At 42.4% G+C, this 144,179-nt stretch overlaps 5 protein-coding genes and 1 long non-coding RNA gene across 24 annotated transcripts in view; 2 read left to right on the forward strand and 4 right to left on the reverse strand.

Moving 5' to 3' along the window:
- fasn (fatty acid synthase) overlaps positions 1–785 on the reverse strand; it is a 26,086-nt gene extending 25,301 nt beyond the window's left edge. For both annotated transcript variants that reach the window (XM_026177463.1, XM_026177460.1), the window contains exon 1: positions 1–785. This exon is cut by the window's left edge and continues 209 nt beyond it. The gene's annotated coding sequence lies outside the window, so the exon portion shown is untranslated.
- Positions 786–1,921: 1,136 nt separating this feature from the next.
- On the reverse strand, positions 1,922–24,303 carry ccdc57 (coiled-coil domain containing 57). 6 transcript variants are annotated; one of them, XM_026177466.1, is made up of 13 exons: positions 24,244–24,303; positions 19,683–19,757; positions 16,909–17,067; positions 16,623–16,785; positions 13,811–13,903; positions 7,517–7,715; positions 7,035–7,187; positions 6,725–6,804; positions 6,393–6,615; positions 5,470–5,570; positions 5,064–5,195; positions 4,680–4,782; positions 1,922–3,126 (listed from the first exon to the last, which is right to left on the reverse strand). In XM_026177466.1, the coding sequence occupies exons 2-13, from the start codon at positions 19,724–19,726 to the stop codon at positions 2,921–2,923; spliced, it is 1,656 nt and encodes a 551-aa protein (XP_026033251.1). In that variant the 5' UTR covers positions 19,727–19,757; positions 24,244–24,303; the 3' UTR covers positions 1,922–2,920. The 6 variants fall into 6 exon arrangements, with proteins under 6 accessions (XP_026033251.1, XP_026033249.1, XP_026033250.1 ...); XM_026177464.1 differs by having other exon boundaries at positions 24,223–24,285; XM_026177465.1 differs by lacking the exon at positions 24,244–24,303 and adding an exon at positions 24,085–24,145.
- LOC113027732 (monocarboxylate transporter 4-like) lies at positions 24,252–38,889 on the forward strand. Its single transcript, XM_026177470.1, has 7 exons — positions 24,252–24,314; positions 25,503–25,663; positions 35,830–36,058; positions 36,140–36,283; positions 36,451–37,052; positions 37,193–37,373; positions 37,996–38,889. Exons 3-7 carry the CDS (start codon positions 35,836–35,838, stop codon positions 38,301–38,303), a joined length of 1,458 nt encoding a protein of 485 aa, XP_026033255.1. The 5' UTR covers positions 24,252–24,314; positions 25,503–25,663; positions 35,830–35,835; the 3' UTR covers positions 38,304–38,889.
- Positions 38,890–39,565: 676 nt separating this feature from the next.
- On the reverse strand, positions 39,566–59,441 carry LOC113027733 (casein kinase I). The gene is made up of 10 exons (XM_026177471.1): positions 58,760–59,441; positions 50,123–50,233; positions 48,536–48,684; positions 47,918–48,146; positions 47,622–47,792; positions 47,379–47,527; positions 46,068–46,233; positions 43,680–43,819; positions 41,675–41,745; positions 39,566–41,532 (listed from the first exon to the last, which is right to left on the reverse strand). The coding sequence occupies exons 1-9, from the start codon at positions 58,833–58,835 to the stop codon at positions 41,713–41,715; spliced, it is 1,224 nt and encodes a 407-aa protein (XP_026033256.1). The 5' UTR covers positions 58,836–59,441; the 3' UTR covers positions 39,566–41,532; positions 41,675–41,712.
- A 22,822-nt stretch (positions 59,442–82,263) lies between these two features.
- On the forward strand, positions 82,264–82,725 carry LOC113027897 (uncharacterized). The gene is made up of 2 exons (XR_003273163.1): positions 82,264–82,475; positions 82,560–82,725. It is a non-coding gene; the product is annotated as an uncharacterized LOC113027897 (long non-coding RNA).
- Positions 82,726–87,966: 5,241 nt separating this feature from the next.
- rbfox3a (RNA binding fox-1 homolog 3a) overlaps positions 87,967–144,179 on the reverse strand; it is a 589,353-nt gene continuing 533,140 nt past the window's right edge. For 7 of the 13 annotated variants that reach the window (XM_026177475.1, XM_026177474.1, XM_026177473.1 and 4 more), the window contains 7 exons: positions 139,878–139,970; positions 138,354–138,414; positions 134,833–134,886; positions 123,597–123,729; positions 122,015–122,054; positions 121,763–121,827; positions 113,732–115,189 (listed from right to left, as the gene is read on the reverse strand). In XM_026177475.1, the coding sequence (XP_026033260.1) occupies positions 115,063–115,189; positions 121,763–121,827; positions 122,015–122,054; positions 123,597–123,729; positions 134,833–134,886; positions 138,354–138,414; positions 139,878–139,970 (573 nt within the window). In that variant the 3' untranslated portion in view covers positions 113,732–115,062. Of the gene's footprint in view, positions 93,373–104,023; positions 106,557–113,731; positions 115,190–121,762; positions 121,828–122,014; positions 122,055–123,596; positions 123,730–134,832; positions 134,887–138,353; positions 138,415–139,877; positions 139,971–144,179 lie in introns of those variants that run through there. The other 6 variants (XM_026177476.1, XM_026177480.1, XM_026177486.1 and 3 more) reach the window with 3 other exon arrangements.

Here is a 144,179-nt window from a genome sequence, read left to right on the forward strand (position 1 = left end):
TCCAATGAGAGGAGAGGCAGGGCTCTGCGATCCAGCCAGTGATGGAGCAACTGTGTGGATGCGCGCAGAAAAAAGAGCCGGGGTTACTAACGGTCAACCGGCAGCGGCGCGACGAGAGCAGCCGGCAGATGGGACGCGATAAACTCTAGTCATCCTCCTACGACGGTCACGGAGGGAGGTGGGGGGGGTACTGATAGCGTGCACGGGGCGCTGCGGGACGTGCACGCGCAGAGCTGCTCAACGTTACACCGCAGCTGACGATGCGAAGGTGCAGCAGGCAACTTCTGGATGACAGGCGAAGCTGGCCAATCACGGAGCGAGGATGTGAGGCTTCGTCCAATCGCTGCAGACCTGCAGCCACTGTTGAGATAGGGTGATTAAAGGGCGGGACTCAACTGTGACGTAGCCAGGAGAGCTCGCGTGACTTGTCAGGGTTACTGGAGTTCACGGTTCAGTCGCATGATGGTGTAAGGAGCTGCTGACCTCCAGCTCCACCTATGGTCAGTACTCATCAGCTCCATCCAGCTCATCGGGACTTTGGCTCCTCAGCTGAGGTGAAGTGTCCTGTAATGGACCACAACAATCACACTCATCTACACAAAGCACACAGCTCACCAAAGCAGCCACACCGTGACCTGTGTGTCCCACCTGGAGCCTCAGAAGCCAGAGCAGGTCTCACACTGGAGCGTGTGCTTCGGTCCCTGCTGATCCAGTCTGCTTGCCAAATATCCTCAGGCAAGATTTACTCACACATCCATCGGAGTGTGAATGTGAGAAAAAACAGAAGAAAGTGCTTGTGTGAGTGTGTGACTGCTATATAAAAATAGGTGCATTCACCACGATGTAGGTCTGTGGATGGATGATAGCTCAGGTACAGCTCGTGTTGTCTGAAATAACTTCATGTCATACCCCACAGTAAAGCCTGTCTGTGGATCCTCAGGGCTGCATGACAAAGTGCCCTTGGGCAAAACGCTCAAGCTGAATCTGCATCCATGTGAGTGCTGCAGGCAGTGAGCGTGATACAAAGCACTCAGAGTTCAGGTGTGTCTCGCTGTCACCCAGCATTCACCTGTGTGTCCCTATACCAGTGCTGCCACACATGATGTCCTGATGATGGTTCACTTTGTGTCGAAACACTTTGTGCACGCCCACACTTGTATTTCACAGATCAGCGTTTCCCAGGTTTTCCACAGATACTACGATAATATAATGAAAGTGAAGGGGACAGTCCCAAACAACACACAGTGGGTCAGTGTACAAAATTAGCAGTGTGTATCACCTGTTTGGTATCTGGGAATATCAGGAATAAAAGGACAAAGGTTTACTGAGAGGTGAGAGGAAATGTGGCAGGGTGACAGCTGATATCATATGGAGCATATGAAATATGGTCTCCAGCACTTATAAAATCTCTATTCCAGGGGAGAAATGCACTTCCTGTTTCTCCACAACAACATGTAACAGGAGTGGGTTTCTGAACCTGAGGAGAAACAGCAGCAGCTGCTCGTGTTTCAGAAAGAAGCTGCCTGTAGATTTGATCATGTGTCTGTTAAACCATGACGACAGTGTTTAGAGTTCACCAAAGCAAGTTGCTTTATTTACATGCAAACCTGTCAGTGATTGTTTCTGTCGCAGACACACCACTGTCTGCTCTGATTCACACCCACAGTGTACGCTGATGACCCAGCTGATCTCTGTGGTAAAGCAGATACTTTCTCGGGGATGAAGCATGTTTTGAAGCTGCTCGCGTGGAAGCCACCGTGGTCTGCTGCAACAGTGTTTGTGTGTGACTGTCCTCGTGTGCACAGAGACGGATGAACACCAGAGAGAATTACACACGACAGGACAAAACCTGAAACCTCCCACTAGAAGGACATGAAGATGTACTGAAGGACAACAAGACTGGAACAATGATGGGGACACATTTTAACTTTATAAAGGATTTATTCACGAGTACGTGAATTTATGTTGGAGTTCTAACCCACTGATCAGTGTTACTTCCTCATGCTCCTCAGGTTGGTTCTTCGTCTTTCTGTGGATTCTGTTAGTTCACTTTTGTGACTCTAGTTTAGCTTCAGGTTTATTAGTTTCCTCCACGTGTCTCCATGTGTCTTTACCTTTTTGTCCATGGTTCGTCCGTCTTTGTGTCTGTGTCAGTGTTACGTTTCCTGTTTTATTTTGACAGTCCCTTACTGTGACTCTGTCCAGCTGTGTCCCCTGTGGTGTCCACTCTGCCTCGTCCCCTCGTGTGTGTTTAAGGCCTCGTGCTGTATGCTCCTGTGTGTTCTGTGTCTCTGTAGTTTCTTCAGTTATTGGATCTGACAGAGTGTGTGAGAGCGCAGCAATAAAGGTGTAACGCTCCTTAAAATCATGAATATTCCTCCCTGAAACTCTCACGTGGGTTCAACACGTTTGATTTCTGTTCAGGTTTTTGCTGGTCAGGGTTTGTTTTCTCCTTCTGCTGCGGTGCATATGTGCATGAAAACAATCACATCTTATTCAGTAACCTGTTTGTTGTATAGCTTCATTGTCGGTCAGTCATAGTTGTCCTGTTGTGTTATTCGAGTTCTGCTTCCTGCTCAGTTTGATGGACTGTGTGGTTCAGCTCCAGTTTCAGGTTTTTGGTCCCTTGAGTGTTTCTTATCCGTCCTGTCTCTGTCTCGATTGTCTCTGTCCTGCAGTGTTTTTGTCTTTGTGTTCATGTTTACTGTGAGTGTTCTTGTGTATGTGGCCTGTGTCCTCCTTTGCTGGTGTGTGTTTGCTGTTGTTTTCTGTCTGATTGTCTTCATTACATCCATCAGAGTCTCGTTCCCTTCCTTGTCCCACTCTTCTCTCTTTTTTGTGTTGTCCGTGATGCTCGTGTGTTACTCCCAGTGTGCCAGCTGCTGGGAGCTCTGGTCTGGGCTTGTCCTCAACATCCATCTCAGTCTTTAACATTGTAGTTTCTGATCTTGCTGATCCTGGCAGGGACTGCAGGTCTGTTGGTCTTGGTAGTGCTTGGCAGTGTTTTAGACTGGCTCCTGCTTTGCTGGACCTCAGTCTGGGGCTGGCTGGGAATCACACCACTACCATGCACCATCATCTGGACTCCAGAGCCACCAGACTGTCTGCTCCTGAGCCCACGTTCACCTTTTGGAGAGACAAAAGAAGTTGACTTACAACTGTTTCATTTGTTGAATTCAGATCCAAAAACACACTAACAGCAGCACAGGTCACTGCGATTCGCTGCAGTGACGTGTCGGTGCAGGTTGGTCCAGTGCAGCCTATTAATGCGTGCCATGTCTATGATCTATAAACTGTTCAAAGACATCATAACTCCCACGAGTTTCAACCAGCTGTTCATTACCTGGTTTGGTTACAGATGCTACAAGTGTATTTATGACATGTGTGCTCAGCTCAGCTAAAGTGATGCTTCCCATATATATATGTACCACATAATGCCTAAAATGAATAAAAGGATTCTGTTGCTGATTTTTATGCAGTTCTGTTGACAAACAACAACAACAGTACAAAGTTCAACCTCTCCCTGACTCGTGCTGCCATTCCCACCAGTCTGACGCCCTCCACCATCATTCCCATCCCCAAAACGACGTGAGACCTCACGTCTGTACTCACGAAGCACATCCCCATGACAGTGACACCAAAGGCAGACATTCATCATCATCACTGAAATGAGCTGTCAGGGCTGAACAGAAGGAAATAAACGGTAAGTGGACGCGTTCTTATTTAGCACTGTTCTGCTGTAACTGAGCACTCAGTGCTTTCTGCAATCTCATCCATCCACACAAGCACTTTAAGCACTTTCTATCTAACATTCACGGAGTAACTTGGGCCCAGCCTGTTGCCCAACGATATTTCACATGAAGACTGGAGACGACCTGCTGGATGGACAAGAAGATTTGTGGCTGTGGTCCGAGTTAGAGATGGTCTGTAGCTCGATGTGTCTGTACCTTCCTGTTCATCATGACCTCCTCTACCTGCTGAACCACCCAGAAACATTGGCTCAAATAAGTTTATTATGTCTATTTTTTTATGTTTAAGGACAACAGATGGAAATTAGCCTTTGGCTATAATCTGGCATGTTTACATTCATGTAATTGTTTTGTTTTTTTACATTTATGTTCATTAACATGCACTGTCCTAAATAAATAAATAATTAAATAAGTCATCAGTCTCAGAGTTCACTGTTGGATGTCGGTAAAGACAGAAGATAGACTCACGTTTCTCCCACAGTGGAACTGTACACAAGAAAGCAGCACTGTTGCTTTAACAGCTATCACAGACATCTCTAACTCATCCTTTATCAACACATCATTCAAACTTTGTGCTTTGTTTTTCTGGTTTCACAATTATTGACTGCTATGATGCCAATCACTGCAAGTCAGCTTTATCTGGTTGGGAAATTGTTCCCTGGAGCGCTGACAGAGACCAGGCCACACGTTGAGCAACAGCTGATCTGTCGCTGACTCACACTGGGAGCAGAGTTTGTTTTATTCCAGTAACATAGAGTAACTGTACTTATGATCACAAACTAGATACAAAATGAGATGAAATGAATGTTTGTGATGCTGGCTGTGAACTTGTTTTGTCTTCTGCTACAAACTGACACTCAGTGCTCTGACTACACTACAGTGATGTGCAAAGACTGCGAGTACAGCGCATCGTGGGGAGGATGTGGATACCTTCTGAGTCCGTAAGTCCACGATCCAGAGTGTCCCACAGCATCGTTAATGAGCACAGCGATTCATGCGACACAGTCCTGGACAAGTGCAGCTGTGAGCGTGTCTAAAGAAGAAGAAGAGTTATTTTACACTACGGCTGTGCGAATCACAGATTTACTCTTCTGATGTTTACTACTTCATTAATATATACACACAAATGTGTACTTGCATTTACAGTATGCAGCATTTTTCTAGTGTTACTGAACCCACACATTTAACCACAGGCCATTTAGGAACACCACTCAACATAACAAGCATGTTGGAGGAGAACACAGCCATCCAGGCAGGGAGTGAACAGGCCAGCTGGGCTTGGCAGTGCATTAATGCATTCTTCAAGGCTCTCACCTCAGACGTGTCTCTGGGTTTGAGCCCATGGCAAGTGTTTGCAGTCCCTTTGAAGAAAGCCTGGCTCTTTGTTGGTGGGATGTGCTGTTCAGCAGCAGCAGAAGCTCTCTGCATCAGTGCATATTGCAGCTCCTGATGGCACAAACACACCAACACTGTATCCGGTGCAGCACAGACACGGACGTGTTCTTATTAAAGTAAAGCACATACTTTCCCCTCAAGTAAAAACGTCAGATTTTTAATTTGAACACATTTGCACAAAGTGCCGCCTGCACTCGTGTGTCAGTGTGATACTGAGGGATGGAGACCACGGCATTTGTATCCATTTCAAATGACATCTACAACAAAGTAACACATTCAAACCTCTGTAAACCTGCTGGAGAAGAGGACGAGGACGAGCAGATACCTGAGTGGTGAGCTGGTACTGCAGCTGTTCCACAGCAGAAAGGCGGCCATGGTGGTCTCCTAGTTTCTCTGTGGGGGTGTCCTTCTCCAGCCCCCCCGGTGCTGTTGGACACAGAGATATTTAAGGACCTCTGACTGCTTCATTTTTCATGAGTCTGTCTGTAAACACCACAGAATATATCATCCACCTGTGGAAACAAACACCACACATGCATGCTAATAATAGTCCATACGCGTAGAGTCTGAATCACTTTTCTTGTAACTTTTCCCACTGCAGCCCCACACAGTACTGCTGTGTCTGAATCCATCCAGTAATAAAACGTTCTCATGCAGTCGCTGCAGAACATTTGATATACGTGTGACTCCACAATCCTGGAACTCTAAATGCTTTTGCTGTCGTTTGCTGTCTCCTCAAAAAGGCCCTGAGTCGCTGTTTTACATTCCTAAAAGGAGGAAACAGCAGGAAAGCCCACGTCAGTGCCAACAGGAACTGAATAAAAGAAGGCTAACTGGTCAGGTGGAGTGATGTCAGACTGATCTGAGATGATGACGATCAGGTACGTGCTGTTCCTAACTGTGTGATTTCACCTGCAGTATCTGAACTCACAGGTGCTGGAATCACATTCCTTCTCTAAAGGAAACTTCATTATGTCCTTTATTACCTCCTTTAGCATACAATTAACCGGAGCATTCTTTACAACAGGAGAGTAAATAATCCCCACAATTCATAGCGGCACACCATCCGACTATTCTTAAGAGGAAAAGTGTGACTGTGCAGGTCCAGTTTGATTTTGTACTGCCAGCGTCTCAGTTTGTCCTTAAATTCATTTATGCTTCCAGTAAACTGGGCTGGGCTGCAGCCTCCCAGCACAGCCACCCTGCTGTGCTGTACCGGGGTGTGCAGTGACGGGTGTGTAACTCTACCCTGCCGTCCGTCGGCGGCGATCTGGGCACGGAGGCGGTTGCCCAGCGCTATCAGCTGCTGTTTCTCTCTGCTCAAACGGGCGATGCAGGACGCTGCCTGCTTCAGCCTGACGCGAAGGAGCTGGGGGTCATTTTTAGCAGGATGGACGCTCTTAAACACGCCACACATCAGAGCTGGTTTCACATACTTGCTGTCTCCTTGGAGCTGCTGCACCAGTGTCCTCTGAAAAGATGATGATGAAACCATTTTGTGCTTTCTAACAGTGATAGGTAGGGTTAAGCAGATCAGTGGCTCCACCTCCACTGACAGATCAATAAACCTCCTGTAGTACCTGCTGTGTGATGTCATTGGAAGCTGACTCCACACGTGTCACAGCGGGGCACCTGCCACGTTCATCCAGACACGAACCACCTGAGGACCCACGGCACAAATATGATGCAGTGATATGAGGGAGACAATGTGACCAACAAACGTCAAAGATACAGGTTTCAGTGACTGTGGAAGATGAACATGTTCAACAGCCACAAACACCTCTGCTGCTTAACGCCTTATGTTCCTCTCTATCATCTACTTACAGTGTTTGTGTTAGCTAACGTAATGTTTTGGGGTTATATGGAGGAAATTAACAGTATGAATAATACCAGCTTGATTTTCAGGCTGTGATCTGCCTGGATTGATGTGTTGTGGGTCCTCCATGGCTGAAGCCAGGCCTGACAGTCCTGTGACACCTCCTCGCTGCTCCTCGAGGTGCTTACCTGACAGGTGCACCTCCTGCTCCAGAGGCTGACGGGAGTCTGAGTCCAGTTTTACAGAGAAGGAGAAGGAGTGTTAAAGTTTAGCTTAACACTCAGATTATCCAAAGCTATTATTTTATACATTAAAATGAAAAACAGAAAACAAGTTCATGATAATTCTAAGCTTTTCTTTCTTACATGCGATGAGCAGAGTGTCTGTGGCTGTAAGTTCAACAAAAGCATGTTTAACAGAAGAATCAGCAGCAGTGATGTGGGTCACTGGGTCAAATCTATCTTAGCATGTGGAGCCCACTGAAAGGGTTTGCGTGTATAGTTTGTCACAGTGATGCAGAAACTCATCAAGGTTTGTATACAGAGCCAGACAGCACCTGCTGTGTTGCCTTTGGAGGCTGAAGATTCCTGATACGGAGGTTGCACTGGTGCCTCAGCATTAGGTAAGACTAGGAGATGGCCGAGACCTTCCATGTCCTTTCTCATCTGGGTAACCACAGCACGCAGGGCGCTGTTCTGCTCCTGTAGACGCCGGATCTCCACCGATGCCAGAGAATCCACCTTTGGAGTGAGACCCTGTGGATTTAGATGGTTTTATGTCGTGTAAGTGATGTTTCACAGGAAGAAGAACAGGAATTGGAAATTTGCATTATTGTGTGTTGAATGTTCAGATCAAAAATACACAAAACGATGAGACTGCAGGGACACCAACAACACAACAATAACTATAAATCTGCTTCCATCAGTACTGAACAGGACTATGCAGAGCTCTGTGCCGCTCTCAGACATGTGCATCACTGTACAGCTTTTTAACCATAATTATGCAAATTTATGGGTAACAAAATTACAAATGTTTTGAGCAAAGTGTATATTTATCCTAAATGTACCTGTAATACCTACAGCATGTTCTAATCACTCTAATAGGATATTATGGTCGACAGTATCGAACGCTGCACTGAGGTCTAGCAGGACAAGCACAGAGATGAGTCCACTGTCAGAGGCCATAAGAAGATCATTTGTAACCTTCACTAAAGCTGTTTCTGTGCTGTGATGAGCTCTGAAACCTGACTGAAACTCTTCAAATAAACCTCTGCAGATGATCTGTTAGCTGTTTGACAACTACTCTTTCAAGGATGTTTGATATGAAAGGAAGGTTGGAGATTGGCCTATAATTAGCTAAGACTGCTGGGTCTAGAAGATCCTCAGTCATCAGTGATGTACAGGACAGTAAATTACTGCCACCTTGTGGCCACAACAGAAATGAGCATCTGTGAAAGTCAACCCAGTACAGTGATTCTGACAGATGTCCCACTTTAATAATCACATGCACCCTCAGATGGTGTATTCAAACCCAGGACCTTCTTGCTGTGAGGTTAATCACTGCACCACCGTGCAGCCCTTCTATTAGCTTCTTGTATTCATCTGAAAGTCCCATCATCATAATGAGCCAGCATGTTGTAGGCAATGAGAGCACGGCAGAAATCAATAGCAAAACTACCGCTATCCAAGCCGAGCCACCGGTGTGGCTGAAACCCAGGGATCCAGCTCACCGGAGGCGGTCTCAGCGCTCCTGAAAGAGGTGTTTTGGCTTGACAGGGAAGTCCGCGTGGAAAGATTTCATCGTAGTCTGACTCAACGGAGACACGGGGATACCCCACAAGTTATCATTGCTAAATCAAACAGCAAAGGAGATGCCGTGGACATCCTCAGGAGTGTGCGCAGAGGTAAACTACTCTTCAACGGAAACCCAATCGCCATATTCCCCGACTACACGGCAGGGTGGCGAAAGTCAGGGCAGCTTTCACTGCGTGAGGAAGATACTCCACGATAGACTGGGAGTCCACATCCTGTACCCTGCCAGATTTCCTGTCTCTTACAACAACGTTGAAAAAGAGTTTGTGGATGCTGCCAAAGCCATGGATTATGTCAAGGAAAACATACTTTCTCCAGCAGGTGGTGAACTATGATGGTCTTATCTCCTGGACCAAGGTGGAAGGTAACTCGGAGTTCTTTACTTCAGTAAGCTACATCACAGAGCTTAGTTGCAAGTTGTGCAGGCCTGAGTTCCACTATTGTTCTAGCAGACAGCACTGAGACCTGTTGGTTGCACTGAGACTGCTCGCAGCAATTCTCCCCAAACTTCAGTTCATCATTTCATATGAAGTCATAAGTTATAATGTCAAAGGCCTCCACAGCCCCGTTAAAAGAGGTAACACTAGGTCAGCTACAAAGTTTCAATTGTCACATATGTCTGTGAAGGTTCTCAGTCATCCAGGTCATCGTAGTCAAAGGAGCTTGCAAAGAAAAGCGTCTGGACTTCTTTAAGTTGCTTGAAGACGTTTCACCTCTCATCCGAGAAGCTTCTTCAGTTCTAAGGTCAAATGGTGGAGAGTCCCAGATATAAACCTAGTGGGAGTTTCCCCCCACAGAGGGACAAAAGGACCCCCTGATGATCCTCTAATCGCCTGAGCCAAGGTGTGAAACTGGGTGTGGGTCCCAATCAGCCAGGGTTTCGGGTGTGTTCATTGTGAAACCTGGCCCCACCTTATTATGCGAATTCCTGAGGTCAGATGGCCCAGGATGTGAGTGGGCGTTAAGGCGTCTGGGAAGGGATCTCAAAACTGGATTATAGATGGCAGAGAGTTGGTGTCGTAAACCCCGCCTCTGTTCAAAGATGGTCGCTCACAGTGGACATAGATGCTTCTTTCACTCCTCTTTCAAACCATCTGTCCTCTCTGTCCAAAATGTGAAGATTGGCATCCTCGAAAGAGTGTCCTTTATCCTTAAGATGCAGATGGACTGCTGAGTCTTGTCCTGTGGAGGTGGCTCTTCTGTGTTGTGCCATGCGCTTGTGAAGTGGCTGTTTGGTCTCTCCAATGTAGAGGTCTGAGGTCACATAGCTTTTTTACAGGAGACACATTTATCTGATGTTGAGCATGACAAGCTAAAAAGGTCGTGGGAACAACAAGTGTTTTATTCATCCCACAAATCTGGCAGGAAAAGAGGGGTGGCTATCCTAAAGACCCAGATGGAAGGTACATTATGGTCAATGGCTCCATCGATGGAGTATTGGTTTCTCTCTTCAATATTTATGCCCCTAATGAGGATGAGCCAAAGTTCATACAATTTTTAATGTTCTGGTATTTTACTGCTTGGAGTGATTTTGACTGTGTCTTGTCACCTTACATGGACAAACAACCAAGCTCTAAAAGTCATGTGTCTCACATGAGTAAAGCTCTAAAACACTTAACAACTGAACTGGGACCAACTGATGTTTGGAGAAATAGGTTTCCTAGAGTCAGAGGTTATACTTCTTACTGGCATAGACATGCATCCTATTCCAGGATAGATTTATTTTTTACCTCCAAAACAGAAGAACATAGAATTAACAATATTGGAATTTTACCAATTACACTATCTGACCATGCACCGCTATCACTCTCATGGGACTTAGGATTGACACCAAAACTAAAACTTTGGCCTCACTCCTAAATGATAGCGAGTTTTGTGAGTTCATACATCCATCCATTCACTTCCACTTATCCTTTTCAGGGTCGCTGGAGCCTATCCCAGCTGTCATAGGGCGAAAGGCGGGGTACACCCTGGACAGGTCGCCAGTCTGTCGCAGGGCCAACACACAGGGACAGACAACCAGTCACACCTAGTGACAATTTGGATTTTCCAATTAACCTATCCCCACAAGCTGCATGTCTTTGGACGGTGGGAGGAAGCCGGAGTACCCGGAGGGAACCCACGCAAACACGGGGAGAACATGCAAACTCCACACAGAAAGACCCCGGCCTGATGTTGGAATTGAACTCAGGACCTTCTTGCTGTGCGGCAACAGTGCTAACCACCGTGCCACCGTGCTGCCTGAGTGAGTTCATACATACTGAATTAAATATTTACTTAGAATTGAATACAACTCCGGAGATATCGCCCTTAACTCTATCAGATTGCACCAAGGCATACATTAGAGGTTGCATAATATCATTTGCAAGTGCCAGAAAAAAAAAGGGAGGCCAGGTGGTGTGAATTGGAGGCCAAAATAAGGCACCTCGAGCAATAACACACAAAAACCACAGACAGCCGACTAGCTGTCCGATCTGAAAGTGCTGCGTAGTGAGATTAATAGTTTAATTAACAATAAAATTGAGGGCAATTTAAGATACATTAAACAAAAGTATTAGGAACAAGGTAGTAGGGCTGGTAGAGTGCTGGCAATAAGACTCAGGAAACAGCAATTCTGCAATATGGTCCAAAAGCTGAGATCGAATCAAACCCTAATTACTAAACCAAACCAAATTGGCAAGTTGCTTTGCCAATTTTTTCAAGTCATTATATAAAAATTCAGATACATGCAAGGATGACAGTACACTGTCTGATTTCTTAGAAAAGATCAATCTAAGAACACTGCTGGAATCGGTAGCAAAAGAGTTAGATGAACCAATTCAGGAACAAGACATTTTACAGGTGATTTCAAACCTTAAAACTAAAACAAGTCCTGGCCTGATGGTTTTATTAATGATAAAGACTTTAAGGAAAAAGTCGCCCCCTTATTAGTAAAAGCTTACCCCTGCGCTCTGCGCAGAAGGAAATTGGGTTAAGGCTGCTGACCTTTGCAAGCGCCATCTTACCCTTTCGACCATACATACCTGTACATGACACAAACATCACACGGGGTAGACAGGTCAGAGAGGTATAACTATGGAAAATGCACCACATGAGGAAAGACGAGGAGAAAAAAGAACTCCGCCCAGACTGAGCTGGGAAAAACCACCTCAGCACGTGGCTAAACACTGAGAAGACAATATGATCATTGGAATCCCTGCTTTTCTCTAACATTTCACTTAAGATGTGCATATGGGGGAATGGACAAGGGTCACACTAAAGATTTGGCGTAGAATCAAACAAACATTTGGTCCAAAAGAAATTTTAATTGTATCAAGCCTTTCCAACCTGCAGGGTTTTTGTCCTATTATGGAAGACCCTGGCTTCAGAGCATGGTCAAATAACGGGCTTCATAAACTTTGTCATGTTGTGAGGAATGGGCACCTGAGTTCAACAGCTGAGAGGTCAGTTTCTACAGAGCCCCTCTGATGACATGGTCCAAAAAATAAATAAATTGTGGCCACAAAATACTATTTCGTGGGCACGAAATGCTAATTTGTGGGCACGAAACACTTGACCGATAACCGTGATCCTTCCCAGGCCCTTGCAGTTGGTTGACAATAAAATCTATCCCAGCGTCCAGGTGGTACTTACGTCTGTAAAGCAACTGGGCTTGCAGTATCCTGTTTTAACGTCTCTCCGTAATAATGGTTCCTTGCATTGCAGGCTTTTCAAAATGTATTTGTAGCTCATTCCCAGCCTAAAATAAAAGTCAATCATACCGTCTCTGCCCACGGTGTGTAGGTTTAGCCTACTCTCATGCTTATGTCTCTACGCAGCTGTCCAGGATTGTATCAATATGATGTGCGCACGTTATCTATTTTGTTGCCACAAATGCAGAATTCGTTGCCACGTTTTACCCAATTCGTGCCCACAAATGAGCATTTCGTGCGCACGTTATACTATTTCGAGTGCACAAAGTAGTATTTTGTGGCCACAATTTATTTATTTTTTGGACCATGTCATCAGAGGGGCTCCAGAAGTTTCAGCTTCCTTCTTCTGACTTTTTTTTAGATTTTTGCAGCTAAGAAGTTTTTTGACAAAACATAAAGAATGGAAGCAAGTTTGGAGCCCTCACCCATCGAGGAAATATCTCTAAAAATATTTCACAGTAATTCCTCCCCAAAATTGATTAGTAATTTCTATCATGCATTCATGAGTTTTAATACAAGTGCAACTTTGTATATTAAGGCCAGGCGGGAAGCTGAGCTTGGCACTCAAATCTCAGAGGAGACTTGGGAAGAAGAGTTCAGTGAGGCCCATCTGGTGACTAATTCTGGGCTGTGGAGAGAATTTAAAGGGAAGGTGGTCATGAGATATTTTAGACCCCCCAGAGATCGTTGCTAAAATGAACCAACTCCTGACACTTGTTGGCGAAATTGTGGTACTCACTTAGGAACCCATTCACACATATTCTGGTCATGTCCATTGGCTCCGTTTGGAAGGACATATTTAAAGCTCTCAATAGTTTCCCAACAACCGTTAACAAAAGACCAACAGTTAGCCATGTTAGGGGTACTACCAAATGGTTTTACAGGAAACAATAAAGAGTATCTCTTGAGAATCTTGCTTACAGCAGCACTAAAGTGTATCATCATTAAATGGTTAAATCTTGATTGATAAAATAAGAGAGATTTATCAGATGGAGGGAATAACACATGCTCTGCAGATGCAGAGAGGATTGTTCAGTGATGACCCATACATGCTTATTGTTTCAATAATCCAGCAGAGGTTCACTCTGTTCATTTATTGCTACTAAGATTGCCACGTCTTATTAATATTATTTGAAGTTTTTTTTAATTTAACTTCTACATTGCTGCCCTGTTCCTGTATCTGTTCAACTTGTGAACATTGACAAGTATAAGTTGCAAGGTTGTAAATTATAATAGAAAATGGGTTTTAAAAAAAGCTGAATGACAGCAGGAGCTCTGTTCCAGCACGCTTTGGCTGAGCAGCCAAGCCGTAGACTGATATTAGTGTGTGGTTAAACATGTGCTCACCTGTACAGCCTGATCTTGCTCCCTGCTAGTGGACTGGAGCAAGACGGTCAGATCATGCAGCTGCTGCTCTCTCTCCATCAGCTCAGCTTTAGCCTGACACATGAAAACTGTGTTACATTCATAAAACATCCTGGGCTTTGAAACCAGCAGCTCTCCTCTGTCAGTGTGCTGAAACTGAAACAGGTCACTGTTGAGGGGGGGTGGGGGCCACCCGAGCCTGCTGCCATTACCAGCAGGTTTGCTGTGTCTCCCAGCACATCAGCATGGAGGAGATTCGGGAGATGGACAGTTACTCTAGGAGAGCTGAAGGGCTGTAGCAGGTCCTGAACCCCTCAGCAGGTCTGCTTCTGCACAGGAATGGGATGACTGGCACTAGCCATAGAATACCAGTATTGGCAGATCCACCCTGTGTTTTTCACAGATGAAAGAAGCTTCACCCTGACCACAGGTCACACGTGAAAGAAGCTGTGGAGAGCGTTATGTTGCCTGCAACATTGTTACAGACACCATCACATTATGGGGAAGGACTTTCATGTAGGGATTGGTACCAAAGTACCATCAGGGTGTACACCTCACCCCTGGCGTCGTTGCCCACCTCTCAATTTTAAATACATGTAGACATTGAGGGCTAGCAAGAGGGACCATGCGCTTACCTGCTGCTCTCTGGCAGGTAGCTCCATGCCCTCCTGGGTTTTAATTGCACCTTAGAACACACATGTATCAACACTTCATATGAGCGGGTGGAGGGAGGTTCGGAGTCTTCTCTCACCCCCATTCTCTGCGACCTGCTGGAGCGGGGGGGCTAGGAGGAGGAGTTGGCCGTCCGACTGCGGTCTGGAGTGTGGGGCCTCCCTGCTGCTGCGGAGTCGGGGTGGTCTGCCTCTCCCCACCGCAGGGAAAAGGGTAACACCACCTGGGTCTGGGTGCAGTTCCCCCTCCAGGGGCGGGGGCACCTAGACCCGGTTCGTAGAGTACGCTTGGGGAGTGTGATCGTGTGTACAGCGTCTCTTTATGTCTGTCTCCACGTTGGTTGAGTGTGGAGTAAGTGCATATGAGAGCATGAGGGTGGGAATGGATGTTTGTATATGTGTGTGCCTGTATGTCTGTGTCTATATGTCAGGTTGGGTATCAGACGCCACCTCTCTGGGGACATCTCAGGCCCTCCAAGGTTTGGAGGCCTATCTCCACCCACCACCACTTCCCCTGCCAGTGGCGGACTCCCTCAGACATCGGTGCTTTGGTGGTTCTTTGTGTCTGGGGATGGGCGTCCAGGTACACACCGGCTCACTCCTTGGTGGCTGCTTATCGGGGCCTGGAGCCTGGGGCTCGCTCGGGCACTTCGGAGGTGGGGTGTCCCCGGCCTCTCGGCCTGGGGCTCGGTCACTCAGGGGCGGCTGGCTGCCGGCGGAGCTCACGGGCGCGTCACTGCAACCCCCCTGGCTTCTGCTCCGCGGCTGCTGAGTGAGCCCTCATCTGGGACTCTCCTCAGCTCTTTCTGGGACAGTGGCGCAGCTGCCCCTCTGTTGGTCTTCCTTGGTCTCTTGTGTTCTGGGGCCTCTGGATGTCTGGAGTTTTGATCTCCTCCATACCTGCTTCATGCCCTGGAGGACGGGGCTGTGGCCCCCCCACACCCTCTAGCAGATTATTACATGAAGGAACCTTTTAAAAAAAAAAAAAACAAGCGCGTCCATGCTCACAGGTGTACACACGGGTGATCACACCCACAAACTACACCCTTTTTGGCTCCTAACTCAAAGCACACTGTGTTCTGTTGATCTTATGTGCTGCACAATAATGTTTAATATTTAGTATTTACTGTCATATTCACATATATCATTGTGATGTTGTTTATTCTATTACTCTTGTTCTCTTCTGCTTGCTTTCTTTTTTCTTTCTCAGCAGGTGATCCAGGTGATTGATATATGCATTTTTTTTTTCTCTGCCCGTTCTGTTGGTTTTTGTCTTTTGCCCTTCTCCCCCGTCCCTCTTCTCAGCTGTTTCTCTTTCCCTCTTTCTTTCCCCCAGTCAAGTCTGTCCCGTATTCAGTAAGTGAAAATAAAATAAACAATAAAAGGTGAATCAAATGGACCATTATGGCAAGGCTGGGATGGTCAGTTTGGTAAAGTAAATCCGTTGGGCATCTTTCTTTGCCTTTAGACAACAATTCTGATGCAAAAGAGCCAAACGGGACAGGCAAAAAAAAAAAAAAAAAAAAAAAAAGGGATTGGTAAGGACATCTTGATTACATCTTGGGATGAAATCCTTGTACCAGTGTCAGACCCTACACTGGTGCAGTGGGTCCTGATGTAAATTCAGTAGGACACCTCTGGGACATTATGTCGCGGCCCCAGAGACACTCCCAGGTTGCACCTCTGACTGTTCAGGAGCTCCATGATGCCCTGGGCCAGATCTGTTATCTCATCAGGAGCATGCCCCGATGTTGTCAGGCAACGTGAGGACCATACAAACTCCTCAGTATCATCTCTAACTGCTACAAAGAAATGTCATCCACACAGACTAGCCTGCTGCATCCGAATCTCTCTGTAATCATGTCCATCATTCAGTCCTTTCATTCCTAACACTACCATCAGTCTGTATGAGCGTAGATCTGATGTGTTCTCATTTCTCGTTTTTTAAATGACACCTGCTGACATGAACACGCGTGTAACAGAAAACACGTGAAAAAAAGTCTCTTTTTTCTGTCCTGCAGTGAACTGTCCAGCTTCCATCACTGCAGGTATTTCAGTTAGCATTAGTGCTAAAGTGCACACAGAGTCTATTGAATGGGTTGGGTTATGTGTGAGCCACTGACCTGGTCTCTGGCCTCGATCAGGTCTTGTATTAGCTGCTCATTTGCAAGGTAGTAGTCCGCCTTTACATCTTCAAAGCGTCGCTGCCATTCCAGCTCCATCTGCACGCTGTTCTTCTCCAAGACTTTCTCTCTGTTGAGGCCAGCTCTCAGATGCTGTTTGTACCTGACAGGAAATTATAAATACAAAGAGATGATGCCCATACTCCCTGTTTATTACTCCATTCAATGCATCAGGAAGGACCTCCATGGCACTCCCGACTTCGTATTTCTTCTTTCCCCCTCTCACCTTTCAGTCTGTTTCCTGCTCCGCTCCAGCTCAGTCCTTAGTGTGGTTTCTCTCTCCTGCAGGCTGATGATTTGTGTGTCTTTCAGGACCATTTCACTGGACACCTGCCTGACATACTCGTCCCACTGAGTCCACATTTGTGGCTGCTCTGTGTGAAGCCTTTGAAAATGCAGACCGAATAAGACTAGTACTTAAAATATGGGCTATTATATTTTATATGTGATATTGCTGTGTGTTGGACTGAGCCTTAGGGAACATGGCGAGAAAAGGTGGCTGAGGAGGAGGACGTAAAATGAAATGCTGCTGTGAGAGAGACAGGAAGCTAATCCAGACACGCCCACGCCTCTCACGTGAGGGTCACTGTGATTAAGGCTCATGTGAGAATTTTAGCAGCTATGGTATCAGTTTCAAAATCCTAGGTCACTTCCTCGTTGAGTATTCATAATTCAATTCAATTCAATTCAGTTTAGTTTTATTTATACAGCACCAAATCACAACAGCAGTCACCTCAAGGCGCTTTATGTTGCACAGTAGATCGTACAATAATAGATACAGAGAAAAACCCAACAATCATATGACCCCCTATGAGCAAGCACTTTGGCGACAGTGGGAAGGAAAAACTCCCTTTTAACAGGAAGAAACCTCCAGCAGAACCAGGCTCAGGAAGGGGCGGGGCCATCTGCTGTGATTGGTTGGGGTGAGAGAAGGAAGACAGGATAAAGACCTGCTGTGGAAGAGAGACAGAGGTTAATAACAGGTATGATTCAATGCAGAGAGGTCTGTTAACACATAGTGAGTGAGAAAGGTGACTGGAAAGGAAAAACTCAATGCATCATGGGAATCCCCCGGCAGCCTACGTCTATTGCAGCATAACTAAGGGAGGATTCAGGGTCACCTGGTCCAGCCCTAACTATATGCTTTAGCAAAAAGGAAAGTTTGAAGCCTAATCTTGAAAGTAGAGATAGTGTCTGTCTCCTGAATCCAAACTGGAAGCTGGTTCCACAGAAGAGGGGCCTGAAAACTGAAGGCTCTGCCTCCCATTCTACTTTTAAATACTCTAGGAACAACAAGTAGAATAGAATAGAATAGAATAGCCTTTATTGTCATTGTACAGAGTACAACGAAATTGGAGTGCCACTCCCTTGGTGCAAGTTTCAATAATAAATATAAATGTAAAATATAAAAAGTACAATAAAATAATCGCAAGTACTCAAACAATAGTAAGTACAATATATACGGGATAGCAGCATTAATATAATGACAGTGACGGTATGGAATAGGTTCAATTGTTTTTGTGCTTATTTACTACGGTGATAGCTCTGGGAAAGAAGCTATCCCTGAATCTGTTTGTCCTGGTTTTATGTGGCCTGTACCGTCGGCCTGACGGTAATAGTTCAAACAGTTGGTTGCTGGGGTGAGAGTGGTCCTTGATGATATTGCCAGCCCTGCTGAGGTACCGAGAGTTTGCAGTGACCTCCAGGCTGGGCAGAGAGCAGCCAGTGATCTTCTGGGCTGTGTTGATGACCCTCTGCAGTACTTTCCTGCCCGCAGCTGAGCACCCTGCATACCATGTTGTTATGCCGTACGTTAGGATGCTCTCTATGGTGGCTCTGTAAAATGTCACCAGCAGCCTCTCCTCCAGGTTGTTCCTCCTGAGCACTCTCAGAAAGTGGAGACGCTGCTGGGCCTTTTTAACCACCGCCGTAGTATTTGCAGTCCAGGAGAGGTCATCAGAGATCTGCACGCCCAGAAACCTCATGGAGAAACCATGAGGTTTCCATGAGGCCTGCAGAGCGAGAGCGAAGTGCTCTAATAGGGTGATATGGTACTACAAGGTCATTAAGATAAGATGGGGCCTGATTATTTAAGACCTTGTATGTGAGAAGCAGGATTTTGAATTCTGGATTTAACAGGAAGCCAAAACAGGAGAAATCTGCTCTCTCTTTCTAGTCCCTGTCAGGACTCTTGCTGCAGCATTTTGGATCAGCTGAAGGCTTTTCAGGGAGTTTTTAGGACTTCCTGATAATAATGAATTACAGTCGTCCAGCCTGGAAGTAATAAATGCATGAACTAGTTTTTCAGCGTCACTCTGAGACAGGATATTTCTAACTTTAGAGATGTTGCACAAATGGAAGAACGCAGTCTTACATATTTGTTTAATATGTGCGTTGAAGGACATGTCCTGGTCAAAAATGACTCCAAGGTTCCTCACAGCGTTACTGGAGGCCAAGGTAATGATGAGCTCTGAAACCTGACTGAAACTCTTCAAATAAACCATTCCTCTGCAGATGCTCTGTTAGCTGTTTGACAACTACTCTTTCAAGGATGTTTGATATGAAAGGAAGGTTGGAGATTGGCCTATAATTAGCTAAGACTGCTGGGTCTAGAGATGCTTTTTGAGTAAAGGTTTAACTACAGCCAGCTTGAAGGCCTGTGGTACATAGCTGATTATTAGAGATAGGTTGATCATATTTAAGATCGAAGCATTAATTAATGGCAGGACTTCTTTGAGCAGTTTTGTAGGAATGGGGTCTAAAAGACACGTTGATGGTTTGGAGGAAGTAATTATTGAAGTTAACTCAGAAAGATCAATTGGATCATAATAACTTTATTACTTCATTAAACTCAATAGGTGCTGTTTACTCGTTTTACTGAGGCTACTGCTGGTTAGGGTTAACAAACACAGCTGACAAAAACACTGTTACTCCAAAGGCTACGGTGACTCACTGTTATTTCAAATTGAGGTTCTACAGAAGAGTTTGGCTCTGACTTACTTCTTATTGTGGTAGTCTCGCTCCACCTGTAATTTGTTCTCCATCTGTTTCAGCTCATCTCCACGATCTTTTATTCTGCAACACACACACACACACACACACACACACACACACACACACACACACACACACACACACACACACACACACACACACACACACACACACACACACACTTTTACATAGCTTTAAATAACATCACTCAAGTAAAGACAACTCCTCGCAGTTGCACTGAAATAAAACTTGTTAATGTAAAGCAACATGTAGAGCTCCTCAGTCGTCCTCACAGCCTGTGGACCACTAGACCCTTCAATCAACAGCTTAAACATACTGTGAAACATATTTTTGCAAATGACATATTTCCTGATATCGTTCTAGAGCCCTGTCCTGGTTTCATTTGGGGATTGCATGTTATCTAAACAGGGACAATAGAGGTGCATGGAATCTAGTTTGCAGAGCTTGTTGCATTGAAAATTAAACAATGACATTTAAATATTTAGCAAAACCAATTTGTCTTTCCAGATCCAACGTCTTAGTGTCTATTGATAGCCCACAGACCTCTATTGTTTTCACTAGAGGCAGACGAATGTTTCAAAATGTGTGCAAATAAAGAGAAGTTCAAATCGAGTTCATCATGACAAAGAGAAACATGAAAAAGTGCTGATGAGCGTCCCACTCTGAACAGCCCGACTGCTGAGTAACTGCAAACACACGGCTACACTGGTCTTACTTCATTATTTCCAACACCAACATTGTTCTGGTGTTACACGTTCACATGTTTTCACATCATCCTTCTCAGAACATGAAACAAATATTCTCACATTATTACAGATTTCTATCAGACATGGAGCTGAAAGCTAGTCTAAGTTTAGGAGACAGACAGCCTCTACTTTAAAGATCAGCCTTCAATCGCTCTGATGAAGCCTGGAGTTTGGCTGGGTCAGCTATCCTGCTATGGCCTCAGGCTGCAGGCCGACTGCCTCCATGCACTGAGCGTTTCCTCTTCACTCACCTGTTTTCACTCATGCATTTCTATAGTTCACCTCTCTGTCCTCTCCTTACTGACCCTGCATCTGTAGGAGGACACTTCCTGTTGAAAGGGACTTCTTTCCTCGCAGTTGTCAGCGGGCTCATAGAGGATCATGTGATCGTATTACAAAGAGCCTTGAGATGATTGTTATCATGAGGTGCAGTTTAAATACAATGAAAAAAATGTTTGTTTTAAAGCACAGCTTTCCACTCCACATGCTTCATGTCCCGCGCCTGCAGCATGCTACAGCGTGCCCATAACCAGCTCATGTTCTATAAAACCTCGCCTGGCTTAATATCACAAGAGTGACCACAACATCTGTAAAGTACATAACAATAATCATAAATGCAGTCACAGTTTTTTTATATCTATAGCTGCACGACTATAGTCAAGACAATTAATCATTATTAGGATTAAACATATCACTGCTTTCACATTCATGTGGTGCTGCCAGTGTACAAACCTTTGCATTATATAAAGACACAGAGCGCCTCTAAGAAGAAAGATGACCACACACACACACACACACACACACACACACACACATCCTAATTGTAATGAAATCACTGTCCTCCTCTTCACACTGTGCCACATGCTTGTTAATTAAAACTTCTTTGCAGACAGGTAAGTTGTTTATTCACCTTGATTGACTCTCCAATAAATGAGAAGCTACAACAGGGATGTCCAAAGTCCAGCCCAGGGGCCAATCATGGCCCTAGGTCTGATTTTTTATGGCCCGCTGCCACAAACAGAATTAATAAAGTGCAATTTCTTTGTTTACCTCATGTTGTCAGCACCATGAGATGCGATGCATGAAAGCTTTATACACACGTCAGTAAGTGTAGTTTAAAATGAGGCTGAGATACTGACGTTTCAGGTCCACACGGTTTGATCTTTGTGTTACTCTGTGAATGAAAAGTCGTTTTATTCTGTTAAGGCTTGAATGAACCTGATCTCCATAATTCTTGTGTTATTGAAAATAAGGTGTGAAAAACACCTCTGAGCTGCACACAATCTGCAGCAAACAAATAAACCATCTTTAACTCCATTCATTAGACCTGCAGGACGGATGTGACTAAAACCTGAAGCAAATAACTCGACGTCAGTGAGAAGTGCTCACAGCGGGTCGTTTGGTGGACGGAGTTTCTCTCTGTAGGATCGTTACCTTGCAGCTTGATGTATCTTGAGGCTGCCGCTGTGATTTGGTGCTATAGAAATTGAATTGAACTGAATTTACATGCAGTGCAGGTTTTGTCACTTTGGAAAAATAACTACATGAGGGGATAACGCCTCCTCTGCCTGGTAAGTTGTCCTCGTTCCATCCAGGTCGTGGTTTTCTAAGGAGGTCAGGAAGAAAGGGACTGCACTTCACCTCTCAGCCCAACAGCTTCTTCACTTCTAGTCAGTCAGCTGATTACTTTCCGAGCTCATTACACTCTAATGGATACGCTGCACCGGCTCACTGTTGTGGATGTCTGATTGAGTGCTGGGCAACAAGGATTAGTAACTTTTTTTTTTGTGGTGTGTTTTCAGACTACGTCCAAAAACAGATGATGTTGAGTCTCTTTGAGGATCAAGGTCCTTGTTATGTATCTATCTAACCTGGTTACTCATTCAGAGGATTCCAGGTAACTTCCAGCTCCATGGTGCAGCTAACAATCTCATTAACTCTGTGTATGAATCATTCAAACACAAAAAGTCTCTAACTGAAGGTATGAACCAGTGTTGTGTCGACACATAACAGCAGTAAATAAGTAAGCAAACAAAAACTGTATAGAGCCAAGAAGAAGAATGAAACTCACGGTCTTGGCCCTCAAAGCTGGACCATTGCAGCTGGGTCCTGATAACACTTACAAAAGAATCAATGTCAGATTGTACCTGTTCTACTGTGTTACAAGGAGCCTGTTGGAAAAACACTGCATTTGTTCCTATTTCTTTCACTGACTACAAAAAACGTCAAAGAAACAGGAAACAGGGAGAAAACGCTGAAGTACGCCAAATTACACAGATTTTGATCCACCGTGAGACACGTGAGAGACGGGAACAGCTTCATTTTTCACAATGACAGTAATCAGTCACACATTGGTCTCCCCAATGCACCACGTGCCCCGCTACAGTACTGCACAGCTACAGTACTGCACAGCTACAGTACTGCACAGCTACAGTACTACACAGCTACAGTACTACACAGCTACAGCTACAGTACTACACAGCTACAGTACTACACAGCTACAGTACTGCACAGCTACAGTACTGCACAGCTACAGTACTGCACAGCTACAGTACTACACAGCTACAGTACTACACAGCTACAGTACTACACAGCTACAGTACAGTACTACACAGCTACAGTACAGTACTACACAGCTACAGTACAGTACTACACAGCTACAGTACTACACAGCTACAGTACAGTACTACACAGCTACAGTACTACACAGCTACAGTACTACACAGCTACAGTACAGTACTACACAGCTACAGTACAGTACTACACAGCTACAGTACAGTACTACACAGCTACAGTACTACACAGCTACAGCTACAGTACTACACAGCTACAGTACTACACAGCTACAGTACTACACAGCTACAGTACTGCACAGCTACAGTACTACACAGCTACAGTACTGCACAGCTACAGTACTACACAGCTACAGCTACAGTACTACACAGCTACAGTACTACACAGCTACAGTACTGCACAGCTACAGCTGCACAGTACTACACAGCTACAGTACTACACAGCTACAGTACTGCACAGCTACAGTACTGCACAGCTACAGTACTGCACAGCTACAGTACTACACAGCTACAGTACTGCACAGCTACAGTACTACACAGCTACAGTACTACACAGCTACAGTACTGCACAGCTACAGTACTGCACAGCTACAGTACTACACAGCTACAGTACTACACAGCTACAGTACTACACAGCTACAGTACTGCACAGCTACAGTACTACACAGCTACAGTACTGCACAGCTACAGTACTACACAGCTACAGTACTGCACAGCTACAGTACTACACAGCTACAGTACTACACAGCTACAGTACTGCACAGCTACAGTACTGCACAGCTACAGTACTGCACAGCTACAGTACTACACAGCTGTACTGTTTCAAGTCCAATATTCTCCAGGACTCAGGCTGCTGTCCTGGGGTTTCAGCTTCAGAGGTCCAGCTCTGTGACTCTGACTGTTGTCTGTGCGCATGTGCTGAACAGCTGGGTGCTGTATGTCATATACAGATTTATAGCGGTATTATGGTGGACACCACTTTAATGATGACGTCAGTGGCTGTTTCCATCACAGTCGTGGTGCGCAGCCGCAGAGACAAAGTTACAAACGTATAACTTTTACACTCACAGTGTGCTGTAGCCGGTGCATCACTCCTGCCGCGAGCGCAGAGACAGCCCGGTCCCTGAACCTGCTGTTACCGGATGAAAAAGGAAGTGCAAAGACGTAACGAGCACGCGCTCACACATCCGCCTATCGTTGGGTTACCTTAAACAGCTACGTGCACACCTGTAGGCCTGGTCTTCATGCAGTCACCATGTCACAGCTGGCGTGAACTTTTTGGCTTATTCCCCTGCGAGGTAAGCGGTTTCCATGGAAACCGTGCGTCGGCTAAATTGCTCCCCGGCTACAGCGATGACATGGTTCCTGTTTACTGCTGTGGGTTCAAGACTGTGTGCGATGTTGTGTTTGGTATGAGATGACAGATGGGCGATGAGGACAGTGGAGCACGGACTTCGTGTTCTTCTAGAAGTGACAGCTCGGAAGTGCCATTACATTAATACATATAACAGTCATGTCCCACCTGCAGTGATCAGTGCTCAGCATCACGGAGCGCCACCCTGACATAGTTCTGATGGAGCACGGTGTTGTGCCAAAAACTGATTTCCAATGTTTCTGTGTATTTTTTCTGTGCAATATCTTTACGTATGTTCGTAAACAGACTTCGGCGAACACGGTTTACAAAGGGGTTATATATAGAATTAAAAAATGATCTGTTTTTCAAGTATCTTTACAACTCTGTGTTATTGTACTTACATTATAACCAATCCGGTCCTTTATCCTCACTTAAAATATTTTTACTGAACTATTGTAATATTTGCTGCCGTTTCTGCTGTCCTGTTGGCCAGCTTACTCTTACAAAAGACATTTTTAATGGTAATGAGATTTTTTTAACTGCATAAATAAAGGTTACGTAAAAGTCATTGCCAAAAACTGATTGCGGCTTCTACCTTGTTACACGAATGTTGTTTGTGGCTCAAGATGACTTTCAGGGGTGTCAAACTCAAATACACACTGGGCCAAAATTCCAAACTGGGCTAACATTAATATTTATTGAAAAACAAATCTTCCTCTAGATATAAGAATGAATCTTTTCTTATGAACTCAAACACGCTTTGCTGAAAAACTGAATATGGAACAAACAAAGCTGAATACTAAGCAATATATATATTAGCTGTATAATACCAGTAGGCCAGCTCTAATAGGAATTTGGTATGGCTTCGCGGGCCAAATGTAATTAGGCTGCGGGCCAAATTTGGCCCACGGGCCAGAGTTTGACACCTATGCTTTATGTCATCCATAAGGGATGCATTTAACATATGTTTCACATATTATAGCCCAATAAGTTACTTATAGCAATTTAAATACGAGCAATCAGTTTTTGGCAAATACCGGAAATCAGTTTTTGGAAGACGATCACTTTTTGGGACAGCACCGGCGTCATCAGGAGGAGTCTTCTGAGCTTTGCTGTGCTGGTGCTGGTACAGATCCCTGACTTGGAGCGGAGTCCGGTTTCCTGCAGTGTGGATCTGAAAGCGGGGCGTGGTTTAGGCTTTCCGTGTGCGCGTCATGCTTCAATAAAAACGAACAACGGACGCGAGCTCATGCGAGGAAGTCCAGCCGCCAGACGCAGACAGCATCTCAGCAGGTACGTGATCGATGAGCGATATTTGTTTCATTTCACACTCTGCTGTGATTGTCGTCATCACTGGGTGCTACAGGTGGGGCGCGCAGCGACTGCTTCACAGTTTAATACAAGTTCAAATAGACTTTAAACTCTCAGAGTGATGGAGCTCAGGTGTATCTCAGGTCTGCGTGATGCACTGAAAGCTGAAGCTCTTATTGCTCCAGTCAGGCGCATGTGTGCCCAGCTGCATGCATCACACCAAGTTTAGTTTTTGGTCATTCAGTCTATTAAAGCGCATCAGCACAATGTAGAAAAGCATATATGGGACATGTAGCTACTGAGAATGTACTCTGTGAACACTGGCTCGTTCCCCTCGTGTGAAATTATGGGAAGCAGCACAAAAGTAGGCGATTAGACAGAAAGTGTCTGCTCGTGTCCTGAGTCGCTGAGACTTCAGCAGCTACATAGACGTGCAGCGTTTTCACCAGGTTGACTCGTCCGTATCTGACTGATTTCAAGATAATAATAATAATGCTGTTTGGAATAACCAACTTAGTAATACATTTCTTGTATACATAGACACCATGTTGCTGTTGCACTGCCGGTTTCCACTATATTCGCCGCACATACAGCGACTGTATCACTGATACCGGTTTGTGCCAAAAACTGATTTCCAATGTTTCCGTGAGTTTTCTATGTGTAATATCTTTACTTATGTTCGGTGAGCAGGGTTTACAAAAGAGTTTTATATCAAATTTAAAGGTTCCATGTTTTTCAAGTATCTTTTTGACTTTGTGTGATTGTACTTACATTATAACCAATCCGGTCTTTCTGTCCACTTAAAATATGTTTGCAATATCTGCTATCCTGATTACTCTTAAAAAAGATATTTTTAGTGTCAATGATTTTTTTTTAAAACTGCTTAAATAAAAGGATATATTAACGTCACTGCCAAAGGTCGTGGTATTCTACTGGTGGTGCCTACTGGTGGTGGTCAGAGGGCCCGGTGGCGCCAGTGTCCGGCAGCCTCACCTCTGTCAGTGCGCCCCAGGGTGGCTGTGGCTACAATGTAGCTGCCATCACCAGTGTGTGGATGTGTGTGTGACTGGGTGGATGACAGGATGTGTAAAGCACTTTGGGGTCCTCAGGGACTAGTAAAGCGCTATATAAATACAGGCCATTACCATTCTAAGGAGCTCGGAGCTGCAGGATTGTTGTTTGTGGCTCAAGATGACTTGATATCATTCATGAGGGATACGTTGACATATGTTTCACATATTATAGACGACACTGGGCTGAAGAAACAACAGTATCTGTGCAGAGAATCACAGATTATGGTGGCAGAGATGTTGCAACAGACTTTTAATTCTGTACCAGAACATCTAGAAGGTTTTTGTTTTTTCTTTTGGTCTGTTGAAAGAAAGCCCACCGTGGCAAACAGTTCCCGTTAACATGCTCGATTCTGGGCCCTGCTGTCCTGAGTTTTCTCATGTCTAATGTAGGAACAGGAAGACCAGTTTCTATCCACATGTGTGTGACTCGTTGGCTTCTAACATAATACAAACTGTCCCTGCCAGTTAAACAGTCATTCTGTTCTTTATCGACATTTCCTGCTGTTTAGATTTACATTTTTTTTTACTTTTTATTTTATTTATTTGAACAACTCTCCTGTCTAGTAATAATAATAATGGATTGGATTTATATAGCGCTTTTCTAGGCACCCAAAGCGCTTTACAATACCACTATTCATTCACTCTCACATTCATACACTGGTGGAGGCAGCTACGGTTGTAGCCACAGCTGCCCTGGGGCAGACTGACAGAGGCGAGGCTGCCATATCGCGCCATCGGCCCCTCTGGCCAACACCAGTAGGCGGTAGGGTAAAGTGTCTTGCCCAAGGACACAACGACCAGGACAGAGAGCCCAGGGATCGAACCGGCGACCTTCCGGTTACAGATGCGATTCCCAACCCCCTGAGCCACGGTCAACCCAAGTACACATACAGTTTCTTCAGAAAAACAGAATACTAAGAGAGTCACAATATATATATATTTAATACACATATATAATGGTAATTAGAAAAATAAGATAAAGTAAAAGAAAAGAAAAGGAAACATGCCTGCGGTGTCAAACATTTCATTCATTCATTTCAAATTCTCTTTTTTTTGTCTATCTTCATTCAGCTCTCTTTTTTTGTTGTTGTACGTTAACCATTTTCCCCAGTCATTCAAAAAGCGTTCTTCCTTCAATTTCAGTTTATATGTAAAGTTCTCCATCTCCATAATGTCCTGCACCATTGCTACCACTGCTGCTTTCCTGGTGTTTCTGTCTTAAGCCAGTTTTTGGTGATGGCCTTCTTTGCTGCCAAAAGGAGAATCTGAGCCAGGTATCGATCCTTTACATCTACAGTACCTTCCAAGTATCCTAGATACAAAACAAGGCAGGTTCTAGGAATAATATAACCTGATATATCACAGAGAGCTGAGTGAATTTTGACCCAGAAAGTGTGAATTTCCCTGCATTTCCAGAAAATGTATGTATGGTCTGGTTCATCCCATCCACACAGCCTCCAACATTGTTGTTGTGTATTGGTTTGTTTATTTTTAATCTGAGGTGTAATAAAGTAGCAAATTTGATTTTTCCAGATGAATTCTCTCCACCTCAATGACTGAGCTGTGTTCTTATGTTCTTTCCATGTTTCATACCACACCTCAGTGATTTCTTCACTCAGCTCTCTTTCCCATTTTACTTTAACATATACAGTTGATTCCTGTCACGATTCCATCAAACATTTGTAGACACTGTTTTTGGAATAACACTTTTATATGCTAGCATAATTATTTTTATAATAGGATGGATTTTGTCTTCCTCTATTTTTATGTTTTTATTAAGGTAATCTCTCACCTGTAAGTATCTGAAAAAATCCTTGTTTTTTAAGTTGTATTCCCGTTTTAATTCTTCAAAACTTTTAATTTCTCCTTTTTTGATTAATAAACAAATTGCTGTGATTCCCTTTTCATTCCAATTTTTAAAACCAAGATCCAATTTTCCTGGTCTAAATTCTTCATCGAAGGCTATCCATTTTAGCAAACCAAGCTCTTTGCCAATCCTGAACTCCTTTACTGTGTCATACCATACATTTAATGTAAAGGATATTATCGGGTTCCTATCTTGGTCTTTAGTTACGTATTCAGGGGTCTTCTTCATACCCATGTTTGTTTGGATTGGGACATTGAGTGTGGAGAGCTCCACATCCTTCCAGCGAGCCCCGTAATCATCACTACACCAATATGTTATCTGGCGTATCTGTGCAGCACGAAAATATTCTTTTAAATTAGGAAGCGACATTCCTCCTTTCTTCTTAGTAAGCTGTAAAGTAGTGTATCGTACCCTTGGCCGCTTGCCTTCCCAGACAAATCTAGATATATACTTATCCCATTCTGAGAATTGGGTTTGAGGTATGCTTATCGGAAGAGAGAGGAATAAATATAGCAATCGTGGTAAGATATTCATCTTTATCACATTTATCCTGTCACTAAATCCTAACGGATATGTATTCCATCTTTCCATATCCTGCCTTATCCTGTTATTTATATGTCCATAGTTACTTTGATATAGTTTGTCATAGTCTTTGGTTATATTTATACCTAAATATTTAAGGGTTTTTGCCTCCCACTTTATTTCCCATTCCTTAAGATTTTGAGTTGGTGTACAATTAAACATTAGAACTTGAGTTTTAAGTATATTTACTTTGTAGCCAGAAAGCGTACCAAATTTTCCTAACATTTCTGTGAGCTGCATAAAAGAGTTTGTGGGGTTTTTGAGGGCTATCAACACGTCATCAGCAAACAGACTAATTACATGCTCTTGTCTATTGATTTCTATTCCTGTTATTAGGGCGTGTTGTCTAATCATTTGTGCCAATGGCTGAATATACAAGGCGAATAAGGTTGGACTTAAACAGCAACCCTGTCTAGTTCCTCTCTCTAGTTGGAACGTCTTTGTCAATGAGCCGTTAACTTTTAGTCTTGCAGTCGGTTTGTCATAGAGAGATTTAATACATTGGATTGATTTCGTAGTGAACCCGAACTTTGCCATGGTTAGGTACAGGAAGTCCCAGCTGACTCGATCGAAGGCTTTTTCTGCGTCTAAACTTATCAATGCAGCCGGTATCTTGTCTTTATGTATTTGGTGTATGATGTGTAGGGTCCTTCTAATATTGTCTTGTGCCTGTCTATTTTTGACAAAACCTGCTTGGTCCTCATCTATCAGGTCTGGTATAAACGACTGACGCCTATTTGATAGGATTGTAGGGTCGATTTTATAATCAACATTTAACACTGATATAGGCCTGTAATTTTGGCAGTATTCTCTTTGTTTTTGTGGTTTTGGCAGCACGGTGATAATTGCCTCCCTCCAAGAGGAGAGAATCACATGTTTAGTGTGAGTCCAATTAAGAGTCTGGTGGAGTAAGGGTATCAATTCTTTTTTCAAATTTCTTGTAGCATTCGGCAGGAAACCCATCACTGCCTGGTGCCTTGTTTGTTCTTAATTTTCCAATCGCTTGCTGTCATGCGATCATTTTGTATTGTTCCAATAGAGGGTGGATCTAAGGCATCTAAAAATGTTTTGATATCATTTAGGTCATTATTAGTAAGTGCATTTTGGGTATACAGGTCCTTATAATAATCGGTAAAGATACTTTCTATCTCTTCTAGGTTATGTGCCATTTGTTCTGTCTTAGAATTATACAATTTGCTGACTGTTGTTTCTGTAAACATCTTGCCAATAGCCGTGCAGCTTTAGGGCCTGATTCATAGTAGCTCTGTTTTACATATCTTGCTTTTACTTCCATGTCATATAAGAGTAAATTATTAATTTTCTTCTTAATATCTTTCATTTGTTGTTGTATCTTGACATCCACCTTGCGTTTGTGTTTATTCTCCAATTGTGACAATTCATCCACATATTCATTATATTGCTTCATTCTTTCTCTTTTAAGGTTACTTGATATTGCGATTAGTTTCCCACGTATAACTGCCTTCAAACAGTCCCATAGAAAAACTGGATCTTTTTCACCATTGTCATTTTCTTCTACATATGTTTTGACATCTTTTTGTATTTGTTCTACCACAGATTTATTGTTTAATAGCCCCACATTTAGTCTCCATATTGTGTTTCTTGGTCTACCTTTAAGATAGATTTTTAAGTAGATAGCACTATGGTCCGACACATCTGCCACTCCAATCCAACAATCTGTTATTATATCTCTATTCCCTTTTTGCATAAAGAAGTAGTCTGTTCTTGAATATACACAATGTGTTGCTGAATAATGACTATAATTCCTCTGTAGCGGATGCAAAGCTCTCCAGACATCAAAATAGTTAGTGTCTTCCAGTGTATGTCTTACTAATTTTGGGATTGAATTTTTATTTTTCTTCAGGCTGGTTGTGTCCAAATGACTATCTAATATCACATTGAAATCTCCTCCACATATGCACATACCTTCTGCTTGTAGCACAAGAATATCAAAAATTAATGTGAAGAATTCCTTATTACTTTCAGGGGGCACATTCATCAATGTGACCAGTGTTTGATGAAACACACCCTTCACTATAACATATCTACCTTCCTTATCCTTTCATTTCTTTGTGAGATTGAAACTTAAGGGAATTAGTTATCAGAATTGCAACCCCTCTTTTCCTAGAGTTTGTGTGAGAGCTGTAAAAGGTGTTTTTGAACCCAAATTTCCTCAGTTTTTCATGTTCTATTTATGATAAATGAGTTTCTTGTAGGAAAGTTATCTGTGTCTTCTCCTTTTTCAGTTTAGTCATAATCTTGGCCCTTTTAACTGGGTTAAAGATTCCATTAACATTTAAGGACATACACTTTATTTCTTCATGTGTAGTGAGCATTATCCTTTTGTGATTTACTGGCTGTCTTTTGAGACCCCCACAGGCACCCCATTGAACCCTTGTTTAAACAAAACATTTTCATTAACAAGTTACAAGTTAGTTTAACTTTGTACAGATAAGAGGACTTCAATAAAGAGGTACCAGCCACCTTCCCCACCTGTTGTTCCTCTCTTTGTTTTTGGGGGGTATGTCTCTCATATTGAAAGGGCCCCCCTCCAGTAATGAGATATGACTCACGAAAGATTGTCACACTCATACTAGTCCTTATTATTATATTATATAGTCCATCCCTAGCCAACTTTGTGTTTCCATGTAATCCTACCAGACACACCGTGAATCCATCTTGTTGTTATACGTCTCCTTATACGCCTCTCATGCATGGTTATTGTTATGCTGAAATTCTCAGACACACCTTAAATCCATCTTGTTGTCATACGTCTCCATATACGCCTCTCATGCATGGTTATTGTTATGCTGAAATTCTTGAAGTCTCTCACGAGCTCGCCTGCGAGCCACCCCAGCAAACGTGGGCCGGACCGGTTTCCATGTCGCTGCCCCGGTTGACAGACTTCCCTCTGTGCTCTCTCTCTCTCCTGGCTGTTTATCCCTTTTTCCACGTTGTATCCTCTCGCTTGCAGGTCGTTAGCAGCCTCCTCTGCTTTGCCACACGTTTTCACTCCATTTGGCCAATGGACTTGCATCTTGCTGAGAGGAGTCTGGAAGCGGATGCCTTCTTTCTTTAATATCTTTTTGATATTCACGTACGCTTTACGTTCTTGCACCATTCTTGCCGAATAGTCGTGGTCAAAATAAACCCTGCTTCCGTCCAGAGTGACTATTGACCTTTTTATGTATCATCTCTTTGGTTGTGAATTGTTGGAAATTGACAACGACTGACCTCGGGGGGGAGACCTGCTGCTGTTTCGGGGTTAACGCTCGGTGTGCGTGTTGAATCTGGAGGTTGATGTTAATATTAAGCTCCTCCCTGAGCCAGACTTCCAGAAACTGGGCCAGCGATTCTGCCTTAGATTCGGTTCCCTCTTGTATCCCGTAGATCCGCAGATTGTTACGTCTGGATCGCAGTTCCAAGTCATCCAATTTGGTCACCATCGATTTTTGTTCTCTCATTAGTTCTGTCAGGGTTTGATTGGCCTCGTGGCTCCACGTCTCTATTTCTTCTGTGTGCGTCAGCGCAGCTTCTAATTTCCCTTCTTGTTCTTTAAGTTCTGTAGTCATGTTCTTAAACTGCTGGTCGATGTCTTCTTTGAATTTAGACAGTTCGTGTCTCATTTGGCCAGTAATTTCTTCTTTGAATGTCATGAAGTCTGATTTCAATTCGTTTTGGAGGGATTGAATTTGTTTGCTAATACAATCCAGTCCGTTTTGAAACGCGGCCATATTAGCTTCGGGTGCTAGCTTGTCCTCGTTGTTCGGGTGTTTTATGTCTTTACCTTGGGTGTCCGTAGTTCTTTTATTCTTTGCTTTGTTGTCCCTCTGCTCATCTTCCAAAGTTGTTTTGTCTCACGCTTTAATTTGTGTTTTAGCGGAGTTTATCTACTTGGCTTGCGGGAGCTCTGTACTTATGCGACCGTACTGCTCTACCGCCACACCAGAAGCCCCCTAGGTTTACATTTTATTTGTTCAAATTTTACAAAAGGTCATAATTCAACAAGCTCATATTCTCACAGTCATTGAAGGTTTCTCATTTATATAAGTATAATTAGAGCCCACTATTCAAAGACATGCATGTTAGGTTGTCTGATGATTCTGAATTGGTCCTGGTCATACTGTCCTTTCCAAGCATACAGCACTTTGTTCTATAGACCTGCTACGAGCCATTTGTTTCCTGTACACTGTTACAGGAGCCCGGTCTGCATTGCTGGCAGTAAGTTGGACTCCTCCAGGGCTGCTCTTTGTCACCGAGTCTGTGCACAGTTTTTATGGACAGAATTTCTAGGGAGGGAAAGAAGAAACTGACGGACTTATTGGGGGCGTGGCCACAGTGAGCTGGACCCTGCACCGGCCCGTTGTGGTAAAGAGAGAGGGCATAGTGTAAAAGCAGAGCTCTCGATTTACCTGCAGATCTACTTTCCTAATCTAACCGTCTGTGACGCAGCATTTTGAGTTCTTATGCTGAATATGTGCTTAGTTATCGTGTTGCCATTATTAGTTAGGATTTAGTTGAGTTTTATACTTGTTTAGGTTTCCATCGATGTCCCCTTCTGTAAGTCTGTCCTTGTCTTCATGTCTACATCTCTCAGTGTTTCCTGGTTTATTTTGAAAGAGTCGTGTGTTTCTTTGTTCAGTGTGTTTAGTTTCACTTCCCCTGCAGCGTCATTATGTTCATTTCAGTCAGCTGTGTTTCCACTTCCTCCTGTCTGTATTTAAGTCCTCTGTCTTCTTCTCTGTGGTACGTCCCTTCACGTCTTATCAAAGTTCATTCATAGTTATCACAGTTTAGACACAGTTATTATAGTCTGTCACTGCTCATGCTGCTTTATTTTTGTATTCATGTTCACAGCCTAAATAAACAGTGTGCCTTTTTTAAAAAAAACTTAGTTCCACCTCCTTCCCTCTCTGCTCTTGGGTCCACTGCATCATCACATTGGCGTACCCCGCCGTGACAGTGGCTGGCCTCTTCCTTAGAGATAGAGTAGGGCAGACTGAGGAGACACTGCTGAGAGACATTTGATTGGAGCTCTGGAGGAGATGGCTTTGAGACAGGGAGGTCTGGGTGTTCCTGCCGCAGCCACAAGCTAGTGTTCAGGCATGGTACAAAGCAAGGAAATACTTACTCTGAATAATCAGTCAGACTTATTGTAAATTGTGGACCACACACACCAAATTTCATTTTAAGTGTTCAACAAAAGGGACGTGAGACAACAGAGCCAAAGCGCACCACTGTAAAGGAAAATGTCTTGCCTAATTTATGGTATACAAAAAGAAACACAACTTCATAAAGACAATTAATAGATCAAAAATAATTCAGGAAATGTGATTATTTTTTCCATGTAACTTGGAATAAGTCAAATTAATTATCCAACTATAGCCAGCTACACCTAAATGAAATGAACTGTGTTTCTAGAAGATGTTCCTTAAACGCAGACATGAGCACACTCCTGATCATAGGCAATGGAAAAAAAGCCACATAACCTTGATGACAGCTGGTCCCTGGGATACCCATCAAGATAGTCCTCATGCCACACCTCATCGTTGCCTCTTGGTCATGCTTTATTCAATTCAATTTAATACAGTGCCAAATCACAACAACAGTCGCCTCAAGGCGCTTTATATTGTACAGTAGACCCTATAATAATGGTAAATGGACTGGTTCTTATATAACGCTTTTCTACTCATCTGAGCACTCAAAGCGCTTTACACAACTTGTGCATTCACCCATTCGTAAAAGCACATTTTTCTAAATGCTTTATAGCTAACATTCACACACATTCATACTCCGATGGATGCATTGGAGAGCAATTTGGGGTTAGTATCTTGCCCAAGGATATTTGGCATGCAGACTAGGGGAAGCCAGGAATCGAACCACCAACCTTCCGATCAGTAGATGACCTGCTCTACCACCTGAGCTACAGCCAGAGATAATAGATACAGAGAAAAACCCAACAATCATATAACCCCCTATGAGCAAGCACTTTGGCGACAGTGGGAAGGAAAAACTCCCTTTTAACAGGAAGAAACCTCCGGCAGAACCAGGCTCAGGGAGGGGCGGGGCCATCTGCTGTGATTGGTTGGGGTGAGAGAAGGAAGACAGGATAAAGACATGCTGTGGAAGAGAGACAGAGGTTAATAACAGATATGATTCAATGCAGAGAGGTCTATTAATACATAGTGAGTGAGAAAGGTGACTGGAAAGGAAAAACTCAATGCATCATGGGAATCCCCCGGCAGCCTATGTCTATTGCAGCATAACTAAGGGAGGATTCAGGGTCACCTGGTCCAGCCCTAACTATATGCTTTAGCAAAAAGGAAAGTTTGAAGCCTAATCTTGAAAGTAGAGATAGTGTCTGTCTCCTGAATCCAAACTGGAAGCTGGTTCCACAGAAGAGGGGCCTGAAAACTGAAGGCTCTCCTGTCTCTACCACCTGAGAGCATCTCTGTATGACATTATAAGGCTCATTAAGCTTGAGTCAGACAAACTGACTGGAGATTATTTTTTAAATAAAGAGGAGTTTAGTATTTTGGCCCTGGGTTAGACACAGGAGATAGTTTGATTGTACTGTCATGAACTTTAACATTTAACTGTTAACCCAGAAAATAATGGGAGGAGCGGTGTTGGATGATGGACCTCCTGGAGTGAAGGCGCCAGATGGAGGCTGGGGTTGGGCAGTGTTGGCGGGATGCTTCGTCATCACTGGCTTCTCATACGCGTTCCCCAAGGCTGTCAGCATCTTCTTCAAGGACCTTATTCAAGAGTTTGAGGTTGGCTACAGTGCCACAGCTTGGATCTCCTCAATACTGCTTGCCATGCTATATGGCACAGGTACCCAAGTATAACACATGAAACTGCTAATAACTGATTGCACACGTATTCTGTGTACTGACTGATGAACTGTGTTCTTAGGCCCTCTGTGCAGCGTGCTGGTCAACAGATTTGGCTGTAGGCCGGTGATGATGGTTGGAGGAGTCTTTGCTTCAGTGGGAATGATTCTGGCTTCCTTTGCCAAAAGCATCACACATATTTACCTCTGCACTGGAGTTATTACAGGTAGAGTCACAAAAAGTGTTAAATATTTAGACTTTGTGAACAAATTTATGCTCAGAGTGGCAAGTACTAGTCTGTCTGTCTTAATTGAATAATTGATCCAATAATCAATTAATGATTCATTAACCCTGCAATGTGACTCATTTCTCTATACTTGCGTCTCTCTGCAGGTCTGGGTCTAGCAATGAACTTCCAGCCATCTCTGATAATGTTGAACTGCTACTTCAGTGAGAAGCGTCCTCTAGCCAATGGCTTGGCAGCAGCAGGCAGCCCTGTGGCGCTATGCTGTCTGTCTCCATTGGGGCAGAGTCTCCAAAACCAGTATGGTTGGCGGGGTGGATTCCTTATACTAGGAGGCATGCTGTTCAACTGCTGTGCCTGTGGTGCTCTCATGCGGCCCCTGTCCACCCCTAAGAAGTCCCAGATGCTGGAAGAAAACACTCTGCTGGCTGCAGACAAACCGAAGGCAAAGAAGAAACTATTGGACTTCAGTGTGTTCAAGGACAGAGGTTTTGTAATCTATGCCATTGCAGCTTCTGTGATGGTGCTAGGCTTGTTTGTGCCGCCTGTGTTTGTGGTCAGTTATGCTAAAGGCCTTGGCTACAAGGACACCAACTCAGCACTGCTGCTCTCGATCTTAGGATTTGTTGATATGTTTGCCCGACCTGCATCAGGACTCATAGCAGGCATGAAGCGTGTGCGGCCTCGAAGCGTCTATCTCTTCAGCTTCGCTATGATCTTCAATGGGTGCACTGACATCATAGGATCGCAGGTAACATTGCAGTCAAGTCCTCTTCAAGTAGAATGCTTCCAGTTGGCAAGTTGTCTTAATGATTGCAGATCTGGGTCGTAATAAGTGAATATTGTAAACTGGGCCGTATACGTAGTGTGAAACCTGTTGTCTCATTTCAGGCAAAGAACTATGCTGGTCTGGTGGTCTTCTGTATTTTCTTTGGTATATCATACGGGATGGTTGGAGCACTTCAGTTTGAGGTCCTCATGGCCATTGTGGGGAAAGAGAAGTTTTCCAGTGCCATCGGCCTGGTGCTGCTAATGGAAGCTGTTGCTGTGCTGGTGGGACCTCCTGGAGCAGGTCAGAGTATCCAAGCAATGATGGTGCTCTCTCTGTTACCATCCCGCCCACATTTAGAGTAAAATATCTCATCTGTATAATAACACCTAATCCTCAGATTATCAGTTTAATCTGCATCTCTTCACATCTGCATGGGAAAATGTCCGAGGACAGGGTTGCAACCACCATGTTGCCCTCGATGCAAAACAATATTAATGATAATTATTAAAATAATAGAAAGCTAGTACGGTGGGGGTTTTCTGGATGGGTTTATACTGTGAAGTTTACTACTTAATCACCTCAGCCAACATGAGTAGATCCAGACTTAAAGTGTTTGAGCTTCAGATGCTTTTAAGCTAGCTATAGCTGTCCCAGCACTTCCCGAAGAACATCAGCTGTCATGTCTTTTACAGAGATGTTGACTTTGTGTATCTGTTTAAGATAAAACCAAAAATAACAACCCTTGGTTCATCCATAGTCAGTGACAAACACTAGGTCATGTACTCTGCTCCATCTTTCTAACACGCATGGACACAAACCAACCGTTACATGTGTCCCTTTCTTAGTATCCTCTTTGTTTTTATAAAGTGATCACGGGAACAATGAACAACATTCATACTAACACTGTTGCACTCTCCACCAGGTCGGCTCCTGGACGCTACCCATCAGTACATGTACGTGTTCCTGTTGGCGGGCTGTGAAGTGACAGTATCTGCCTTTGTCATTGCCACCGGGAACTTTCTTTGCATTAGGAGGGAACGAGAAGATGGACAGGCTAAGATTGAGATGGCCGTAAGCGCCGCTGAGCTGGAGGGCCTCAACCAGGCGGCAAACGAAGAACACGATGGAGGCAAAAAGGAGCAGACGGGAAAAGAAAATGGAAAAGTCCGTGTTTTGAAAGTGCAGGAAGACATGACTGTGACGGAGGCACCAGAAGACACCGGGAATTAACATTAGTATTAGCGAGATAGCATAAATTGTACCGATAGGACACAGAAAGATCTGATGCTACGGTAAAAAAAAGAAAGAACTGACATTTGATCACAAATGTATATCCAAGTGTCACAGGTTCACTAGCTGCTTTCAGCTGAAATGGCTCTAACGCCCCACACCTGTAAGAGGAAAAACTCATCACCAGTTTGAGTGTAGAATCATCTTTTTAGTTATCGGTCTTATTCATCTGTAAAAAACATCCTACAGCTGCTTTCAATCACATCTCCGAGTCTGTGAGCAGACGCAGCTCGTCTTCAGGGTGAAGCTTGACGTGCTAATAAAAGAACATGTTTGCAGCTCAGTCTGTGGGTTCCTCTGGGTCATTTGTGCAACGGTTTCTTGGTAAATTATACAAGAACAGGAAACATATTTAGAAAGAATGGCTGTTGTCATCCAACATGCCCATAAAAGGCTTCACGATATACTGCTGCTGTTCACCTGCTTGTCTTACTCTGCTGGACAGTCGTCTGTTTCACATATAAAGTGCTGTTTCTTATTATTTTAATGTGCTGAATCCAAACCTGACAATTAAAATATCTGATTAGCTGCTGTCTCCAAGACATTTATTTTTACACTACATGTTGTTTAGATGAGTTTTTTTTATATGTGTTTGGTAATATCTGACCTTTCTTCATTATGAAACAATAATCAGAGAAACGTCAACACAGATTAGTCTTAATATGAAAGCACAGCAGGGTTATTGCAGCCCCGCCCTCACATTGTGAGCAATGCTGTGACGTTTCTCAGTTACAATAATGTGACATAACTCCTGCCGTTGGTGTCACTGTGTCTGTAAACATAACTGGAAACAGGCATGTAGAGTGGCCCAGTGTTAACAATCCATTCAAAGTTTGCCTGACACCCACTGAGGTCATCAAAGTCCGTCCACCGTCTTCCACCTATCAGGGTCGTTGGGGGGCTGGAGCCTATCACAGCTGTCATACGACGAGAGGCGGGGTCCACCCTGGACAGGTCGCCAGCCCGTGGCAGGGCTAACACACAGACAACCATTCACACTGATCCCCACTAACTGCATGTCTTTGTGGGAGGAAGCCGGAGAGAACAGACTCCACACAGACCCCGGCCTGATGGGGTTAGGGTCCTGAGTTCGATACCCTAACCTGGAACTGAACTCAGGACAGTGCTAACTGTCAGGACAGTGTAACCACTGTGCTGCCCGTTATCAGAGACAAATATAAATCAATGATAAGTCTTCAAAGTCAACTTGATGATTTATTGGTGGAAACTTGACAAAAAGCTTTAGAACCTACAAACTGTCATGTGCTGTTTGTCCATTTACAGAAAATACTGTAGAAAGATTTTAAACACGTCACCTCTGACCTCACTTTGACATTTCTACCTCCCTCCCAAGGATCCTTACATCAGTACTGTGAAGACAAAGTGAACAACTTACCTATAATACATGTAGTATATTATATAATAGCTCAAGCTGCCCAGTTATTCCCCCTCCTACATGTGTTTGGAGCAATACCCTGATTTTTGCTGCACTACAAACTTTGATCTTTATGTCGTTTCAGCTCCTTCTTGCGTTCGCTCCTGCCTGATGCTGTTACAGAGCTGCTCTGTGCGTGACTCTCTCAGACCAACATCAGAGCGCGCACACTGCTGCAGCTCCGTCTGTTTTCCTGGCTCATGTGTACACAGCAGAGATGTGATGAAGGAGCGTAGCAGAGCGCACAGGTTCACATCAAAAACACAACAGCAGAGCCTTTTCACAGCAGAGATGGAGCTTTATTACAGTCGACTGTAAGACGCATTCATATAAAAACCCAATGCACTACTTCTGAAAAAGAGGCACGCACTCTGGTTGGTGCAGACGGTGCTGTCACAGCACCAGGATGACAGAGTCCTTCAGCTTCTCATTTGCTGCCCTCAAGGAGGCGCAGCGACTCCTGAATCATGTTCAGACTCTTGTCCACTGGTACGTCACAAAAACCCAAACACACTTTAATATTATAAATGTTTCACAGTGCAGAAACAATACGAACTCAAAAGTAAGAATATTATATATACAGTGAAAGAACTTTTGGTGAAATATACCCAATGATGTGTTTGCCCAACACAGTGCTTCTTTGTGATAGAGCAGAGAAACCTGGGACGCTCGGGGGAAACCCAACCCCTGCAAAGGTGTCTTCTTAAGTTTAACTCACACTCAGGCTTGTATCCGGACGCCTGCGATGCATCGAAACGTGCTCTGTGCAATCTTTTATGTTACATTTAGCTTTTTATTGCCAAAGTCCATCCCTACACCAAATCAAGACAACCTTCTGCTCTCCCGGGTGCGTCTAACATTTATGCTCGGGTTCTGCCCAAACAACCGGCTCCACGCTGCAGGAGAAACAAGGACATCAGCTCATCTACACACCTGCAGCTCATTTACTAACTTGCAATAAGATAAAGATGTTAGCGTCGCCACCATAGCAGCATAGCTATGTTGCAGCTAGCCTGCTAACTTTAGCACTTTAAAAATCCTGTTTAAAAACAACAACAAAAAACTAGTGCTGAGTTTTTCACCGAAGCAAAAAGATTTACCTGCCAGCTTGAATAAACTAAAAACAGTACATGAGTGATTTTTAGCCAACGGTAAAAAAAGATGGAAAACAGCATGCAGCTGTAAATGTGATGTCATGCTGTAAGCTGGCCTCTCAGCTGCTGTCTCTGGGCTGATGCTAGCTCACATACACGAGCAGCAGGATGCCTGGTTTAGAGTTACTCGCTAACACAAACAGCTGAATCAATCAGGAGCGTGTGGGGATGGCTGTCGGCGACAACACCAACAAATGAGACGAAATGAAAACTGAACGTGTGAACAGTGCGCCCGCCCTCAGACCGAGACGCTCCTATTCAGAGTTCTCACTGACAAACCGTCCAGTGAGGAAGGCTGATGCAGCGGTCCGTGAGGTCCTCATGGTTTGGATCAGCCTGCTGCGGTGCCGGGTCAGCCCTGATAAACTAGTTCAAGTGGCCCCAAAAGTAAAGAGCCCTGAAAACCAACAGTCTGGATTCAGATCACAAAGGTAAATGGAAAAGCATCAGAGGGTCAGTCTGTGACTGGAGCTGGAGCCGTAGACGTTATGGTGGAGATCAGGGCTCGGACTGCTTGTATTGTTGGTGCTCGTTGAGGAGCTCGTAGCTGGAGACCAGAGGATGGTACCTCAGACACCACCTGACGGAGACACAGAGCAGCAGCCAGTGTCAGAACAGACCATGACGCTCCAAAACACAGCTGTCCCCACAGCCGGCGTCCGACCGAGACAGCAGGCTGAAGAGCTGCACCAAACACGGCGAGAACACTGGGAGGGACTTACCCCGCGCTGCCGCTGTCACACGAGGACATGGCGAGCGTCTACTTGGTGTGATGCTCGTAGGGAATGCTATTCTGAGGTTGAGGGAAGAGAGAGAACAGAGTCAATATGTCAGAATCCAAACACACAACTCAGCAACACGACATCATCACACAGGCATCAGATTACAGGACAACAAGTACCAGCTTACAGAAAAATTACTGCTGTGATACTGCTGCAATACTACTGCACTACTACTGCAATACTGCTGCAATACTGCTGTACTACTACTGCAATACTACTGCACTACTACTGCAATACTGCTGCAATACTGCTGTACTACTACTGCAATACTGCTGTACTACTACTGCAATACTGCTGTACTACTACTGCAATACTGCTGTACTACTACTGCAATACTACTGCACTACTACTGCAATACTACTGCACTACTACTGCAATACTGCTGCAATACTGCTGTACTACTACTGCAATACTGCTGTACTACTACTGCAATACTACTGCACTACTACTGCAATACTACTGCACTACTACTGCAATACTGCTGTACTACTGCTGCAATACTGCTGCAATACTGCTGCACTACTGCTGCAATACTGCTGTACTACTGCTGCAATACTGCTGCACTACTGCTGCACTACTGCTGCAATACTGCTGTACTACTGCTGTACTACTGCTGCAATACTGCTGTACTACTGCTGCAATACTGCTGTACTACTGCTGCAATACTACTGCAATACTGCTGTACTACTACTGCAATACTGCTGTAATACTGCAATACTGCTGTACTACTGCTGCAATACTGCTGTACTACTACTACTGCAATACTGCTGTAATACTGCTGCAATACTGCTGCAATACTGCTGTACTACTGCTGCAATACTGCTGTACTACTGCTGCAATACTGCTGCAATACTGCTGTACTACTGCTGTACTACTGCTGCAATACTGCTGTACTACTACTACTGCAATACTGCTGTAATACTGCTGCAATACTGCTGCAATACTGCTGTACTACTGCTGCAATACTACTGCACTACTACTGCAATACTGCTGCAATACTACTGTACTACTACTGCAATACTGCTGCACTACTACTGCAATACTACTGCACTACTACTGCAATACTGCTGTACTACTGCTGCAATACTGCAATACTGCTGTACTACTGCTGCAATACTGCTGTACTACTACTGCAATACTACTGCAATACTACTGCACTACTGCTGCAATACTGCTGTACTACTGCTGCAATACTGCTGCACTACTACTGCAATACTGCTGTACTACTACTGCAATACTGCTGTACTACTGCTGCAATACTACTGCACTACTGCTGCAATACTGCTGTACTACTGCTGTAATACTGCTGTAATACTGCTGCACTACTGCTGCAATACTACTGCTGCACTACTGCTGCAATACTACTGCTGCACTACTGCTGTACTACTGCTGCAATACTGCTGTACTACTGCTGCACTACTGCTGCAATACTGCTGTAATACTGCTGTACTACTGCTGTACTACTGCTGTACTACTACTGCACTACTGCTGTACTACTACTGTAATACTGCTGTAATACTGCTGCACTACTGCTGCAATACTACTGCTGCACTACTGCTGTACTACTGGTGCAATACTGCTGTACTACTGCTGCACTACTGCTGCAATACTGCTGTAATACTGCTGCACTACTGCTGCAATACTGCTGTACTACTGCTGTACTACTGCTGTACTACTACTGCACTACTGCTGTACTACTACTGCAATACTGCTGTACTACTACTGCAATACTGCTGTACTACTACTGCAATACTGCTGCAATACTGCTGCACTACTGCTGTAATACTGCTGCAATACTGCTGCACTACTGCTGAAAACCCAAACAAGCCCAGCTTTGTCGTCCGTACTTGTGCGCGGGCTTTTCTGCGTGCTCAGCTCACATGAAATATTCAGTGAGTCTCGTGCTGTTGGTTCACACAGACTAGGAGCAGAGGGAGTGTTGTACCTGTGAGGTGGACATGCGGGAGGTGTCCTGTCGCCCAGTCAGATCGGAGGATGACACGTTGATCGGAGCGCCGCGGTGCAGCCTCATGCTAACCTTTCGCTCACGCTCCATCCCGGACACTTGTCGAGGAGACGTGTTAGCTGGAGACCATAAACACATCGTACTGTGAGATGAATAAGTCCATGTTTCAAAGACTGACTGCAAAGGGCTGGAGTTCATGTTAACCTGTACATGCTTGCACCGTGTCACAGTAACATCACCTGAACCGTTAAAGGAAAGACAAACGATGTGAGAGCACCATCACCTCCATCAAGGAGCCAGCCGCACAACAGCAGACAGATCATCAGCTGACACGCTGAGGCCACTGAGGCCACAGCAACACTACAGGAGCAGCTCCTCTTCGTCTACAGGACGTGCGCACTGCATATAAACACGTCTGGACACCAGGGGCCCGTTCTTCGTACCTCGCTAAGTAGGTTAGCCGGATTAGATTGTTGACGATTTCGCGTGATCCTGGATCAGTCGGTTCCCCGAAGCTCATCCGGGACTTGCTGTCATAGCAACAGAGCCGTAAGCGTAAACCTGCTCGGGAGCAGGTTCACTTTATGTAAACAGGATTAGATCGCGGCCACGCAGGTATGTCCGCTTCATTTATACGAAAGCAACAGCGATATTCCACCACTGTTTCACCATAAATAAATATTATCAATGTAACTAAAGACAATGCAGCACCTGATCCATTTATTGATTTCACACAGATACATACAGGTCATTTCCTAAAAAAGGGAAATGTACTATTAACATTCTATTACATGTATGTGATTATTACAGATGTAATTCATATTTCAGAGTAGTAATTGTAAATTACTTCGTGTAATCAAGATGAGAGACCACGGCTATAAAAGCGAAGGTGGATTTGGGAAGCCTGTCGCAGCCATGTCCTGTCCGTATACGCGACCAACCCATTGCGGAAGGTGCAAGATTGATAAGGAGAGTTTTCAGAATTCAGCGTATATTGCGGGACAGACAGGATCCTTTAGCTCAGCGCGACAGTGTGCTCATAGAGAGATATCGATTTTCCCGTGAGGGTATTATTTACTTAACCAACTTGTTGACGAGGGGGTGCAGGACCACCACCTGTCTTTTTTTCCTCTGCCCTTTTCTTGGTTGCTGTTATGAACAAACTAACAGATTATTACAGGCCAGTATTACCTTGCCAAGAGACGCAAAGCAATCTAAGAGATAAATATTACCATTCTGTAGAATACTCCTGTATTCCACTTTTACTTGTTCCCATGTTCTTGTGGGTCCTGTTGTGGCTCTAATGTGAAAGGGGATATAATATAACATATTATAATATAATATAATGCCATATGATATTGGACAATATAGTGTCATATGATAGATCTACCCTACCGCCTACTGGTGTTGGCCAGAGGGGCCGATGGCGCGATATGGCAGCCTGGCTACAACCGTAGCTGCCTCCACCAGTGTGTGAATGTGGGAGTGAATGAATAGTGGTATCGTAAAGCGCTTTGGGTGCCTTGGAAAGCGCTATATAAATCCAATCCATTATTATTATTATTATTAAATTACCTACGAGTTTGATTTGTCAGCGACTTTCTGCCAGCCCTCTCTCCTTGCTTTTGCAGCCTTTGCAGTGTTCTCTTGCGTTTTAATTAAACTCTGAAACTCCTGAAATCCCTCACTCAAGAGTTCTTGCTCTGCTGCCGGAAAATACCGAGCACGCCCCTTCGACATTTTCGCCGACCAATCAGCGGGTTGCCGATCAATGTTTCTACTATCGATGCGTAGCCCCTTTTACGACGCCCAGTGATGTCACATTCCTGCGTCCAGCTGTAGTAATCGTCAACAGCAAGTGTGTTCGGGGAACCGGATTAGCGAGCTCACGGTTAGCGCGATGATTTGATCTTGGATGTGTCATTTGATCTTGGATGTAGTAAGCGACGTACGAAGAACGGGCCCCAGATTCCTACAGAGTTGTGATCTGAATGCACCAGGATCAGCTCTATAAGTTCTCTACATTGTGTTTCTTTTATTTATTCTTTGGTGTTATTTCAGTTACAGCTGACAGCATCTGAGCTGACAGGCAGGAGAAAGGAATAAAAGGAAGGAGGGAGAAAATAGAACAAAATCTAATAAAAGGATGGAGTACAAATAGAAATGCACAACACTGCACCTGTAAGAAAAACCAACATAGAGCATCTGGAACACAGAAATATGAAAGTGCACAGATACATGTACCAACGATCTCCTTTTCTTTAACGGAGAACACCGTCCTCTACCGAGGTTGTTTCCTACATTTTTTGCGTATTTGGGACACTTACATGTGATCTAACGATGCTAACGCAGCTGGAGTGAACTGACCTGTCTGTGAGGTGGGTGTTAGCGGGGTGGGCACTGTTCCCTCCTGGGTCCCTCGGGGGCGCCCGGGCGCAGCAGGGACTCTCGCCCCGGGGTTCCTGCTGTGCCTCAACCGGTCGTCCCGATCCCGACGCTCCCTTTCTGCTTCCTCTGCTGCACGGTTGGCTCCCTTTAGCAGGTCACAGAACAGATTATGGACCGACTGAGACTCTGCGGGTTTATTAGCCTCTGCACGCATGCTAACCCTGTACTGTAACCATCGCGCGCACTTTGGCCCGGCACAGATTCGTTTATGCTCAGCAGGCTTCTGTACTTTTTGCACTAATGCGTGCACTCGTGCAGGAGCTCTATTCCCCTTCATGAATTCCTCTCTCTGTTACAAAGACGCCATCACAGGACCACGTACCAGCCTCCACACACACATCTTACTAATGTGACAGGCTTGCCATCCTGGTTTGTCGCCAACATGGACGACTGACAGGGTGGGACTTCCACCAGCTTTGGTCTAAAGCAAAGTAACGACCTTCACAGTCCACGCCGAGACATCTGAACCTGAGCCACAGAAAAACAGGGTCATGAAGTATCGACTAAAACTATGACATGATCCAAACTCACAGTGTGCCCTGTTACAAACTGCAGAGCTGCTCTTTAACCCCGTGTTCATGTCTATGCACAGTTTTAATATCTCTTTACATGTGAACAGTCGGCCATAATTAGAGGCGTGGCTGCTTTGAGTGACAGGTGGATGATGACTTGTTAGCCCTCACTGAGCTGGACCCGGCAGCTGTGTTGGTACTGAGCAGCTGTCAGCAGGACTCAAACAACCATTGCAGATCATTTCTAAATGTTTAACACACAATAACAAACCAGCAGCTAACAAACGAGGAGGAGACGAGCCCTGTTTGTCAGTCTGGTCCCCGTGTGTGATGCATCCTAGCAGGTCACTAAACATCTCACCGTCCTGTGTAAACAGACGCAGCAGAGAGGACCTGCTGTGTCAGGAAACACAGTTTGCTTCAGGCTGACGTCTGTTTCTTTAACGTTAACTAATAAAGATTTCATGAATTACAAATTAACTTTCATCCATTACAGAAAAAAAGACTCGTGACCATCTCACAGACAAAACATTATGTACAGCTACTTTCAGTGTTGCCCTTACAGTAAAAAGGGCCTCGAGGTCATCCTTGTTGTGTTTCAGCACTAAAGAAAAAAAACTGAGTGATATTGCAGCTCCAACATCTCAGACCACAGGATGGAGTCACACCTGTTCAACCTGTTTAATGTTCTCCTGCTTCTCTGACAGCTGATACTCACAAACTTCAGCATGTTCCAGTCGAACACGTAGTCGTAGGAGAAGCCCTGTCTGTGGAACAGGTTTCTGAAGAGCTGCCGTAAGTACGAGTAATCGGGCTTGTCATCGAAGCGCAGGGAGCGACAGAAGTTCAGATAGGTGGCGAACTCAGCTGTGACAGAGTGGAAACAAACATGTTTGAGCCGACGTGCAGCTGGGATCACGCGGCTTCAAATAAAGGAAAGCTCTGAAGACGGCAAACTCACAGGGGTAGCCTTTGCACAGCACCTCGATTGGCGTGGACATTTTCTTCTCACTGATGCGTTCGTACTTCTGCCTCTTGGTAGCGGCCTTCAGCCCCTGCCAAGGCAGCGAGCCCAGATTGAAATACATGAGGACGTATCCCAACGACTCAAGGTCATCGCGCCTCGACTGCTCTGTGGAGACAACGAGCGGAAATAAAGATGATGAAGAGGAAACGGGTTTCACTACAGCAGCAGAGTATCTCAGGTGGGATAAAGAGGAGCAGGAGTGCGTGGCGGATGACAAACAGGCTTGTTACCGATCCCAAGATGAGTGTTGATTGAGGCGTAGCGAGCGGTGCCAGTCAGGTTCTTGTTCTCGCGGTACGGGATGTGCTGGTGCGTGCGAGCATCTCGGTACTTTTTAGCCAGACCAAAGTCAATAATGTACACCAAGTTGCCCTTTTTGCCGAGTCCCATCAGGAAGTTATCCGGCTTCACGTCTCTGTGAATGAAGTTCTTGGAGTGAATGTACTCGATGCGACTGATCTGCAGTGGACCACAAACAAAGACAGACAGATTAGGTCCAGTGCAGCTCGTATCTGCGCCCGGCTTCATTCATGCATTCACGTGTGTGCACGTTCGTGTGTGTGTGTGTGAGCAGCAGATGTGTGTGCACGTTCATGTGTGTGTGCACGTTCGTGTGTGTGTGCACGTTCATGTGTGTGTGCACGTTCGTGTGTGTGTGTGTGAGCAGCAGGTGTGTGTGCACGTTCATGTGTGTGTGCACGTTCATGTGTGTGTGCATGTTCATGTGTGTGTGTGCACGTTCATGTGTGTGTGTGCACTTTCGTGTGTGTGTGTGAGCAGCAGGTGTGTGTGCACGTTCATGTGTGTGTGTGCACGTTTGTGTGCACGTTCGTGTGAGAGCAGCTCACCATCTGGTCAGCGAGCAGCAGGACCGTCTTCAGGCTGAACTTGCGAGAACAAAAGTTGAAGAGATCCTCCAGGCTGGGTCCCAGCAGCTCCATCACCATCACATTGTAGTCGCCTTCAGCTCCACACCACTTTATTGTTGGGATGCCCACTGCAACCACACAGAAACAAATGCGTCTGCAGTCACTGTCTGATGGGTTTCTCCTGCTGGCAGCGTCTCCACTATCACCGCCTCCTGCGCTGCTCAGAATAAGCACACAGTGATGAAGGGCGTGTCCTCGGGGGTAACAAAGTGCTCCTGCTCTGATACTGAAACCTTCACTCACACTCAGCAGGGCTCCTGAGGCCCACACCCACGTAACAAAGTGTGATTCTGTCCTACTTCACTCCCTCCTTTAAATGTGGCGCTGACAAAATGAAAACTGGCGTCCTACTTGTGTATTGGTTTGGGCAGTCATTTCCACGCTCTAAAGGAAACTCTGCAGCATCTCTGCAATGTGTAAAGCCCACATGTGCCTGCAGGCAATCCTGACACTGGCTGAGCTGTGCTGGGGTCTCCTCTCAGACCTGGATCAAGGATGTTACGTCACAGGCTTACATCACATCCCACAGGGTGTGATTTAGACTCAGGAACATGAGGGCCAATGAGTGCTGTTGGTGCATCCATCACCTACACCAGCCACATGAAGGTCTGTCCTGTCCTTCTGTGGACCTGTCTCACAGTCCTGAGACTGCAGTGGGAGACCTGGAAGAGCTGGACTACCTGGTGCTGTCCGGTGCTCCCAGCACTGACACGGACATGAAGGAAGAGCTCAGCAGTGTGGAGCGCCGCAGATTCACAGTGTCTGACTTTCTCAGTGATAATCCTGAACTGAAACGAACTTTGTGTTAAACTCTGATCATCACTGCTGTGAGCCGTGCACCGAGCTGAGGCTGCTACATCCAACCCACGGGACAGTCGAGGCGTGGACACAGAAGCCTTCTGTGCTAAACCGCAGCACAGCGGTGGTCCACGGCTCACTGAGGTCATTCAACATGACCTTGTGTTTGTTTGGTGACTAATGGGATCACTGCAACGACAGGCAAGTGTCCATCACATTACACGTGGAGGAATAAAGAGAGCAGAGAGTAGGAGCAGGAAACGAGTCCTGCAGCTAACGGGCGATCGTGGCTCAAGAGTTGGGAGTTCGCCTTGTAATCGGAAGGTTGCCGGTTCGAGCCCCGGCTTGGAAAGTCTCGGTCGTTGTGTCCTTGGGCAAGACACTTCACCCGTTGCCTACTGGTGGTGGTCAGAGGGCCCGGTGGCGCCAGTGTCCGGCAGCCTCGCCTCTGTCAGTGCGCCCCAGGGTGGCTGTGGCTACAATGTAGCTGCCATCACCAGTGTGTGAATGTGTGCGTGAATGGGTGGATGACTGGATATGTAAAGCGCTTTGGGGTCCTTAGGGACTAGTAAAGCGCTATATAAATACAGGCCATTTACCATTTATCATCTAACGAGTCCTGCAGCTAACGAGTCTTGCAGCTAACGAGTCCTGCAGCTAACCGTGACAGACTGCATGAGAACGAAGACACAGACAGACTGTGGTCACCTCCTCCTTGCATCATCTTGTAGATCTTGCTCTCGATGTGGAGCTGCGGATGTTTCGTCTTCACACATTCTAACTTGATCGCAACTTCTTCTCCCACTGAGATGTCTGTGCCTGGAAAAAGACCAACAGGGATACACATTAATACACACAGATATAATGGAAGCCACAACATCAACAACAGCAATATTCATGGAGATGTTCCTGATGATGAGTCCTGTGGTCTCCAACATGTTCCTGTTTCCAGCAGCACACAGAAGGACAACAACACCTACACACTGCTGTGTAAACGTCAGTGTGTCTCCTTCATGAGGCGGCCTACATGGATGAAGTGAAGAATCTGGCATCGTGGTGCCAGGACAACCACCTCCAGCTGAACGTCAGCAAGACCAAGGAGCTGGTGGTGGACTTCAGAAGGGGTCAGCACAGAGACTACAAGCCCATTATCATCAATGGAGCTCCAGTGGAGAGGGTGCAGTCCTTCAAGTATCTTGGTGTCCACATCTCCTCAGACCTGACATGGGCTGCCCACATTCAGGTCCAGACCAAAAAGGCTAGGCAGCGCCTGTATCACCTACGACAACTGAGGAAGTTCAGGGTCTCTCCAAAGATCCTCAGGATTTTCTATACAGGCGCTGTGGAGAGCATCCTCACACAGAACATGACATCGTGGTTCAGGAACAGCTGTGTGAAGGACCAAAAAGCTCTCCAGAGAGTGATCCGTACAGCAGAACGCTGCTGCAGGATTGCTCTCCTCCCGCTTCAGGACACCTACACCAGGAGATGCCGGACTAGAGCAGCGCAGATACTGAAGGACCCGTCCCATCCTGGCAACAAACTGTTCCAACTTCTGCAATCTGGTAGAAGGTTCCACATCATCCGGGCAAGGACAGAGAGACTCAAGAGGAGCTTCTATCCCCAAGCCATCCGTGCCCTAAACACACACACCCGCCCTCTCACATCATCTATAATTGACTGAGACAGGACTCTTCCAGACACTAAACCAAGGCACAATGTACATTTCAAATTCCTTTAATTTTAAATATGTTTATATTGTCTATCCTGTAAAACAGTCAGATGTCTATTCATATTAATGTACAGAATTCACCTGCTTGCTGCTACTACTGCACATTCACCCAATGTATATATTATATATGTGTGTGTGTGTGTGTGTGTGTGTGTGTGTGTGTGTGTGTGGTGTGTGTGTGTGTGTGTGTGTGTATATGTATGTCGAGGAGCGTGTCAGGCTACATTTCACTGTGTGTTATACTTGTTTAACTATGCATGTGACAAATAATAAAGAACCTTGAACCTTGAACCTTCAAAATAAACTAAATACAAACAAATTTCATAAATCGTGACTTAGCTGGACTCACAACACAGCAGAGAAACAGGAAACCACAACAAATCCTCAAGAAGCTGCATCTTTGTCAGCTACGGCACAAACAGGAACCCAGGTGAGGCCGAGCTCCAGGACATGGAGGAGGAGCAGGCAGACCAGGGTCAGGCAGCAGACAGGTGCTCGAAGAGGGAGGTGGATGCTATGAGTGGAGCACAAACAGGGAGCAGCATGTTCTGCAATATTCACGCCACCCTTCCAAATGCTTTTGTGACACAGCACATGTGCAGACTCTGCTCCTGCTGCAGCACCTTACCTGCTTCTTTAAAGGAAAACTCCGGACCTGCCAGCCTCAGGCCCTCGGTGCACCAGCCAAACAGGATTTTTATTATTAAACTTACTATCATCAGTTTGCTAAACACAGTCAACACTAGTCACAGTGTCGGTGTAGTGGTCCTCGTACAGTATTTGGGTGGTGCAGTGGTTCACACTGCCGTTTACCTGGAAGACATTTGTGGGTTCAAACCTGCACATTCAGCACGCCCAGACGTGCTGCGCCGACATCGGCACCGTTAAAACATGTCAGCGGCGCACAAACAGAGCTATCGTCTGCCTGTGAATGTGACTTCAAGGCTGACACTAACAACTCCCATGTTATTTAACCCTTTAAGACCGACCATAGAACCAAGTCCGCCAGAGCGCATCTTATATTTGTACATGCTGTAGTGCCAATTTTGGGAGTATTTCAAGTTGCTATACAGCAATACAACTGTTATAGCCCAAATTTTAATAATATGTATGCATTAAGTCCATAGTGCTACATTAATTGCAAAAAAGTGCAATAAACTACAAAAAAATTGAAAGTCATTTTTGGTTTTAACATATATTTCTACTTGGAGAAATTTAAGAGGTTCATCCCTCAAAACTTTAAATACAATAAAGTTGCAAAAGATATTTTACAACAACAGGAAATTTATTTTGAGTGTCTTCATAGTTTTATTTTTGAGATACAGCAATTTTTATATACTGCAGAAAAAAAATGAAAAACAATCCTATGATGCAAATTTCCAGCTGTGCAATTCAAGTTCTAAGCTTCCCAGCAACTATTCAGAAAAGCATCAAGTCAAACATGACTTATGAAAACACCAGTATAGGTTTATAAGGCCTATAAGTAAAAAAAACAACAAAAAACAACCCACATTTTCCGCGAAAACGACGTCACTTCCGGTTTCGGGCAGGTAATGGCGGACATGCGATAGTTCGCGCTGACGTCTTTTTCAGTGTAGGAAGTGTTACGAACAGCTGATGGATCGGCAAAGCGTATTTCTGGAATATTATGTCTTCGTTGCTGCAAGCGCTTTTTATGCAATTTTTGCAAAACTATATGTGGAAGGAAACCGTGACCGAGGACAAGCTGATGGCATCAGATGTAAGTACAACTCCTCCGGTTTCATATGCAAAAAAAGAAAAATATTGCGCTAGCTTACGTGGTTGCAGTGCTACAGGGATTTAAAAATAGTTACGCAAAGCGGAGCGTGCTGCTCTGACTGGCTTTAAAGGGTTAACTGAGACAAAAAACCGATGCTGTACTCATGCAATGATTACTGTGTAACTACATTTCCCAGTAACGTCAATCCTTTTCATAGCTGTGCTGTGGAAGCTGCCATATTACCTCGCCATCTTGAGTACAGAGGCAAGGATGGACATGCTGTGTCACCGATAGGGATGGGTATTGATAAGATTTTAACGATTCCGATTCCATTTTCGATTCTGTTTAACGATTCGATTCTTTATCGATTCTCTTATCGATTCTTTTTTTTTTTAAAAAAAAGGAGAACACTAAGGTCGATTAGCTCAGAGCTTTGTTTTATATCTTCTCTTTGAACAAGATAGAAATTTAGGAGTAACGTGGCCTTACAAACCCAACAGTGAGATCTTGAGAGATCCAGCCTACGGCTCTTCAATGGGGTGTCACAGGGTCCCCAGGAAAAAAAAATTGTAAATGTAAAATAATAAAATAAATATTCTTGTGAGACATATCACATATTGACGGGGTCGGGTTATGTTAAAAAGTATAAATTGTTATACTTTGTTCATTGGTTCAAAGGTACCCCACACTTCTTTTTTTTGTTTGCTTGTTTGTTCTGGTGTATTTTTCATTTGAACTGTTACTCTGCCAGAGTACTCATATTTACAAGATGGCATTGAACGCCCCATTGGTGTATCAGGAAAACTATTTTGTACGTATGTTCCTTGAAGGGGATTGAAGTCGTTCTTTTTCCACCGCAGCGAAGGGCTAGGAGTAGGAGAGGAGCTGCTGTATGTTTTTGTTATCGAATCGATCTGATTGTGAAATAAAGCATATGCAGTGAGAAAGCAACTCCAGGAGTCATCCCTGCCTTAAAGCTGCAACATTCTTCTGTAGCAATAACAAAGTATAACATAAATTGTTCTGTGGCAATTACACAAGAATATCCAGTAATGTCCCTGCCCACAATTAAACACATTCACTTACCAAAAATCGGGGGCATCTGCTGTGGCAAATGGGTGCAAGCCTTTGACCACAAACTTAGACACTGCTCGGTGACATTCGTCTATCCTGGCCTGAAAGGAGACGCTACCGGTAGACTGCAGCGAGAACTGCCAGCGAGCGCCAGCCAGACTCTGTCTGTCTCTCTCATCATGGTCACCTACATGTACAGTAATGGCAGGTCTTGTAATAAGGCAGATTGCGCTAACATAATATGCACTGTTAGTTGATTATTTACCTGCCGCATTTACGGGAGAGGACGTGCAAACGTTAGCGCTGCTGCTGGGTTGAGAGTCACGAGTCCGGAGCGGAATTAAAAACGCGTGTCATCGCGTGTTTTGTGAGCAAATGCTTTTGCATATTCGTAGTGTTTCCTCCCTTAAATGAAACATCTACTTTGCAAGTTGCCCTGTTGTCATCGGTTCTCATAAAGTATAATCAAACTTTTGAGCGTTTGAGCCGCTTAGGCGCCGTGTTTCCTGCCAGGTAAATGACGCTCCGCAACGTGATGACGTCATTCGGGGTGACTGGAATCGATAAGGGAATCGTTTGCAAAAATGGCAAACACTTCCAAGGAATTGAAACAGTGGGAACCGGTTCTCAACAAGAACCGGTTTTCGATACCCATCCCTAGTCACCGAATCGTGTTTTACGTATGTGGTGAGAACCCAGCAGAACAGTCTGAATACATGCTCATGCATGTGTGAGCGTCCACCGATGTTAGCACTGACAGCTAACAGCTGCAAACACAGCAGTAACACTAACACTGCTGCCATCTAGTGGTGAGATTTCACACCCTGTAACTTCAATAAGTGCCAGCAGCATCACAGCCGTGGAAAAAACAAAGAGACACATTTACACACAGTATTTTCATTAACACACGAACAGATCAGGATGGTACATAATGTTTGGTGTTCCACACGTTCCACATTATCTCCTGTGGATAAATCCTGAGCTCCGCCGGAGCCTCAGACTTTTCTAACAGGCGAGTTCAGTCTTACAGAAAACCAGACTGGCTCATCTTCAGCCGACTCTCTCGACTATGGAGAGAAACACGTGGAAACCTGCGTCCACACGTTATCATTTTCACTGGGACAACAACTGCTCCCCCATCAGGTGTGTTCATATGACCCCACTATGAGCTCCAACCACTCATTTTAAAGTGACGACTGAATTTCAAGGAATTAAGATAAGTGTGAATATTATCTTTAGCTCTGGCACAATGACACCTCTTAATGTCAGTAGCTAGCAGAGACACAAATCCAGCCACAGGGGTCACCAGCAGCAGTAACAGGCCAACCCCTGCAGGCCCCCCGAGGACGGACAAAACCAGGCGCCTTCTGAACAGGGTCAGGGTGACCTTTGTTTGAAGCACACTCTCCGTCCTCACACTAGCACAGAGGGTTTAGACTTTTACATAATGCAATCCAGTCAAAAAGGTTACATTTAAAATATTTACTGTGGTAACTGATGTAAGGATGTCTCGTATGTACCTCACAGTGAGTGATACACACGATTAGCAAAACACAGCATGCTGGACGAGACAAAGTCACACTTCTAGCTCAGCACGCAAGTGAAGACTAAGCTTCTATCATATCAGGTAGCATCTAATGCTGGAAGCTGCTGGGCCTCGACCACCACGTCAGCATTTGTGAGCTTGCTGTGATGCAGACATCAGTAACTTTGTGGCTGAAACGGTACTGCTTGCTGACCCATACATGAGTGCTGTCTGTTTCATTGTAGGTGGTAACTTCTGTCTGAACCCCGCCTCCCTAAAATAAATTCAAGATGGCAGCAGCCCAGATGTTAAAATTCAAGCCACAACCATCTTTTTATACAGTCTTTGTTCATATTAGTGGCTGACTGGCATATTAGATATTAGATATAGTCAGTGTGTCCTGGCTCACACTGGTGCCACTCCCTGAACCATTGATGTTATGGACTGGGGTCACAGTGGGCGACCCTTTGAACAGCATAGACTGAAGAAATTCCCACACGGAGTGGACAGTGTGGCTGTACGGTTACATACATGTGTAACACAAAGGCTAACAGATATGTTCCGGATTAAGACCTGTGCAGTAGATGGGCTTAACGTCTACCAACAACTGCTCACACTACCAAACCAACTCACCGGACAATTATATCCACGCTCTTTGGTTCTGTCCACCAGTTCAGAAGTTTTGGCGCGAGATATGTGAAGACTTATCGAAGTGTCTGAAATGTAACATTCCAACTTCCCCTTTAGTGTGTTTGTTGGGCAGCTTAGATAATGTCACTACAGATAAGAATATAGCTCATATGGTTTTCACTGCCCTATGCATAGCCAAGAAAACAGTCCTCATGAACTGGAAAAATAAAAATAATCTTAATTCTAACCAATATAGAAATTATCTATTAGATTACATTAGTCTTGATACAGCCTCTGCCACCACTTCAGATCAATTGCTCTGGGCTCCTTTGATCAGCTCCATCACCTAGTGGGGGTGGGGGGGCCACAGCCCTGGCGCAAGGTGCCGCCGGTGCATCGAGCCACCTGGGGGGCTCTTCAACTGGTGGGGGAGATTGTCACATCTTGCAGGAGGTCTCCTCTCTCCAGGAACTCACTCTGCAGGTGGGGAGAGATATATGGGAAGTGGAGGAAGATCTCAGCCTGGGTGTCTATTGTCTTGTGTAATCTGGAAGATGAGTGGATGACGGGGTGGGCGCAGTTTTCTCTGTGGTGGGGCCAGGTGAGCTGTCCCGGGCTCTGTGGGGCCAGTCGGCGCTGCTGAACTAGGCCCCGGTCCCAATGGGCCTGGGCCCCCTTTCCCTGGTGGGTTGCAGAGTATGGGGGTGTCTACTGCGGTCAGCGGGGGAGCTGGCTCCAGGGAGGGGCCATTTGCCCCTCCCTTCCTTCCCTCCCCATCTCCAGCTGCCTCCCTCTTCCCGCTCCACCACAATCACCCACACATGCAGGGCCTTGGAGTAGGGGTATGTCACCAGGTTGCAGGGGAGACTACCCCCCCCCCCCCCCCCCCCCGTCCCCTTCTGGCTGCCTCTGCCTCAATTTTATCCCACAACTTAGACATTCACATTACTCACACCCTCATTACACATACATATAGGATCTTGGGGGTGGGCACGCTACATGGACTCCAAAAGGCCATCAGGGTGTACACCCCACCCCTGGCGTCGTTGCCCACCTCTCAATGTTAAATACATGTAGACATTGAGGGCTAGCAGGAGGGACCATGCGCTTACCTGCTGCTGTCTGGCAGGTAGCTCCATGCCCTCCTGGGTTTTAAATGCACCTTAGAACACACATGCATCAACACTACAATGAGCGGGTGGAGGGAGGTTCGGAGTCTTCTCTCACCCCCATTCTCTGCGACCTGCTGGAGCGGGGGGGCTAGGAGGAGGAGTTGGCCGCCCGACTGCGGTCTGGAGTGTGGGGCCTCCCTGCTGCTGCGGAGTCGGGGTGGTCTGCCACCACCACTTCCCCTGCCAATGGCGGACTCCCTCAGACATCGGTGCGTTGGTGGTTCTTTGTGTCCGGGGGTGGGCGTCCAGGTACACACCGGCTCACTCCTTGGCGGCTGCTTATCGGGGCCTGGAGCCTGGGGCTCACTCGGGCTCCTTCGGGGGTGGGGTGCCCTCGGCCTCCCGGCCTGGGGCTCGGTCACTCAGGCACGGCTGGCTGCCGGCGGAGCTCACGGGCGCGTCACTGCAACCCCCCCTGGCTTCTGCTCCGCGGCTGCTGAGTGAGCCCTCATCTGGGACTCTCCTCAGCTCTTTCTGGGACAGTGGCGCGGCTGCCCCTCTGTTGGTCTTCCTTGGTCTCTTGTGTTCTGGGGGCCTCTGGATGTCTGGAGTTTTGATCTCCTCCATACCTGCTTCATGCCCTGGAGGACGGGGCTGTGGCCCCCCCCCCTCTATCAGATCATTACATGAAGGAACCTTTTAAAAACAAGCGCGTCCATGCTCACAGGTGTACACACGGGTGATCACACCCACAAACTACACCCTTTTTGGCTCCTACCTTAAAGCACACTGTGCGCTGTCGATCTTACGTGCTGCACAATAATGTTTAATATTTAGTATTTACTGTCATATTCCCATAGATCATCATGATGTTGTTTATTATGTTGCTCTTTCTTTGCTTGTTTTCTCTTTTTTCTTTCTCAGCAGGTGATCCAGGTGATTGATAGATGTGTTTTTTGTCTGTTTGTTTTGTTGGTTTTTGCCCTTTATCCCCGTCCCTCTTCCCTGCTCTTTTTCTTTCCCCCAGTCACGTCTGTCCCGTGTGTAGCAAGTGAAAATAAAATAAACAATAAAAGGTGAATCAAATAGACCATTAAGGCAAGGCTGGGATGGTCCATTTGGTAAAGTAAATCCGTTGGGCATCTTTGTTTGCCTTTAGACAAGAATTCTGATGCAAAAGAACCAAACGGGACAGGCAAAGAAAGAAAAGAAAAGGACCTGCGCAGTACACACAGTAACAGTACACACTCTTCCTCGTTTTGTTCCTTGTTGTTTCCGTACTTTCAGGCTATTGTATCATCCCCCCCCCCCCGTGTAACCCACCTTGTGTTTCTGCCGTTACACTAACTGCACTGTCGTGGGTGAGGGCTGCAGGGTGGATGACCTGCCTCGGGTTAAACACCACACACACGGGATAACAAACAGTAAATATCACGTAGACCCGGAAGTCCTGCAGCGGTGACCAAATCTTCACTTTCTGAAGCGCAGCAGTGTTTTGAACGGCACGTTTCAGGTGACAGCTTCCACTCACCTAAGTAGATGTCCCCGAAGGACCCACTCCCGATCTTCCTGCCCAGCCGGTAGCGGTTGCCCACTCTGAGCTCCATGTCCGCGGTGCTCTTTGACACAGTCTCCTTATCTTAGTTATGAAGCACTTCTCCTGCAGTATGAAGGAATATTAGAGCTTTGAGTCCGTCGGTGTACACAGCCCGGTCCCTTTCGATCTCTTCCTGTAACAGCGCAGGTTTCACCATCCCCTTTTTCTCTTTCTGACCACCGAAAGTCTGTAATATCGGTATGGCCCGGTACCGTGAAACGCGTAGTCTATGCTCTCCGTAGTTTGGGGGCCACTGTGATCCCAAACTTAACGATGGACTCCGATTACTCTGATCCAACTCCAGACAGCTGAACGGGTACGCAGCGTCTCCCAGTCTGTGAAAGCTGTCACTCGCTGCTGACGTCACTTCCCCTAGCAACTACAGGCAGATGTGGAAAAAACATGTCAAAGTGAACTCTCGACACTTACATGTCCTCATACAGACACGGGAAACCTAAACACACTTTGGAGTACAATAAAGCGCTGGCTCGGTGACTATACGGAAGCAGAGCGCGTGAAGCCGCTCGCTCTAATCACAGTTCATGTTGCTTCTTTGGGTCGAACAGAGTCCAGCGTTACTGTGGTGAATGTTTTCGGACCATGCCCGCAAGTCTGTTGCTATTTTCTGATTGGCTCAATGTGGACCGACCACAGGTTTTTTTTTCATTGGCTGTTAGGAAGCTTCTCACGTGGCAGGAGTGTGTTTTTAAAGTTAGGTAACCCGCCCTCACGTGTACGCCAATGCGCTGTCTGCATGCTGCATTCAAGTCCTGTCAGAATGTGTGTTTTTATGGCTTCATCCCGCCTCACAGTTCACAGGATGAGCTTTAAATATAAACTAGAAAGTGCATTTTCTGAAGAAACTGCAGTGTGAATGCTTGAATCTGAATGTATGCATTGAAATGAAATAATTACTGAATTTAAGTTAAAAATTTTGAATGAGATAAAAAAATAAAACCCTAATTTAACCTGAAAACAAAAGTGCTGAACTGCTAAAAGCTGAAGGTTACACAGAAGAAGAAGTTGGAAAAAAGCTGAAAATGTTTTAATTGTAAATTAGAAAAACCTAAGAAATGAGAAAAGAACATTTAGAGTCAGAAAACATCTGAAAGAATATTAAAAGGTCATATTCTTTGAATCACTGAATGACTAAAATGTGATCCCTCCACTTGGACCCACACAGTTTAAAAAGTTTACATCTCTGAGCTTTGAAAGACAAGATGTTGGAAAAAGAACAACGATGGCGACGTTTTGAGGGTAAAATGATGGCTTTAACACTGTGGACACAGCAGCAGTTGAAAGAGAAGTGTTTAAGATGAATTTTGGCAGAGTGGCAGAGAGAGCTCGTTAAGCAGGCAGGTGTGAGCCTGGTTGCTATAGTGACCGCACCCAATGGCTCCATACACACGCACACAGACATGCACCTCACTTTTGCTGCTTAAAATGAACAGAAAAGTCAGGCCGAAACAAATCGTTCCCAAATGAAAAGTAAAAGTCGTATTGACAAAATTCTTTCACCGTGAGCGACAGCAATGTCTAGTCTACCAAATTCTCAGTTTTCATGTCTGTGGAGTTTATTATATGGACGTGGTGACAGTGGAAAGACACCATGCTCTTCTGATTTTCAAACGAACCTTCTGAGCCATTTTAACATTAGAGTCTATGGAAGAGTTGGAGGGAGGAGGCTGTGCATTGGTGACATTTATGAAAGAACCATAACACCTAGTACAATAGTAAACACATTGGATGAAAGAGGACAGCGATGGCTACGTTTTGAGGGTAAAATCATACCTGTAGAGCAAACGCTGCGGACACAGCAGCAGTTTTAAAAAAGATTTTAAGATTAATTTTTTTGCTCCTCTCACTCTAGCAGTTGAGCTGCCTCACTCTAGCCCCAACATTCCGTCCCATACACACCCATTATAAACTCTGAAACGGGTGAAAAAACATCATGAAACTTAAACTGGAACTGAAGAAAAAGTATAATAGATATTGAAAAGATAAATACAAGTTGAATAGTTGAATGTCTTGTCTTCGTTTTAAAGTTTGAATGGTGGCTCTATGTCAACGTATGTGGAAGTAGTAGGAGTTTAAAAATGAGTAACTTGAATGAGAATTTGAAGGGTCTCCCCATTGAAATACATGGGAAATTTTTGTTGAATAAAGTTGAATAAAATTAAAAATATAAATGTTAAAAATGAGAAAAGTAGAAGCAGTCATGTCCAAAAGAATAGGAATCTAATGGTGTTTGAATGGTTTTTCTAAGTTGAACGGTTTTGAAGGAGATAGATTACAAAAAACGTACGGAATAGATAATAATAAAATAGAATAAAGATTCGAATAACAATACTGTGAATGCTTTTCAAGCATTCACACTAAATACATTTTGGGTGAAAATACTCCCTCCACGTGAAGGGTCCATGTAAAAGAAGAAAACAAACAAACAAATGATTGTTGACCACACAAGAAATGCAAAAATTAGCCAAGAAATGCATCAAAGTTATGGCTGAGTTATAACACCATGGCAACGTAATAATAATCATATAATGACAAATTATATATATTTTTAAAATGTATTTTCCATGGCTGACAGCTATAAAATAGATCTTACAGTCAGTGCAGATTTGAGGGAGAATGTCTGCTGCTCTGTGACTTGCTTAGCGAGCCAACATCCCGTGGATGCTCCGAGGAATCACCCAGGAACAAAATGCTAACTTTGTTTTTACTCTCTTTCAAACTGTGACAATAACTCACTCAAGGACAGAATGTACAGGTGATCATAGGGCCAAACAAATACAGTTTATTGGCATACTTTTGTTTCTGTTTAAAAAGTCTTTTAACTTTATAATATTTAGTAAGGTAAAGTAATGCATTTTAATTACACAAAGGTGACAAATACTCTCTCATAACCAAAACACTGCTACTGGCTGTGTGGGACATTTAGATATAGATCCTGGTGTAAAATCAGGATCTTTCATGTTGTTCTCAGTGTATTGTTGCAGGGCTCACACAGGCAGCTTTACAGGGCTGAACACCTCAGCTCAGTGGGTGTGTAGGACATTGGACTAACGATCTTTAATCACATAGTTTTATACACCACTATTGAATGTAATTATGATCAATTCTTAAACTCTGGCTCCCACAGGGTGTCTTTTGTCTCTTTCCTTCACCCAAAGATGCACATGATCAGTAGTGAGTCAAAGAGCTTAAGCGAGGACTCCCAGTAGGGCTGAAATGTCCTGGGACTCTCCACCGTTTGGTCTGAGAGCTGAAGAAGCTTCTTTAAAGAGAGGTGAAACTTCACGAAACATCCAGTCGCTTTCCTTTCCAAACTCCTCACACTGTGCCAAACAGTTGTTAGTGCGGTTAAACTTCGGGGTCACTGGATATCTGTACACATGTTCATAAACAGTGATGCTAATAGTGCTGTTAAATTATGACTTGGTCTTATGCAATTAATTTGCAGCTTGCAAAAAATGAGTCATAAATATATGTATTAATATATGTATTTATTACAACATTTCTGCCATATGTACGATATAAAAAGTATGTTACAAGAAGGGTGTCATGTTCCCAGAGCTTAGTCCTGGCCATAAAGCAGGTAAAATAAATATTGAACAAAGTATGGAGCAAAGGTTTTGTACAAAATATTAATTACATTTCAGTAAATGTGTTCAATACTTTTTCTCTGTGTAATCTTTCATTATAAACTTAATTTATGGGCGTCTACAATTTGAATTCTTTGCACGTTTGGATTGGATGGGTTGTCACAGGCGTCATGTTAACAGCATAAATACATTTACTTAGAAATTGGTGACATGTTCAATACTGATTTTACCTGCTGTATTGGAGCCTATCCAGAGCTTACAACACCCCCCAGAATATCATCTTCAGGGAAGGATGAGATGAAGCAGCCCTCTGAGTCAACGAGTGGATCGCTGATCTTCCAGATTAGGATCGTTGAGCTTCAGTAGAGGTTGTAGTGATTGTAGGAGGAGCTGGGTGAAGACTTTGGTACTGAGATAAAGTTCAGCATAGGAATGGAAGCAGATGATGTCACCAAGGGGGAGCATATAGATGGTGAAGAGAAGAGGTCCAAGCACAGAAGCTCAAGTTCTGTTGAAGAATCAGGAGAGTAGCAGTGAGGCCAAGATGGCTGCTTATACATGAGAGAAATATGAGAAACAGGGTCGAAGGCTGCAGAAAGATCCAGGAGGATGTGCCCAGAGTCCACGGCAATGACAAGGTCCCGGACTTCCACACAGGTGGATTTCCTTCATTCCTAAGAAAATAAAACAGCTCAATACTCTTTTGCAAAGGTCTCTGCAACAGCACCGCCATACAAGGAAACTGCAGGTTCCATTTTTTCACATAAAAGGCAAGACACACAATCACAGTGGCAAAGGTGCCATACGCCATTACTACCCAACGATCCAGCAGAGACTGAAGGGCTGCCACCGCCTCAAGTAGTGGCCACAAATGAGGATATCAGGACGAGGTGTGTGATTACACACACCTGTTCAGCAGACCCCATTTCTTACCATAACCAACCCATGCACACACACACGTGACTGCTTAGAGGAGAGGGCCACACAGAAAATGATGAGCCAGCAAGGTGAGGACTGAGGGGCCGTGACATCGTCAGGATCCACGCCTGGCTTTCTGAGGGGGCACAGAGCAGGTGGACATGGTGTTGTGTTCATACTACACACTGGATTTAATCAGTTTCTGTTACTCTCTGGCTATCTTCCACAATCTGATTTTCGTCCTGTCCTCCTGTTATTATTGTAGGATCTTTGACTTACAATATAAAGCACCTTGAGGTGACTGCTGTTGTGGTTTGGTGCTATATAAATAACATTTAATTGAATTTAACTGAATTACAGCTGTCTCTCTATATCATCTCTATATGTCTCTCATAATAGACCTTCTTAAAGAAACAGAAGAAACTGGTAAGTATCAGACCAGCAGGCTTTCCAGTGGGTAATTAGAGCTGGACAGAAAAGCAACCGTCAGTATCAGTGATATCAGTGAGATGAAGTGCCTGCAAAGAGCCTAGAGTATTATAATAACAAACAATACACACCACAAAATCAACTGATTTAATTGTCGACTTAATAATGTTTACTTATGTATTCATTTAAATGTGTATTTGTGTTCTGTAACCAGCAAATAAAGTTACAATTATAAATCATCTTCAGTGTTGGGGTTGGACGCAGGATGTGGGCTTCACCCATTTCTGTTTAGGCTAATGCTGACACCTGCTGGATGCATTTGAACATGAAGTAATGTAGGAACTCCGTCAGCTCTGAGCCATCTGTAACTTATTATTATTTATTTATTGCATAGGCTCAGATTAAACCCACATGCAGTTCATTTAGAAATTAGTGTTCAGTTATGTTTGAATTAGTGGACTTTGAGGAGTTTTTATTACAAAAAAAAGTCCAAATACTTTGACTGACCAGTGTTTGGCTTGGCTCTACTCCCAGAGCTCAACACAGAAGCATATGGATACGTTCACTTTCTACACTTTTCTCAGACAGGCATGAACATTTTCACATGTTTCTCTCTTGTTTAAACTCTCAAAGTTCAAATCTTCGTAGACAAATGAGTCCAGTATTACAGGATGAAACCAAAGATCAAACCGTGTTCTCAGGTCCAGAGCAGCTGCCAGAGGATTCAGCATTAATGAATCATTAATGAATCAATGGTACAGAAGCAGAGGAAGCAAGAAGAATGAGTTGAGTAAAGTTTGACTTATCTGTTTTGTTTCGCTTAATGCGCCTTATAATCTCAAAAATATGGTAACTTCTACCTTCCTTTAGCGTGTCCAGAAGTCCAACTTTTCGTGCGATGGTTAGCATCTTCCTCTGCCTTTAGGTGCTACCACAGGTGACTCTGATGGTGCACAACATTTCGTCAACAGTGTTGTGTTTGTTGGGGAGAAAATGTACAAAAACGTCACAACATAAACTTTTAAGATATTTTCAGGCAAGAATGTAGCTGTGTAAAGTTCAAATATCTGCTCAATTTATCAAGACATCACATATTTGCAGAAATGCTCCGACGTTTTGGGAGACGTCTATTTTTTTTTAATGCTTTGTGGCAACTTTTGAACATCTGTGGCATCTATTAATGTCAAATCTAGCCTTTATTTAACAGCATAAGCAAACTGCTTTTCTATTTAACGACTTTTCTGTTTTATTACATTTTAAATAATAATAATAATAATAATAATAACAATAGTATTTGTTTTGTTAAAAATGTGTTTAAAAACAAGTTTTGTTGTGACAGCTATAGTCCAGATTAGTGGCCTGTTAAATGGCTAACGTCTAGGTTGGCTTTATACTTGAGAATAAAGTAATACAGTTTGTTCTTCTAAAGAATTAAGTTAAATTCCACAGTTGAATCATAAGAAACATTATGTTACTTACAAACCCTGCCATATGTTAGATCTGGTCATTTTGCTTATAAGAAACTTTATATATTGGAAGTTAACTTTTAACAAGCATGTAATGATTATATTTAAATTAGGTGGTCTTTTTTTAAACGCATGTCTCTTTAGGCCTAAACTGACAGTGCCAATACCACACATTCAGACACAGTAGTAGATGGTGTTTTTAATACTATATGTGTTAGTCTAATTTGGTTGTATGGCGTCTACATTGACCCTCTGTGTTGTAAGTTATTATGATTGCACAGCCATTAAGGATCAAATCAGTTTCTGAAAAATGTTCTGTTTTTTTCTCCCTCTGCTTGCTTCTTACTGTCTTTGAGGCTCGGGTCCAGCACTCGGGTCCTGCTGCTGGACAGAAAGACATCAGTAAGTATTTTGGTTTTCCAATATATTAGCAACTGTCAGTGACATTTATATTAATTAGGCTGAACTTTAATCATACTTTAGATCAGCCTGTTTTACTTATTGTTTTATTTGTGCTTTGGTTTGGGGAAGTTGTTTCTGTACTGATCTTTTCCTGTCTTCTGTTATTAGACTTGAGATATGACTGCACGATGCTGTTGCTGGTGACTCCAGTTAATTCTACAAGACATGCTGTGTAAGTAAACAAACAACAACAGTTTGGTCTTTCTTGAAAGATCACATCCCCCAAACTTAGTTTAGAGGGTCTACACTGTATATAGTGAAGTCTGCAAGTTTTCTAACAGCAGCATTTGTTTTGTGCCCAAATCATTTTGCACATCATTAGAATGAAAGTTATTGGCCATGTTTGCATAGATCTTTTTAAAATGATGCTTTCATGACATTATTGTGTGTTGGGTGGTGGTCACAGCTATCCAGACTGACAGTGGGACATTGAATGTCACCTCTCCGGAGGGGAGGGGGCCTGAGATTGTGTAAATTGGAGTCTGTTTCATACCAAATGCAGAAAAAAATGTTTTAAGAAAGCAATTAAGTTCATGTTCCAAAAAATATGATTGTTTGCTTGCAGGACACCAGGAGAGATGAGTCCTCCGTCACAGATGGTGTGGTCAGTGAAGATGGTCGCCTGCAGGTTCAACCTCATTGCATCTGCAACCCACATCCACTGCCACTGTACTTAAGGGAAGTTAAAGACTTTCTTCTGCACCTACATTTGGATCACCTCGATCCATGACAGTCATTCAGGCAGTAATGCCTGGACTGGAAACAAGCATCCTTAAAATATTACAACATTCCAGCTCCTGTGTTGGAATGAAAAACAAATGTGTTGTTTAAATCAGAGACTGCACTTGTGACAGAACAACAAATATTTTATTTTGATTATATAAGTAAGTACAAAACAAACATGTGGTAGGCCTAAACTTTTCAGAATAATTTTATAACTGTGCGTTTATTGAGTTTTAAACTTTACACTGACACCAAAATTAAACAAACAAACAAAAAAAAGACAAACCCCCCCCCAAAAAACCCAACAACAACATAGCAGAACGAAACAAAACAGACAAAACAAAACAAACAAACAGACAACCCGGCTCATGAATACAAAGAAATAAGTGGAAAATCCAGACATTTTGATTATGATACGATTAACAATACATATATGTAGAATAGCATTGATCTTCTTGCATTATACCAGGGCCCGTGAGAAAATAGCAGAAATATCCAAACCGACATACGTCATAATTGGGTCCCATATTTTATGAAACTTTTTGTCCTGACTATGTAGCTTGCATGTTAGGAAATCTAGTGACACATATTCCAATACTGTCCGGTGCCATTGAGTCTTAGATGGGGCCGTGTCCGTGATCCAGTTCAAGAGGACACATTTCCTTGCACAGAATGTTAACAGTGCATAGTGCTGCTTTCCAAACTTCCCCCTAATTTTGTCGTTTGCCACTCCAAGTAGCATACACAGTGAATTGCATTCAGTGTCAGTGGTGAAGATCTTATCCAGTTCACACTTTATGAGGAACCAGAATTGTTGTGTTTTCCGGCAGGACCATAGACAGTGCGTGAGGTTGCCCACCTCTATTTTACATTTAGGGCACAGCGGAGAAAGGTCTGAATTGTATTTATGGCATTGAGAAAGTGATATGTGAGCGCTGTGTAGGATTTTAATTTGGATTGCCTTAACTTTATTACAGACGCTCAGAGATTTAGCATTCTCCCAAACTTTGTCCCATACCTCGTCACTGATCTCTATATTTAATTCCTTTTCCTAAGTCCTCTTCAAATAAGTTGTGACCCCAAATTCTGTTAACAGGCTGTCAATGGAAAATTGTACTTAGTAGTCAGTATAATCTTTTAATGATATAAGTTTGCATATGGTAGAATACTGCATGTAATCATTTGTGTTTAGAAGTATATAGTTGGTGGCATATTGAAAGAATGTCTCATCCTAGGAGGACTGTAACATTCCAGGGTGTTCTGGCGTTCACCCCCACATCCTAGGAGCATGGGAGAGGTTGTACCTTGTCTTATTGTTTTACGGTAGGATTAACGTAGCTATGTCAGTTTTAGTTTAAGTGCTTTTTTACATATAGATGAACTGTTGGATTTTCCAGACCAGCAGGTTAAGGGAAGTCGTTTATGGACACACACACACACACACACACACACACACACACACACACACACACACACACACACACACACACACACACACACGTACACCTCCACATTCCAATGTAAGGAACAAACACTCACTGAAGCATATAAATAAAGACCAGGGCAGTCCTCAGTGCGAGTCTCTGAGCCTCACTCTTGGAGTGTCAGTTCTGGAGACTGCCCTTGCTAGCAAGAAATTCTGTGTGTTTCTCTTCTCTGAGTCTCTACTGAAGAAGTGTTTTAGAATATATCTCTTAACATTATTTGGTCCTTCGAGCCCGAGCAGACAATATCAGAACTGTTATCTGTGACTCTGTTCCAGGATCCAGCACTGATTCCTGACGCCGTGGGGAGCCAGCACCGAAGCCTGTGCACAGCCCTCTTGGACGAGGAGAGAGCCCCAGGACGTGAATTCGGGTCTGGGCCGATGGCCTGGGCTGATGGCCTGGTCCACGGCGCTGGGATTCAGTCTGATGATCCGAACCACCAGTGAAATGTCGGAGGGTGAGAAACAATATTTTGGTATATAAAACGGCCGCAAAGGTTTAAAGTAACGTGATAAATTAGGTTGGGTTCGCTGAAAGGAGCTGAATTAGACTTAAGTTTTAGAGGTAGCTGAAATTACTTCGTGACAAATTAAAATGGTAAATGGCCTGCATTTGTATAGCGCTTTTCTAGTCCATAGGACCCCAAAGCGCTTTACACTACATTCAGTCATCCACCCATTCACACACTGGCGATAGCAAGCTACATTGTAGCCACAGCTGCCCTGGGGCGCACTGACAGAGGCGAGGCTGCCGGACACAGGCGCCACCCTCTGACCACCACCAGTAGGCAAACACGGGGTTAGTATCTTGCCCAAGGATATTTGGCATGCAGCCAGGATGCAGCCTGGGATCGAACCACCGACCTTCTGATTAGTGGCTGACCTGCTCTGCCACCTGAGCTACAGCCACCCCAAAATACGTTTAGGCAAATGAAAACACGTTGAGACAGAGAAATTAAAATAGGTTGGGTTCACCAAAAGGAACTGAATTAGACTTGGGTTTTAGAGGTAGCCGAAATTACTTTGTGACAAATTAGCGCACAAATGTCTATGTGTGTGTATGTGTCTGGAAGTAAGTTGATTTTACAGCACAGTACGCTGCTGAACTACTTCCATTTTTGTTTTCTTTGCTGAGGCTCAAGTGCTGGTGACAAAGGAGAACGGTTGAGTTTCATCTCATAAAACTGATACCGCTTCACCGTTAGGGTGAAGTTGAAGGCCGTATCAGTAAATCACTCTAAAGTCAAGCGTGCCAGCGACGGCCCAGCAAAATCTTTGAAAACGGAGAATAAACAAGCAAAATTAACACCTGATGAGAAATGGTTAGAAAAACAACAAGCAGGAGCAGGCAAAATCAGTGCAAATAGGTGGAGAGATCCACAAAAAGCAAAAAAAAAAAACCAACAAAAAAACAAAAAACAAAAAAACCCCCAAACCCCCCCGCAGATTCTTTAGATTGCCCTGATCAACAACAGCCGGTGCTCCAGACCATTAATTTAACCAGTTGTTAATAGTAATCTGCATTAAGTTCAGGGTTGCTCAAATTCAGTACAATGACAGATGAAGTGATGAATGAATGAATGAATGAATGAATTGAAATTTATTTCAGTCAACAACAACAGATTATAATTTTACATAAAAGTACTCAAACAGAAACCGAAAAAGGAATAGGCTGAAGCCTTATGGCTTATACTTATCCGATCCCTTACCCCTATAGAAATAATCAAATCCTTAACCAAGAAGATAAATAACATTGATAAATAAGTTGTATAACAGTTTGAAAAGAAATCAATGATAAATCAAGAAATTAAATCAACACAAAAAAATGTTAACAAACCAAATTTCTATAACCTTGTATAATACTAATTTTTAAAAGCTTCCTGAAGAATGACAAAGAAAAACACATCTTCAGTTCATCATTAAGTCCGTTCCATAATTTCACTCCCAAAACTGACACACATCTATACTTAACATTGGTTCTCACTTTAGGCATTTCAAACTTATAAGACCCCCTTAAATCATATTTTCCATCTCTTAGTTGAAACATCCTTAAAATACACATTGGAACATTCTTTTTCATCACACGATATATCATTTCTAAAGTTTTAGAATATATAATGTCCATGAATTTTAACATAGATGATCCTACAAAAAACTGGTTGGTGGACTCCCTATATCCAACTTTATTTATTATTCTAATAGCTCTTTTTTGCAATTTAAATACTGAATCCAAATATGTTTTGTATGTGTTCCCCCAAATTTCTGCACAGTAGGTCATATAAGGCAAACAAAGGGAAGTATACAATAAATAAAGGCAGTTCTTATTCAAAGAATCTCTTGTTTTATAAAGAATAGAAATCGACTTGGATAATTTTCGTTTCATATGTTCTATGTGGGGCTTCCAACAAAGTTTATCATCAATAATTACTCCTAAAAATTTTGTCTCATATACTCTTTCAATTTCAACATTATTTAAATTCAATTTTACTTTAATATTACTTTTACTACCTCCAAATAACATAAATTTTGTTTTACTTTCATTCAATGATAGTTTATTAAATACAAACCATCTATTTAACCTCATGAGTTCTGTTTCTACTGTTTTCAGTAATTTCTTTATGTCTTTTCCTGAGCAAAATAAGTTTGTATCATCAGCAAACATCACATATTTTAAAGTATCACTGGCTGTACAAATATCATTTATATAAAGTAAAAATAACTTAGGTCCCAAAACAGATCCTTGCGGAACTCCACAAGTTACTTTTCTAAGTTTAGATTTCATGTTATTAATACTCACATATTGGAACCTATTATTCAAGTAACTATTTAACCAAAATTGTACAACACCTCTTAAACCATACCTTTCACACTTCTGTAAAAGTAAAGAATGATCTATCGTATCAAAGGCTTTACGTAAATCAATGAACACACCTATTCCAAACTGTTTTTCATCCACAGCCGTTGCAATATTTTCAATAAATTCCATCACAGCTAGAGATGTTGAGCGATTTCTTCTGAACCCATACTGATGATCATTCAATAAATCATATTTATCAATAAAAGAATCTAGTTTGTTTGCAATTAGTTTTTCATGAATCTTTGAAAACTGAGGCAGCAAAGATACCGGTCTATAGTTTGACACAATCTGTTTATCACCAGTTTTATATAGTGGGATCACTTTGGCAATTTTCATTTTATCTGGAAAAATTCCAGTTTGAAATGATTTGTTACAAATATATGTTAACGGCTGAAGGACACTATGAAGAACTTCTTTAATTAGTGACATGTCAAGGTCGTCACAATCCATGGATTTTTTACTCTTGAATTTACTCACCAGTTCTACAATGTCACTCTCACAGACTCCACCAAGAAACATTGAGTTACATTTAGAAGAAGTAGAATCTACTTCATCATTTCCTCCTGGTACAGAAATCTCTTTTGCCAAGTTGGGACCTACATTAACAAAGTAATCATTAAATTCATTAACTATGCTCTCAGTATTCTCAATCACTACGTTACCTCTTGTTACAATATGTGTTGGAGAACATGTATTATGTTGATTTTTTATTATCCTATTTAATACACTCCAGGTAGCCTTAATATTACTTTTATGTTTTTGAAGCAGCTGTTCATAATATCTTTTCTTTTCATATCGCATAATAGATGTTAATTTATTTCGATATTTCTTATATTTGTCTTCATTTTCCTTTGTTCTATGTGTCAAAAAAAATCCTGTATAACCTATTTTTCTTTTTACAGGCTCTTTCCAGACCTTGTGTAAACCATGGTTTTTTCTTTTTATAATTTTTAGAAAACTTTTTAATTGGACAATGGCTGTCATAGATTGACAAAAATATATCCAAAAACGCATTGTAAGCATCATTAGTGTCTTCCACATAAACATTTTGCCAGTCATAATTTTCTAAGTCTGTTTTAAAAGCCGCAATTTGTTCTGGTGTTTTTATTCTACCACTGTAATCCATTTGCTTTTCCTCTTGAAAATGAAGTTGATTGTTCATTTCAAACACTGAAAAGACAGGCAAGTGATCACTTACATCTGTGACTAACAGTCCACTATGTATCTTGCCGTTTATCTTATTGACAAAAATATTGTCGATCAAAGTGGCACTATCCATCGTTATTCTGCTCGGCTTTAGAATCAACGGATGGAATCCAAAACTAAACATTGTATCAATAAATTCTGAAATCTTATTATGGTTGTTTGCCTTCAATAGATCGATGTTAAAATCACCACAAAAAAAGGTCACCTTCTCCTTGTGTTCTATTTTATTGTTTCTATTGTTATTATTGTATTACACTGTAGTTTTTAATTTTATTGTTATTGTTAAGCACTTTGTGCAGCATCGGCTGTTGGAAATGTGCTATATAAATAAATTTGACCTTGACCCTTGACCTTGACCTTGTGTTTTTCCAATATTACAGAAATTTCTTTAGTAAACTGGTCTATACAGGATGCAGGTGTACGATAAATGGAGCTAACTAATATGTTTTTCGAGCTTTCAACCTGAATTTCAGTGGTTAAACATTCCATCAAGTTATCAATCACAGCAGTCATATTGTTAACAACTTTACATTTAAGATGTGAAAAAACAAACATAGCAACACCTCCTCCTCTTCTATTCTTCCTATTTTGCCAAAACATTTCATAGTCCTCTAGTCCATCTTGCAATTCTTTGTCGTCATTCAACCATGTTTCTGAAATTGCTACCACTGCAAACTTATTTTGGAATTGATCAAGATACGCTTTGATTTTAGAAAAATTACTGTAAAGACTCCAACTGTTAAAGTGGATTAATGAAAAACCTTTTATCTTGGGATCCAACTCTTCCCCATTATAATATTCACATGTCATATCAACATTCTGATAGAGGTGGATATCTGGATCAATACTATTGTCCAACTCATAAAATTTATAATCATGAGATCCAAAATATTCCAGTTTTTTTGCCTTTTTTTGTTCACACATTCACATGCAGTTATTTTTCTCACACTTATCAGATATTGTTCATATCACAGTCAGCAACACAATTCTTTTCTACATTGAACTCTATTTCTTTTGTTTAAATGTCTCAAGATCTGCAATGTCTCTGACAACAATTACTTTAGGTTGTTCTGGTGTCCCATTAAGTCTTATGAATACCTTACAGTTCCTGGTCCAGGTATCTTGGATGTGCCTTTCCTTCTTCAATAGTCTTGCCTGTCGTGCAATTTCAGCATTTCTCTTGGTGAGATGCTCATTCACATATACGCCGGTTCCCTTTAACTTCTTTCCCATCTTTAACAGTTCAACTTTATATTTCCTGTTCACAAATCGTAGTATGATAGTTGGCATCTTGGTATGTTTTTGTGGAATAGTATGACATGCAGCTATGTTTTTGCTATCCAAAAGAATGTCTTTGTCTTTGAAAAACTGAATAACTTGCTGCTCAAGCAAATCCTTTTCAGCTCTTGGTGCATCTTCCCCATCCTTGTCACCTGCTGTACTCCGTGCATAGGTGTAGTGATTTGTCTTCAGTCCAGAAGTCATCACATCTTCCATTCTTGTATACTGCTCCAAATCTTCAACTCTTTTTTCCAGCTCTTCAATCTTCTTGTCTTTTTCCTTAATCACAATCTTCAGTTGTCTTACTTCTTCAATTAAGTCCAGTAGTCCTGCTTGCTGTTTCACCACCTTACTCAATTCCTCTGACATGAAGTTAAGAGACTTCTTAACTTCTTCAATATCTTCTGTTAGCCTCTTAGTTGTCATGTTTCTTGATCACCAATTTAAATTCTTAGAAGACTAAATTAATTCCAGGCTCCAGGTAATCCAATAAGCCAGGTGTTACTTGTAGAGCACATGTGATGAAAAAAAGGGACCCTAAACTTCAAAGTTTGTGGAAATACTCACACAAAATGAAGCAAAACTTTGTAAAGATATAGGCAAATATTTAAACTAATGACGTGCATAGAGGCACTTGACCTGTTTGAAAGACTGTTGTCTTGGTTCAGATATAGAGCACACCTATGAAAACGACTAATATGCTGAACCCTGTATGAAACAGCTGAAAATTACATGATGGAGAAGCTGAATTGAATATGAAAGTGCAAGACTTTGAAACTGTGTGGGGCAAAGCATGCAACCACTGTGTGAGGTTGCGTTGCGGTCTCTTCTGAGCTGATGAGCAAGCTACACATTATCAGATCGAGAGCTGGCTGAGAACTCCTCAAAGAGAGGGAAACGGAACTATGATAACTGTGATAACTGGAGTGTGCAGAGTTTCCGTGAGTTCAGCTTCTTCTTTCAGATGCGCAGCAGTTTTTCTGTATCTTGACTCATGTGTGTAGAGTGTTCATAACATCAGCATTTCTGTTTCTGTTTATTTGTTTTGGTGGGTTGAAAAATAATTAAATAAACTTGGATCACCATGGCACATATCATCAGCCATGTAATTTATTTACGCAGATGACAAAGTGAGTGTGAATGTGTCTGACGTCACAGTGCTTTTGTGCACTGTGTAAAAGTAATTGCCTCTGATTGTGAGAGCAGTGATTCTGCAGGTCACCAGCTATTGTAAAGGGGAAAAAAAGAGTGAAAAAGAGACAAAATTTACATTGTGGATGAAAAATAATCAATCAATCAATCAATCAATCAATCAATCAATCAATCTTTATTTATAAAGCACTTTTCATACAAAAAAAAATGTAGCACAAAGTGCTTTACATAGTTAAAAGCAGCCCACCCCACCCTCCAACTCACTCCCCGCACTCTCATTAACATAAATGATGTGAATACACACATATCCCCCCCCCACACACACACACACTTAGTATTGACTCAGCTCTGACATTGGATGCCCATGTAAAATCTTTGGTTCGCTCCTGTTTTTATCATTTGAGAAACATTGCTAAGCTGAGTCCCATTGTATCGCGCTCCGAATTAGAAATTGTCATTCATGCATTTGTTTCATCTCGTCTGGACTACTGTAATTCTTTGTTTACTTGTTTATGTAAAGCCTCTTTGGATCGTCTGCAAGTTGTTCAGAATGCTGCTGCAAAGCTTCTGACCAAGTCCTCCAAGTTTTCCCATGTCACACCCCTGCTGATTCAGCTGCACTGGCTCCCCGTTAAATTCAGGATCCAGTTTAAGGTTTTGACCTTGACTTTCAGGGCCCTGCATGGACAAGCACCAACATATATAAGTGAACTTTTGCATCCATACATTCCCAGCAGGTCCCTGAGGTCATGTGATCAGGGCTTGCTTGCTGTCCAGCACACGAGGCTGAAAACAAAAGGCGACAAAGCTTTTGGAACTGTGGCCCCCAGACTGTGGAACTCTCTCCCTTTGAGCCTGAGATCTGTGGACTCAGTGGTCACTTTTAAAAAACAGCTAAAAACCCATCTTTTTAAACTTGCTTTTAGTTGATTTTTATTTTTAGGTTTTAGCTTCTGTGAAGCACTTTGTGATTTTTATCTTGAAAGGTGCTATATAAATAAAGTTTTACTTACACACACGCACCCACACATACACACACTTAAAGAGTAAAAATTGGGCTGGGCTCGCATGAGCCAAGTGAGGAAACACTATAACAGGGAGCCGTCTGCACCGGGAGCCGGTCACAGACCGCAGCCTCCAGGCTGGGCACACAGCAGGAGGGAGGCAAAGGAGCCCCCCAGCCAGGCTGAGAGGACCCCCAGAGACCCAGCAGCCACAGTCGATCACAGCCCCGGTGCAGAGAGCGCCCTCTGAGGAAACACTGGAGATATGACACAATAGGATATATACAGGGTAAAATGATAAAATAAATAAGAACAGGATACAATATAAATATAAATATAAATAGAGTAAGAAGATTAAAAAATGAATAAGAATAAAATCAATAAATATTAGGTAAAGTCTAAATTAATAATAGAATAACAGGATAGAATAAATAAGCATAAAATAAATAAACGCTAAGTAAAAGCTAAATTAAAAAGGTGGGTCTTGAGCCTGTTCTTAAAAACATGTACGTTCTCTGTGGCCCTGAGCTCCTCCGGCAGGCTGTTCCACAGACGAGGACCATACCACTGAAAAGCTGCCTCTCCGTGAGTATGTGTCCTGACTTTAGGGACAATCAAAAGGCCAGCACCAGAGGACCTCAGGGTCCGCGAGGGTTCGTATGGTAAAAGCAGATCTGAGAGATAAGAAGGCCCAAGACCATTAAGACATTTAAAAACCAATAAAAGAACTTTAAAATCGATCCTGAAACACACGGGGAGCCAATGCAGCGATTCTAAAACCGGTGTACTGTGGGCCCGCCCTCTGGTCTTCGTCAGCACACGAGCTGCAGAGTTTTGTAAAAGTTGTAAAGGTGAAATATTCTTCTTAGGAAGACCAGAGAGCAGGGCATTACAGTAATCAATGCGACTGGTAATAAAAGCATGCATCAGCATCTCCGTGTTGGCCCGAGAGAGAATAGGGCGGACTCTGGCTATATTTTTTAGATGATAAAATCCAATTTTGGTTACATGTTTAACATGTGGGATAAAACCAAGCTCAGAGTCAAAAATAACACCCAGGTTTTTCACTTGTAGCGAAGGACATAGTGAAAATGCCTGTAATTTAGACAAGAGTTTCTCTCTCTGAGCCTCAGGACCGACAATTAAAACTTCAGTTTTGTCCTGGTTAAGCTGTAAAAAGTTTTCTGCCATCCAAGATCGTATATCTAAGATACAGTTAAAAAGGGCATCCATTGGTCTGGTGTCATCAGGAGACACGGAGATGTACAGCTGCGTGTCATCAGCGTAACTGTGGAAGTTCACTCCATGCCTCCTGATGACACTGCCGAGAGGGAGCATATACAAATTAAAAAGTACAGGGCCTAGAACCGACCCTTGAGGCACACCACATGTCATTTTATGGATCTTAGAGGAGCATGTATCCATGCTCACCATAAAAGTTCTGTCTGAGAGATAGGAAGTGAACCAGTTGTGTACAGCACCAGAGAGGCCCACCATGTGTTTCAGTCTGTTTAAAAGAATAGCGTGGTCTACTGTATCAAAGGCTGCGCTTAGATCCAGTAGCACCAGGACTGAGAGCTTTTGGGAGTCCCAGTTACATCTAAGATCATTTAAAACCTTTAGGAGAGCCGTCTCTGTGCTGTGGTTCACCCTAAATCCAGACTGGAATATCTCCAGGATCTGTCTATCATTGAGAAAATCAGTAATCTGAGTAAAAACAAGCTTTTCTAAGATTTTACTTAAAAATGGTGAGTTGGATACAGGTCTGTAGTTATTAAAATCATTACAATCCAAATTGCTCTTCTTCAGAAGGGGCCTCACCACCGCCGTTTTAAAGGCAGCAGGGAAGACACCCAACTGAAGAGAGCAATTCATCACGTATAAAAGCTCAGCCTCAAAAAATCCATAAAGTGTTTTAAAAAGTGAAGAAGGAATTGGATCTAAAAGACATGTGGTGGGTCTCACTGTGGAGAAAACCTTCTGAAAGTTCTCAGCATTAACCAGGACAAAGCTGTCCAGTGTCTCCTCAGGTACAATCGAGCCCTCAGATGTGTTTACAATCATATCGCGATTAGATAAAATATCAGATCTGATGGCGCTGATCTTTCCCCTGAAGTGGTCTGCAAACTACCCACAGAGCGAGTCTGTGGGGTTCTTTTGGAGCTTTTAAAATCAGGGTTAAATAAATGATCTATGGTGGAAAAGAGGACCTTGGGATTATTTTTGTTATTACTGATTATTTTGGCGAAGTATGAATTTCTTGAGTTCCTTAATGTATTATTGTACATTTTAAGTTGCTCGCAAAATATTTGATGGTTGATATTATTTTTATTTTCCCTCCATCTCCTTTCTGCTGCCCTGCAATTTCTTTTGAGTTTTTTGACTTCTTCGTTTCTCCAGGGTGATGCATGTTTTACGTTAATCTTTTTGGTGGTGAGTGGAGCAACGGAGTCAAGGCTTTTCTTCAGTTTGCTGTTGAAATGATTAAAAATCAGATCGCAGGGTGCAGGTAGAATCACAGGGGGGCATTCGTCTAAAACCCTGGTGAAATTTGCAGCCACTTCAGAGGTTAGATAGCGCCTCCTCACAGTTCGCACCGAGGTCTCCCGCTGAATAAAACCGGTGATGTTAAAAAACACACAGTAGTGGTCAGAGACAGCCAAGTCAACAACAGAGGACACACTGGTGGACAGCTCATGGGTGATGACCAGGTCCAGAGTGTGTCCTCTGTTGTGAGTCGGCTGCGTGACGTGCTAGGTAAAATCCAAACAGTGAAGAATGTTTAAGAATTCTTTTGCTGCAGGGTCAGAAGGATTATCTATGTGCAGGTTAAAATCACCGGTTAAAATTATCATATTATAGTTTGAATGTATGTTTGTTAAAAATTCTGAGAATTCCTTGATAAAAGCAGCGCTGTCTTTAGGTGGTCTGTAAACTGTGACAGATAAAACTGGAGGGCTGCTAAAAACAATAGCATGAAATTCAAAAGTGGTAAAATAGTCAAATAAAATGTGTTTGGTGGTGAGTGTGTTGTTGGCCAGAGATGCACTGCCACCACCTCTCTTACCACTTCTAATAGAAAAAGAGAAACTAAAATTTGGTGGGGAGGCCTCAGTGAGAACAACTGGTGCATCCGAACCCAGCCATGTTTCAGTTAAAAATAAACAGTCAAGTTTATTATCTAAAATTAAATCATTAATAATAAAAGACTTGTTCCACAGAGAGCGTACATTTAAAAGTGCCATACTGATTGAGACTGGTGGATTTTTGACAATAGAGTTGGATGGATGTTGATATTTTTGAAGAGGCCGGAGGTTATTAATGTTTTTGGAGTTACTGGATTTGTGATAATTCTGTTGCTCTCTGTTTGTGATTATGACGGGTATTGTGTTGACTGTGGGAGAGAGAGGTCCGAGTCCAGAGTTTCGTGTATTACTGTTAAAAGTGGAACAAATATAGGAGCTGGGACCAAGGGAACATCAGTCAGTGGCAGACGGATCAGCAGGTAATGTCAGTTTGGGGTAATGACAGGGCGATGTGCGGGAGTGCTGTACGCCAAATGCCAAATTGGCGGACAGCAAACGGCGTCCCCAGGCGTTGAGGAAAAAGGTTTTGTGTTGATCAGCCAAGAACAACTACAATCTCATTTTCTGCTTTTATGAAAGGGCTGTTCACAAAAACACAGAGAGAGATGTGTGTGTTGATTAAGCAGTGATGATAATAATGAACATGTCTTAGTTTGTCACTTTCAAGTGAAAAGCAGACCTGAATCAATTTTCCACATGCAGCGGTCGGAAGAAAGTTATAGTTTAACATCATTGGAAACAGTCAGGCCAAGTTTCTGGCTGACTTATTTACAGCACCATGTGTCTCTCAAACTCACAAGCGAGCTCTCACTCCTCCCTGAAGACAAGGAATGCAGCACCAAAGAGCAATAACATGGCAGATAAAGAGACAGCAGCAAAGTCCTGAGCAAAGAGACCCAGCAAGCAGCAGCAGTGTGGACAAACAGCATCAGAGAAGAAGAGGAAACCCATCATCCTGCCTGATTGGATGAATGGCACTGTGTTTCCAACAAGCTGCAACTTCACTGTGCATGTGAAAAGAATGTTTGAGGAGAACTGAGGGGACTGTTGGAGTTTGACATTTGCCACCTTTGGAGAAAATGGCAAGAAGAGACAGTGGAACACAGGACAAAGCTGAAGGAGAACTGCCGGCTGTTGGACTGTTGAAGTGGGAGAGGACAACAGTGAGAGTAAGTGAGAACACAGAGGAGTGCTGTTATTTAATCTGGGAAATCAAAATTTGGGTTAGCAAACCTGGGAAAAACAAAACTGACTGTTTAAGTGGGAAAATTGTGAAGGAGTCTGAAACACTGCGAAAAGAAGCATACAAAATCACACACACAAGCAGAACATGCATTAACCCTACTAACACTTCCAAACACAAGAGAGCTTATGAAGATTAGACAACATCTTAAGCATGTGAGTCTGTTTATCATTTTGTCCAAGTCACTTAGTGTGATGAGAAGTGATGCAAAGATCAGTGGATTCATAGCACATCAGTTAATCCGATCTAAAGTTCTTCTTTTTGAAATGACGTCATTTTGCTGAGGGTGGAAACTAAATGCGACGATGGTTTCCACTATTAGCAAAGGAAGGAAGGAAGGAAGGAAGGAAGGAAATAAAAACAAACTGACTGACTGGTAAAAGCTGACAAGACTTGACCACGACTCAAGGTTAACATCCACCTAGACAGGACAAAAGGGTGGATGAGTTTATGTGTTTCTTTTTACAGGAGCAGAAAGATGACAGCAACATTCGAGGTTGCGTGACGATTTAACCTTTTAAATGCCACTTTCTGTGTCTGTGCATCTACTAGGGGTGTTATTCACTATCTTGTGCTGCGCACAGAGATAACTGTGACAAAGTATGCATACGCCTGCGCAGCGCTAACATTTGCATTTTCTTTTCTACAGCATTACAGTTCTTCATGTGTTTGATCATGTGATTTATAACAGGACAATTGGTTAATGTTTTTCTACTACAGGATTTCTGGGTTTATGTGTGAAGAAAACTGTGTTTACAGGTTATGAGTTGGTGATGCTTTTACACTGTCTTGTTGGGAAAATGTGAAGGTTACTTTGATGATGTGAATAACATTCTTTCCACAGCTATGGATGGCTTTATGGTCTTTTTATGGCACCTCTGGAACCTGTCGACCTGCGCCTGACCACCAATGGTCAATGTGTATTGCTAATGTTTGTTTTTCTAAGAGTACATGTAGAGGATTCAGCAGAAGCGGGCAAGTGACATGAGAAAAACAAGTAAGAGATGCAGTGTTTATGGAATAGTTTAATATGGGGCTCATTAGCTGGCCACTTTTGAGCTCATAGTGATTGATGAGTGGAGTGACTTTGCTTAAGGGAAGTCACCGATTACATTAATGTTGACTGAGTACATGGGATGACCCATGTCTGAGGCAAATTATGGTAATAGTTGTAGTTTACAGCTACTGTCACAGTCTGGCGAGGGCAGACTGTATGAATTGAAAAAGGACCCAAAATGCAGACTCCAAGGAACAGGGAACAAAACTTGAATGTTAACAAAAAGCGAGCCGTTTAATATGGCTGGAAAAAAAAGGTACAAACAAAGGGCAAGGCAAACTGAAGCAAAATTAACACAAACCTAAACTGGGGAATCTAAACAAACAATAAGAAAAACCTAGACAAGAAACTTGGAAGCATGGCATGGACAACCTGACAATCACACACTGAAAACAGAGGACTTAAATACACAGGAGGTGATTAGGGGAAGTGGAGACACATGAGGAAACAGCTGACTAGGATAAACATAATGATGCACAGGCAAGAGTAAAACTAACCGCATGAGCACAGAACACAAGACCCCTTTTCAAAATAAAACAGGAAACATGCAGATTTAGACACGACAACCAGAATTTGACAATGTAAGACACAGACATGAAACGCATGAAGAGCAGGGGAGATTTAACATGGTTGGAAACACGAGGGAGAAATAATAAGAACTAGAAACACTTAGGCATGATAATACAAACTTGATAACATAAGACACGCAGCATGAAACACGAAGGGTGAGGGGAAGCTTAAATACAGGGGAAGAAAACACAAGGAGTCTAATAACCAAATGAACTTAGATAACCTAATGAACAAAATAAACTCAAACTTAAAACGCTGGGTCAAAAGACCCAGGACCATGACAGCTACAGCTACACATGTTTCTTTTCCAACTATTTATTTATAAGTGACTTATGTATGTATGTATATATATGTATATATTGTACTATTCTTAGTTAGCGTATTGTCTGTCTTGTCTTAATGTTGGTTTAAAATGGAGCACTGTAACAAAAAATAATTTCCCCCAGGGATCAATAAAGTATTCTGATTCTGATTCTGATTCTGATTACTGATTTGAGAAAACCTGCACATGATACTTGTCTTGCTGATGTTGAATGCTTTATTACTCGTATGATACAATTGTTTACAAGTGTGAAGTTTGATTTCACTTCCAGATCTTGTTTTCCAGGCCATGATGGTGTGTATGCAGGCTCCTGGCGGAGCTCCTGTTAAGCAAACTTAATATGCAAAACACACTAACATCTTTTATTGCAGGATTACGGAGCTACTCCGGAGGAGACACCCTGATGTTGCCTGGGACGTGATCTAGCTAACCTTTTTCTTTAAGACAGGAATCTAGGTTTGATGAGTTGACTCATGGGAGTGTCCATGCGTCAAGAGGAGGGGTCCAGGATTAACATGAAACACAATGTTTTCTATGTTTTTTATGATTTTTACAGTGATTTGTGTGATTAATGTCATGGTCCCCGTGCCTGCCCAGCCGGCCTCACAAGGCTACACTTGTGTTTTTTTTCTCTTTCTCCCCCTATCTCTCTGCCTGGGCGGAGCTCACAGCTGGCTCCCGCCCTTGGCTCTCACAGCTGTTGGCGATCAGCTGATTATCCGTCTTCTATTTGAGGCTGGGTCACAGATCCTCTCATCGCGGGATGATTGCGCTACTGACGTTAGTCTACCTTTCCAGCTCCCGTGGTCTTACACCTTTATGCCTTCGTGATTTGTGAGTGATTTCTCCCTTTCCCTGTTCCAGCTTATCTTCCCGGACCTGTGACCTCCCCGCGGTACAAACGTGTGTGAGGACGTCAGCGAGCGTGAGAGAGAGAGTGCCTTCCCCTAATCCCCTGGAACCCTGAATTTCCCGTCACTGTATATATTATTGCACGGGTGTGTAAATAAATCGTGTTCTGAGACATCAACCTGCTCTGCGCTTGAGTCCCTGCTTTCAGCTCGTGACAATTAACAGTTCATTTACAGGTATTAAACCTATGCAAGTGGTGCATCCAAGTTCAGATGAGGCTTTGATGGCCTATAAGTGAAGTTCACTGAACTAAAGAATGTGGTTTGATGATTGTTGACATGCTCTCCAAATAGAAGTTTTTCCTCCTAGCAAGGAAATACAGGTGCAGCAGTCTGCTGAAAGGGATCTCCTGAGAAATCTCCAGAGGCCCAGTGAGAAGCAAGAACCATTCCAGGCATTGCTGACAGTCCAGGCAGTGGTTGAGGTCAAAGGTCGAGCTGGTTGGGGCCCATCATGAGATCAGATTCCGGAGCCACAGCAAGGAACTGAAGCTGCGTTGGAATGAGAGCTGTGCCAAGGGGGGCTTTCCAGAGGCCAACAGAGGAGATTGTGGACAACAGATGGGCACCTGAAGGATGAGGGGAGCGTGCCAAGCTCCATCGACAACGCAGAGGGAGTCTAAGGATGACATCATGATTCTGTGAAAAGCACAGGAACCGGAAGCTATGGTGGTGATGACAGCAGTTTCCTATGAACATCACCTAATGCTGTGTCACTATACTGTGCATACAATGGCACACTGAAGACTGCTGGGATCATAACAGCAGTAAGATAACTGGACCCAGCACCCTTTCCACAGAGGGGTTTTTCCGCAGAGGATGGACAGTAGAAGAGCCATAAGTATTCCCATCGCAGGACAAAGACAGAATCGGCAAAAACAGACTATTATGTCTGTTCCCATATGCCCAGCACGTCAACACACCCCACACTATATGTGTTCCTGGACCAACTCCCAGGGAAGAACTACTCCATGATATTAGCAGAGAGAGGGGGACTTTACGTCCTCTTCAATAACACATGCTGCACTTACATACCGGACGATGTACACTCATTAAACATGACTGACGCCCTGAATGCTTTGAGACAGATCCAGCAGGCCCAAAATCAGGACTATGTAAGTGATACAAGTGACTGGTTTTCTTGGCTTTACACTGGCTCCTGGTTACAGGTGCTAAAAAGACTACTCATCGGAGTTGTGTCTTTGTAACATGTATACTGCCATGTCTAAAACTCATGATAAACCGCATATAATTTTCCACTGTTGCTGCATACATAGCCATGACAAGTGATGATGATAATGACCCCGACCTGTTGAAACATGAAGACTTTGTGTGATTAATGACGGTGTGACAGAAAATGTACAACAAGATGTTACATACTGATATCTCACTTAAAGTTATACTGACAACAGGAGGGAATGTCAATGGAAAATTGTACTTAGTAGTCAGTATAATCTTTTAATGATATAAGTTTGCATATGGTAGAATACTGCATGTAATCATTTGTGTTTAGAAGTATATAGTTGGTGGCATATTGAAAGAATGTCTCATCCTAGGAGGACTGTAACATTCCAGGGTGTTCTGGCGTTCACCCCCACATCCTAGGAGCATGGGAGAGGTTGTACCTTGTCTTATTGTTTTACGGTAGGATTAACGTAGCTATGTCAGTTTTAGTTTAAGTGCTTTTTTACATATAGATGAACTGTTGGATTTTCCAGACCAGCAGGTTAAGGGAAGTCGTTTATGGACACACACGCACACACACACACACACACACACACACACACACACACACACACACACACACACACACACACACACACACACACGTACACCTCCACATTCCAATGTAAGGAACAAACACTCACTGAAGCATATAAATAAAGACCAGGGCAGTCCTCAGTGCGAGTCTCTGAGCCTCACTCTTGGAGTGTCAGTTCTGGAGGCTGCCCTTGCTAGCAAGAAATTCTGTGTGTTTCTCTTCTCTGAGTCTCTACTGAAGAAGTGTTTTAGAATATATCTCTTAACACAGGCCATAACAAATTTTTATAGAAGTTCTAAGGTTTGGCTGAAATATCTGCTTTTCACATTTAGAGACAGTTTGATTGGTGAGTATTGCTGTAGCCCTCTGTATATGGTCCCTCACTTGTAAATATCTAAAGAAGTAATGCCTATGAATGTTGTATTTATAGATTAGCTGGTCAAAGGACATGAGGTTAGACCCGTCCATTAAGTCAGAAAAGGTAGAAATACCATTCACAGCCCAGTTCCGAAAGCTGGGGTCAGTGGTCCCGGGCAGAAAAAGAGGATAATCAGAGAAGGGAGTAAAAAGAGATGTTAAGTGAGACCTTCCTTCTAGTTTTTGAATCATTCGCCAAACTCTGAAAGTAGATAATGTGAGTGGGTTGCTACAGAGCATCGTTAAGGTCTTAAGTTTCCCCACAAAAAGCAAACTTTTCTTTACTTTTTTTTTTTCCCTCTCTCCCTCCTTTGAATATACTTATTTAGGATAATAAATGTGTATGTATAGACATAGATATGATTGTTTATATAATGATAATTATATTTTATGTAAAAAGGATGGGGAGAGGAAGGAAGGGAAGGGGAAAAAGAGGGGAGGGGAAGGGAAGGGGGGAAAAGGGAAAAAAAGGGGAAAAAAAACAAACCATATTTTTCCCCTTTTTTTCAAAAAAAAAAAAAAAAAAAAAAAGCAAACTTTTCAAAGGGAAGTTAGACAGAGCTCTCAATATCCAACCAGACAGGAGAAGGCTGTTGTACCCAATCGGCAGCTATACGCATATGGGGGCTTAGCTGATACTTCCTTATATCTGGGAAATCAAGGCCCCCTTTTGAGGATGGAAGACATAACGTGGATATTTTAAGACGAGGTTTCCTCCCTGCCCAAACAAAGGAGCTGAACCAGCCATTTAGAGTTTGGATAGCTTTATGTGGAAAAAGGGTCGGAACCATCTGTATTGGGTAAAGTAGCCTGGGTAGAATGTTCATTTTCAGAAGAGCGATACGACCGAGCCAGGATAACGGTAAGGACTTCCATCTCTCTAGATCTAATTTGACCTGCTCAAATAGGGGGGTAAAGTTACTTTTATACATCTGTTCAAAGGCTGGAGTGACCCTAATCCCCAGATACGTAAAGCCCTGTGGGGACCAAGTGAAGGGAAATGGAGAAGGGGCCCGTGGTTTTTGTTTCAGACTGCTCAATAGCATTGCTTCTGAGTTATTGAAATTAATTTTATAGCCTGAGATTTCACTAAACTTATTAATAGTTTCAACCAGAGAGGGGATTGATGTCTCCGGCTGAGTCAACACAACAAGTACATCATCAGCATACAGAATAATCTTATGCTGTCTTTGTCCTACAGATAGACCATGTATGTCCGCCTGAACTCGTACTGCCTCTGCCAATGGTTCTATGGCTAGGGCAAAGAGCAAAGGGGAGAGGAGGCAGCCTTGTCTGGTTCCCTTCAGTATCCGGACGTTGGAGGACCGCACCCCGTTTGTGAGAACTGCAGGGCAGGGATTGTTATAAGGTAACTTAATTCTGTTTATAAAGTTTCCACTGAAACCGAATTGATGTAGTGTAAAAAACAGGTAAAAATTAATAATTAAATAATAATAATTAAACAAATAATTACATCTGAGACTTTGTTTCATTGTGAGATTATAACAGTGATGGAAATATAATTGTTTGTTGTTCAGCAGAACAGTGTCCAGTATGTTGGCTGTTATACTTTGTTGTGTTTGAAAATAAAAGTTGGGCTCATTTTAACATCATTACAAAAAGTGTTGTTAATTATTTTTAATCATATTCAGGTTACCACACATTGTTTTTTCATTTAGTTGAACTTGAAATGTTTGTCAGTAGGTAAACAATTAGTATTGTACAGTCAGAAATATCCAGTTATTCTTAATACTGCAGACTTGCAATGAATACTGTAAGTTGTCCTAACAGTCATCTTAAGTAAGCTTTACTTAATTTTTTTGAGTTCTATGAACTAACTAATTAGATTTTACAGTGTACACGGACACGCCGTCGGGGCTGAAAGCTGACAGCTCACTGACAGCTCGCTGACTCTGATGCGTCGGGTCCGCGCTTTGTGTTTATGTCTTTTTTGCGCTCGATTCTGATGCTGCAGGTTTCATCTCTCTCCAACCAAAACTCACTGAGGTTGAAAAAATTGTGTGTGCCTAACTGGTGCTGGTGCACCAGTGCAACTGTGGCAAAAGGTGAGTCTAGAGCCCTGCCTCTGGCGTCTGCTGAAATATTTTGAACGTTAACTTCTTAGATCCAATCTTCTGAAGATCAACTTATCTCTTTTGCACAAAACTTTTTACCTTGTCGTTCTTTCACTCCCGTCTCTTTCTGGACTGCGGTCATTCATTGGGATATCCAATCATCATCATTGCTGACATCCAATCAGCCAATGTTCACATCCTTGCTCTCTCTGTGACGTCAACATGATTTAAAACAAATTTAAAACGTATGATAATATTAATAAAAAGAATAATATCATTACATTTTCTTCTTTCCTGTGTTGTATGTTAATATGATTTCTTACATTAATCACATATGAGTATTCAGTCTTATATAAATATATACTTTCCCTCATCTCTTATTCAGTTTGTTTGCTATTGTACATTAACAGAATGTTTCATCAGCTCAACCTCACATGGACATCATGACGCTTTCAACAGCATCTCTTTTAAACTCAGTTACAAAGGAATACTTTTCCTTTCAGAACTCCATGTTTCTCAATCATAATACACTAACATAGTACGAGTATAACTATATAAATTTAAATTACTGTCTCCTTATTGTCTCAGGTTGCATGTTTCTCACACAGCACACTGGTATTCTCAGCTTCTTGGTCTTTCCTATACTACTGCACTGCAGTGGTATAGAAAACGGCAGGAATGTCTTAAAGACATAAAGACCTGGATGGCCGCTAACTTTCTGCTTCTTAATTCAGATCAAACTGAGGTTATTGTACTCGGCCCTGAAAATCTTAGAAATATGGTATCTAAGCAGATTCTTACTCTGGATGGCATTACCTTGGCCTCCAGTAACGCTGTGAGGAACCTTGGAGTCATGTTTGACCAGGACATGTCCTTCAATGCACATATTAAACAAATATGTAAGACTGCGTTCTTCCATTTGTGCAACATCTCTAAAGTTAGAAATATCCTGTCTCAGAGTGACGCTGAAAAACTAGTTCATGCATTTATTACTTCCAGGCTGGACTACTGTAATTCATTATTATCAGGAAGTCCTAAAAACTCCCGGAAAAGCCTTCAGCTGATCCAAAATGCTGCAGCAAGAGTCCTGACAGGGAAATCAAAGTGAAGTGAAAAGGATGGACAGGGTCAAGCAGACTGTGGCGGTCAAACAATGCTCACTTTGTGCTTTTGTGTTCTTTGTGCCAAATTTGTAACCTGTTTCTTCTATTGTACAGTTTTGGGCACCCAAAGAGAAACTGTTGCTTCAGTTTCCCATTCTTCTGATTGGCACCTGACGTGCTCTTCTGCTGCTGTATCCCATCTGCTTCATGGTGTGACATGTTGTGCCTGTGGAGATGCTCTTCTGCATACTTTGGTTGTAATGAGTGTTATTTGAGTTACTGTTGCTTTCCTAGCAGCTCGAAGCCATCTCACCATTCTCCTCTGACCTCTAGAAACTGTTGCACTACTTAAATCCCATTTCCTCCATATTCTTAAGTTTAATTACGAGGTAGGCAGGTTCTTACAACCGTGTCAGCATGCCTAAATGCACTGAGTTGCTTCCATGTGATCGGCTGATTAGATATTTTGTTAATGATCAGTTGAACAGGTATGTCTAAGTGGCTTGTGAGTACATATTCATATTTATTTTACCATTTAATTTGACCTATGTATGTTAGGTAGCTGAACTGAACTGAACTCATAATATTCAGTCACCAACTGCAGGCTTGCTGTAACACAACTAATGCTGCTGACCCAAACCAAGTCAATCAATGGAAGAGTTTCAGGGGAAAGAAATGTTTATTAATAATCATGTTAGTAATAACTGTAATAATAACTGTGATAATAATGTACGAATATTGTAATAAATAGTATTGTTTCTTTGAAGCACATTAAAAGCACACATAAATCAACCAGTTAAAGAAATACCATCCAACACACACACACACACACACACACACACACACACGCACACACACACTGTAGAAGTACACAGACACACGTGTACTTCTACAGTGTCACTTGCACAGGTTCAGTCTCACATTAGATGTCTCTTTGTACACATTAATACAGGTTTTTGCTCTTGACATAAAGAATAACTGATACATAAAGAGTAGAAGAAAACACTGGAGCCTCAAACACATAAATAAAAGCAGACTAAAAAAATGCAAACATGTAAGTTAGGTCTTTTTTTCTTCAAATTTTACTCCATAGTCACCAGTCAAACCTTTGTGCTTTGGGATCTGCATAGGACCGGGAGGCTGTTGGCATTCAGGAGTGAAAAACGTTCAAAGGCAACCAGATCATTTAAGTCAAAACTGCTGAAGAGAAACAGATCATATCACCGGATACAAATTCATTCAGGACAGTCTTTTGTTTGCATTTCTGACGTGTGTGCATACGTTTGAAATTTATATTATTTTGAATAAAACTTCAGACATACTAGAAATGAACTAGCGTCTGCATTTATCCTGACTGAAAACCAACCGTCAAGGCCAAATCGTTTTCAGTTTTCTGCCGTACTGTAAAACACCCCTTTTTTTACTGACAGGTGAAATCAGCAACATTTTTGAAATGATTAGTTTGAGTATTGTTTCATGCACACATGTAACAATTATGAGGGGTTTGTGTGTTTGGCGGAGCAGAGGAGAACACTGGGGAAAAATCACGAGCTTATCCACTCGAGAGCAGTTAGAAATTCTTTATTATGTTTTATTTGATGTTGTTTTTTTTATAAAATGGAAGAAATGGTGTAGAGAAGACAGTGACAGCAGAGACTCGAGGCTGAGAATCTACCGTTATCTCCTGTGCCATTTTAGCAGGTGCCCTAGATCTGGCTTCCATTGTCCCAAATTATTTCATAAACAGATTTAGAAAGAAGTGCATAGTTAAAGTGAGGCATATGGGTAACAAATCTAAATGCCAATAATATCGATCTTCTATAGCAATAACATTGTTATTCCAATTAACAGTTGGTTCTGCTGCTAATGACAACTTTAAATTGTTGTTCATGTGTTTTCTGAATTGGAAACAGTTTGGTAGCCTACTCAAGAAAGAACACTTGTTGGAAATACTGTAAAGGTTATGTAAAGAGTAAATATTGCAGATCACAGTATAATTTCTATACATTTACAACAACACTCCAGGCTAAGTTAGTGGGCTGCTCAAAGGACTCCAGTAAGGACTTCACGTTTTCACTTGCATGGGTTAAGTTATATACATGTACGTACTCTAAAATATCTTCCAGCTTTTGTTTTGTGCATAGTTCTTGGATTTGTGCTCACTGAGCCTGATGTTGTGTGAAACAAATAAGAGACATCTTTTATTATTATTTGGATAATGTGGGCGTTAAAGTAATTAAGGACAGAGATGAATCACAATATAACTTAACCTCACTGAGGTATTTAAAAGACAACTCTCAATAATAATATTCATAATAATAATAATGATGATGACTGAATTTCCCGGAGGAACCTACCCGGGGGATTGATAAAGTTCTATCTGTCTATAAGATTTGATAGCTCCTTGTAGGGAGATAAAAATGAGATATTTAAATAAAATGTTGTCAAATCCCAGTACTGGTGAAACACCCACAGACCAACTGTATGCAGGATCGGGACTTATGTAGTGTCCTTCAGTTTAAACCTGTCAGAACGTGTCTTTGCAGCAAGTATTCTGTGACTTTAGGGTGGAGGTCAGTGGGTTAACGGGGGAGGTAGGTGTGGTTTTGGCTTATGGGTGGATGTTGGGCTCAAGTGTGGAAGAGGGGGAGAGGAGGTAAATGAGGTCTGGTTGCCAGGAGCTTTAAGAGTAATAGCTGCTTTAGGGCTCGTATCTGAGGTATACACAATAGAAACAAATGGGAGTAGTTTTGGTAGGAAGCCCGAGGATTTTTATATCTCGTTGCTGAGTACGTGTACTTAATGCAAACATCACATTTTCTGATTGGGGAAGGGAAGGACCAGGGTAAAAGGCCATGCCACAGGGGAATACCACAGCTAGAGTTAAAAGCTACTTCAGACCTTTAGATAATCTCTCCAACCAGCAACAGATGAACATCATATACAGTACATGTAAACAAGCCAAGAGAAAGAACAACAAGGAAAAAAAGAACAAAAATAAATTACAATTAGAATAACACAGCAGCGATCGGAGGAAACCTGATCTCTGCTAAGATTGACATCGTTAGAATATTTTTTGTTAAGTCCCAGTTCATGTCCAGCTGCCTGATCCCACTGCAGAAGCTTTTTCCCAGATGAACAACTCAGCAGTGGCACGCTGAGGGTGTGGTAGAGGCATCGTTAAAAAATCTGTCTGTAGACACATTCACAGATGCTCATTTAGTCTTTGAAAGAGTTTTTAGACATTCATGTAGAGAACAGTACGGACAACCAGTCTTTCACTGCGTGAAGGAGAAAGAAATGCAGCACTAACAGTGTAACAGTGCATCCTGTCACACAAACATCTGCCTCACTGAAACACCAGAAAAGCAGGAGAGGAAGTAAAATCTGGGTCTCCGGGACAGTCATCAACATGATGGAGACATGATATCACCACGGTCATAAGAACGGAGTCACAGCACTAAAGGCACTCCAAGGCCAGCGAGTGATCAGCTTAAAAAGACAGAATTGGTCCAAAAAGGACAAAAGACAAAGAGCCAATCGTTCACACTCAGCATGAGCTTGGGTTGCCTTCGTTCTGTCACACCGAGTTAGATTACTGTGGCCTTTCAGTTGTTTCCACCTCCATCACTTTATTAACTGATGTAAATGAGTACTGTCCATGGGATCACTTAGTCTTATAGACCATGTTACCTACATTACCAAGTGCTATGCATTAAAGTAAGAGTGCAGTGAGACTCAAATCCTCCTCTGAATTAAAATAAAGATGTAAAGGTTTCAGTGTCGTCATATCCATAAATGTGGTAAAACATGCTACGACCCACAAATCAAACAAGTGCATGTGAGCGTCCTGCAGCAGAGCGTCTCCATTTCCAACAGGACGCACTGCTAAAAGTTTCCCCACCTCAGACTGGTCTCGTGTTTCTTTGTTGTCCTGTTCCTCACCACAGCATTACCCTCAGCACCACGATGACACTACGACTCAGCTACACAAAGACAAACCAAACAACTAAAACTCTCTGTAGTACTTCACGCTTCAGCAGGACATGTCTGTTCACCTTTGGGACATGACGTGATCGTGAGGAGGAGGTCCAGCATATTATCAGAAACATGTTACTATATCATTTACACGTGTAATAAATATACAGAATACTGTTTGTTCTTTTGAAGCACATAAAAAACACCATCTGCCTAAAAAGTTTAAGTTACATTCAGTAGCTGAACAAAAGAGAAACATGAAAGAACGACACATCATCACACTTACACCACGTCCTGCGTCAAAGCTGAAAAATCAAACGTATGTCCAGGAGGTGGAGATCACAAATGACTATATTTATATATAAATACTGTCTTCTTACTGCCAGTACAATGACTACAACAATAGTAGATGACAACAGCTGACTCTGCACCATGGCTGTGTTTTTAGTACAATGCGTAAATACAGAAGGATGTCAGCAGGAATCCATAGAAACAGAAGAGTTTACACAGACTTGCTGTCACTGTGTGACTTTTCACTTTAACCCCTCTCTTAGTCCTTTTGAGTGGTGGAAGCTGAAGGCTGTGTTGAAGCACATCATCATTTCCACTTTTCATTTTTTACCCACTCTCTGTTCTCAGCCCTACCCTGCCTGTGCCAACACAATGCACAAGAGCAGTTTTTACTCCACGGCACAGTAAAACCACCAGACTGTGGTGACATCAGGCAGCCTGTCATTAATGTCCCACCTCGCTGGAACTTGAGTCGAGCTTGTAGAGGAAACCCTAACCCTTTTTCTTATCTGTGTGTATTTTTGGATTTAAAAGGCAGATTTTCTGACCGATACAGACGTTATTAGTGGAAGACAGGCTCAAAAAGCTGTAATCTCATTATGTAGTGACAGGCCTGCTGGACCAGTTGCCCCACACACCTTAACACACACACACACCCAGCAGAAGGCATGTGGGGCATGGTGGCTGACCTTCAAAAGTCACAGGGAGCTGGCGTCTCCTCATCTCCTCTTTGAACTGCACACAGTTTCTTTTTTTAAACATACTTATATAATACACACATATGGTATATAATATGTATATACACAGAGTGATGTTTGATCTTTTCTGAAACCATAAACTTAAAAAAGTTTACAAAAATAAAAATGTTTTATCGTGACCTTCCTATTTGGTCTCTAACACTCAGCAAGGCTTGTTTTTCAGGAGTTGGAGCTGGTCGGCTCCTCTCTGCTCCCAGGCTACAGACTCAGCGGTCCAGGTCCGGCCTTACAAAGCAGGCCCTTTGTCCATCCCCTTAATTCTTGACAGAAGGCCATTTTTTTCTTTTAGTTGATCTCTGTTAGTGTCCTTCTGTGTCCACGGTGATCTTCTCTCTTTTTTTTTTAGCAGGTGTCCATCTGTACTCACTGTTTCGTTTATTTACTAAAAGAAGAGGGCAAGAGCACAGAAAATAAGCAAGTCAGTGTAAATAAGCTGCACATCTTCACTGGCTTTTACACTCTACTGTACGCATCATGAGCATAATCTACTGTAGTATCCAGCCACTGAGAAGAAAATATGCTGGAGGATTTCTTTCCTGCAAGCTTATAAAAGCACAGTTACAACAGCAGCAGCAGTTCAACCTAATATTTGAACTTTCAACAGTCACTAACAGCTTTTGTACGGCTCATGTTTTTTATTTTGTGCTTTTTGTTGAGAATTAAATTATTCTCTGTGATTTATAACTGTCACCTGAAGCTGCTTTACTGTAATGAAGTGTAGAGTAATGTTACTGGCTGTTCCTTAGAACAGTTGGTAAGTCCACAGCTTACTAAGAACGTGGTTATTTCTTATATTCACCATGTTTTTACACAGTGTCCTGGCTTTCCAGGAGAAAGTTGCAGAGGTTGTCCAGGGTTCACAAAGTTATCAGTGTTAGTGAGATAAATGAAAACAGAAAATGTTAAGAAGAACTTGAATGACAGCGTTACTGAACATGACACGAGGTTGTGTTGGAAAGAAGGGTCCAAGGAATTCTGCAGGCTGCAGCTCCTTTTAGAGAAGCAGAGCAACAATGAACACGGATGGGAACTGATAAGAGTTTAGTGATTATTCATTATCAATATCACTTATCAATTCCCATTGGCTCCAGTTTGAGGGTCACCATCACCTCTCAGCAGCATATCAAAGACATTACATCCATGCACATTAACTACATGCAGTGTGATCGAACATTCGTGCATGTTGGAGGTGTTCCCCGCTTTGTTGTGATTGGTGATGTTAAAAAAGTGAATGCACATATTACACAGAACACTTGTCTTAAAAGTAATTCCCCAGGATAAAGACATTCGTTACTTTCATGTTACTGTGGTGGAGCGTGGTAGGCGGTGCCGTGCGGACGCACCTGCACGGCGTCTGCAGATCACGCCCGCGGTGTTAAATCACGGGGAAGCAGGGTTGTTGTGGTGGTGTGACCAGTGTAAAAATAAAGATGGCTCAAAACACAGATCTGTGGTCCCGTCGTGCCATAATTCCACCACACTGGTGCCGAACCCTAGGATGCGGCACGACGGGCCCACAACAGAGCCAGAGAAGGGAGGAGCTGTCCCAGATCATGGCTGACACGGTGGCTATCCAGTGGGAGCAGGTGGCGGAGGTGCGTCGCCAGCAGGAAGAGCTGCGGGACCAGACCGAGCGCCACCTGAAAAGGATTGGGCATCTGGCGGCGCTGCTCTGGGCCTGGGCGCCACCCCTACAGGGGTGTCACGACGGTGGTGGAGGAGCCGAGTGAGGCACTTCAGCAGCCGGAGGCGGCAGACGAGTGCTCACGGCTGTGCCTACACGGTCGTGCCGGTTTGCCAGGTACCGGGCGTGCCCGGCCTCTGGACCAGCGTTGCCATCACCGCTGGAGACTTGGGCGGCCTCCGCAAGAGACACTGCCCTGTCATCAGGTTGGAGGCCGGTGGGCGGGAGTAGGTTCGGCCAGATGGCTCCCCGACCTCAGTCGGGCGATGGGGATGTGTGGTGGGGCGTGGTCTGTGGTGCCGTGTGGCTGCACCTGCGCGGCATCTGCAGATCACGCCCGCGGGGTTAAATCACGGGGAAGCAGGGTTGACAGGGTTGCTGTGGTGGTGTGACCAATGTAAAAATAAAGATGTCTCTGTGGTCCCGTCGTGCCATAATTCCAGTTACTCTGTAAGATGATCTGAACACTGTCACATAGTTACCACTGAACAATATAAACCTGAAGGCTACAGTCACACACACCAACACAATCCATCCTGATGACCTCACACGTGATCTTTCTCTGAGCGTGTATGAGCACAAAGCAAAGATGAAAACCAGCACAAAGAGACTTCATAATGGTTGTCACGGTGATTCTACTGTAGCAACATGAACAGGTAGAAGTGGAAGCTGCAGCCTGACTGCTGTTCAGCAGCAGCTCAGGTTATCACGGTGCTGGGTCAGCACTTCCTCATCACTCTGCGTTCTTGGCTAGCTTAGAATATTCTCCACATCATTAAACGCTACCACCTGCTGGAACCACTGACTAAAGGCAGGATGGATTCATACTTTTGTGTTCTTTATGCCATTTAATTTGGTGGTTTTCTCTCTAAAGCACCTTGAGGCGACTGTTCTTGTGATTTGCTGCAAAATGTCAGACACTGTCTCTGAGACAGAGTGATGCCACAAATGCGACAGCCTAGTTTGTCGTAAAGACAAAGTATGCACAGTCGGAAATGTCTGATTAAAGACTCGTGTTACGATCTCTCCCTGAAACAGGAGAGCACTTTGTAAAGATAATGATTGATTGCCTTGGAGCGTCAGTCTTGTTTTGGTCTTTGAAATTTGTACTGAGGATATATACAGAAGGTTTCTGTTTCATACAAAAGAAATGATTCAGTATATTCTCTGGAGATTTCACTGTTTGTAAATATTTATTTTATTTGGTTGGAACAGATCACAGAATCTAGTTTTCTGTTTTGTTTGTGTTCATCTGTAACACTTGAAGCTTTTGACTGGTCACAATGAACATAAATGACAGAATATAAATAATATTTAAATAAAATGAACCTTATGTTGTAATATTTCATTTAGGAGTAAAATGAAACCTTTAAGCTTGGAAGAAATAGTGATTTGAGTTTTACTGGAATATGTTGTGATGTTAACAGAACCTCTGTAATTTCAGGGGGATGTTTATTGATTACTGCTTGTATGTATCACAAAAATATCTTATGAGGGAAAAAAGGCAATCAAATATAAAAGTTTAGAATAAACCACAGCAGACCAAGAATACATCATACAGAACAAACAAACAAACAAACAAACAAACAAACAAACAAACAAACAAACAAACAAACAAACAAACAAACAAACGCTGACACACATTTCAACTACCAAAACATTTATGTCTGAAAATCTACTGACAATAACTTGTGACATTACAACACAAGATCAGCACAATTTAAAACCTGACAAAGTGACATAAACATCAGTGACAGTCAAACAGACGTCTCCCTCTGTGGCTTTATCCAAACAAACGAGGCCTTTAAATGTGTTGTGTTGCTGCCACAGTCACAGCCTCCGGTGTTTGTGTTGTAGAGAGATATGTGTTGTACATGTGTTGTAAATGTGTCAGCTGAAGTGTGAACTGACTGAATGGGTAACAAAAATAAATCAAAACGTGTCAATAACTTGAGTCCATGTAAGTTTAGTCAAATTGTCAAGACAACAGATGTCAACATAACGTTAAGTCATGTGTCTTCACAAAGTTTTGTGTTTGCTTTGTGACTTTTATGACCCTATTAAATCTTCCCGAACATCATAATAAAAAAAGAATTCGTGAAATGCATCAATCCATCCATCCAGAGACGGGCTGGAGCCCGGATAAATCTCCAGGCTGTTATAGGGTGAAAACACAGAGCCAAAGGACGACTTAGACTAACTCCACTAAGTCTTTGCACTGTGGGCAGAAGTCCATTCAAACATGCTGCAGTTTAACCAAGCACAGCACATACACATAGAAACACATTGAGTTCATTTCTGTAAAGTTTTAACACTAAGAAAAGCAGCAATATGAAAAAGGAAACCGCTGGATTTATTTGATCTTTTGTTATATTTTCAAAAGTCATTAGATCTGCTTTGATACGATGATCACAGATACATTTGAACACAATAACAAAGCAAACTGTCCGCCTCTGTCACCAAATTCAAATGATGAAATGCACAATGATGATGATGATGATTTTCTTTACAGTCAATATTAATTTGTAAATAAATCTTTTGCTTTTTTAAAATTCCTGGCTTAAGCGTTGGGCATCTGTAAACAGGACACCGAACAGCTGTGAAGAGGACTGATGTCACAGGTTTAAAACACACATCACTCCTAATCATTTCCAGCCTCTTTTGGATTCCTGAAGAGGAACACACACACACACAGAGTTGGTAATAATACTCTGTTACATTTCTTTCTACATTTCTTTCGACGATCAAAGCAAACATTCGTGTGTGTGACTGGAAGAGCACAGATAGTTAAACACATGTGTTGTATTATTTATTATTTACATGGTGGTTATAAGAAGGAGATGTCCCATCACCACTGAAAGCACATTTTTATACGTGGAGTAGTAGAGATATTTCTGCAGATCTCTACTACTTTCTGTTATACAGGCAAGTTTTTCAGTGAAATGTGATCATTTAGAAAGCAATTTCTAAATCATCTGACAAATTGGTTTAATTATTTTATGTGATTAAATTCTTTTGGCTATACAAAACTTTGGACAACTTTTGTTGTTTTTAGGTGTGCATCACGGGTAGATAAGCTGCTGGGTTTAAGAGCTTCTGACAGCCAAGCGTACAAGTACCTCAAAACTTGCATACCTTAAGCCAGAACAGTGAAAGCTGATCATGATAAATACATGCTGCAGGGTAAATTTAGAAAACACTTGGGTGGACCACAAAAGAGAAGATGATGGTGACTAAGGAACAGTACAAACAAGATCACCTCACTTGAGGACTTGGTTCCTGGAGTATTTAAAAATAGACACTATCTCTACTTTAAGATTAGGCTTCAAACTTTCCTTTTTGCTAAAGCATATAGTTAGGGCTGGACCAGGGGACCCTGAATCCTCCATTAGTTATGCTGCAATAGGTGTAGGCTACCGGGGGATTCCCATGATGCACTGGGTGTTTCTTCTTCAGACACCTTTCTCACTGTCACTACCCGATCTGTACCGGAAACCTGATCAGTACCACACATGTGTGAAAGGCCACTACTTCCAATCGAAGCATTTGATGATAGTTACGAGTCAGAGTATCTGTTAAGATGTTAACAATAATAAGCATCTCTTACAATGTTTGCAGTAATGAAACATTTTAATATAATGTACACACACACACAAAAAAAAAGATAGTTACAGATCAGGACTCCCCGATCCGTACCGCGCATGTGCAATGTTTTCTTCTTCTTCTGTTTCATTTAATGGCAGTTTACTCCCCAGTGTACGAGGATACTGCCTCCTGCTGACCGAGCGAATGAACCCTATTGTAAACTGAAGTATTGTCATTACAAATCGTGTGTGTATGTGTTAAATTTGAGTTATTGATAGTCGAGTGTGTTTATGCTCGTCCGTGCGGAGAGGATTGTTGGAATAATGATGATGATGTCCGCTGTCAGTTGTCAGTAAACACTTCATCTGGCTGATGAATCTTTACGTGACATATTACTAAGTCTGTATTATTAACTCTGTAATTCGGCGCCATTCTTCTTATTTTCGCTGTTGTTCAATCGGGGGACGCTCTCTGTTGGGGAGAACAGAATGAATCCATTTTTTAAATGTTCCGGGCAGTCGAAAAAGAGGCAGAGCTGTCGAGAAATGCTAGGAGCTAACTGGGTGCTAACCGTGTCATTCAAATCTTTACCTTACCTTACAATATAAAGCACCATGAGGCATCTGTGATTTAGCACTACATATATATGAGGTGAATTAAAATGAGAGGCACGTTGGCCTAACAAACATTAACCAAGAGACAGGAGAGTTGAAAATTAAGAACAAAGCAGCTCTCTGCTCATTTGAAGAGTCTGAGAAGTGATGTAAAGAAAAACCTGGATGATTTTAAACAAGAAATTAACCAGAAGTTTGCCAGACTTTCTGCCAAACAGCAGCTGTACAGTGGGACGATAAGTGAAGTGGAGGTGTGGCTGGAGAAGCTTGAAAACTGGGCAATAGAGGCAAACTGCTCTCATTAACTCCAATGTCAATAGAGCTTACAGAAAGGTTAATTATTTGGAGTCAAGAAGAAATAATCTCTGCATCTTTGCCAGAGGGGAAGGAAGGCGACTCAACTCTAAAGTTCGTATAAGACCAATTTGGATCTGAACTCAGCAGGCCAGGTGACTTTGACCTTCAAATACAAAGGACGCAAAGTCGCTAACCCGGAAACCTACAAATGGGGCACCACCAAGGCCACTGTGGAATATACTACAGAGAGAAGACTGTGCTCTTTGACCATAACAATGCCTCAGAGATTGTACAGAGGAGATGGTGATGGAGTTGCAGTGCAGCTTGAGAATAGTGCCTTTAAATGTAAATGGTTTAAAAACCCAGTGAAAAGAAGACAGGCATTGACTAAAATGAGGAAGAAAAAAAGCATCATACCTCTCCTACCAGGAACATGTTAAAATGGGGACGTTTGGATATAAAAATATATCAGTGAGACTCGAAAAGACTGTAGTGAAAAACAGTATGAACATAATTCAGCACTGTATTTATTACAGTGCTGATGTTATAGCACAGGGCCTCTAAATAATGCTTTACATTAAAGGTGCTAGCACCTATGTTTTTTTAACCATTACTGAAATAATTTATATGCTTTTGATCCAATACATGCTAAGTGGAGGGAGTCATGCCCAGTGACACGTCGACATGGACCGAGCCAGGAATTAAATAACTGAGCTTCCAACATCTTACACACACAGACTGCTCATGGAATGGACTTATTATAATTTAAATAATAGCATTTTATTCGTTTATTATTTATGTTGTTAATCATTGTTTGCTTAAATTTCTAAAACAGAATTAAAGAATTTAAATTTAGCATGACCTATAGGTGGGATATGGTGGACGCTTTATTTATCGATTCTTGGGCAGAGGCTCAAACATCTGGGCCACAACTGTCTAAAGTATATTAAGAACAATTTGTAGTAAAGCAGATAAACAGCAGAAACACGCACTGCCTTGTTTCAGTCGCAGTCCACCAAATCAATCAAGCAAATAAAATTGCATCAACTAAAACTCTATAAAATCACTCTATACAAACTGCTACGAGAGTTACTTTACATTAAAGTTCATACAGTGAACTCATACAAGCCTTTACTGTGAGCATCACCTCAGGTCCAAGACTGGAGAATAAATGATGTCGATAACAGAACCCACAATAAACGGATCCATATCAGTTTATAGTCATATTCAAAGTGCACAAAGCCTGCTGCTGGCCATTGATAGGTAACGCATGTCTGACCTGCTGTCACTTGGATCTGGAGCTGTGCTGGTTTGACCCGAATACGAACAGAGATTTTTAGCTAAAATAAAAAAGCACGTCAGCGCCTTGGCTGGCACTAACACACATGCCACAGGGCTAATGTCTCAGAAGGTTACAATGAGCTAATGATCTAGTGAGCTAGACTACATTAGCAACATGTGTGACAGGATTTAGAGAACAAATAAAAATGAGCAGATGATTTATAAGCCACAGTAACATCCCTGTGTTATCAGAAGAGTTTGCACGTTTGCTCACGTTGTGGCATAAAGGAGCTGCCTATTGTTTTGGATTTAGGGAAAATGTATTTAGACTTCTTAACTCAAACATCAAAAACATTATTATACTATTAATAAGTAGCTTAAAAGTTAAGTAACTAAAGTAAGTACAATAACTGCATCTGAAATATTGCAGAGTAGAAGCAGAAAGCAGCAAAAATGGAAAACCTAAACAAAGTACAAATTTACATTAGCGATTATTAAACTACTTGAGCAGATATATTCAGTTCCCGTCCTCTCTCAGTGTGTCTTAGGGGTCGTGAGACTTACAGTACTGTTGGTGGTGGTGAAAAGCTCGGTGCTTATTCAGCTCTCAAAGATGTTTCTAAAGCCATCACACATCCATCTCTGTAGCAATCTCTCAGCATTATTATTCAACAGATATTCGTGCAGGTGTTAAATAGTTTGACCAAACCGTGTGGATGGAACTATCTTTTTGTTATTTGACTGAGAGTACTGAAATATCAGGTAACTAAAATGTGTCCTTTAAGAGTGAGAAGCAACAAGATACGAAGACTAGACTGTGCCATGATCAGCTGCACTTTTAAATGTTTTATTATTATTTAATTGTTTGTTTATTGTCATTAGTAGTAATATTGATGTATTCGTTTATCATCATTATGGTGAACATCATAAATCATGACCATATACATATTAAAGCAGGGGGCAGAAAGAAAACCACAGTTTCATAACACCATTGTGAGAAACATCCTCTGTTGTTCCTACATGTGCATACGTGTAATTATTGCCTCCACAGAACACGAGGAGTCATGAAACATGAAGTATTGGTATATAAGCTTTTTGTTATACACTTGTCTATTAGAGACATTCAGCAGCAATGGGATACCTCCGACCTCCTGGGTACCCTGGCAATGATCAGTAGACTGAACGGTTCTCATTTTGCAATGGTTGACACAGCTCTTCCTCCATACTGTGTTAGAAAATCAATTCATGCTGAGTTTAGATAAAAAAATATCCCACTCTTCCACTCACCTTTCAGGTTTCATAATGCAACACTTTCTTTTAGCATTTCTGATGCAGTTTCAGCTCCTTGAGGGGCAGGGACAAGCGAGGGTCAGGTTTGAGTCCATCTAAGTCAATATGAAACTAAACTCCTGTTCATGGACGGGAACTGGACAAGACCTCAGCAAATGTGAACATATATAAAAGTTTTAGCAGTTTGCTGGTTTGGAGCTTTCAGGTGTGTTAACGTAATGCCACAGTCTTTCAGGCAGTGGGTGTCTCAGCAAATTCACCCCAAGTTCAGAGTGCTGAGAGAAACTGCATAAAACCCACTTCTCAAACTCTAACATGTAACGTGGTAACTCAGGCCTGTAAAGTTCAAGATTAGAAAAAGACCAAGTACAGGGAGTGCAGAATTATTAGGCAAGTTGTATTTTTGAGGAATAATTTTATTATTGAACAACAACCATGTTCCCAATGAACCCGAAAAACTCATTAATATCAAAGCTGAATGTTTTTGGAAGTAGTTTTTAGTTTGTTTTTAGTTTGAGCTATTTTAGGGGGATATCTGTGTGTGCAGGTGACTATTACTGTGCAGAATTATTAGGCAACTTAACAAAAAACAAATATATACCCATTTCAATGATTTATTTCTACCAGTGACACCAATATAACATCTCCACATTCACAAATATACATTTCTGACATTCAAAAACAAAACAAAAACAAATCAGCGACCAATATAGCCACCTTTCTTTGCAAGGACACTCAAAAGCCTGCCATCCATGGATTCTGTCAGTGTTTTGATCTGTTCACCATCAACATTGCGTGCAGCAGCAACCACAGCCTCCCAGACACTGTTCAGAGAGGTGTACTGTTTTCCCTCCTTGTAAATCTCACATTTGATGATGGACCACAGGTTCTCAATGGGGTTCAGATCAGGTGAACAAGGTGGCCATGTCATTAGTTTTTCTTCTTTTATACCCTTTCTTGCAGCCACGCTGTGGAGTACTTGGACACGTGTGATGGAGCATTGTCCTGCATGAAAATCATGTTTTTCTTGAAGGATGCAGACTTCTTCCTGTACCACTGCTTGAAGAAGGTGTCTTCCAGAAACTGGCAGTAGGACTGGGAGTTGAGCTTGACTCCATCCTCAACCCGAAAAGGCCCCACAAACTCATCTTTGATGATACCAGCCCAAACCAGTACTCCACCTCCACCTTGCTGGCGTCTGAGTGGGACTGGAGCTCTCTGCCCTTTACCAATCCAGCCACGGGCCCATCCATCTGGCCCATCAAGACTCCCTCTCATTTCATCAGTCCATAAAACCTTAGAAAAACCAGTCTTGAGATATTTCTTGGCCCAGTCTTGACGTTTCAGCTTGTGTGTCTTGTTCAGTGGTGGTCGTCTTTCAGCCTTTCTTACCTTGGCCATGTCTCTGAGTATTGCACACCTTGTGCTTTTGGGCACTCCAGTGATGTTGCAGCTCTGAAATATGGCCAAACTGGTGGCAAGTGGCATCTTGGCAGCTGCAGACTTGACTTTTCTCAGTTCATGGGCAGTTATTTTGTGCCTTGGTTTTTCCACACGCTTCTTGCGACCCTGTTGACTATTTTGAATGAAACGCTTGATTGTTCGATGATCACGCTTCAGAAGCTTTGCAATTTTGAGACTGCTGCATCCCTCTGCAAGATATCTCACTATTTTTGACTTTTCTGAGCCTGTCAAGTCCTTCTTTTGACCCATTTTGCCAAAGGAAAGGACGTTGCCTAATAATTATGCACACCTGATATAGGGTGTTGATGTCATTAGACCACACCCCTTCTCATCACAGAGATGCACATCACCTAATATGCTTAATTGGTAGTAGGCTTTCGAGCCTATACAGCTTGGAGTAAGACAACATGCATGAAGAGGATGATGTGGACAAAATACTCATTTGCCTAATAATTCTGCACTCCCTGTATTGGTTGTTTGTCCTAGTTAGCAGAAGAAAGTCTCTTCTCTCTAAAAACAACAGTGTGGTTTGGGTGTGCAGAGTTTCATCTGAACAAACTACAAGACTTCTGAAACAAAGTGATGAAGTGTATCAGCATTCTAGGGTCAAAGCTAAGGCATCTCTGCAACAGCTAATACTTAAAGTGGGTTGTGCAACAGTTGCAAAGAGTTAATGAAATGAAAAAAAAACTGTTGCAATCCCCAGACCTCGACAGAACTTAAAATACTATTGCTGGACTTTAAGAGAGCTGTCCGTTAATGAATGCCCACAAACCTCAATGAACTGAAGCAACATCATGAAGAACAGTGGGTCAAAATTCCTCCACAACAAAGTGATTTACTTGTAAAGACATACAGAAACAAAATAACCAGCTCTTGCTGCTAAAGGAGATTCTACAGGCTGTTGAATCATGGGGTGTATTTGGTTTTTCACAGGAGTCCTGGGAAAATGTTGTTGTTACATTCAACATACACACAGTAACATTGTAACTTCTTTAAGTTCTCCAGGCCTCTTACAGGACATTCAAAGCTCTTCAGTAGGTGTTTGCTGCCTTTTGTTCCATTCTCTGTCAAGATTGTCCCAGACTGCTGAAACATTGTTGAGGTTGTCTGGGTTAATCATTCCTGCTGCTGCTGATTTTCAGTCTAGTTCCTGTATAATTTGGTATATCTCAGCCTTTTCTCGCTGGTTCCTTTCTTAAAAATGGCTGCCACTGAAAAGCACCCACCCTAATTCTGACGAGCCTTCAGAGAATAGTACATGGATCAGCTGATCATTTCTCAGGTCCTGTGTCAAGCCTTTGCTTTTGCGTTGCTATTTCTGAAGGACATGACACTGTTCATCTATTATAACATTTTTTTAGGTCTGCCATGTCTTTTTTTGTCCTCTATTTGTCCAGTTTCCTCAAATATTTCGACACACCATGTCAACATATGCTAAGATTTCAGCTAATAGCTCTTGGAAATCACCTGGTTGGCACAAAAATACAGTTTTGCGCCTGTCAAACTGTGTTATGTTTGAGTGACTTAAATGAACGGTGGTTGGAGACTGCTGTGTGACCAAAATTATTGTAAAAGTGAGTAATCAACTAACAAAATCCCAACCTTTGACATGGTTGGTTTAATGGCAGGGACCAGGTCTGAGTGCATCGAGATGGCCATAAACAGGAAAGCAGTGACAATAAGATGATATCAGTTTGCTATCAGTTTTCAGTTGAACTGGTTCAAGCAAACATTGTGATACTGCAGCAATTTACTGTAATACATTGAAAATCTGTTGCCACTTGCATCGTTGTGCTGCTGTTCCTTAGGAATCTACTGTAGTGTCATATTTTTTCTGTCTTTCTTGAAACTGTCAGCATTTTTCACAGTAAATATTAAAGTTAAGTGGCCCAGCTGGTCACATAGTGCTAAATGGATGGGAAATTTAATTCTGGCATATTAAACTGTTTGTATCTTTGTATTTGACTGAGAGTGTCTGAAGATAAAAGCACGAGACTGTGAATACTGCACATATTAATTTAACTAATCCTAACATATTATACATTTAGACATTAAATATTACATTTAATCTTACACCTTTCTATTAAGATCCTCTGTTTAGTCCAGTTCAGCTCTGCACTGAGTATGCAGTGTAAGTCAGGCTTGGCACTAAATGCTTTAAATAAATAGACAGAGCCAAAGTTTGGGCACTGTGGTCACAGCCTTCAGCCACCCACCCGAAGCCACCCCCCTCACTCTAAATACATAAATATTATCACACACACACACACAGCGGGTGCAAAAGGAGACAAGCTTTCCTGGGTTACATTTAATGCAATTTACAGTAAACTGTTTGCCAAAAAACGTTGCTTGTTTCAGTATTTGAGCCCACTAAAGCAGACTGACTGAGGCTAGTTACAACATGTGCATCTGTCTGAATTTACAAGAGTTTTCCTCTGAATTTATCTTTGCCAGTCTGTTTGAGAAAGATTACAGTCAGTCTGAGCTGCAGTGAGACAAGACGCTTCCCATCCAGTAACCTTTATACGTGCCTCATGTCTAACAGTGGTTACCTACAGGTGGAGTCTGCAGGCTCAACTTCTGTTTACAATCAGTCACTGACAGCAAAAACACACAATCACTCAGCAGCCTAACCCTAACCCTGAGTACTGAGACTTTAAACAAACAATTTCTCTGAAAATGGTCAAGGTACAAGAACTGGACTGAAAATATGTGAAAAAGCAGCTCAAAGAAAAACTTTGAAAGGTCTTGAGAACGCCTGGAGAATTAGCTCAGGACCACTTTAAAAACCAAAAAAAAAAAGGCTGGCTCCTTGGAAGCACAACAGAAAGAAAAGAGGGATGGCTCAAGACTTTTGCACAGCAATGAACATATGGATATAGGAGTATATAGGAGTCTAGGTAAACAGATTTAAACTGGCACCAAAGGCCACTTCAAAGGAGCCGAGTCACAGGGCAAAACAAAAGTTTCTTTGAATTTCATTAAAGTCTAGTTTTTGGTCGGCTCGGTCCACATCGGCTAAAACTGTCTTTGTTCAACTTTTTCAATCCAAACATTCAAATCAACACATTGTTATTTACAACAATAAGTACAGTACATCAATAAATGACATCAGTAAATGTTTACAGTCCGTAAACAGGGAAGCAGTTTTAAGAGAATTCTTGCATGTCAGAGTTACATCTGCCACCTGGAAGCATCTTGCTGTGAGTTTTTCACGAAGGGGGTGAAAGCTGTTTTTAGCTGATTTGAGTTTTTGCTTTTTATGTCTGCGGCAAAGGAAAGGGGGGCCTGTCTCCCTCTTTTCTAGTAGGGAGTGAAGCGACTGCACCCTCCTCTGTAAAGGCTAGCCTGCAACATCAAAGATGAAAAGCTCCAATCAGTATTCAGTAAAGAATCATTATCTATCTATCTATCTATCTATCTATCTATCTATCTATCTATCTATCTATCTATCTATCTATCTATCTATCTATCTATCTATCTATCTATCTATCTATCTATCTATCTATCTATCTATCTATCTATCTATCTATCTATCTATCTATCTATCTATCTATCTGTCTATCTATCTGTCTGTCTGTCTGTCTGTCTGTCTGTCTGTCTGTCTGTCTGTCTGTCTGTCTGTCTGTCTGTCTGTCTGTCTGTCTGTCTATCTATCTATCATCTGTCTGTCCATTTGTCTTGTTTCCCTGTTTTGTCCATAGTAAATTTGTGAAAAACATTTATATACACTGTAACTTTAAAAGGTATATTATGTGAAAAATTATATTTATTGTTTGGATTGTGATAATTGATAATTTTCTGCATTAAGCTGACAGATACACAGATTACACATTCGATTCAATTTTATTTTCATAGCTCTGAATCACAACAGCAGTTTCCTAAAGTTATGGTATAATGTAAGGTAAAAACCCTACAATAATACAAAGAAAACAGAGAAAACTCCAACAATCCTCTATGAGCAACCGCTTTGGCAACAGTGGGAAGAAAAAACTCCCTTTTACAGTTTTTCTCAGTCGCTTTGGTGCCTTTCTCAGAACACCATTAACATTTGCACAGCAGTTAGTGCATTTCCCAAAACAATTAGTGCAAACTGCAAAACCTAGTGGATAGCCTGCAAAAGCACGTCACATGCACAGAATTGATTATCCATACCTCAAAAGCAAGTATCCATGTCAATGAAACTGTCAGTGCCATCAAAATGAAAAGTCTTGACACCATCTTTATGAACAAGATAGTCAAATGGCATTGTCATGTTTCCACTGTGACAGTTTATAATCTCAGTGTTTCCCATTGCAAAAACAATTGGTGACACCTGAAAATGCTGACGACAGCACTATGGCCTACCTGTACAGCCATCTGAAATGTGCAGTAAAGTCACTGTAGATGTTATAGGAGTCTTGGGAGTAACTGAGACACTGAATACGTACGTTTCACATTTCCATTGTGTAGAAATGTTTGTAATCCTACAGAATTGTGCAAAAGAAAAATATGCTACAGTCACTTGTGCACTGTAGAATACATGTAAACATAAAATCACTCATTTGGTAGAGCTGTGCACTAATGTGAACAATAAACAGCACATGTAACAGTACAGTAAATCATTCTGGCACATCCAGACGTTCCTGTCTGTCTGGCCACATATTTTCATCTACATCACAACAGATGTTATCCCTCGCAATGCAGCGAGGAAAGTATCTCCTGGAGTGGCGAATCCATCCTCTGCAGGACCCTGCTGTGATGTCGTCACATGCTGCATCCATGGCTGCTAGCAGGGCCATTTGCTCATGTGGATTTCATTTGTCTTGAGTACTCTGTCAATTGTTGAAATTGAAACAGATTCAATATTGCCAAATACCGTGTAATTCTCTATGACAGCGCTTTGTATGTCTCTCAGCTTTATTGCATTGTTTGCAATGACCAGTGCACAAATGGCTTCTTCTTGCTGTGGGGTAAGAAGGGGCCCTCTTCCGCCTCCGCGAGGTTGTCTTACAATCCTATGTGGTGCAGAGTGAACTTTTTGTGAAATTGCAAATACAGTACAGTAACATGTGATGTGTCTGAGATGGCACAGTACAGTACAGTGTATTACTGTTTGCATACCTGTTTTTCCTACGGAATGTTTGAATGATTGAACTGACAGTAGTTCTTCCAATATTGGGTTGCACCCTTCGACCAGCCTCCTCCATGGTGAGGCCGTGATTGACAACATGGTCCACAATTGTAGCCCTTATTTCATTGGGAATCCGCCTATATCTGCCTCTTCTCCCTCTTCCCCTTCCCCTTCCTCCCTGCATCCTCACCCCTCTTCCACGATGCTGACCTTCCGTTTTGTGTCACAGAAGTGTAGAAATGGTACACACTAGCTCCTGCGCAGTTTATATATGCTTGCCAATTGGGGATTCACAGGATTCATCCATAATTGACAGTGAACAAGTTGTTTGTCATTGGTTACAACTAAACTTTCACACGCCTCCTCATGAGTGACAGCTGTAATTCACCCGAGATCAATTGTTCAATTTCGGAGACATTTCCAGGAACAATGATACAGAAAGGTATAGGATTTGCTTGACAGATGGCCAATATTTGGCATGTGATAACTAGTTCAACAATTTTGTGTGTGATGACTCAAGCAATGGATGTATGACTATTAGTTTTATTGGGAACGACTATTCAGCATCCATAGGTATGATTACTTTTGACTGACATGACATAAGCAAATGGAAATGTCAGAAAGCAGCAGGGAAATGTATGGAAGCAACTGATTCATGTCCAAAATCATTTGCAGTTTGTTCAGAGAGAGGAGAAATTGCTACTATGATGTGCACAAATGACTGAGTGTTGTGGAGGTTGAACTAATAGTTATGAGAATTTCAATTCTGATCTGAGAAACGCACCAAAGCGACTGAGAAAAACTGTAACAGGAAGCAGGTTTAGAGGGGTCAGAGATTTCTTCCTGTTCTGCTGTGACCGGCTGGGGTTACGGCATGATTACTGTATGGTCATACTTCATATATTTATTGCTGTTTGTAACATGATTTGCTGTGTAAACTCAAAAATATCAAAGTGCCAAGCAAACGCTGAGACAGTCCATGAAACATTACAGGTTTTCTCAGTCGCTTTGGTGCTTTTCTCAGCTCAGAATGAAAATTCTCAAAACCTTTAGTGCAACCTCCACAACATTTAGTCATTTGTGCACATCATAGTGTCTCCTTCCTCTGAACAAACTGCAAATGCTCTTGGACATGTATCAGTTGCTTTCATACAGTTCTCTGCTGTCGACAACAAATGAACTCTACTCTTGGATGCTGAATAGTCGTTCCCAATAAAACTAATAGTCTTCATTTCATTGCTTGAGTCTCTTACTTACAAAATTGTTGAATTAATTTTCAAATTTGATACCTTTTGTTATTATTTTCTCCTGGAAAGTCCCTGAAATCCACCAATTTCTCCCACTGACGAGGGGATGTGGGAAGTATTAGTTGTAACCAATGACAGGCCACTTGTTCACAGTTACTCATGGATCAATCCCATGAACCCTCAATTGGCAAGCATATATGAACCGAGCAGGACATGGTGTGTACCATTTCTACAATTCTGTGACACAGAAATGGAAGGTCAGCATCGTGGAAGATGGGTGAGGATGCAGGGAGTTTGTCCCCCCTGCATCCTCACCCCTCTTCCACGATGCTGACCCGGGGAAGAGGGAGAAGACGCCAAACACATACGCAGATCCCTAATGAAAGTAGGGCAACACTTGTTGTCCATGTTGTCAATCACGGCCTCACAATGGATGAGGCTGGTCGGAGGGTGCGACCAAATGTTGGAAGAACCACTGTGAACTCAATCGTTCAAACATTTCGTAGGGAGAACAGGTATGTATAGTACTGGACATAATATCTCATGTTTAGTGTATATTACTGTAATTTTGCTGTAATCTGCACCACAAAGGACTGAAAGACAACCTCGCAGAGGTGGAAGAGGGGCCCTTTTTACCCTGCAGCAAGAGGAAGCCATTTGTGTAACGATGACTGCAAACAATGCAAGACAGTTGAAAGAAATTCAAAGCGCTGTCATAGAGGATAACGATGTGTTTGGCAATATTGGATCTGTGTCAATTACAACAATTCACAGAGTGCTCAAGAGAAAAGAAATGTGCACGAAACAATTGTACAAAGTGCATTTGAACCCAACAGTGAAAGACTGAAGGAGATGTACGGGTAAAACACGTCTTGTATGTATACTCTAATGTTCAGCACTGTAAACTGTTTTACTCTGTGTAGTTTCATGCAGTAGAAAAGCAATTCTGTGTATATACTCACAGAACATACAAAATGCATTATGTTACACAGGAAATGTTGTTACATTTCTCTCTCTAAAGCGTGGAGCTGGAAGCCAGAGAACCACTGCACACATTCGTACGTTGATGAGGCGGGTTCAGTCTGGCCAAAGGCAGATGGCGTGGAAGAAATCACACTGGACAGAGAGCAACCACTGATGTCCCACGGAGTGAATGTTACAATGTGTGCAGCCATCTCAGACAATGGCATCCTCACCCATATTCCCCTCCATACAATACACAACATCTCCTGACTCTTTTAGACACTCTTCACTGGGACATAGTCCCTGAGAATGAGTGGGGTGGAGGCCAACTCAACAAGTATGTTGTTGTTTGGAATAATGTCACTTTTCAACACTCACACATGGTCACACAGTGGTTTGAGATGACAGAACGCTGGTTGAATATCTGCCTCCCTACTCCCCACTCCTTAATCAGATAGAGAAGTTTTTCTGTGCCTGGAGGTGGGAGGTTTATGACCAGCATTCACATGTGCAAATGGCCCTGCTAGCAGCCATGGATGCATGTGACGACACCACAGCAGAGTAATGCAGAGGGTGGAGTCGCCACTCCAGGAGATACTTTCCTCGCTGCATTGCAAGGAATTATATCTGTTGTGATGTAGATGAAAATATGTGGCCAGACAGACAGGAACATCTGGATGTGCCAGAGTGATTCATGTGTGTTCAGTTACAATGTGCACCGTTGTATTGTTCACATTTGTGCACAGCTCGACCAAAACGATGTTTCTCATGTTTATTCTAAATAAGTGACTGTAGAGTTTTCTTTGGCACAATAAAAATGTGAAACACGCGTATTCAGTGTCTTGTACTCACTTACTTCCCTAACTACAGGGATGTCAGTACAAAAAGTATATAGTGCTGTCTTGAGCATTTTCAGGTAGTGTCACCGAGTTCTGACCTTTTCTTGGAAAACACTGAGAGAATACTGAATACTCATAATGACAACATGACAAAGCTATTTGTCATGTTGTTCATCAAGATGGTGTCACGACTTCACATTTTGGTGACACTGGCAGCTTCATTGACATGAATACTTGCTTTTCAGGAATGGATTATCGATTTTGAGCAAGTGACCTGCTTTTCAAATTCAAATTTTTTTTTATTTGTCACGTACACAGTCATACACACTTTTGCAGGTTATCCACTAGGTTTTGCAGTTTGCACCAATTGTTTTGAGAAATACACTAACTGCTGTACAAATGTTAATAGTGATGTGAGAACAGCACCAAAGCGACTGAGAAAAACTGTAAACATTTGTCGTAGGCTCTGAGGTTTGTGTAATGGGCCCTGGATTCCTGTGGAAAAAGTACTTACAGCGTATATGTCTATAATACTGAACTATGATATCACAAAAAACTATTACTGCAGGACATTTGTTCAGTAGCCTCCAATAGTTTGGATCAGATCTATTCATTCAAACTGACAACACTGTAGATTTAGTTAGAGGGGTATGGCGTTATTTTTGTGCCACTATTCTGAGCGCACGTAAAAACATTTGCATATGCAAGTGTTGCATTTTGAGGAGAAATTTATTTTGAGTGAAGAAAAGCTGAATTTGAGTGAAAAAAATTCATTGCTGCGTGCAAAAACTGTATTTCAGTGTTTGCTATTATCCACACACACACACACACACACACACACACACACACACACACACACACACACACACACACACACACACACACACACACACACACAACAGCAGCCCCTCTCGCTCAGTTTTTGCATTTGCGCTCGCTCGCAGTGTGTTGCTCGCGCTCTCTTTCTCTACACCGTTATATACACAGAGGGGCGGAGTTTGAAATATTACTCTGTCTGTGTCACAAAATAAACTTTTAAGATATTTTCATGCGAGAATGTTTCTGTGTCAACTTCAAATATCCCCAGAAAGAGTAATATTTCAAACTCTGCCACTCTGTGTTACTCCGCCACTGCCTCGTTTGAGTTTTGGACGAAATGCATTCTGCGATATTGCATTTCGTCATTTCGAGCTGATTGGAGACCAAAACAGCCAATCAGATTTTTTTTTGTGTGTGTGGATAATAGCAAAGACAGAAATACATTTCTTGCACGTAGCAATGAATTTTGTTCATTCAAATTGAGCTTTTCTTTACTCAAAATAAATTTCTCCTCAAAATGCAACACTTGCACCTGCAATTTTTTTTTTTACGTGTGCTCAGAATAGTGGCACAAAAATAACGCCACAGAGGGGGAGCTCAGTGTGAGAGATTTATTTCTTTAAACTCATTTATAATGTTATTGTAATTTAACAGCAAGGACACAGCTGTCAAATATTGTTAATGGGTCATAAATGTGCCCTCATTAGCACTTTCCCAGTTGATCTTTGACCCACTTGTTTCTATTTTTTAATAAATTTGACACATTTATTTGGATTATTTGTCATAATTTGTCTTATAGAGTTAGGAAACAATGTATAAATCAAAACTGATGTTACCTTACTGTAAAATATTGATTCCAATGTTACTTTTTGAGTAAGTAAGGAACATTTATTTATATAGCACATTTCACAGATAAAAATCACAAAGTGCCTCACAATAAAACCAGAAATACCAACACACATAAAATAATATAAAACAGTGAAAAAATTTATCAAAAGCTCATTTGTATAAAAATGTATTTAGCTGCTTTTTTTGACCATCTTATCAGTTTAAATCTACTGTTGGCCTAATCAGAGGTTTAAAATATGCTGATGCAGGACACAAACGTCACAAAGAAGCATCGTCCTTCTGCAGTGCAGAGTAGCCTTCAAAAAGATGAGCACTGAAGAATATTTATAGTTAATGACTAATGAAGGCAAACATGAAATGCACCAGCACCAACAAACACAGAGTGCTCACAACCATTTATAAAACATCATCCAACTAGTAGACAAACAAACAAACAAACAAACAAACAAACAAACAAACAAACAAACAAACAAACAAACAAACAAACAAACAAACAAACAAACAAACAAACAAACAAACAAACAAACACAGAGGCTCGTCTTCAGTGTTAGATACAAAACGGTAACAACCTGACAGGTGATGCTGCTCAAAACCACTTTCATCACATCTGTGAGTTTTTTCATTCATTAAGATCGATGTGATGTGCTTACAATGCAGTTAAACAAACAAACAAACAAACAAAAACAACCCAAATAAACAGTCAAAAGTTTGAAAAAGAGCAGAAACATATCAACGTGAAGAATTCATGTCATGAAGAGATTCACACCATCATTAACAAGCTGGAGGTCAGTCACCTGCAGAAAGCTGAATAAAGACTAAAGAAAACTGAACCTGATGTCGGCCAATGCTACAAATCTCAATGCTGTCACTGTGGTGTACCCATGATTTGTCCAAGAGATCATTTTATTCTATATTTGTGGATAGAAAGCAGTATGGTTACAACAGCTTACTGCATGACAGCATTGATAAACTCGGCTTTAGCTGATGAAGCAGAAACACAGATGAAGCTCATGTTTCTATTTTTCTGACAGTATTTGAGATCTGTGTTATTCTAGATGGAGCTTGTTTGTCAGACTTCACACAGTTTCATCTGAGGAGAGAGAGTATCCTCGCTCCTTCACCAGTTTCAGACTGACATATAAAATCTGTGACACATACGTTATTATTATTATTATTATTAGTATGGTAAATAAAGAAAGGTAAAACACTTGATTTGTCTAGCTAACTAAAAGACCTGCTGACATTTCCAGTTCACTGCTTGTGCCATGTCTGTTATTTAAATTGAACATTTGCTGGATTTGAATGAAATGTCATGACTCTGGTAAACCACACACAGAGGTACTAATCCAGTCCTGCCCACAAAAATTAAAATTTTCTAAAAGAATAGAAAAAAACTTGCTCGTCAAAATGATCTCATTGTTTAATATGATCCTCTTTATGTGGAAACCACCACATAATGAGTGGATTCATTAGAATATAATATTTGCTATGTTAGATATATTATCTTGTTTGCTGTATTAGATTTTGTCTGCACTCAGTGTCTGATCTATGAGCAGCAGCAGAAACACCTGCAGCTAACAGAAGCTCACATTCAGCTTCGTGTTCTCCTCCTTTTCCCTCTCTTGTTGAAGCCTGTGCTGCGTAGTTCATACTGACTGACACAAAACAAAGAAAGTCTGGTTTTCTCCGCCTCTTTGAAGTTTGAGAGAAGCTGACTAAAGACAAAGAGACTTTCTCACCTAAGAAAGTGGCGTTCAAATAAAACAACTGATTTCTCCAAAACAAACAAAGCTGGTTCTGGTTTTCTGAAATGTGAGCCTCCAAGAGAATCAGAACTCAGTACAAACAAAAGCTTTTGTTGGAGAGCTTCTGAAACTCTTAAACCTTCATGTGAGCTATTGATGTACTGGTTTATTTGTTCATATAAATATTCACATTTTTAACGATCTCCAATAATATGTATGGTGTCATACAGTGTATTTCAAAGACAGTGTGTGAATGTTGTATCAGTCTACTGTAATATTCTAGTATGGTGCAGTAATCAGCAGTGAGGAAACAGGGAGCAGACTTACCATAGTGCCCACACTGTATGTGGCTGCAGGACCAATGGTGTGGTGATAGGGGTCTGCGGTTGCATAGACTCTGCCGTAACTACATAAAAGGAAGTAGGAAGAATCAGCTTTTATTAAAATGCAGTATAAATGTACAGTTGCTTAAGCAACTGCTGCAAAACAAAGACTATAAACATATTTGAAAGATGGAAGGTGAAAAATGAAAGTTTGATATTAACAGTATTAGCTGGGACTCTATCCTATCTCTCATGCCCGCCACCACCTGGGACGTGCTTTGTTTGCTTGTTATTCTCCCTCATCTGTCAAAGTGTTGCTCTGATGCACTTGGTTTGTTAAAATGTGACAGGAAAAGTATCTGAGCTCAAAGACACAAGCCTCAGTATAGAACGGCGTGCACGACAGTCATAGACTGAAGCACTGCATGTGTGTGCTGATTAAAGTACTCAAAGAAAAATGCTAAACCTTATAAATACCCGTCTATTTACAACGGCAATAATTAGGAATGGGTTGCAGCTTTCACTTAGCTGCATTAAGGCAGTGCTGAATTGACTCGCCGGGCCAGGTGAAACCTGGAGTTCCAACTCTCACTGGTGTTATATTGTGTACCAGTCTTTTCTGATTGGGAATTCAGTCAGAAATATTGTTAGCATTCTCAGCTTCAACTGTCAAAGAGTAATTAATAATATATTATCATATCTTGGAGCCACTTATTTTAACTGAGATCTATAATCATTTTCACTAATCAATCACACTAAAGGCTGGCAGGCCATGTAATGAAAATTATGCTTCTCTCAAAACTGATGTTTTAAACAGGAGGGCAGCATTGGATTTGTTTGATCTCCAGCATGAACGGGAAGAAAGGCTACAGAAACATGTCTGTGTGGGTTCTCAGTCATCAAGGTCATCTAATCTACAGAGCTTGAACATACCAACTGGATTTCTTTCACCTCTCATCCAAGAGGCTTCTTCATTTCTAAAAACCAGGTATGTAACCCCAGGTGAAGGTTAAGTCAGGTAAGTCATCACATGAGCCAATGAAAAGAAGGTGTGGGTATATTACCATTACTGAGAGTTACAGTTGAAACCATTGTGAAACCTTGCCCCACCCAATCATGTGAACTGAGGTCTGGTTGTAGGCGCCAAATGCCTGAGAAGGGATCTTTAGACTGTGTTGACACTGCACCACACGTGGCTGATAGATGGTGCTGTAGGCCACCCCTTCTGTTCAAAGATGGGCGTTCATAGCAGACATGGATCTTTTACTCCTCTTTCAAACCTTCTTGCATCCTTCATCTCTGAAAGAGTGACTTTTGACCTTTGATTTTTCTGAGCACTTCTTGATGCACTGCACAGCAAACACTGTGTGGCTTAGATGATTTTGGCGGTTTTGGTTGAGGGTGTGGCTTAGTCTGAGGTGCACTGGGATGCTCAAATTCTCCTGAGTTTCTCTGACAAAGCAGTTACACAAGGAATGATGATGTTGTTCAGTTTGTCATTTCTCCCTGGTTGGTGTTTCTTTTACATCAGGGATGCAAATCTTTAGGTGACGGCCAAGCAGAAACCAATCAGAATCAGAATCAGAATCAGAATACTTTATTAATCCTGAAGAAAATTATGGGTTACAGCAGGCAGCACGCTACGGCGCAAGCACACTTTCAAAGGAACCTTCTGACCAAACTTTACACAAATATCACATTGGAAAGACAAGTCAGAGAAGGTAGGCTGATAGGAAAAAACAACGAAAATACATAACATGAGGTGAGAGGAGGAGAAAAAAACTCCACTCAGACTGAGCTCGTACTGGGAGAACAGAAAAAACACCCCAGCACAAAAAGCACATGACTGTCAATACACCACAGAAACACAAGACAAGCAACAGGGGCGGGTAAAGGTGAGAGAGAGCCGGTGTAGACAAGGCATCCGGTCCTGCAGCATGTCTGCGCTGGTCCAGTCGACCGCCATCTGCCGCGGGAGGGGACAGGCATAGAAGGCGTTTGGAAAGGGAGGGGGATGAGTGTGTATCAGTGTATGTGTTCAGTTCAGCTGAGACAGTGTCCTTCACCCTGCCGGGCTAAGTAAACAGTCTTCCAGCCAACCCAGGTGGCCTTGCATGGGGGAGGAACAGTCTAAGCACAGTCGTTATCAGGGTGTTGTTGTTCAGCTCCAGCCTTGAGACCACAGCTGGCGCTGAAGTGGTAGCTGCATGAAGTGATGATGGTTTTTACTTTAGTGCGAACAACTCATGTGAATTTCAAAGCTGTTGTTCGACACTGGTCTCTCAATCTGCCGTTGGAGAGCCGCGAGCTTCTCCACGATGTTATCCAATTTTCACTCAGCGGTCTTATTCTGAGTGTTCACGGCAGCCTCGAGCTTCTCCAAGATCTTATCCGTGCTGCGTTCAATGAGCCCATTCTGAGAACTCACGCCTCGTCCTATCGTTTCAATCCCAGCGGGCAGCCTTGTGGGGGTTGGAACAGCCGATTCCACTTTCTTTAATCTTTGATAAGCCAGGGCCAAGCCAGCTCCGATCAGCAAGAACCGTGTTATCATGGTTCCGAACAGGTAGATATCTTCAATGTCCTTGATCGACATTTTTTATTGTTTTATGTAAAGCACTTTGGTATGCCCAAGGCTTTTAAATGTGCTCTATAAATAAAGATTGTTGTTGTTGTTGTTGACAGTCCCGCCAGGTACACGACCCTCCAGTTCGTCCACCCGTCCATCGTGTATCCGGCAGGGAAAGTCCCTCCAGGACAGTCAGGCTCCCCCGATCCCCGGCTTCTCGTTGAGAAGCTGGTGTCAATTGCATTCAGGGACCAGTTGATCAAATCCATAATTCCTCTTTTAGGTTTTAGAGAACAGACTGTGAGAGAGTGTTCCAGGGAAAAGTAAAAAATAGACTAGACTAGACAAGAACACAAGAAGCTAAGCAGGGAAGATAAGGAAAGGGAGAGGAGAAAAGTGTGACCGCCTTCGCCAAGAGCCAGAAGTTGAAGGTCATAATTCTCTCTGTGAGGGAGAAGGTTTTAAGGATGGGGCTGAAGGTAAACCCCCCCAAGATGGGTATGTTGCAGGTTAGTGTTAAAATTTCCACAACAAGGGCCTTGATCACCCCACATCTGTGTTCCAGATGGTGGTGGGAGTCAAACAACAGGTACTGGTCTGTGTGTGGGTTTCCAGTAAACTTCAATGCTGAGGTTTCCATCCTCAGTGCGCACAGCACAGTCCAGAAACAGCAAACTTTTATCCTTTGTATCTTCCTTGGTGAACTGTATGTTTCTATCCACTGAGCTAACATGTTTGGTGAAAGGTTTTGATTCAGACTAAGGTGGCATCCACATATCTGTACCAGTGGCTGCGTGTTATCCTTTGGACAAAGCCAAGAGCTTTAGTTTCCATTTCCTCCATGTAAAGGTCGGCTGTAGAAACCATCGTTTCATTTAGAATATGTGGGATTGTGACTAATGGTTGATGATAAGTTTTGATTTAGATCTGCTTTCCACAGATATAATCATTGAATTTGGAACATGCAAAGACAACAGGAAGAAGCTCTTTCTTGATCCATGGATCTCAGTCTGTGTACAAGAGGAGCAGGCGGTCGGAGCACCTGAAGGCACACAATTCAATTCAATTCAATGTTATTTATATAGCGCCAAATCACAACAAAAGTCGCCTCAAGGCGCTTCATAAAGCTCCAAGCCGGTACTGTGAGGCGTCACACGTACAGTAAGTGTGATGGGTTTCTGCACATCATAGTAGCTGAGAGTGGCTGGACTGGCTCTTTGTTAAAGCATTGAATGCATCTTGATGCTGCTTTAGCCAGCACCACTGAATGTCTTTGTGTGTTAGCTCATGAAATGGGGCTGAGAGGTCACTCTGGGAAAGAACTTGCCTAAAAAGTTGATCATCCCCAAGAAGCACCGTAGGGCTGTGACATTTTCTGGTATGAAAATCTCATTAATTGCTTTGGTCTTAGCTGGATCAGGCTTGAGGCCCTTGCTTGTGAATACATGGCCAACATAACAGACTTCCTCAAGTTGGAATTTGGACTTCAGGGCGTTCAGTCTCAGTTGCACTTCCCTCACATGCTCGAGTTCCTTTCTGAGATACTGTTCATGCTTTCATATCTCTTCCACCAATGATTATGTCGTTGACCCATTTCACTACAAAGAATTACAGCGGGTATTCCTTGCCTGCAGAGTGGGTCAAAGTGTAGCTGTGCCAGCTGTTTGAATTTCCTCACCTCCATATGCCACCAGTTTGGTTTTCTGAGTCTTCTGTTTTGTTTCAGTCGGCGGGCATGACATTACATTTGACGGCAGCTCTATTGGTTTTTCATTGATATGCACAGTGGGGAATACGTCATTCCTATGCAGAAAACAGGGATTCCCAGTGTCTATATTGACCCCATTCACAAAGAACATTTCTTCATCACTGCTGGGCGCTTGCATCTCAACGCCACCTCCACAGTTGTTGCAGTTAGTTATTACATGTGCAGGACTCTGTTCTGATCGTGTCGCACTTATTTTGTGATGAAACTATCCACCTTTGCTGTCGTTTGGGGCTGCTATTCGAATATTTAGCTCATTTCAATTGCTTTGCTTAAGGTTAAGTCACTGTCATGCAGTAGTTGCTTTCTCATGCTGCCATGAATATATCGTATTCTTGCTCGTACACGGGCGACTTCTTGGCAATGTTTCCATTAAACATCAATGATTCTGGTCTACAGAATCCTTCCACATGGTCATTGATGTTTAATAGCCTTTGCTACGATAGCTGAACAACGTTAGCTGCTTGCTTGCTATGTCTTTAAAGGGCTGAGAAAACGTTTAGCTTACCGCTTTGTTGGCAGCTTTTTAGCACATGACCAAACCACAACTTCTGACATCATGTTTGATGTTTAGTAAAAACGCTGGGTTTATGATTGCTTATAAGCTTTTACTGTGTATGACAGTGGCGACATTACGTGCAAGCAGCTCGACTCCAGGGGTGGGAACCCGGTCCTGTGATAGACATTCCCACTGCATGCACAGTGCACTATTCACGTCGAACAGGTATGGAAACCCTCATTATTAAACAACACTAGTCACGTTCTACAGGAATCATCAAACCTGAGGAAAAACACAGGATCCTGAACTCTAAGACATTAGGAGTAATCTAATTTTCAGTTCAGTTCAGTTTTATTTATACAGTGCCAAATCACAACAACAGTTCCCGAGACACACTTTATGTTGTAGGTAAAGATCCCACAATAATAAACAAATAAGCACGGTATATGAGATTTCAGAAAGTCTTGAAAATTGTGAGCCAAAAGCCAGTCCAAGTCCAGACCTTGGACCATTTGGTGTTGTCTCTGGCAGGACCTTAAGAGATCTGTGCTCGCAAGCAATGTTGTAAAAGAGAGATAAAGGCATCCAGAAAACCATAACCATAGAAGAAGAAACATGGTCTATGCTTAGTTTTTCACAGGGCTCCATAGAATTGACCCACTGGTGTCAAGACAACCATCTCACCCTCAACATCGCAAAGACAAAGGAGTTGATAGTGGACTTCCGGAGGTGCAGAGAAGTACACACCCCCATCACCATCAACGGCGCTGCTGTGGAGAGAGTGAGAAGCTTCCGGTTCCTTGGCGTACATCTGGCTGAGGATCTTACGTGGTCAGTACACACAAACAAAACAGTGAAGAAGGCGCAGCAGCGCCTCTTCTTTCTCAGGAGACTGAAAAGATTCGGCATGAGCCCCCGCATCCTCAGGACCTTCTATCACTGTGCCATTGAGAGCATCCTCACTGGATGCATCACCACCTGGTATGGCAACAGCACCGCCTACAACCGCAAAGCTCTCCAGCGAGTAGTGCGGTGCTCTGAACGGATAATTGGAGGTGAGCTTCCCTCCCTCCAAGACATCTACAGGAAGCGGTGCCTGAGGAAAGCGGGGAGGATCATCAAGGACTCCAGTCACCCCAGCCATAAACTGTTCAGACTGCTTCCATCAGGAAGGAGGTTCTGCAGCATCCGGTCCCGTACCAGCAGACTGAGAGACAGCTTCTTCCATCAGGCCATCAGACTGCTGAACACGTCATAGACACCTCAGCTTCACTACTGGAACTTTAACATTATGCACTCCATACTGTATATAAATGCCACTTGTTCTGCACATATTCAACTCTGTATATTTTATATATTTTATTTATTGTTTACTCGATTTAATCTGTAAAATATGTGTATACACACACACACACACACACATACACACACACACACACACACAGAAAAATATTTAGTATACACATCCAGAAATTTTTTTTTGCATATACTATTATATATTTATTAGTTTCAGATGTAGCCATTCTTGTATTTTGCTTGTTTACATTATTGTATTTTGCACAACTCTGTTGCTTGTGAAGCTCGCACACAAGAATTTCACTCACATGTGCTGTACCAATGTACCTGCACATGTGATGTGACAATAAAAGTGATTTGATTTGATTTGAATTGTATGAAAATGTTCTTTTTCATATGAGCATACAGATGATGGTATGAAAGCATACCAGATAAAGTAAGAAACAGGATAAGATGATGCGACCAGTTTTGTTCTGTGAGAACGTTTTTTCAAGAAGGCTTCAGACATGGAAGAGAAAATATCGTACCTGTCACTATAAGCAGCTGCAGCAGTACCAGCTGGCTGTGCATATCTGTAGGCTGCATATCCTCCCTGAAGAGAAACAGAACAGTTTCAAATCGCTCTCATTACAGATTGGAAGAGATTATCTTCAAAATTCAACATCAAATCCAGACTACTGTCTTGGCCAGTTGGTCATTATTAGAAGAAATGCTTAAAAATCAATCTTGCAACTACACAGAAATGAAATATAAATGCATATCATTGGGCTTTGACTTACATATATTTCTGCCCCATAAAATCCATCCTGGTAGACCACACTGTTGACATAGAATATCAAATATTAAGCATATATTTAACATTGAAATATACAGAACTGACAGGGTGACGGGTTTTCATACTGAAAAATGTCCTAACTAAATGACATCATAGATGATCTGACAACATCTGGTAAACTGACATTAAAGGTAATTAGATTTCCTGATATTCTCCTCGAGCAAACAATACCTGCAAGGACTTCATTAGGATGACCGTACAGGACACGACCGCCTGTTGGGCTCTAAACAGCCTCATTTTGGTGGCATGGGCTTACAAAGAGCCTTCTTTTGAGATTCCACTTTCTGATTGCTTCACATAACTTGTGCAGATATTCATCCTCTGAAAATCACATTACAGTACATCCCAAAGTTGATTACTGGATTCAAATAGGATGGAAGCCAATGAAGTCCATTGAACTTGTCAAATATGCATTGTTGTGATTAAACTTTGATGAAGAGATGTATGCACATCATCAACAACAATCACAGGGTTTGGATTAACTGAAGGCTGAAGTAATAAATGCATGAACTAGTTTTTCAGCGTCACTCAGAGGCAGGATATTTCTAAGTTAAGAGATGTTGCACAAATGGAAGAAAGCAGTCTTACATAAAGACCATCCTGGTCTTTATGTCTTTAAGACATTGTGCAGTGCAGCACAAGCAACACATCCTGGCCCCACAGATGTAGAAAGGGCACCCAGAGAGAAGGGCCCAGAACGCAGCACAAACCAGGCACCTTGGCCCACCCCCTAAGGCGCAAGAGGACCAGCCGCAAAAGGTGCCAACCTGAAGGCAGGGAGGACACCCCAGGACCGCAGCAGCCAGCACGATGCATGGAAAAGAGAAAAGAAGGAAAAGAGAAGGAGCCAGAGAGCCAACTTGGAAAGAACTGGCAGGATCTCTCTAGATCAACACATGAAGAAGAGTCCCCTTATCTCAACATAGCAAACAACATAGGTCCCACCCCAACATAGCATACCACCCCCCACAGAGATGCCAAGGATAGCAAACCGGGCCACACACAGCAAACCTTCTGGCCACCATGGACACCATGTGTCATCCTGAAGGAGTGGATTACCTGTAGAACCTCTACATGGTCCAGGTATCGCCTTATGCTCCCAGTATCGACACTGACCGAGCCAAATACAAACTAGTAAAAAACAGAAACGATGAGAAAGGAACAAATATCGAGGGCCTGCACCTGTAAAACCACTCCTGTTTGGGGATTAACAACCCACACTGGCAGAACTGACTCTGATTAAAACTACAATTTTTGGAGCAGTGCATGTACCACACAGGTTAAATTATTTATTCAGTGGATATGACCAGCCTGCACCATTCCTCTCCTGCTGCCTTCTTGACCTTTATTTCTTCTTATGACTCCTTTATTTTACACTATTAATTTATTATTTTTCTTCTTCAGTGCCTTCATGTCCTGAAACACACACAAAAACAGTCTAGCAATTTCCTGCTCTATTAGAAGGTGTTTTTGTTTTCCACTCCCTGTTATCACATCAATGTCTTTGTATGTTAGCAAAAACTCACGTTCCATAGGTGGGGATAGGTGGAGGTGGAGGTGCAGCACGGAACGTGTTGTAGATGGCGCGGCCCCTGCCTCTCAAATGAGCCCCTCTATAGGCAACAGCTGCTCCTGCACTGGGGTATGGAAAACCTGCCACTGACAAAGATACATAAAATCATAGACTCAGTCGGCTTCACTGAACACACAACCACTTTATTACATCCTGGATCTTGATCTGAAATATGGCATACAATTTGAACATCTTACAGTATTCCCTGAAAACCTTTTGTCGGATCAATAACATTTAAATTTAGCATAAAGGGGTACACAGTGAGGAATAAATGTCATTACTGAAGATGTCTTTTGGAAAAGTGCTGTAACGGATTTTAAGGGTGTAATTCCTCTGCTGTTAACTTCTTCAAGGCCACGTGCCAACACAGTACAGAGCAGCTACTAATCTACTTCCAGAAAGGTTGAATATCTCTATAATAGTTTTGCTTCCTCACTGTGTACGGCCCTGGACTTTGGCTCCTCTGCAGAAGAAAGCAAGAAATCAGAAATGCTTGTGTCCCCGGTAAAACTCACAAACACAGAACTTAAAGAGGAAATTGAATCTCACTAATTTAAAAGATGTTTATTTAGCCTAGAGAAAGAGTTTGCTGTTCTATAAAAAGCTTTTCATAAAGCTAACACATCTTACTATTCAGCCTTAACTGGAGAAAATAAGAACAAAGACTTAGAGGTCGGTTTAACCAAGTATTCCTTTAACCTTAAGTAGTAAAGACTTTCTGAACTACTTAAAAAATGAAGTTTTAACCATTAAAGAAAACTTTACTTATAAGAATCTCAAAGATGTATCATTACATAAAGCTAGTTTTAGTACTTTTGACATTTACTTTGACCCTCTCTGTGTCCATCAGACCTTATTTCTCAGACACTGTTCCGAGAAGTCCTACGATTTGTTAATGCTTTACTCTATATCTGCTAGTGGACTATGCACAACAAGCCAACCTTCCTTTTAGCTGGAAAATTCTCTGGTTAGAGTAGATGTAAAACAGCTGGCTGATCATCTGCAGATGTGTGTTTGTGAGGAGCGCTCACACTGCAAGGAGAAAAGGAGAGATGTAACATTTTCTACAGCTGCTTCACTACCACTTTATTTATTTAACTCTTTTTCTCCAATTGATCTTTCTGAGTTAACTTCACCAATTACTTCCTCCAAACCATCAACGTGACTTTTAGACCCCATTCCTACGAAGAGATCTGCTTCAATCTTAAACATTCAGTCCCTATTAATTGCCTACATACCACAGGCCTTTAAGGTGGCAGAAGATAAAGCGTTACTTAAAACTAAGGTTATTGTACTCGGCTCTAAAAATACTAGAAATGCAGTTTTTAACCAGACTCTTCCTCTGGATGGCATTACCTTGGTCTCCAGTAACACTGTGAGGAACCTTGGAGTCATTTTTGACCAGGACATGTCCTTCAACGCACATATTAAACAAATATGTAGGACTGCTTTCTTCCATGTGCGCAACATCTCTAAAATTAGAAATATCCTGTCTCAGAGTGACGCTGAAAAACTAGTTCATGCATTTATTACTTCCAGGCTGGACGACTGTAATTCATTATTATCAGGAAGTCCTAAAAACTCACTGAAAAGCCTTCAGCTGATCCAAAATGCTGCAGCAAGAGTCCTGACAGGGACTAGAAAGAGAGCAGATTTCTCCTGTTTTGGCTTCCTGTTAAATCCAGAATTCAAAATCCTGCTCCTCACATACAAGGTCTTAAATAATCAGGCCCCATCTTATCTTAATGACCTTGTAGTACCATATCACCCTATTAGAGCACTTGGCTCTCGCTCTGCAGGCCTACTTGTTGTTCCTAGAGTATTTAAAAGTAGAATGGGAGGCAGAGCCTTCAGTTTTCAGGCCCCTCTTCTGTGGAACCAGCTTCCAGTTTGGATTCAGGAGACAGACACTATCTCTACTTTCAAGATTAGGCTTCAAACTTTCCTTTTTGCTAAAGCATATAGTTAGGGCTGGACCAGGTGACCCTGAATCCTCCCTTAGTTATGCTGCAATAGACGTAGGCTGCCGGGGGATTCCCATGATGCACTGAGTTTTTCCTTTCCAGTCACCTTTCTCACTCACTATGTGTTAACAGACCTCTTTGCATTGAATCATATCTGTTATTAACCTCTGTCTCTCTTCCACAGCATGTCTTTATCCTGTCTTCCTTCTCCCACCCCAACAGGTTGCAGCAGATGATGCAAGATGTGAGTGGAGGTTGAAGGGCTTTTAAAAACTGCATTTTAGGTGGTATATTTGATGTCGTAAGCCCCGCCTCAGTACAAAGATGGTCGTTCACAGTGTATATAGATGCTTCTTTCACTCCATTTTCAAACCACCTTTAGATGCAGATGTACAGCCAAGTCTTGTCCTGATGAGGTGGCTCTTCGATGTTGTGCCATGTGTTTATGGAGTGGCTGTTTGGTTTCTCCAATGTGGAGGTGTAAGCACTCGTCAGTGCACTGCACCACATGCACTTTGTTGCTAAGTTTGTGTTTGAGAGTTTTGTCTTTTTATCTGAGGGTGTAGCTAGGTCTGAAGTGCACTGAGATGTTGTGCTTGGAGAAGACTCTCCTGATGCTTTTCTTTCCAAGATCCTTAGATTACAAATGTGAAGGAGTTCAAGATTGAGAGGATGCCTGTTTTGGGGATTCTCTTTTACAAAGTGCTAAAATATGTGTTAGGAAAGGGAAAGGGCCGAGGAAGTGACAATTCTGTAAGCCAGTGGATCTTTGTGTTTCCCACTTTCCCTTTAATATTAGTTCCCCTTTTGCCTTTTGTTTTATTTTTAATGTATTACAAAAACATCTGCAGAATCCATCAACTAAAGCACAAAGTGATTGTTTTTTTTATAAAAAGGTAAAGGATTGGACATGTGGGACAAATGTTATTAAAATTAATAAATAAAAGAAGCAGTGTGTGTAGTCCAGCAGAGTTAAGCACACACAGGCCCTTCAGCATACTCCATCATTTATCTGTGAGACCACAAGATGTCAGTGCAAACACACGGGATGCATTTATGGCTGCCACTATGACAACCCTTCATACAGTGCTAGTCCATGATATATCTAACTGACATAAGCATAAATAGATACATAAAGTTGGAGAGTCTTGTCTAACCTTTTGGGCCAAAGGCGGAACAATTCACGGCTGAGACAAGAGTACTTAGAGTTTCTCTCTCTAAACTGAATTTATATGGAGAGCCATAAACTTTTTCTCAAAGTAATCTGGTAATTTACTGTACATAACATTAATGCAATTATCTTAACTTAGTCACAAATGTTACCCAACAGGTAGACAAATATAGTCTTGAACCAGGTAAGGTGGTGTGCAGTAAAGCTGAATTCAAACCTCGTGGTGTGCATCCGTAGGAGGGACCGCTTTGCTTTTAAACGGGGTTAATGCTTTCTGTAATTCTTCTGTGTTCTGTGGTTTCATTTCTTCTAGGCATTCATGTTGTATCCCTCACACACATATGAACTCAAGTGAGATCCCATTCATAAGCCACAGGGTTTGCTATGATGTGGACCACCCTCTGGAGCTATGACAGCTTCAACTCTTCTATGAAAAGAGTCGAGACTGTGTTTATGGGAATTTCTAATCATTTTTCCAGAAGCGCATTTCTGAGGTCAGACAGTGACGGTGGAGACGACGGCCTTCATGCCAAAGGTCTATTAGGTTGTCCGGGTCAGTCAAGTTCTTCCATACTAAACTTGATCATCCATGTCTCTATGGATGTTTTGTGTGCAGTCATGTTGGAAAAGGCCTAACACAACCTTATAAAAACAGTACCTTTGCATCATGACTGAAACTGGCACCACTGACTAACAAAGGGCCGTGAGGTCGGTTTCAGTTAGTCTTCAAGAAACTGAAGTACAGCTCCTTTTAGAAACTGGCCTGCTTTTAGATTTGGTGTCAGAGCTCTCTGGGAGCAGTTTTTGAAAAGCTTCTCTTTTAACCACTTCTCTTCGGTTGCAGTAACATCCTCCAGCTTATCTGAGAGACACCAAAAACCTTGCTGTTAGGCTCAGTTCTCTCTTAACCATGACAGACTGGTGCTCTGTGTCCACTGACCTAATTTTATCAATTTAAACGTTCTGTCATTGCTGGATGTCGTCACTAAGAGTGTTTGCATCTATGTTACTGTGTCTCTGGGACATCATATTTAACATTTCCATTATTTCAGCCTCTTCTTTGGACTGCAGACTATTATTTAATTCTCTAGTCAGACTTTCTCCTTATTTCTTGTCTTAAAGGTGCAACATAGTCAACACTCTCTGTGCTTCACCTGGAGGAAAACATGTTTCCTTATATAGAGAAAAGGGTGGTGTAATATGCAGATTATATGGAGCTTCAAAACGATTGTTGGCTGTGAATTATCTCGACTTACTAACATACACAGGGTATACAAACACGACTGGTACACATGTTTGTCTGCTCTTCTGTATGCCAAAGTATTATAGAGCAGTGATGTCAAAGTCGTTTACATTGTGGGCCACATACAGCCCACTTTAGTGTAAAGATTTAATTCAGTTTAAGGAAAATATGCTGCTGTAGTAAATGCAGGAAATCTGTCAACACAAATAAATAAATATAAAATTACAGAAAACGTTCTGGTAGTTCACTCCCCATTAAAAGTCCTTCACCCCCTATAACGGTAAAACAAACTAGAAGCTTCTGTGGCAGATAGGAATGTTTCCATTTTTACACTATGTTAGACCATTGCTGTTGTTTAGTTTTTATTTAATGATGTGATATGTAATACATGCAATGGTGGAGGTCTTTATCAACAGGAAATGTTGTAAAATTCACTTAAAATGTCTCTGCCGGGCCGATTCTGGGCCCCAGGCCTTGTGTTTGACACACCTGTTCTAGTCAAATGTGCGGACACCTGTCTGCAGCCCTTTATTTTAAGCCTATATAGTAAATAAATATATGAGTTGTAAAAGCATCCTCCTGGTCTCAGGCGTTGCTTCATAATGTTGGTCCATGTTTATTATTAAATGCTTTCTGCTTCAGTGTTGCCCTTAAGCTTTATAATTATTACTAGTTTGAATTTCCATCACCCCCAACTAGTCACAGCAGATGGCTGCACCTCCTCGAGCCTGGTTCTGCTGGAGGTTCTTCCCATGCTTGCTCACAGGAGGTCGTTCGATTGTTGGGGTTTTCTCTCTGTTGTTGTAGTTTCTTTATCTTATGATATAAAGCACCTCGAGGTGACTGTTGTTGTCATTTGATTCAAATCAGTTTTATATAAATAAAATTGACCTGAGTTGCATTGAATGTTTGGTTCCAGATGGATGTTTGAGTACCTGCCTGTGTGTTATTAGATTTGTAGATTTGTCAACAGAAGATTTAAATTTCACTTCACCAACTATGCACCCAGGAGGGAGACTTCAAAGAAGTTTAAGAGGACAGAAGGTGTTGGATCTGTGTCCATGTTTGCAGTAGACTAGAATTAAGCTTCACTCTGGTTTCGTTGAGTTTTGGGCTCCTCTCTCTATGTCATGATTATTCGAGCACAGACTGCTAGTTTTGTATTTCCCAGTGTTTTTGTTTTTCTCTTGAGGTTATTCTTTCTTTTCCCTGACTTCCCTTTTTGACATTTTTTGTGACTTTGTGGTCTCTGCAGTTCGTAGGTATCTTCTGAGTCATTTCCTGTTTTACTTTGACAGTCGTCTCTTGTGTCTTGCTTTGAATTTTGCTTCCCCCAGTGATAGTTTCGATTCTCTACACATGTGCTGCGTTCTCCCATTCTGAATTCAGCCTGGATCCACTTCAGAACTAAAACCTACATAACATACCTGTTAGACAGCTGTTAACTCAAAATGTTTATTATTTTTATTATTATTGTTGTTGTTTTACCAGGTTGTTATTTTTATCACTTGTGCATTTAGTCTATAGGTCTTTACCAGGTAGATGAACTGCAAATTTGGACATTTCCTTGATGGTTAGATTTTTCAGTCCTGGAAATTCTCACTGAAAAAAACAAATATATAAAAAATATCCTGTAATTGTTATTAGAGGAGATCTGATCTTTTTGTCCTTCTTCTGCTTATAGCTGCTTCAACTAGGGGCTGTGGTAGCAGCATCATCTGCCTTCATCTCTACCTCACTCTAGTGCAAGCATGCACGCCCTCCTTCACTACATCCATGAACCTTTTCAGTGACCATTCTCTTTGCTTCCTGACCGGCAGCATTTAAACTCCCCACTCCTGCCCATCGTTGTCCCATTGCCTCTAAACAGACAGAGGTGGGAGGTGGCCTTTCTCTAAATTTATTTAGCAGAACAAAATGCAAATGTGTTCTGTTGATGAATGCATTTTACACAAAGATCAATTTAGACTTAAAAAACGAGTGCAGATCTGCAGAGCAATCTCTGCATAAACACTAGGGCTGCAACGATTCATCATGTATCCTGAAAAACTCGATTATAAAAAATCCCACATTTTTTTGCTGTGATGCTTCCTTTTTACACACGGCTCTGTAGTGCCGAGTGTTCACCACGTAAATTCGAGAATTTCTCTCACATTTGCAACTGACAACAGACTTGCAATAGAAACACAACTATGAATAAAAAGCATTAAGCTCATGTGGCCACAAGTTTTTTCAAAGAAAAGAGGTGGAGCTGTTACCGCGATGATCACATCATGTAAAGTGAAAGAAAACGTATTTCTATTCAATTTTTATTTATACAGCACCAAATCACAACAACAGTCGCCTCAAGGCACTTTATATTGTACAGTAGACCCTACAATAATACAGAGAAAAACCCAACAATCATGTGACCCCCTATGAGCAGCACTTTGGCGACAGTGGGAAGGAAAAATTCCCTTTTAACAGGAAGAAACCTCCAGCAGAACCAGGCTCAGGGAGGGGCGGGGCCATCTGCTGCGATCTACTGTAAAGACCTGCATTTTTTTCCTGTTTTGAATATTTATTATTCTCATTAATAATAATTTGTCATCTGATTTCTCAATCGAAAAATTAATAGAACACTCAATAGTTACTAAATGTATCGATAGTTGCAGCCCTAGGAAACACACAGTGAGGATCACCTCCAATTTTGCTGTACATGGATAATAATAAAACTATTCTATTCTACTCTTTTATCACTTTAGAATTTCTTTTTTTAAATTTATCAAATGCCAGACAGTCATAAAGCACATAGGTACAGGTAGAAATGATAGTCTCTTCTTTTTCGTTTTTATAACATTCAATAAACATAAATAACATAGATGGCATGAATACCCCCCCACTCCCTCCCAATAATTTGAAGGTAAATATGTTACAGAAAGATGGATTAACCCATGCCTATTCAACTACGAAGTTAGTTGGGCCAGATTTTCAAACCGAGGAATTTATCTGGGCCAGATATTTTTTTTGAAGCCAGTAAGCAGCAGATCATGATCAATTTCAAACCCACACAACTGTACTGAAAAACAAGTTGTTTTTTTTATTCCTTTCCCCCTATAAATCTGGTGGTGACCTCTCACAAATGCACACCAAAAGGTCCATTTAAAAAAAAGGGAGCTATAACTAAACCATTTTTTGCACATTTGAAATAATAATAATAATAATAACAAAAAAACATTTTGATAATTCCCTTTCAAATTAAAATAAATATTTCGCTGACCACTCACTTTTCCTGCCATGGATGGAGCCCCATCGTTCACAAGTATACAGACACGCTTCATATCCAGACCATTTTCCTCAAAAAGAGCTGAAATCTTCTCAAACATTATTTCGCCAGCTGTTTGTCCCTCTAACGGTAGTAAACCGAGCAATTTCCCATCCAAAAAACGGACATATACGCACAACTGTGCATTATCAGTTCTGTCTGTGATCTCCTGCTATAGACATTACATCAGTTTTCTTCAGGTCATCTAACAGCATTTCAAACTCGTCTGACGCCAGAACTTCAACTCTACGAATATTTGAACTGTCCTACAGGGGTACGTTTTTAATAGCAGATGTCACACTCACTTTTCACTGCATCCACCACGGCCAGCATGCAGTATTTCATTGTTTCAGAATCTGTGAAAGGCCTTTTCTTCTTCGCCAAGAAGCAAACACGAAGGGAAGCTGCTGCAGCTCTCTCTTGGGCTGTACAGGACCCTCACCATGGTAGTACAACTCCGGTTGTAAGATTATTAAACTCGGTAAAATGAATAAGTATTTGTCAGTCCAGGCAGGGTTAAACCGACAGTTTTCATTGTCAATTTTGCGCTTTTGGAGTGAGAGAGACATGCTGTTGTCGCATCATATATTACGATGATTGTTTAATATGTTTACATCACGGTGCATTGTGGGTTAAATATTGCTAGGCTACTAGGAGTGTTGCATTCACAGTCTACACTACGCTGTAGGAATTTTTAATTTTTTTAAAATTAATTAATGAATTCATTTTTTGCGTTTTCTCTGTGTTTCTGCCAGGACCACAGGCAGGGCCACTCGCAGGTTGCTTCTGGGCCGCATTTGGCCTGCGGGCCGCCATTTGAATAGGCTTGGATTAACCCATACAAAAAAAGAGAAAAAAACCAAAAACCCCCCAAAACAAACAAAAACCAAAGAAAAAACCAAAAAAAAAAATCAACAATAAAGTGCTAGCGCTCATCCTTGTAGATTAATATTAACATTAATCAACATTAGTTAATATTGCTATTAATGACTACTTGCTCCTCGGTTGAAGTAAATTAATAATGCTGGAGTATCTTAAACGAAGTCTTATGAGGTGGAGTAGCCCCTGAGCCCCTGCTGGCAATAGCAGGAGAATTTGTGCACGGTCATATGGTGGACTACAAAGAGATTTCTCGCGCTGGTAACTTTTCTAAGTATTTAAGTAACGGTTTCCAGTAAGTAAAAAATCTATCTGACGAGCCTCTGACTTAGACTTAGACTTAGTTCCTCCTACGCCGAGCGGCGCATCGGGCAGCTAGTGATCTCCATCGATGTTGGTCAGCAGCGACTGCTTCAGCTTCGTCCCAGGCAATGTCGACAGTTCTCAAATCGTCCATAAATGTTCGACGCCATGTGGTCTTTGGTCGGCCTTGCTTTCGCTTGCCAGTGCGTGGACGCCATGTCATGGCAATCTTAGCTGGGCGATGAGGGGGTAGGCGTAAAATATGTCCCGCAAAGCGAAAGCGCCTTTCTGCAACAACATCGGCTAATGGGCGGGTGCCTGCTCTTCGTAGGACCTCCTCATTTGTTATTCGGTCCCGGTAGGAAATTCTCAGGATTCGCCGCAAGCCATGTTGTTGAAGCACGTTCAGGTGTTGAATAATTGCACTTGTTGAGCGCCAGGTTTCACTAGCGTAAAGTGCAGTAGGGAAGACGATAGAGTTCAGTAGTCTGATCTTGACCCTTACATTCAGGGAGGTCGAGTTCCAAATAGGTTGGAGACGTCACAGGACACCAACTGCCTTCCCTATTCTGGCGTCGACATCCCGATCAGAGACCCCGTCATTCGAGATGATGCTGCCAAGATATGTAAAATTCTCTACCTCTTCAGCACGTTGTTGGTTGATCATGACAGGAATGCGGGCATGTGCATAGTCAACTCGGAGTTGGTTTTTTTGGCGCTGATTCTTAATCCAACTTTTGTTGCCTCCCTCTGCAGGGCCGCGGTCAACTTTTGGAGGTCTTCCTGAATCGAGCCCAGCAGGGCGATGTCATCTGAGGGAGAATTTTATCTTCTCCAGTTTTTGAAGTCCTAGGATGTCATGTAACCAGACTTTGATTAATGATGGCTGAGATGATTTACACAACAAATTCTTTAAGGGCAACAAGAGAAGCAAAGGCAATAAGGTTATTTTGGATAGCTGTGATACGAAGGTTATTTGGTGGTTTGCCAAAAATAGCAATATGTGGAGTCGGAGTTAAATTTATACCTCATATATCTGAAATTGTTTTGAAGAATTGATGCCAAAATTCAGACACACACTGTGGAACCATCCTTTCACCTACACGATGGCGTACAAAGATCCTGTGTGATGTACCAAAGATTTCAAATTTTGATTCATCAGTCCATAAAACCTTCTTGATGCATTCTCAATCATCCAGGAAAACAAATCTCCAAAAGTTGATTCTTTTCATCTGGACGTAGCGTTTTGTGGGAGAAACGTTTCGTCATCATCCAGGTGACGTCTTCAGTCTCAGCTGAGGAGGGCCTAAGGGTACATCTGTCACCATCTTACAATGCTGTGATTGCAGCCATTCCCCAGCTCTCTGTGAATGGGACTCATGGACATTGATCAGTGGTTGTTGATCAGTGGTCATGAGAATTTGCATAATTATGATTAAGGAACTGACCTCCCAGCCCATTGTTCCATCAGTGGGCTGGTTTCAGTCATTATGCACATGTCCTGTTTATAAGATTGGAACCTGCAGTCAGCTGAGACTGAAGACGTCACCTGGATGATGACGAACGTCCAGATGAACAGAAGCAACTTTTGGAGATCCATAAAACCTTCTTCCAGTCTTCAGTAGTCCATTGGTGGTGTTTCATGGCCCAGACAAGCCTCTTTGTCTTATTTTGACGTCTTAGAGATGGCTTTCTTGGTGCAGCTCGTCCTGTCAAACCTGAAGTTTTCTCTTCACAGCTGAAACTGAGACTTGCTCACTACGACCACTATTAAGCTGTGCTTGAAGCTGTTGTTCTGTGAGACGCCATCAAACAAGCTGTTAGCTCTCTGAAACTTGTCCTCTGATTCAGTCGTGTCTTTGGGTCTGCAGACCTCAGTGCGCTCGATGGTGAAGGGAACTGTACTCACTGACACTTTGACTTTCTTTGCAGAAACCACATCACTACCTTTATACCATAAATGGAAAAACTGGGGTGTTCTAAAACATTTGACCGGTTGTGTATCTGAATCAAAAACAGCACGCTGCTAGCCAACCCTGGTTTATATATATGTTAGCCAAAACTTAAAGGAAGAGTGAAACACAGGTGCACACACACACACACCAGATTGCACATGCAAGATACAAAACACACCCAAACCAACACTAAGTGCAGCTAGGCATGCATATATGGACACAAAACTTTGTATTCTCTTTAGATTGGATTTAGCGGACAAGGTAGATGGTCACATATGCTATTCATTAAAAAAACACATAAGGAAGTACATTAAAAAAGGGTGGCTGGTGCTATATATGCTTGATCTCTGTGTGATTTTTTTTCTTTTACCTGCATAAAATTCAGGACCATATACGGCTCCAACCATTGGATTCAGCTTCCAGCCTGCACAGGAGACACACATGCAAGCAAAACCGCACACACAGGATAAACGTTAGCATTGCTGCATGAAGCTGCACCTCTCTGCGGCTATATAACAAACCTTTTCCTTTGAATCACTTTGCTCTTATCTTTTGCAAATGCATCATTAATTAGAAACAGAATCACAACCCTTTAATTGTCATTAAACATCGGATGTTCAACAAAATTAGAAGCAACTCTCTGGTCGCAGCATTTAGAATAAAAAACAATAAAAAACAAATAATTGCTGACAATAAAAACAAATCTAAACAAACCAACTATGCAGATGTGCAACGTTTATACAAATGTGTTGCTCTGAAATATTGCACTCGTCTTGTGTGGTGGTGATGCGAATGTTTATGTGTGTGTCCTAGCCTTTTGTTTACCAAAGACAAATAAGAATGTCTGGCGGGGCAGTCCTGGGATGGTGATGAGGTCAAACATGTGAACAGCAGTACTGCATAGAAGGAACCTGGCTGTAGCACAGGGGGTAGAGCAGGTTGCCTGTTAGGTGGAAAGTTGGTGGTTCAATCCCTGGTACTAACCTCGCGGTGTTCTTTGTATCCACTGGAGTGTGACTTTTAGCTAGAATGCACCTCCATAGAAATAAAAAGTGCTTCGGTGAATGAGGCAAGTTGTATAAAGTGCTTTGAGTGCTAATGCAGACTAGAAAAGCACTATTTAAGAAGCAGTCTATTTACCATTTTTTGCTCCGTTGATATGAACTATTCAGTCTTTTTCCAATCACAGTGAAAGCTTCGTTCGGATTGCAAGCAATAAGTTAAATCCTTTCTGCGAACACTCTGCCAGGACTGAGGTTCTGTTGCCTTCTCCAGGTGGAGGCCTCTCTGCTCTCACACCTGAGTGCTTCATAGCTGAGTGTCTGAGCGGAGGCATCACTCCAGGCCAGAGAGGAGCCAATACCCCAAGTGGAGTTTAAGTATTTTGCATTTCTTTCATGAGGGAGGGAAAAGGGGAGCGGGAGAATGACAGACTGATTGTGCCACACCTGAAGCCACTGCATTGGTCTGTAGTGGAGAAGAGAAAGCTGAGCATGAAAGTGAAGCTGCTGATTTACTGGTCAAGCTACATTCCAACTGCCAACAATGACTACAAGCTGTTCAGCTGCGTGGCAGGCACTGTAGGACCCAATTGCAGGACTCCGAGACAACAGACTAACTTAGAGAGACAGCTTTATTGTTATTTAGAAACTCTAAAAGAAATACAAAATACAATACTCAGAAAAGGAAGAAACTCGGAACCTGGAACTAGAAAAAGGTGGAAACTCTGAGGGAAAACTTGGAGGACACAGGGATACAAGAGGGAGAGCAAAGGAAGACTCAGACAACATGCTGTATACACAGCAGGTAAATGGATAATACAACTGAGAGGCACCATTAATAAAGACCATGAACCGAAGACTGTGGAGCTCAAACATAAAACGAACCAATAGAACAGGAGCACTACAAAAACAACCAAAAATGAGAAAAACCCTAAAACATCCCAAAAACTCAAAAATCTGAGTCAGTGATCCACAGACCATGACAGCTTTGGAAAGTGGCCGAAAAAATTAGATTTCAGATTAAAGTGGAGAAAATTAATTTTCTCTGAAGAGTGGCTGAGCTCTTTCTTAGCAAGAGTGTGATGAGTCAGTCATTTTGGAGGGACTTAAACAGTACAGCTGTTTGGGGATCTGACCAGACAATCTTCCTCGGCACCTCCTAAGTGCCATGTCCTAGTGGGACTACCATAACTCTCGCTGGCTTCGGAATCAGCAGCTTCCCGTTTGAGCTGGAGGAGGTAGTTGGTGAGAGGGAGATGGACTTCCCTGTTTGCTGTCCCTGTGATCCAAACATGGAGTAGAAAATGGATGGATGGATTGTATAGTGAACTTTCTTATCTGGACTGTCATAAACATTATCACTCTGCCTCCAGATGGAAGCATTTTAAGCATTCTTTATATGGTTTAAGGTAATAAACAATCAGTTAACTCGGTAATCCTAACTCTTGGTAAATTTTTCTCTTCTTTATTTTTCTTTATCACAAATGTCATCTTTCTTTCATGTTCTGAATGAAAAAAGAAAAAGTAATTATTGTACACAAAGTTAATTTGCTAAAAAAAAGACATTGAGGGTGACTGACTGTAGCGCAGGAAGTAGATGAGGTTGCTGGTTCAAACCCTGGCTGCCCCCAGCCTGCATGCCAAATATCCTTGAATAAGATAGTAACCCCTCTGATGCATCTGAGTGAACTGTAGACTTTACAAACAGTGGATGGTCCTCTAGAGCAAAGGTGTCAAACTCCAATCTTCGATCAATATTAGTAGGTCATGCATGCTGCAGTAGCAACCCCTAACCCTACTCAAGTAAATTTAAATACATTTAAGTAAATGTTAAGTGTTTGGAAAATGTACTTCTAAAAGTACTTTTATTGCACCATGTTCATTCAGTCATGAGCTGCTGTAACATGGATCAAATGCCTGAACTGTCACCTCAGCATGCAGAGTCTATACAGTCTTGTAAATGACCTACTAATTTAATTAGATGTACTGCTGCAGGGACACATGGAGAAGTTTCAGGACCCCGGCCCTCGAGCACTGGAGTTTGACGCCTGTGATCTAGACAAACACTGTGCAAACCCCACCTCCCTCACCGCCGCCCCAGCATACATGCTGGAGGTGTTCTGCGACACACGGTGATCCAAAGCCACACATATTGATGGTAAATGTGAAGTGGGCTTGATAGTAAAAGACTTTGAGGTGACAGACTGAAGAGACTACCAATAAAGATGTGTGATGTCAGGGCTCACTATGGCTCTGCACAAATAGGACAGAGGTGTGGTGTATCTGTAGAGGTACTAACACGTCTGACCACTCCCCCCCATTATCTGCTTTCTTTTCAGTGCTTTCTCCTTCCATCATCACAAAAGTGTGTGTAAGGGATGGAGGAGAGAAGCATGTACTCTAAAGGCCCTTCTCTCTCTGTTTATGAATGAGTCCTGGCTCTTTTTATTGGCTCTATTCCTTTATCCATTCACTGTGTCATCTATCACAGCATCATGCTGTGTACCACATTCTCCATCTACTTGAAATCGCTCCTCTCAGCTCTGATGGCCCTTTCTCTTTGCTGCTCTTTTCTTTTACCTTTTTACCGTCCATACGTGCTTTAGATTTCAGTTTGCTATTTGTGTTTGGTTTAATGCAAAATGTAATGCCTCTTGACAAATATTGGTTTCATTAATCAAATGTTAATTGGTTTGGCATTAAGGCACAATCTGGTGCATATTTGTATCTTTTAACCTTCATTCCACTCAAGCTTAGTCTATGAAAGGCTAATTGTTTACTTCTCCTCTTAAACAGCTCAAAAAGGTTCTTGTTAAAAACAGTGAAGAAAATGCAGAGAACTCAGGAGAAGAAGACATGAGAGTGGTAAAAACATGAATGGAAACTTTACCGTTTGTGTAAGGGTTAGCCATCTTTTTGTTCGTCATTACTCTGGCGGTGGCATTGTTCACCTGTCAGCAGACAAAAAAAAGGTGTATAATAAGACAGTGTAAGATATACAAAATTAAACATACACAAAAAAGCAAAAACTGAGCTTGCAATTAATAACTGCTAATAAAACCACTCTCCATGCAATGCTGGTATTTTGTCAATTCAACAAGTGAGGGTACATGCACTCAGTCTAATTGAAAGAATCAATCATAACATTCAACATCAGATAAAGAAAAAGAAAAAATACAACAGGGAGAAAAATTTATAAAACAAATTGTTGTTTCAATGTCATATTTTAAAATATTTTGGGGTTATTTATGTTTCAAAATGCAGTTTCCATAATAATGTTAGTGTTCCTGTTTCTCTGATATGCATGCTGCTAATTCCACTGCTTTGTAATACTAAACAACATCTGACTTATATTCCTTCAGAAGGATATAACTCGCGTTAATGAAGAGCGCACTTATGAATACGGAAATTAGTCCCCTGTTCTATCCCCACTAACCTGTCAACTGATCACATGCATCTGATGTGATTTGATTTGATTTGATTTGATTTGATCTGACTGTCTCAACAGTATTAGGCTGCTCCACACAACAAAACCTGTAATTCTGGACAAGTTCAGCCCTGAAAACTGATTCTGAAGAGGAAAATGGATGTTTATGACTCAGGGCTGGCATTATACACATTACACTAATCTGTGGTTGTTAGCTGTTTCATTATGTATCTTCTAGTTCAGAAAAAACTGTAATGACGGGTAACAAGATTAAAGCCTGAATATCACCTGTGATTTATTTTTACCTGGTCCCATTTCTATCTAAGAGCATAACAAGTTGAACTCACCCTCGTACACCCTTCATGAAACTGCCCGAATATCAGTTACAAGTATTTGCGACAAACTGGATGTAAATTGACAGATTTTCCAAGTCAGTATTTTCAAAGTAGAAGAACTTCGCGTTTAGACATTAGTCTTAAATATTTTAAAACTGAAAATTATGAAGCGTGAAAAGACTGCGAAACTTAAACTTGAGGTGCCAAGGATAAGGAACTACCGGAGAATAGTTTTAACAAGGAGCAAAGGACTAGCAGTGGGAAAATACTGTAAAATACATATTTCTAACTTAAATAAAACACAAACACATAACACAAAGAAAAAAAGAAAACATCTCATGCACATGGCACAGGCACAAGTATACGTGAGAGGAGGCAAAATGTATCAAAAACACTACCACAGTGCTGAATCGGTGTCTTTCTCACACACGCACACTTACGGATCAGGTTCAGCATGCAGCGTTCAAGGTGCAGCAGGCAGGGAGAGAGGTGGAGGAAATGATGAAAGAAAAGAAGAAAGGGGTGGAGTAAGTGAGGAAAGTGGGGAGTATGTCAGGAAATATTAGGCAAGCGAAAAAGGGAAAGAGATTCAAGGGGAGGAGAAGGGGAACAGCAGAAGAGGGGGAAAGGAGTAAAGGGAGACAGGAAGCACCTCTATTTTTCGTCCCTCTACGATTGTACCATTTAGTTTCTCCCGTGCATGGTCAGCATCTGCACTGGTTTCAAATGTTACAAACCCAAAACCCTGCAGTGGCCAGGAGGTGGGGTTGAAAAATCAAGCAACAAAAGAAGGACGTCCAGAAGTAAGATGATGAAACAAACAGGGGAAGATAGAGAGAAGAAAAAGACATAAAGGACAGATGAGAGAGCTTCAGGTCTGAATCATGCAGAAAAGCCAGAGAGATGTCACGCTGATCACACAAATATGGGAAACAGCTGGAGTCACACTGAAGAAAGGTGGAAACACAGGACTTAGATGTTCATGTCATTATATATACGTGTGTTGTTGTGTGTGTGTGTTTGTGTGTACACGCGTACGTGCGCATAGTTCTGTTCACTTCATTTCAGTTTTATTTATATAGTGTTAAATCACCACAACCATTGCCTTGAGGTGTCCACAAATAGAGATAAAACAGAGAAAACCCCAACAATCATACGACCCCCCATGAGCAAGAGCTTTGGCGGCAGTGAGAAGGAAAAACTCCCTTTGCACAGGAAGAAACCTCCAGCAGAACCAGAGTCAGGGAGGGGCGGCCATCTGGCACGACTGCTTGGTTGTGAGGGGAGAAAGACAGAACCAAAACATGGTGTGGAAAAGAGCCAGAGATTAATAATAACTAATGATTACATTCAGAGTGATGTGTAAGCACATAGTGAGTAAAATGATGAATTAAAAAGAAACAGTGCATCATAGGATGCCCCTAACAGCATAGGCCTAATGCAGTGTAACTAAAGGAGAGCTCAAGGTCACCTAATCAAGGCCTAACCTAAAGTTTTATCAAAAATGAAAGGTTTAAACCCAATCGTAAAAGTGGAGAAGATGTCCAAAGTGCGAGCTGCTATCACAGAACAGGGGTCTCAGTGTCATGCTTAGTCTTGTGGCAGGCAGGATGTAGGACCCAAATGCAGGACTCGAGACACGTGGGGATGAACTAAAGGAGGCAGCTTTATGGCGCTGTGAAAAACTCAAATACTAAATACAAGAAACAAAGCATAACACCTAGAAACTAGGAAACCAAGAACCCAGGAAACTAGAAACAAAGAAACTAGAGATTAGGAGTTGACGAGAAACAACAATGGAAAACAGGAGCACTGTGAGGTAATGATGCGACAACAGGCAGAGGAAAACACAGGGCTTAAATACACAAGGGAGTAATGAGGGAATGAGACACAGGTGAAGAGCACAGCTGGTAATCACACATAACGAGAAGGAGGGGAAGCAAAAGTGAAAACAGTGAGTATGGAGCCAGACTGTCAAAGTAAACCAGGAAACATGAGAAAGCATAAAGACGCAGACGTGACATTGAGACATGGAGACATGACAGACTGGGGACACATGGAGACAAGCGTGACGGGACATAAAACGTGCAACATGGAAAGGCATAGTAACAGAAAGCTAAAGACTAGAAGCTAACATACACGAAGAACAATAAGAACCAAACCCATGAATCAAATCTAAATCTAAATCAAAGAATATAAATTAATCAAAAAACACAACACTGGGTCACAGACACAGTACTGTGACACTGAAAACTGAAGGCTCTGCCTCCCGTTCTACTTTTAAACACTCCTGGAACCACAAATAAGACCACAGTCTGAAGCGAAGTGCTCTGTTCGGGTGATATGTTATTATGAGGTCAATGCGATGAGAAGAATTTTAAATTCAATTCTGGATTTATAAGTGAGCCAATGAAGATACGTCAGTATAGGAGAAATATGCTGTCAGTATTCTTTCTGTAACATTTTGGATCAACTGATGTCTATTAGACAGATATGATTCAAACCACCACGACACAGTACCTGTAATACCTACAGCGTGCTATAATTGCAGAAATAAAATATAGACAACAGTATCGAACGCTGCACTGAGGTCTAGCAGGACAAGCACAGAGATGAGTCCACTGTCAGAGGCCATAAGAAGATCATTTGTAACCTTCACTAAAGCTGTTTCTGTGCTGTGATGAGCTCTGAAACCTGACTGAAACTCTTCAAATAAGCCTCTGCAGATGATCTGTTAGCTGTTTGACAACTACTCTTTCAAGGATGTTTGATATGAAAGGAAGGTTGGAGATTGGCCTATAATTAGCTAAGACTGCTGGGTCTAGAGATGCTTTTTGAGTAAAGGTTTCAATGCTGCCAGTAACGGCAGGACTTCTTTGAGCAATCTGGCAGGATTGGGGTCTAAAAGACATGTTGATGGATTAGTGGAACTAATTAGTGAAGTTAACTCAGAAACATTTAAATTTTGTTTGTGAAGAAGAAAAGAGCAATTCAAATCTTCCTGGTAGAAGAGAGGGTTATTTCTCTGCGCCTTTGGGTTGGGGAACGGGTTATGACGGTCGTCTGTGCTTATCAGCGAATGATGGTTCAGAGTACCCGTCCTTCTTGGAGTCCCTTGGCAGGGTGCTGGAGGCTGAACATGAGGAGTCTGTTATCCCACTGTGAGAGTTCAAAGCTCATGTGGGCAATAACAGTGAGTCCTGGAGGGACATGACTGGGACAATCGGCCTGCCAGATCTGAACCTGAGCGGTGTTTTGTTACTTCTGCACAAACCACAGTTTGTCCATCACAAACACCATGTTTGAGCATGAGGGTTACATGTGGCAACAGGACACTCTAGGCCAGCGGTCCCCAACCCCCGGGCTTCGGACCGGTACCGGTCCGTGAGTCGTTTGGTACCGGGCCGCGAGAGTTGAGGCTCAGGTGTGAAATGTATAGTTTTCAGGGTTTTTTATCAGTTTTCAGCATTATTTTGTTATCGTTTTTATCGTTAACTCGGTTTTCCTGGGTCTTTTCACGTGTGTTATGAATAAATCTTCTTTTTTTCGGTACCGGTACTAGTTTTATTTTGTTGTATTTATCCGCGACACCTTAAAGGCCGGTCCCTGAAAATATTGTCGGCCATAAACCGGTCCGTGGCGCAAAAAAGGTTGGGGACCGCTGCTCTAGGCCGCGGGTTAATGGTCAGTTTTGTAATTGTATCAACAGATCTGGGGCCATATGTTTTGGACACTCAGGTAAAGAAAGGGGCTGAGTTGTCAACTGATCGCCACCTGGTGGGGAGTTGGATCAGGTGGCAGAAGAAGATGCTGGACAGACCTGGTGTGCCTAAACATACAGTGAGGTGTGAGGAGTGAGTCAGTGACCTAAATTCCTGAAGGCCCTGGATGTTGTACGGCTGTTTTAATTGACATGCCTCTACAATGTTGAGTGGAGATGAGGGGTGGAACCTCTGGGTGTGTGCCAACTACAGGGGGATCACACTCCTCAGCCTCCCTGGGAAAGTCTATGCCAGGATGCAGGAAAGGAGTGTCTGTCCGTTAATTGAACCTTGGATACAGGAAGAACAATGCGGTTTTCATCCTTGTCATGTAATACTGGTAGAGCTCTTTATCCTCTCAAGGACACTTGGGGGTGCAAGGAAGTTTTCCCAACCAGTCTACATGTGTTTTGTGTGTGAATGTGTGCGTGAATGGGTGGATGACTGGATATGTAAAGCGCTTTGGGGTCCTTAGGGACTAGTAAAGCGCTATATAAATACAGGCCATTTACCATTTACCATTTTGTGGACTTTCAAAATGCATTCAACCATGCCCCTCGGAGTGTCCTGTAGGAGGAGCTTTGACAGTATGGGGTGTCTGTCCCATTGTTATGGGCCATTCAATCCTTATACAACCATTGCAAGAGCTTAGTCCACATAGCCGGCAATAAATCGGAGCCATTTCCAGTGGGTGATGAACTCTTCCAGGGCTGCCCTTTGTCACCGATTGTGTTCATAACTTTTATGGACAGAATTTCTAGGTGTAGCCAAGAAAGGCTTCCACTTGGGTGGTTTCAGAATCTCATCTCTGCTTTTTGCAGACGATATGATTCTGTTGGCTTCATCAGGCGATGGCCATTCACAGCCGACTGTGAAGCAGTAGGAATGAGAATCAGCACCTCCAACTCTGAGGCCATGGTCCTCAGCTGGAAAAGGGTGGAGTGCCCACTTCAGGTCGGGGACAAGTTCCTGCTCCAAGTGGAGGAGTTTAAGGATCTTGGGGTCTTGTTCACAAGTAACAGGAGAACAGGAGATTGATAGACAGATTGGTGCTGTGGCTGCAGTGATGTCCGTCGTGTTGTAGAGAGAGCTGAGTGTAAAAGTGAATCTCTCATGTGACAGGGATGCCTCCTGGGCACCTCTCGTGTAAGGTGTTCAGGGCAAGTCTCACTGGGGGGAGGCCCCGGGGCAGA

Source organism: Astatotilapia calliptera, chromosome 8, assembly GCF_900246225.1.
Source record: "Astatotilapia calliptera chromosome 8, fAstCal1.2, whole genome shotgun sequence".
Taxonomy (NCBI): domain Eukaryota; kingdom Metazoa; phylum Chordata; class Actinopteri; order Cichliformes; family Cichlidae; genus Astatotilapia; species Astatotilapia calliptera.

Bases quoted from the DNA above. Each gene is read 5' to 3' on its own strand.
- ccdc57 (XM_026177466.1), bottom strand. From the start codon at position 19,726: ATGGAGAACAAATTACAGGTGGAGCGAGACTACCACAATAAGAA. The intron at 5,196-5,469 runs GTATCTGCTCGT...TTGTGCCATCAG, and splicing joins AGTACCAGCTCACCACTCAG to GAGCTGCAATATGCACTGAT. The intron at 3,127-4,679 runs GTATCCACATCC...TCTCTCCAAAAG, and splicing joins TGGACTTACGGACTCAGAAG to GTGAACGTGGGCTCAGGAGC.
- LOC113027732 (XM_026177470.1), top strand. From the start codon at position 35,836: ATGGGAGGAGCGGTGTTGGATGATGGACCTCCTGGAGTGAAGGCGCCA. The intron at 37,053-37,192 runs GTAACATTGCAG...GTCTCATTTCAG, and splicing joins CTGACATCATAGGATCGCAG to GCAAAGAACTATGCTGGTCT. The intron at 37,374-37,995 runs GTCAGAGTATCC...ACTCTCCACCAG, and splicing joins GGTGGGACCTCCTGGAGCAG to GTCGGCTCCTGGACGCTACC.
- LOC113027733 (XM_026177471.1), bottom strand. From the start codon at position 58,835: ATGGAGCTCAGAGTGGGCAACCGCTACCGGCTGGGCAGGAAGATCGGG. The intron at 47,793-47,917 runs GTAACAAGCCTG...TTGTCTCCACAG, and splicing joins CAACACTCATCTTGGGATCG to AGCAGTCGAGGCGCGATGAC. The intron at 46,234-47,378 runs GTGAGTATCAGC...GACCTGCTAAAG, and splicing joins ACTGGAACATGCTGAAGTTT to GGAGCCAACCGTGCAGCAGA.